We start from the raw sequence: 144,179 nt of genomic DNA, 5'->3' as shown, positions 1-144,179 counted from the left end.
GGTGAGCTCAGGCCAAAGCAAAACCCACGATCTTACCTAACCACACCGAAAATAATATCAGGACTATCAGATGCCTTCATAATTACATCTTTGGAAGCAGCTAGTAGAGTTTTACACCACATGCACCATTAAACGACACTATCGACAGGCACCACTTCGGTTTATAAACAGTAGTGAACCATATTTGAAACCTTAGCAGTGTTTTACGAGTATTTAAATCGAAATAATAACACAACTTAAAAAGTGAGTAACTGTGATTGTTGCACCAAACTTATTAATATCAAGGAACTCGGATGCCATAGAGGAATTTTAAAAGAAAGAGGACAATATAAATACTACACGCAACTTTAGCTAGATCTGTCACCAGCGTAGAGAAGACATCATCATCAGAACATATTGTGCGACGTAATTTGTATTTGCACGTCGACTTTAACAAAATATATCAGTAAACGTTGAAGAAACGCTAAGTCAGATCACGTTGAATCCTGTTTCACCGGCAGGATAGAACCTTAGTTAAGTGTTTGTTTTGGATTCGTAGGTGCTGTTATATGAGTTATATTAGCTTCAAATTCACGCTTGGTTTCAAGTGCTGAATCTCATTGTTATGTTAAATGGTATCATATGTTGAGCCTTAAAATATTCGGTATTAATTAGGTAACTAACCCGGTTTATTGAGTAAGAATGAGGACGGCGCAAAGATATACATTTGCATTTGTTTACATCTCATATGTTTAAAATTTTCAACGCAATTACCAAAATGATCAAACAATACAAATTATCAACACTTCGAATGCAAACAATTTCTAAAGTTGTGTTTATTGTATGAAATGGATAGAGAAACCCTGCAAAATGTTCCACTTCAAGGCTATCGAATGAGAAAGTCTTCGATAAGAAAGCAAATTTTACGCTTATGTGACCCATGATAAGCAGAATCATCAGCTGGATCACTAGGTCTACTCAAAGCCGGCGCCTAAGGATAATAAAACCGACATCTAAGCTATTTTACAGATTCCCAATCCATAACTTATTCACAAGTCAGCTCCAGTTCTATAGCAGTCTGTGTCAATCAACGATTGCGCCAGATACCGAGTGGCCATGATATTTGTTCTATGCGGTCTTGATAAGGGTTCATAAGGCTTCTCGATCTGAGCCAGATCGCTTGAAAATGATGGAGTGGTCAATTCTCGATCGATGGACACCTGAGGAACCTGATGAGTTTCCGGTTTAGGATAGGTGATGCCCATTAATTGAGACTTTGGATGGAAAGACTAATCTAACTGCTGCTTGGGAGTGCCACGCCGGAGTGTCCCCAAGGATCCAGTCTGTGCATCATACAGCCATCATGACCTCCTGAAATGATAGGAACTCTTCGGATTTCCTCGAAATCTCCAGAGAATGTTACGACCATAACAATTTCAAGGATTATCCGTCAGAATGCACTACACGGTACGTCTTATTAACCAAACACTAAAAACAAAATATTGTGAGGCTTTGCATAGACCCAAGTTAGCGAATAGGCACATAACTAAAATAGCTACGTGGCTATTCCGGCTTGACCGAGTATACGACTAACGCCACTGGTTCACATCTCCAATGCGGCGATGGCGAAAAAGAATTACATCCGAGCGAATTGACAACCGAAGGAGATAAAAGTATGGAGAAACGGAGTGGGATAGAAAGGTTGAAAGAAAAAAACAATGAAGCAGCGAGGTAGTCGACGCTAGGCCAGCTGATTGTCAAGGGCCGAAAAGAGGTCACCAGGCACGCGGTAAAACAGCAAAGTTTTGAGGATTTTGAGCCCGCTTGGCTAGTAGTGAAGCTGTGGAAGACCGCAACCTTTCCTGCCAGTCGGTCCTGGCCATGCCGCTGGTAGCAAGAAGCGTGTACCGCCCAGCAGGAGTGCAAAGGAGCCAAAACGATCCCTTAGCAGCAAAGGAAGCCACACGCCAACTCGTGGATTCCTTTTGGCAAGCCGCCGAAAAGCAAGTAGCGCCACAGGTAACCTCAAAGTAAGTCATCAGCCAACCAGTCATCAGCCAACACGAGGTTTTTAGCCAGGCGACGCCCGCTGTGAACAAACCGGTCCCACTATAGACTGCTCTTGCGCCGAGGATCGCTCGTCATCGTCCCTATCGACCGAAAGGTGTTGAGCAGGCTCGACACGCCGCCGGAACATCAGTCACCATCGAAACATCCATCCAGCGCGGTGGCTAGGCTAGCTCTCGCCGACTCGTAGAAGGAAAGACCCTCAAGCGGAGGCCGCCTGAAGGCCCTAGTACCAGCCCAGTGTCGCCATCCGTGGACGTAGATCGCCTTTCTTCGCTCCATGACCTTCTGAACGGAGAGGCTTCCGGTCCTCCATGACATCGATCCAAAGGGTCCAGCTCCAAGAACTCGACGATACCGAACGAACGCTTTAGCATTGTCCGTTCCTGCCACAGAACCTCGCTAAGACTCGGTAGTGACCACCTCCTTCCCCCACCCCGGAAAAGGTATGTTTGAACGACCACCTACCCTACCTGTAGCATGCCCCATGGCCCCAACTACACCGATCGGCACGCAACGTCACTAACATTTAACTCTAACCCACGATTTAACTTTAAATAAAAACAAAATGAAAAGAATGTACCTGTCTGTCTTACGGAAGCTATCCCTGTGCTATTTCTGAAGCTATTCTTCGTTGTTTCGTCTACCTGGAGGTTGCGTGTCTTCCTTAAGAGGAAGTTAGTCGACCCTGAGAGAACCATATAGTAGAGCTCGTTAGGGACGTCAGGACCTCCACTCCACAGACGTGAGGACGTCAAAGGAGTTCCAAGAATTATTTCGGATCTTATCTGGAAATTGTCCCAGTAATTCCTCAGAATACTCAGTCAGAAAATCTGATCGGAAATTTTTTCAGGAATCGCTCCACTGGGACCCCAAACAGCCGGAACTAAATAAGATGTCCTGATGGCTTGCTGCTCACGATCGTCACGCTGAGGTGTGAATCTATAAACACTGCTGAAGGTAACTTACTCAAACCCCAAACTCCAGATTCACGTTTCTTCGATAATTTCACCAAGAATCCCTGGAAACTCATCCCCAACAATTCTTCCGAAACTTTTCCAAGCTAACCTTTCAGAAACTTTCACGAATTGCGCCAATTCCCCGTGAATCTCTCTAAGCACTCGGCACACGGATGCGGATATCAGTAGGGCGCACGCACAATCAAAATATTGATTTTTCACCCTAACATTATTACTTGAAAGCATCATAACAAACGATACAAACAACGGTTTCTAAGTAAAGTGCCTCAAAATTAAATAAGGAACAACTTTTAGAACATCGCACAATGCTAAAATTAATACAGAAGTTGAATTGAACTCTATTTCAACAAACATCAAAATAAAGCTTAAACAATAAGCTTTGACTTTGCTGGAGACACTTTATTGCTCAAATATCATCTTCAAGGTGAAAATATGTTTTCTTCTAATTTCCGGTAACCCATCGTACAATGGAAGCATTTCTTGTATTTAGAACCCACCAATACGTATTATCCATGGAGACGCTCTCATAGCGATTAAACAACTTGAACATCGCTATGATCACAAAATGCCACCACTAACTACCGTTCCGCGTTCACTCACGTTCACTGGTTTTCACGAACGCACACGATCGTGATCGATCACAGAAGGAGCAGCCACCGTGTTGCAGTCGACCGAGAGCAGTTTCGGCGTACGGACGCGTTTTGTAACCCCGGAAAAGTGATATCCCAGTGGTAACCACCACCCACCGCCCGTTTGTGTGCGGTTCGCGATTCGTTCTTGGCCAGCCGCGTGCGCCAGTGTGTTTGTGTCCGCAAAGTTTAAGACGAGCGAATTTCCACTTGTTTGCTCGTGCGCGCGTGATCGGCAACGACCGACCGGGAGGAAAATCTAGTCGGCAAGAAGTGCGTAATCGCTGGCGATCGTATAAGGGAGTGATGGTGATGGCGTTTTCGCTGTGTCGGGGTGTTGGCGATTTTTCCTTTCGTTTGGCGCGGCCAATATAGAGTGCAGTTCAGGTAGGACCAAGGGCGTAGCAGTCCGACGAGCCGCGATCGCGATCGCTTAGAACTGCTTGCCCCTGCTGTTGAATTCTAATTTCCGCTGCGAAATTAGCATAACCGGTCCAGGCCTATCACAGCTCGAGGAAAAAGTTGATCCATTTTTATTGCATGCGCGATCGCGGCAGTGTAGAAGAATAATTTCATCAGTGTTATATTTTGATGTTGCATTTTTGCGTTATCTGCGCTTATACAAGAAATCCTTCATTAATTCTGCAAACAAACGCAAACCACGATAGAAAACGAGTGTATAAAGTAGAAACAAAATTCAAAAAATGTAAAATTTTCAGAAGAACATCAACCTGGATGGGAGGATTGAGAAATCTCGGTGAAGGAAAATAAAACGAAGAAAATCGAAGAAAGGGAAATTTTACGGTAAAGTGGTCCCGTGTGCATTTTTTTTTCGCGCTAATGTTCAAAAGCACGGTGTATGCGAGTGGACAAAGTGTCTGCACGGTGATGATCGAGCGCGTGATGACGATCGTGACGGGCGACGAAACCGTAGAGCCGCCGCAGTTTAGTGTCATCCCCAACCAAAATCCCAAAATGAAGAAATATGGAATCAAACGAATGTTTGGCAATTGAGGAGGTTTTCCACCTCTGACTCTGCGTGAGATCGGTTGGGTGTTTGTTTTGTCTTCACGAGACAGACACCTTTTGCGTGGCGACAAATTTATGTTGTCTCTGTTCTGGTCTGGCCTGTATTTTTTTTTGATCTTTGCTATAGGATCATGTGTTGATGGATTATGGAGTTGGGATGAGGAAATGCTCATTTTACAACGTTGTTTGCGCTGACGATTCATTTTGTTTGGTCTGCTTGAAATAAGATTTCAATGAAGGAAAAAATAAATATTTTGCTTATCTCAATTCCCAGTAATTTTGAACTTAAACATTTTTAAAAGTGATTAGCATTGCTCTGTACAATGGAAAAAAGATATTTGAGATTGTGTAACTTGAATCAACTTTTATAAAAAAGAAAAATATAATCTATTTCAATTTTAATGTTATCAACAAAAAGGGGTTTAATCCTTGTTGCTTTCCGCAGATGACAAAGGCAACAATGTGTTTGATTTTATCTGTAACAAATATGAGATGGCTATTATATATATGTATACAATAACGTCATTTTTCAAATTCAGATGAACATTTTTATGGTAGAATAAAGATAGTTCTGTTTGAATATGACAGGCGAAAACAATTATTATAGAAGTATATTTTTAAATTGAGCGGAGGGCAATTTCTGGTGACATTATAAAACGAATGATTTTCCTTCTGCAAATCTTCCAAAGGGAAGAGTACCAGATGGTACCAGCGTGAAAACTAATCTCTCTTTGCTGACAAAAGGAAGGTGTTCCGAAATTAAGGATCCGTGAAAAGCGTTACTAAGACGTGTACTGTTTTGCTAATCGCAATATCTAGTCGATAGGTTTGTGATTGCGCAGTTCTGTTTCGCTTTCTTCACTGTTCACTCATATCCGAAAATTGCCCCGCTCCCTTTAGAAATCAACTACTATAAACATTTTCCACCTCTACCGTATCCTAACGAAGTATCTAATCTATATGTTTGCAAATTATTCTACAAACTATTCTTGTTGTAAAATGACTTTCCATATCACTGTAAAATGCGTAAAATACTTGCAGAAGCTATCACTCATTGCATAAATTTAAGTTTTCGGAATAATTTCACATGGAAATTAGAAAGAATTTTCATTGAAATTCGAGAAACTTCCAATGGAAGAATCTCTTAACTAGCAAGTCTCCAGTAATGATTAAAATATTTTTTTAAATTACAAAATGCATATTACCAAACAACATGGCCTGATATAAATTTACTTTACTCATAGTCGGGTTAGCTTAGCTAAGACTGACTGTACATTCATATTCGGCTGAACCAGACGTTTTCCGATCGAATATAAATCAGTGAGTACTATTGATTTTGATTTCTATATCTAAAATTACAGTAAAACTGAAAACTTATGTAATGTTTTAGAAATTACTCACCTAGATCTGACCCCTGACTTGGAACTCAGGACATTTTGGCGCCAAAAGTCAATATAATCAACATAATCATTTCTCTTCGAACGCAATGACCATTCTCAGTACCAATCAAATGAATGAATCTGTGAAGAAGAAAATTTTATAAAAACCACAACGCAGAGCCACCAAAATATTAATCGAAGCGTCTTACCGCACGGCTAAGGAGGAGGAGGATAGACTTAGTGTTGTTTGATTTTGTAATGAGCGCGAGTGGAGCTCGTATAAGCTACTCAGTGCCTGACTTCATCAAAAATTGTAGAGGTTTATTACAAGTAGTGTGACATGAAGGAGGAGTGGGGTTTGAAATTCAACAATTTTGCGTGACGTATTTTGGATCTTCCATAGAATAAAAATGACAGAATGCGAATATTTGTGTTTATAGCCAACTATCACTCGCCTATGAAATGGTTCAATTTAAAGTTTTTTTATGATTAATTCATGTACTGCTGGTATTACTTGCGCTTTTAAATTCGAACTATGGTCGAGTCAATGTTAAGCGGGCTTTCTAATTCATTAGACACAATAGACGAGAGAGTTTCTATCGCCACGACCCAGACATGCTCCTCGATATTTTCAGTTCCACTATTTGTTATAATAGTAATCTTCACGACCAGGACGTATCATTCCGAACAACATCTAAGAAAAGTAAGAACCATTGTTGGTCTATGTCATTTAAACAATGGAAAGTCACAGAAATGAAAGTGATACATATTGTTTAAAAGCCTACGAAAGAAAGTTTATATGAAAATCGAAACAAGATTTCACTTTAGAATCAAACTGATCTTCCGCAAAGACAAAGAAACTTTGGAAACGGTAGAAAACATCAGTATTAATAAGTCCTCCCCAACGCAATGCAATAGTTAGCTGAACAAATTTGTCGAAAGTCTTAGCAATGGGGATACTGGTTTAGGCGCACCCTGAAGGAAAGCAATGGTCAATATTCAGATTTTCACAGTGAAGAAGCCCAAGTAGTAAGTGCAATTTTGATCAAATCTGATGCATCACACTTAGATCTAAAACAATGTGTTTGTCTTATCTTATATCACAGATAAGTCACATTTTCAGCAATAGAAAACTGTCGTTTCTAATTTTTCCGACTTGAAAGTCGAGCGTGAGACACTGAAGACGACCTTATTGTTGAGGTCGAAATGTATCGTCAAGGTACAATAAAGTGGTGAAATTGAATGGGATGATACAAACTCGTCTTATGACAAGTGAAGATATTCCACTAGAAAGCTCAAAATAATTTTTCAAAGTAAGTCATCTAACTTTGTTTATTGTTTATTGTTGTATAATGATCATCCGACATTGTATGTTTGTCTTAATGAATCTTAACTCTAAAAACCTAAATTCTAGATCACTTTGTCAGTCGAAGTCAAAATTGAATACGTCTCGTTGAATACGATCATCATTGATCGAATTGGTTCATTCAGGTCGTAGTCATGGTGGCGTCGAGGCAAACTGAAGAAGCATAGCATAGTTACGGTGTACGTCGTAGATTGGACACTAGTGATACTATGTTTTCTTTTGAAATCCTTATTCAGATTGGTATCAGAAATCAAGGTGGGTGTGGTCCTCGATTTCACTAGGATAAAAATCACAAAAGCATGAGGATTATACTCTGCCGTCCATCTCCACCGTAACTTGGAGAGGAAGGAAGTGTTGATGTAGCACTTACTTACAGAGGTCTCGACCAGCGACACCTCATAAGTACCACGGAGTTGGATATTGAGTAAGGTATTCGTTGGGTCAGGATTTGTCAGCTGACAATACACCGTAACACCAGCAAAGGTGTTCACCCAGCGTTACGGGGATGTCGAGGCAAACGGAAGAAGACACTAAACGGAACGTATACGCAGGCACATTGATGTCCATAGCGCGAAATATTGGTTCCATCCGCTTCACCAAAACTTTTCAACAAAAGTCACTTTCGCCTTTCTCCTACGCTGTCTCAGAGTTTCGATGCCAATCATCTGGCTGCATACGGTGGAAGGTGCGACGGGTCAGTTGCAGAAAACGTAGGAAAATCTTATGAATTTTCGTTGCACCGATTCAAATCTTTCGATCATTGTTGCTGATACGGATCCCATCAACGAAGCTGTTTCCAGGATAGGACGGACCAACGCAACGTATAATTACTTCAACGTATATGGGTCACGAAATTCTTTTAGATTTAGACACAAACCCAAGTTGACGAGAGTTCGCTTGATTACTTCTTCTTGGTGTTCTTTGAACGTCAGCTCAGCATCCAGTACAACTCCAAGATCTCGAACAGAAAAAGCACGGTTAGCGGATCATCACCGATGGAGTTGTGTATGATCGGGCTCTTCTTGCGATGGAAACTATGATGGAACACTTTGGCATGCTCATAGTCGCGTGATTGGCTGAACAGACGAGGCCGATCTAAGAGTTCCTGCATCTTGATGCAATCCGATGGTTGATCGACTACAACTATATATTTTCATGTAGTCAGCATATTAAATGCAGTAGCCTTCACCAATGTACAGGACTACATCGCGAAGAAGAGGGAGAAAAGCACGCCCAAGATTGCTTCCCTGTGGTACACCAGACTGACCAGACACCGGGTACATTTGGAGGTCGCTGTCAATAGTACCTGGTTCATGGTTCATCCATAGCCGTTCTATCCAGATTCGCTTATGCTTGTGAAGCAAAACTGATTTTCCGGACAGTCCATTGTCCTCGAACGCCGTTTCATTTGTCTCACACGGTCCAAGCCGATTCGCATCTTTAATGTGGACGAGATTGTCGAGGTCGAAAAGTAGGATTATCTTCAAACGAGCTTGCTGTTTCACTGCTTCGAGATCCGTCTGCATGCTGCTGAGGCTTCATGCCATCCCAGAGTCCTTTCAGCTGAAGAAACTTCCATTGCGTATTTACTGACGACCAGTTCCTGACTAGAAGAGCATGACAAAAGCTGAACACAATTCTAATATATTGTGATATTCATAAATTATTTTGATAAAAATTTGTTCTTAGTAGCCACATCTTTCAATCAGATTTATAAACATAAATTAGGCTGAGTTTATTTCGAAAAACGGGACAAACGCGCATGACAAAACGGGACATGTCAAAAAACCTAGCGATAAAATTCAAGAGCTGTGAAAATTTCAAAACTTATGGGATCAATTTTCATTTTCCATGTAAGAAATTAGAAATATTTTAAAGTTAGTCATTCACCATCATAACCTTAAGTTAGCAGGGAAAATACTAAACTACAATATTTCACTCTTCAAAGGGATGAGAAAACACGAAATAACAGATAATTACGTTCTTTCAATATTCAAATTGTGGAATTTTGAAATTTTACTTACTACTGTTAGACATGCATTAGGATTTTATTATTGACCAAAATCAAAACTTTTCCACTGAACCATTGAAAATCTATATAATAAAATGAGTTGAGATTTCCTTCCTGACGATTTAACTCAGGAATGGGTTGACCGATTTGCAAGATTTTCCTCCAATCGATTCGATTTGGGATCCGCAAGGTTTGTTATATACACACTAAAATAAATGCTGAATTCGGTAAAATTTTACGAAATCAACAGCAGAAGTTGGTAAATATACTGATTTTGACAGTTGAACAATGGAAAAATTACAGAAAATCTGTAAAATAATTACGAACAGTTCTGTGTTGAGATTTCGGTAAAATTTACCGAATACGGTGAATTGAGTTAAGTGTGATACAAAAAGTTGCTGAATTTAACTGAATTTAAAAGTTGCTGAATTTAATTTAACAATTTTGGGCCAGCTGTTTGGGAAAACAAAATAAATGCTCGGAAATTGATCTGGGCGGTGCTGCAAATAGTTCATCGACATTTGCAAACCGCGAAGCTGTATTTTCCGCTAGTCTATATATTTAAATGAGTTGAGACTTCCTTCCGACGATTTAACTCTGCGAACGGGATGACCGATTTGCAAGATTTTTCCCTGATCGATTAATTTAACGGAAATGTACATAAACCAATAGAATACAGTTGGATCAGCTGTTGAGGAAAAGACAACAAACGCACAGAAATTGATCTAGAGTGGTGCCACAAATAGTTCATTATTGTGACATTCGTAACACCCGGTAAAGCTGGGTTTCTTTAGCTAGTAACAAATAATAGACAAAGTACTCTGATTAGCCGGTTTTGGGATTAGGTGAAAAAAAAAGATTCAAGAGAAATTTCAAAGACAAATGCGAAAAGAGCGATGGGGTGGGATTATTGATTTTCCAAGTAAGAATTTCATGAATACAAGTGGGAAATAATCTGCAATAGCAAGTCTATCAACAAGGAAAGAATATTAATAAAATGTAATTTTAATTATTTCCACGAATATGGTTGGCATGAGAATGAATGTCAAATCTAAGGATTCACAGTCCTTTTGATCGAAATTGATTTTAATGACGCTAAAAAAGTCATACCGGGAATCTTTTCCATTGATTTTGTTCCATGTGCTCTGGCCGAATTCTGGTTCTTCATTAAGGGTCACACAATCTCTTCCACACATCGAGCGAAAGAGACGAGCTCCTGATGTAAAGAAAGTAAGTGAGGACCTACTTAATCCGACCACATTTTCCCTCGGTTTTAAACTTCCTTGAACTCGATTTCGTTTAGTTGATTTATGAATTATTTTTTCATGCGGTCGTTTTTAATGGATGATTTCGGAATATCATAATTATTCAGAAGACTTTGAATGATTCGTTTCGAAAAGAATCAAATCATTGAATAATATGTGGTAAAACCAGATTGTAAAAATATGTATTAGCTGCTTCGGAGGATTCAAAAAGAATAATTGAAAATGAACTTTCTGACATTAGAATGTCTGTCCTGCGCTTCATTTAATTGAGTTGAGGCGTGAGTGGTTTTCAGGAAATACTGTCTACCAAGTTCTAATTGTCTTAATCCACTGATGAAATTGGCCAAATTTTAATGCCTCCAGAATAAGCAGAAAATAATCACTGAAACAGAACTGTATGAAAAAATCTCCAGAAGAAGCACCTATTGCCATTGACTGTTAAAAACCTTAAGAAAAGTCGATTAATGGAAAACACAAAAAAGCACATATAGCATTCTTTAAAAAGCAACACTAATAACAAAACATGTCACATTTTTATGGGTTTCGTCCACCTTCTTTGTTAGAGAGATGAGCCAGCTGAGGGCTGTAAATTTCTCTAATAAAGATACAAGAACACTTTCTATATATATATAAATTTAGATTCCGCCTAAAATATTGAATTTGTTTGAATAATATTGAAGGTCTAAAAACGGACTGTCCTGTTAAATACGCTACGTATGGCCTAATCAAAATATTATTCATTGCCCATAAGTAGGCAAACAAAATGGATGTAGCAAACTCTCCCTACGAAACAAAATACTAAGGGCCGTCCAGAAACCACGTGGTCATATAGGGGAGGGTGTTTGGTAAATGACCACGATAAGCCAATGGGGGAGGGGGTTCTCGAACCACGTGGTTTTTTACACGAAAACTTTTGGTGGATAACAATAGCGATGTAAAAATACAAATCATTAAAATTTAATGACTAAATCATTAAACGCAGAGCGATTTGAGGGCCGATGACGAGCGTCTTTTTCAACTCAGCGTTAAAAAGACGTAGGTGTGCATCGAGAAAATCGAAAACGCAGCGTCGGTCGCATCGCCGATGAATATCTGCATATTTGACCATCTTACTAAGATCCTATATCCATACATAAATAAACGAAAAAAAACAGGTTGCGATTCAGTCTCAATTTCAATTTACACACAAAAATTTGGATCGAAAATGGAAATATTTTTTAAAAATTCCGCCGCAGATGGTTTGGCATCACGCCCGACACTTTTGAAAAATGTTCATGTTTTTACAATAATCAAAAAATCTTAAGAAGAAAAATTCAAAGAATTTCTTTTTGGATATTCAGGAAAATCGAAAAGAAATTTCCTGTAAAAACTTTGACATTACTTCATACAATCCTGATAAAGTGCTGGCATTCAGATTTTTTGAACAATTCCTCTAAAATTTGCTTGGAAATTTTGCTACAAATTATAATGAAAAAAAAAACAAAACATCTCAAGTTAATTCGAAAAATTTCTAAAACTCGAAAAAATTTCATTGAATTATGTCTGAAAATTAAAACAGTCCCGTGGAAATACAAAATTTTCGGTAAAACATTCTATCTTCGACAAGTTCTTCCGAATCTTCACCAGAAATTTTTCTTCATTTCAAAGAAGTTTTTCAAACATTTTAAGGAGTGCACTTCATAATGTTCAGTCTCCAGTTAGCCTTGCGAGCAAAGGCGTAGGATTGCTAAACCGAGATGACGAGTTCGATTCTCGTTCCTGTTCAGGATGTTTTGGTGGAAACATTCCGACACCCTAGGTATAGTGTATCCATCGTACTTTACACAAGATATATAATCATGCAATGGCTGGCATATAAAAGCTTTCAATTTATTACTGAGAAATGCTAATAGAAATACTAAGTTGGAAAGCAGAACAACTTCCAGTTGGAATATGGAGCCAATGCACATGAAAACTTTGATATTTCCGTTGATTTTTTTCAATTTTGAATTTTGAATGAAAATTTTCGGAATACTTTTACGCTCTTTTTGAGTTCTATCATTTTTTTAATTTTCAAGTTTTTATTCGAGGCATTATTTAGAATTTCCACGGAAGAGTCAGGGATTATCTTCAAAAAATTCTTGGATTTTCAAAGAATAATCAGAATTCTCAAGGGTCATGTTTTTTAAATTTGAACCAGAAATCATTTCAAAATTTCATCGGAATTCACTTCTTCGGATGTCATTTTGATGCTTTTGAAGGTTCAGCTAAAATTACTTTAAATCTTTTACCAGAAAGATGCACAGGAAATGATTTAGAAAGTAAGGAATTTCCATCAGAAAATCTTTAAATTTTGATTTAATTTTTAAGGAATTCTACTGAAATGCTTCCAAAAGTACAACCTTTACAAGTACTACAAAAGACATTTTTTCGTTATTTCCACTTAAAACATCGGAATTTCCTCTGAAATTCATTATTTGTAATTCAGATGAACTTTTCGATTTTTACTGGAAAATCTTAGGAATTTCCATCGGAAATTTTGCATATTCCGAATAATTTCTTTTGGAAATTAAAAAAACTGCTGAAAATTTCTAAGAATTTCTTTGGAAAACGAAAAAGATCCATTGAAATTTAGAAGAATTTCCTTTGAAGATTCTTGAAGTTCCAGGATTTTGAAAAATCTTTAGAGATTCTGTAAAAAGTAAGCTTGATTTTTTTCTATTTTATACTGAAATTCTTCGAATTTGAGTTTATTGAATTTTCAACGTAAATGCATTTCGGATCCTTCTACGGATTCTTCTAGTTCTTCAAGATTTCTATCGAACATTTTTCGAACTCTTCAACAGAATTTGGAAAAAATGTCGTTGAAATTCTAAAATTTTCCGGGAGACTCGAAGAATTTCTATCAATATTCCGAAGGGTTTCCTTGCTACCAGAATAATTATTCTTGAAAATTAAGAAGATCTTGGAATTTAAAATTAATCAAGCAATAAATGTAGGAAAATAATTAGGCTTAAAAAGCCTAGTTTTTATGATATTGAATAATTATCATAATTGATCGAAAAGCAACATGCAACTGGAAATCTAAAGCACATCAGCTCCTGGTACTGCCCCACGAACTCCCTTGCGGTTGGTGCTAGTCGACGGCATAAAATTTGGGAGAGCGCCTTGCGAGCGGCGTTCAGCAATGTGATTGCGTGATTAGTTGCTACAATCCAACTTATCGCCCTTTTTGTGGATGGGACTGACACACTTCCATCCACTCCTGCAGCCGAACACCTCCTCCCAAATCTTGGTAATGACCCAGTGCATGCTCTGGCCAGTGATGCACCACCGTGTTCGTAATAAAGCTCTCCTGGTAGTTGGTCAGCCCCAGGGGCTTTGTTATTCTTCATTGGCCAAATCTCCTCCTGGATTTCCTGGGGGGTCCGGGCCAGTAGAATTTGTCCTGCGCGTTCTCGGGTCCATCACCCATACCGCCATCTTCGTCTGCCACATCGCCATTCAAGTGTTCTTCGTAGTGCTGCTACCTTTGGATGCCTCTGCGCTCGTTCGTCAATGGCTCATGGTCCGTGTAAATGGCAATAAAACTTCTTCCACCATGCAAATGTAATCGAAAATTTCTTTGCAGCGAAGTAGATAGCTAAAAGTTCTTTCGCAGTTGCGGAATACTTTTCACTCTACTTTTGTCAAGTATTCATGAAAAGGTACGCAATTGGTCTTTCGTGTCCATCTACCATTTGCGTCAGTAAGTCAGTCTCAAGAGTAGTGTTATACGCATGATATCACTTTAATTTTGTGAAAGCGAGATTCATATTCAGGATTAGTGGCCGTTGATTTGTTCTTGCCACGAAGTTGGCTAGTCATTAATGATTTTACGAATTGCGCAAATCCTGGGTACAAATCTTCTGTGGTAGGAGAGATTGTTCCGAGAAACGACTTTAGTTCTTTTGATGTTTTCAGTAGAGGCCAATTTTTAATTGCTTCAACTTTCCTGGAGTTCGGTTTCACCCCGTCTGTATAGACGACGTGTCCAAGGAATTCTGCTTCCTTACGAAGAAATTTAGACTTATCGCATTGTACCTTAAGGTTAGCATCTTTAAGGGGTTTGTAAGATTTTCTGAATGTCGTTCATACTGCTCATCTAAAGAAGTTAGAAAAGATAATGATGTCGTCCATATAGACGAAGCATCTTATCTGAGATGTTTCCGTAGAACAGCATCCATTAAACGTTGGAATATGTCGCGGGCGCAGTCTTCTTCAACCCGAACGGCAAACATTCTCAAAAGCATTGCCGTCTTTTGGAATATCATTCCGGCTCCTGCCTCTACCTGGTAGAAAACCGCTGGCTAAATCGAGTAAAGAAAAGTACTGTGCTTTTCCAGGAAGCTTTCTGTGCTTTCGCTGATCTCGGAAGTATAGGATATCTATCTGCAGGCATTCAATTTATTTAGTTTCCTATAATCTGCAACTACACGATGTTTCATCTTTATACCTGAATTATCCACGTTTTCTTTGGGATACCCAGATCAGGGAAGTCCATGGAGAAGAGGATTCTGTCTTATGATTCCAGTCTCCAACATTTTTACAGAATTTGCTTCACTTGCTTTTAACCGTAAGATGGGTATACGTTTTTGAAGTTCGTTGGTGAATGGGGCTACTTTCTCAGGTTTCTATTTTGTGCTTTACTTGATGGGTGGTCCAATTTATGTCCATCATGGAAGAAAACTTTATCGAAGGGCTTAAGAGTTTGGCGCTAATAGTTTAACCTCTTCTTTGGCTCTAAATATTTCTGGGGAGGTTAAGCTGCAGGAAGTTTCATGTTGATTGAGAAGAAGCAGTTCATTCCTGTTCACGGTTTTGTCTCTGGAGTTAAACGCACAAAATGGCCAAACGAGTGGATGGTAAGCACGATTATTTCTAGCCGCATAAAGGCTGAGTCATGGTGACACCTGTCGTCAAGTGTTTCCTTCTCTAATGAGAAGTACACGTCTACAGTAATCGGTATCTCTATGAGGGATGCCAGTTACCTGATTACGTTTCTTCCTGAAAATTCAGCTGGAACTTGGGTAGTATTTATCTGAAGGATATTTTATATTTCCAATCGAAAGTTCATGGCTACCTTTTGATTTTGGCATTAATATTTTCTAAAGTTCTGTATCCGATGAATACCGTCGAAAAAATTTATATGGAATCTGAATACATGGTAATTTTGGTAACTTTTTGCCGAAGCCTTTAGGAAAGATATTGACATGCAACCCTTTATCAATAACAAGTACACCAACCTAGTCACTATTACGGGTCGGTTGGTTTCTTGGCACTTTTTCTTTTGTGCTCTGGATTAATCTTTTGATTTATTCGCTCAAGTGTCTTCTGTCAAGAAATTCAATATCCCTTTATTAGACTTGTAGCGAATAAACATTGCTCAAATTATTTACGTTGTTTGGGGAGATGGCATCTTCACTCTAAGCGAAATTATTTGACACGTTGGTTTGCATCGCTCTACCTTGCACATTATTATTATATCCCCAATGTCATCCTCGTCGTCATTTATCTACGACTCTACTTCAATTCCTACGTGGAACTCCTGATTTAAATTTTTGTTTTGCATCGGGTTCCTATAGGTATGTAGAGGGTTTTGAATTTGAATGTCGCCTTAGGGAGCTGCTCGAGGAGCCGTTGCTTTTTGTTGGGAGAAATTTGTTGAATTGAGATTTCGCGTGATTGAATCTAATTTCCGCGTTCTGGATTATACACACTGACTCGTATGCATCTTCTAAGGTTTTGAAGCTTGGATAATCAAATGATAGCTGGTAAAGGTTCTCCGATATTGTCTGAGATATCAAGTAACAGTTAAAAATATCTATGATTTCCCTTTCCTGTGATGGGATTGGAATTCAAGTTAGATTTTAGTCTTGTGTAAGGAATCTCCTAACGTTCGTTGAAGAATTTCAGGTGACTTTTATCACTTTTCTTAATGTTAAACAGTGTCGATTTGTTTGTCGCAAAGTCAAATCGATCACCGTATTGTTCTAACAAGAATCTATTTGATACCACCAATGATATCAGGATCGCCATTTGCGCATACAATCAACGAGCGTCTCCTCTAATTTTATTTTAGTCGCTCTAACCATAGGAAGCGAAGTGAATCAGAAAGCAGGCCGTTGGCCCCTTTATCTTGAACATTTCATACTGCGCTCGTCTACGCCCATAGCCAGCTTGAAGGTTCTTTCTTACTGCCGGAAAACTCCGATAGGTTCTTAGTGGGATCAGGGATAAATAAATTTACTACTATTCCCTACGTCACATCAATATATGCGCTGATCAATTTCAACCTTCAGCGCCTCAATCTCCTGACTGTCTGGTCTCTGGCATTGTTTTAGTGGATTATTTTATAAGGATGTAAAAATGGAGTTACTCACGTAAATGGTATCCACATCCGAGGGGTTTTGATGATCACGTTGTTGCAGGTTCATGATGCGACGGGATTTTTTACCACTTTTTAAAGCCTCACGGTCCCACTTCTGACACCACTTATGGGAATCGTGATATGGATTCACTGGGCACTTAGTAACTCTATAACATTTTTAGTAATAGTAATGCCTAACTTTAAAATACAGCACCACCAGTGGTTGTCCAAAGCTGCCAAAGGAAAGAAGAACGCACCACGCGTTCGTGGATTAATGGATAAACTGCTGATCTAGCAGTTTGGAATTAAATCCACGTTGTCTGACTACCCAATTGGTGCACATAGGAGTGGCACGATGTTTCCATAACGACAATTCATTTCTTTATACATACCCTAGTAACAATTTGGTTTTATGCTGGTTTTATTACACTCTTGTAGAGTAAATTATGGTCTTCAAGAGCATTGTAAAACCTAAAATGTTACTTGGTAGTGTTTATTTTAGACAACCAGAATGACTCCTTGATTTGGTCGAGGTTAGGGAATACAATAATACAGAAGAAAATATTAGAAGAAATTTAGGATGCTTAAGTAATTACGATGCTGATGTTGATATTCTTGGCGATGTTTCACATCTGTAACAGGACAAACAAACATTTTATTTGGGGGACAACAATGAGAGGAAGACATTCCTAGATTTATGAAATTTTGGCACGACAGTCAAAGGGATGAGCAGACTAAAAGATTACGGTTTTACATCAACACAGCTTTACAAGTTGGTGGACGAAGGACATGTGTTCCAGATCAAGGCCCGCCAACACTTCTCTAATAGGCCTTGGTTCTTCTTTCTACTTCTTGTTAACGGCCCAAATTCCCCACTTTGGGATGAGCCGCCTCGCATCTTAGTGTTCATTAAGCACTGCAGTTATTAACTGCGAGGTTTTCCTTCAGAGTTACCATTTTTGCATTCGTATCAGCATGAGGCTAACACGATGATACTTTTATACCCAGGGAAATCGAGACAATTTCCAATCCTGAGGAATTTTCTAGACCGGCACCGGAAATCAGAACCCTGTCACCCTCAACGCCGAATAACACTTTGTAGCAGCGCGCGTCATCACACACAGCTAAGGAGGGCCTCCATAATATAGGCCCTTGATTTGTTTTCCTCGGATCCGGAGATGTTCAGTTAATACAGATCTAGGGCCGCGATTCTCCTCGCACGCCCACACGACATAATTAATCCTCGCAGCAATCACAGAGATTGCTATCCGAGAGCTCCACTCTGAAAAGATGTGCGTTTAAAGTGTAGTGATTGGACATTAGACGAATGAAGTCTCGTCCCATATTTAAATTTTGGAACCATGGACGCTTCGACACCTGCGGGCAAATTTAGATGCTAATCTACCCAACTTCCCGTTTGTCCGTTACTGTTGCCCACGTGATCAAGCTTTCACGGCAAACTAATGAGAAAAAATTCATCGAAAGGTGATTTGTTGTAAATATCACCTTCCACAGCGCCACCTTAGCCAAGAGTCCGCTTTCTCATTTTCCGGGATCGAGCAATGAGAAGGGACTCAAAGCCATATGAGTGATTGTGAACGCTAGACTGCCAGTGAAGATAAAGTGTGGTCAGGAGGTAGGGATACCACAATATGCTCAAGTGAATAGCACAGACAAAACAGACATAAATACATTGAACATTTTACTCATCAAATTCTATCGTCGTTCAAAGCACTCAACGACATCTGTTGATTTCCAGTTAGTTTAGCAAATCTACGTCCAGATGGCGATAGTGAGCAAACGTCAAACTCGAGCAAATCCGATGTGCGCGCCACGAGTGATCGATTGGCCAACCTTAATGTATCATTTGAATTGACTCAGCAAATGGAAACCAGTGAACGATGCAGTTTGACGAGTGTTATGTCTGTTTGTCTGTGTGAATAGTGCACAGCAGCTAGCCCAGAAGCGGTATACACGTAACCAGGCCCCTTTCAGCTTAAAGTAGGCGCTATGAAAAATGTAAAAAACCTGTGGTTCAGTTGGAGTCATCCATTTTGACCCGTCTGTCAAAAAAGCTTCTTCCCTCGCTGGCGTGCCCGTATTTGCTTGGCAACAATGAAGACAGATCAAAAGTAACAGAGGAAATTTAAGAGTCTAAGAAGTTAGAACGATTGGTGACATCTGAAGATAGGCTTACACTCCAGCGTCATATACCAGTGATACTCATGTATCGAGATTGAGGGTTTTGTTCGAGCAGTTTCTCGAAGTTGTAAATGACCAATGGATTGAGAACCTCACAACGGATGAGAGAAACCGGAGCGATAATTCCGCAAAACGATCTGTCAGGAGGCAGTAATTTCAATGTATGGAGTCGAATTCATACAACCCTAACGCGATACGGAGACAGCGGTACCGGGCATCCGTTGAAGCTTCAATATGCTCATGTGTGTTTATTAGCCGCTGGACTGAAAAAATGAACTACCGCATTCGAGGACCGACAGAATGGTTGTTCGGTACAACGTGATAAGATCTTCGAAGTGCGGCCCCACCATGTTCCTGCGTGATTGTTCGCATGAAATTGATTCGTTTCTGGCATTTTTGTGTCAGATGCTGCAATGTGCTTCTCGAAGGTGCATATCGAGTCGAGACCAGACCCGAAGTATTTAGAAGACGTGCTATGAGTGATTGTCTCACCCATCAATTGGAGCGGAAAAATTTGACGGCTTATTTGCGTTTTTGAAAAAGGATAACCATCTCTGCTTTTCTCCCGGAGAGAGAACTCGATACCCAGCTTCGTATTCCAAGTGGGACAAATTGTCCAGAGAATCTTGCAATGGACCTTGCTGCAGATCAACTGTAGTTGGCCCCTGAAAATGGAATAATACAAATTCAGTCATCCGCAAGTTGTCTTAACGAGCAATTCGCGCCAGGTTATCATTAATCACGCTAAAAATGTAAAGAAGAGCGCCTAAACATGAACCCTGAGGGGAGAGACCCAAAGTGCAAGACCAATTCGTGGAAGTTGCCAAGTCACCATGAGAAAAACTCACTTACGCTTCTCTGACAACAAATTGTACTAATAATTGTTGACAAGAAATTGGAGATAACTACACGCGTGGAGCTTGTCGGATAAGACATCGACGCAAACTGAATCAAAAGCCCCCTTATTGTCCAAAAATATTGAGCCCATTTGCTCTTAACTAAATTTCTGAAGAAAGCAACGCAAGACAGACGTTCGTCCCCTTTCCCTGCGGAAACCAAATTGTGTATCTGACAACAAACCATTCGATTCAATCCAGTCGTCTAGCCGGAATGGCTATCATCCTCACTTGCCTCCAATCATCCTGAATAATGTTGCACTTCAGTAACTGGTTAAACAAGCTCCAATAGGCGCTCTCTTCGCGAACGTCTGCTGGGAGGTTTTTTTAAGCAAATTGTCTCCTTATTCTATCCATCACTGGAATTCGTTATACCATGAAAGGAGAGCAAGCGAGAATTCAATCATCGAAAAGGGTCGATCCATATCATCCCTGTGTCAGCAAAAGTATCACGTGACTCTTGCTTCAACGGCACCGAATCTGGACAAACTTTCTTTGCAGGAAGTCGGGATTATCCACTGCGCGACGAGCTTTCACGATCTTCGTTTACGGACGACGCGTTGCGCAGTTCTTCTCCCGACGACGGTCCACAGAGTTTTCTGTTGAGGTCTCGCGCGATAAACCTTCAGCAAAAGTGCGCCAATATCCGCGTTTCTTCACTTTTGACCAGCTTCTTGAAGATCTGGATCTCGAGCGCAATGTACCGTTTGTGAAGTACGATCGAACCATGTTTGCGAAAGTGTGTTTAAACGCGGCGGATTTCTCGAGATAAAGTTGTGTGTTGTTCGACATCCACCACCACGGACCGTGGCTCGGGTATTACATAACCGAGCAGATGTGCCAAGATTCTCTACGAGATATCGCGGTGTTTGGAGGAAGAAGAATATCAGAGGCGATACTGAGGTCTTTTTTCCTCGAATAGTCACCTGACATACCGACAGCTTCCGTGCCTGACATCGGCTAGCAAAATCGACCTTTATAGAAGGAGTGCTGTTTTTGATCCCTAAAAGCACCCCTCTGATATGGATTTTCCTGATTGCGACGAATGATGTTAGAAGATCAGGAAAATGAAGGTTTACATGTCATGTTTCACATAAAGCAAAAATATCGTTTTTTATTTCTTTGTTAACTTAAAATTTAAAAAATATCTATCTTGGAAGAATGCTTCGACAGTTCCAATTAGAATCACTGAAATCATATGAGCCGGTACTTATCGACGAAATTAGTCATCGTGAAGGATACGAATGACTCTGGGTTGAGGGGCATTTGAAGCCATCTGCTTCAGGAGAGAAGTCAGAATTGGAAGAACGGCTTTGACCATGTTCTTCACGGGATTGGAAGCATACAAAAATTTGAGGATGAGCTCCACGACGCCAGAAAGTGTGTACATTACTGGAGCGCCTGGAGGTTGATCCGTTTGCTATCTATGCTCTCTTTCTGGTTGAGAAATCGAGCATCTGGGATTTACTAGATGTTCTCGGAAGCGGTGGAAACTTCGTTCATCCTGATGTGAAATCACAAAAAGTTGAAACGTTTCTGAGTTCCACCTGCGTTTGATTTCGCCATGTTGAATGGGGCTCCACTTTTGAGGCTGTTTTCTAGGGCTTTTCTTTTCGAGAGACGCTGGCTTTTTTTACTCGTTTCCTCGTTGAGCCTTTGAATACAAAAGGCCCCATTTCCAACTTCGGGGTCGAAGCCACCTTGATCGTCCAAAGGGAAGAGACTACATTAGATAGTGTCAGGAAACAACAACTGGTGGAAGCGGACTTGTACACGCATAATCCACATGCTTCTCTTCGCACGATGCATAAAGCAAGGTTTATTGCAGTAGTGCTGAGCGGTGTGGCCCAGCTGCTTCACCAATGAACATAAAGTTCATGTCACCTTCGGTACATACAGCCTGAACAGGTAGACGAAGTCGGCTTATCAATCACTGCACGTAGTCAGGCAGTGTGGATGACGGCAGATGACACAGAAAAAGAGTCAGATTGGGAATAAATCCGTTGCTTCCTCCTCTCTCTCCTCTCTCCTCTCCTCTCACCCATTTTGTTTGCAATCCAGTATCGCCAACAGGGAAACAGAGAAACGTTCTTAAAACTAGGATCTTTGTTTCAAATCGTCACATGTCATACTTCCCTCCGTCACCACCCTCGCGATCTCACACACTGCTGATGGTAATCGACTTTATATTCAAGAGTGAAAAGCTCACAGGTGGCAATCTCTCGTTGGGCCTGTTTGCGATCACTGAACGTGACGCGAAGTTTACTGGACCCAACCAGGTCAATGGTCGTTGACCAGACGAGAATCGCCTTTCCAGAACCTTGCTGATCTGACTTATATTCAACCGTTTGCATTTAGGTAGGAAGAGTAACAACATACGGCCCACTAGAGTCTTGAGGGTAGGCCTTTGAGGAGCGGGGAAGTAGTTGCTAGTTTGCCATTTTATTTTGGCACAGAGCATTCAGAAGGCAACAAATTTGACAAGGGATATGATGCACTCCCCACCATCATCGCCTTCGCGCATTGCAGACTTTAAATGTCTTCGCCGGCAGCGAGCACACACAATAAAACAGGATCACAGGAAAGATGACACAAAAACTAATTAACAAAACACACAGGGAAAACGGATTATCAAAAACAGACGGCGTAGTTCAAAATTATCAAAAGAGGAGAAGAAAGGGGTTACGACCAGAGAGAGAGAGAGAGAGAGAGAGAGATCAAAAAATATACTGTAGCCTTATACTTGGTCTTCACACTACTATTTCACCGGCTGGCATTTGTGGCAGCAGTCACACACCAAACGGTGGACGGCCCAATGTCCGTGCCGCTATCGAGGGGCTACAGCGGCGGAGTGTCAGGTTTCAACAACGCGCCTGCTGTATTGGAGGCGCACGATCAGTGATGATGGTGTTGGGACTGTCGGCTTTTGGCGATGATGACTTCGCCGGCGCGTGAGCGATGGACGCCGATGAGTTTCAAAAAAAAGTACTTTTAAGCCAAAACAACGAAAACTTTTCAATATTTGCTACAAAAAGCACCAACTCTCACGCCTAGCACTTTGAAGTCTGACAGTCACGGTAAAAAAACCTGACTTGAAGAAAAAAACCGGAATAAGAATCAAGACCGTTACGCTGGAATATAGTTAGCTGTCTCGCTTTTGGATGCTCGACGTGGAATCAAACCGACGGCACTTTCTCTGTTTGGTGAATTGACCTTTTTGTGGACTTTCCTTTCTTCTGGTGCAGGCCTCCGGTAGCCACTCAGGTCTACACACATAAGGATCACCATAATCATTTGTCACTCAGCGCCTTCAATGGACAGAAAAGCTTTGGAAGAAAATGCGGCTCTTCTAGGATGAGTTTCATAAATTGACCAATTTTACGGACGTTCCAGATCTTCTGGAGGGACCTTTGAGATAGCCAACCAGGTCCATCAAAATGAATCTTCACCACAACCATTTGTTACCTCAGCGTTTCGATGTAATAAGAAGCTTTAAAAAATCGCGTTTTTCAAGGATGAGTTCCATGAATTGACCACTTCTACGTATATGTTCGGATCCTATCGGAGGGGACCTCCGGTAGCCACCCAGGTCCACCAAATGGGCTCACCACAAATCATTTGTAACTTAAAGAACGATAATGAAAAGCTTTGGAAAAAATGCGCTCTTCTATGATGAGTTTCATAAATTGACCACTTTTACGGACGTTCCGGATCTTCCGGTGGCCACCCAGGCAAGGATGCTATCGATCATTTGGTAATTTGCGTTTGATCATTTAGTAGATTGTCAATAACTCTTTCCATAAGCTGAATTTCAAAATATGTTGTATGGTGGACTTTTAGTGTGAAGGTTTTCTACAACTTTTGCCTCTAATGGTCCGTTATGGTTATTAGAATTCAACTAATAACGGAGTTATAAGGTTAGGGTTTCAGTAACTTTAACTAAATGATTGGAATTTTGTTATCATTTAGACTAAGTTACTGGAACTATAGTTACGACTTCGCTACTAGTGGAGTTTAAACAACGAACCATTAGGCAATTGTAGAAAAACCTTCCCACTAGAAGTCCACCATACAACACATTTTGAAATTCAGCTTCTGGAATGAGTTATTGACAAACTACCAAATGATCGAACGCAAATTACTAAATTATCGATAACATCTTTGCACCCAGGTCCATAAAAATGGGTCACCACAATCATTTTGTTACTTTCAGAATCTGGATAATGAAAAGCTTTGGAAAAACCTCGCTTTTCGCAAGAATTGGCCTAAAATTGGTCAAGAATCTGTATTCCTTCAAAATCGATTCCTGGGAACCAGAATGGCTACATTGCAAAAATCATACCTTCAATTTGGTTGCAAAAGATTGAGAATCGGTCCGAAAAATGAACTTTTTAGGGCAGCGAATTCAAGCTTGGGGCTGATGAACCTGTTATGTAAGTCACTTTTTTTTAATGCACTAGGAAGGTTAATCGGATAGATCGCATGTTCTGATCTCCAGGACGTTTTGGAGAACCAAAAAGGTCTGTAAAGCTTTCAATTGAAAAAGTAATAAGTGAAGCCTTGCTTGTAATAGTAATAAGTGAAAAAATTAGCGTTTTGAACAGGATTGAGTTCATACTTAACGATAAGGACATTACAAAAGTCATGATTGATCTGATAGATAACGCATGAACTGAACTCGACAACGTTTTGGAGTATCATCTCGTATTCAAGAAAAGTGGGTTTACATGATGCGCATATCCCTTTTGCACCGGATAGCCGACAATGAGAACATTGCAAAAGCCAACCAATCTGGTAGATAACTTGGGTTGAACTCGAGAACGCTTTGGAGTAACTTGAACATCTCGTATTCCTGAAAATTGATCACTGTCTAAACGATCAGGATGACTTAACATGATTGAGTGTTTATAATTATCAAACAATGGGGTATATGACCCCAAAATTTCGGATTTATCTACATGCCCTCAGAAGCGAAATATTTCCAAGGTTTTGGATATCTGGGTCTTTAGGGTATAGTCAAATTTGACCTTCGAAATTTGTCCTGTGAAGCCAATCTTTGTAGCTGGCAGATTTATTAGGTTATGAGCCCATAACGCTGATAACTTGTCCTGTTTGAAATGGGCGAATAAAAGTTGTGGTTGTCCAATGGAGAAAATTTTGGTAATTTGAGGTTCCAAGGTTTATTGAAAATAGAAAATGCTGGAACTGCATGGGAAAAGGTCACCCATTGCGGGGAAGTATGCCAGCTAAACTTCCGGGAAGACACAGCGACGGTCAAAGAGCAGAAGAAAAAAGAACCTTGAAGAGCGCATGGCAAGGGATGAGAGAGATTTATCCAAAATCTAACCGCAGAAGATCAACTTGACTTATGTGGAAAGCGACAAGTGAACAGACAAACGAAGCATGGATTGTAAAAAAATGCTTTCAGAAGCGGGCTGGAATAGCTGCGAAGTTGTTCCTCAAAAGGAGTTCCAAGAACTGCGTCTCTACAGAGAGGAGGCGGTAAAATATGAAAGGGTACCTGCTCAAGTTTGAAAAAACTGTTATGAGACCTCTGTTGCGTGAGGTAGGGGAACTGCTCCTGGATTTCCATCTGATGGTTCTGATGTTCACCTAATCAAAACTAAGCAATTAAAAGGAACTTGATCTTATTCTTATTCTTGTATTTTTTCCAGTAGTATGAGCAGTGAGCACGTATTTCTTTTTGTTTCTTGATGAAATGAATATATGTTCAGTGAGATGGAGATCACGCCAACATTTCCTCTCATGTGTTTAAAGTAGGAGGAGAATGAATTTAATATTTCTTACATACATCTTACTTACATACATCAAGAAATCGATGAAAAACAAAACCACTGCAAGCCACTGCACCAGATAAAATGTCAATATTCAGAAAATAACAGCGTTTTACTGTACTTTCTCCCCGACAAACTCATTCAGACCAAGTCAGTCTAAGGTAGTGAAGTTGCCCGTTTTGCATTAGAAATTCGTGGAATATTTTTAAATTCAGTCAAATGATAGTTAGTTTGGGCTCTGGAATGCAGTTAATATTCGCACGTTGGGCGTAGCAAATAGCTCATCGACTTTTTTTATTTGGGCTAACTTTATTCTGTCAACTCAGCGAATTCGTAGCTTTCAATTGTGATAATATGTCAATGGTTTTTGTAGTAGGCAATCTCATCTCATATTTTATTTCGCTTTTCGTTTTAACCCAAGTATTCATAGTCTAATTGAAAGTATCCTAATGGGAGTAAAATGTGACTGGGTATTCTTTTAAAAAATTGAGAAAGACTTTTTCGAGTGTCATTGACACACATAAATACATCATAGTTGGACTTATCCTCTTGTTGTTTTGAATCTTTTTGCATATTTGGAATCTCAATTACTTAGATAGAACTGAGAACCTTCGAATGACACACCCTTTGTCGGTGAGCTCAGGCCAAAGCAAAACCCACGATCTTACCTAACCACACCGAAAATAATATCAGGACTATCAGATGCCTTCATAATTACATCTTTGGAAGCAGCTAGTAGAGTTTTACACCACATGCACCATTAAACGACACTATTCGACAGGCACCACTTCCGTTGGTATAAACAGTAGTGAACCATATTTGAAACCTTACAGTAGCTGTTTTACGAGTATTTAAATCGAAATAATAACACAACTTAAAAAGTGAGTAACTGTGATTGTGCGCACCCAAACTTATTAATATCAAGGAACTCGGATGCCATAGAGGAATTTTAAAAGAAAGAGGACAATATAGCCATCACTACACGCAACTTTAGCTAGATCTGTCACAAGCGTAGAGAAGACATCATCATCAGAACATATTGTGCGACGTAATTTGTATTTTGCACGTCGACTTTTAACAAAAATATATCAGTAAACGTTGAAGAAACGCTAAGTCAGATCACGTTGAATCCTGTTTCACCGGCAGGGATAGAACCTTAAGTTAAGTGTTTGTTTTGTGATTCGTAGGTGCTGTTATATGAGTTATATTAGCTTCAAATTCACGCTTGGTTTCCTAAGTGCTGAATCTCATTGTTATGTTAAATGGTATCATATGTTGAGCCTTAAAATATTCGGTATTAATTAGGTAACTAACCCGGTTTATTGGAATAAGAATGAGGGCACGGCCGCAAAGATATACATTTGCATTTGTTTACATCTCATATGTTTAAAATTTTCAACGCAATTACCAAAATGATCAAACAATACAAATTATCAACACTTCGAATGCAAACAATTTCTAAAGTTGTGTTTATTGTCTGAAATGGATAGAGAAACCCCTGCATAAAATGTTCTCCACTTCAAGGCTATCGAATGAGAAAGTCTTCGATAAGAAAGCAAATTTTACGCTTATGTGACCCATGATATAAGCAGAATCAGCTGGATCACTAGGTCTACTCAAGGCCGGCGCCATAAGGGATAATAAAACCGACATCTAAGCTATTTTACAGATTCCCAATCCATAACTTAATTTCACAAGTCAGCTCCAGTTCGTATAGCAGTCTGCTGTCAATCAACGATTGTCCGCCACGATACCGAGTGGCCCTGATATTTGTTCTATGCGGTCTTGGTAAGGGGTTCACAAGGTTAAGCCTCGATCTGAGCCAGCTTTGATCGCTTGAAAATGAGGGACGAAGGTCAATCATCGATCGATGGACACTCCGAGGAACTTGATGAGTTTCCGGTTTAGGATAGGCTGATGCCCATTAATCTTGAGACTTTGGATGGAAAGACTAACTATCTAACTGCTGCTTGGGAGTGCCACGCCGGAGTGTCCCCAAGGATCCAGTCTGTGGCATCATACAGCCATCATGACCTCCTGGAAATGATAGGAACACCTTCGGGATTTCCTCCGGAAACTTCCCAGAGAATGTTACCGACCATAACAATTTTCAAGGATTATCCGTCAGAATGCACTACACGGTACGTCTTATTAACCAAACACTAAAAACAAAATATTGTGAGGCTTTGCATGAAGCACCTAAGTTAGCGAATAGGCACATAACTAAAATAGCTACGTGGCTATTCCGGCTTGACCGAGTATACGACTAACGCCACTGGTTCACATCTCCAATGCGGCGACGGCGAAAAAGAATTACATCCGGAGCGAATTGACAACCGAAGGAGATAAAAACGTATGGAGCAACGGGATGGGGTAGAAAGGTTGAAAAGAAAAAAACAATGAAGCAGCGAGGTAGTCGACGCTAGGCCAGCCGATTGTCAAGGGCCGAAACAGAGGTCACCAGGCACGCGGTGTAAAACAGCAAAGTTTTGAGGATTTTGAGCCCGCTTGGCTAGTAGTGAAGCTGTGGAAGACCGCAACCTTTCCCGCCAGTCGGTCCTGCGCCAACAAGTCGCTGGTAGCAAGAAGCGTGTACCGCCCCAGCAGGAGTGCAAAAGAGCCAAAAACGATCCCCTTAGCAGCAAAGGAAGCCACACGCCAACTCGTGGATTCCTTTTGGTCAACAAGCCGCCGAAAAGCAAAGTAGCGCCACAGGTAACCTCAAAGTGAAGTCATCAGCCAACCAGTCATCAGCCAACACGAGGTTTTTAGCCAGGCGACGCCAGCTGTGAACAAACCGGTCCCACTATAGACTGCTCTGTGCGCCGAGAATCGCTCGTCATCGTCCCGATCGACCGAAGGGTGTTGGAGCAGGCTCGACACGCCCAAGCCGGAATATCAGTCACCATCGAAACATCCATCCAGCGCGGTGGCTAGGCTAGTTCTCGCCGACTCGTAGAAGGAAAGACCCTCAAGCGAGGGCCACCCGAAGGCCCTAGTACCAGCCCAGTGTCGCCATCCGGGTGACGTAGATCGCCTTTCTTCGCTCCATGACCTTCTGAATGGAGAGGCTTCTCCGGTCCTCCATGAGCATCGATCCAAAGGGTCCAGCTCCAAGAACTCCGACGATACCGAACGAACGCTTTAGCATTGTCCCGTTTCTGCCACAGAACCCTCGCTAAGACTCCGGTAGTGACCACCCCCTTCCTCCCACCCCGGAAAAGGTATGTTTGAACGACATGCCACCCATGGGCCCCACCTACACCGATCGGCCGCAAAGTCACTAACATTTAACTCTAACCCACGATTTAACTTTAAATAAAAACAAAATGAAATAGAATGTACCTGTCTGTCTTTTCAATTACGGAAGCTATCCCTGTGCTATTTCTGAAGCTATTCGTCGTTGTTTCGTCTACCTGGGAGGTTGCGTATCTTCCTTAAGCAGGAAGTTAGTCGAGCCTGAGAGAACTATAAGGTGAGCTAGTTAAGGACGTCAGGACCTCCACTCCACAGACGTGAGGACGTCAAAGGAGTTTATTACAAGAATTATTTCAGGATCTTATCAGGAAATTGTCCCAGTAATTCCTCAGAATACTCAGTCAGAAAATCCTTGATCGGAAAATTTTTCAGGAATCGCTCCACGTGGGACCCCAAACAGCCGGAACTAAATAAGATGTCCTGCATGGCTTGCTGCTCACCGATCGTCACGCTGAGGTGTGAATCTATAAACACTCGCTGAAGGTAACTTACTCAAACCCCAAACTCCAGATTCTCATTTAAGCCTTTCTTCAATAATTTCACCAAGAATCCCCTGGGAAACTCATCCCCCTAACAATTCTTCCGGAACTTTTCCAGGCAAACCTTTTCAGAAACTTTCTCACGAATTGCGCCAGCAATTCCCCCGTGAATCTCTCGAAGCACTCGGCACACGGATGCGGACATATCGGCAGTAGCGGCGCACGCACAATCAAAATATTGATTTTTTTGGGTCACCCTAACATTATTACTTGAAAGCATCATAACAAACGATACAAACAACGGTTTCTTAAGTAAAGTGCCTCAAAATTAAATAAGGAACAACTTTCTAGAACATCGCACAATGCTAAAATTAACAATACAGAAGTTGAATTGAACTCTATTTCAACAAACATCAAAATAAAGCTTAAACAATAAGCTTTGACTTTGCTGGAGACACTTTATTGCTCAAATATCATCTTCAATGTGAAAATATGTTTTTCTTTCTAATTTCCTGGCGTAACCCATCGTGCAATGGAAGCAATCTCTTGTATTTAGAACCCACCAATACGTATTATCCATGGAGACGCCTGGTCTTCTAATGGCGATTAAACAACTTGAACATCGCTATGATCACAAAATGCCACCACTAACTACCGGCTCACAAAGTTCACTCACGTTCACTCGGTTTTCACGAAACCGCACACGATCGTGATCGATCACAGAAGGAGCAGCCACCGTGTTGCAGTCGATCGAGAGCAGTTTCGGCGTACGGACGCGTTTTGTAACCCCGGAAAAGTGATATCCCAGTGGCAACCACCACCCACCGCCCGTTTGTGTGCGGTTCGCGTTTCGTTCTTAGCCAGCCGCGTGCGCCAGTGTGTTTGTGTCCGCAAAGTTTAAGACGAGCGAATTTCCACTTGTTTGCTCGTGCGCTGTCGTGATCGGCAACGACCGACCGGGAGGAAAATCTAGTCGGCAAGAAGTGCGTAATCGCTGGCGATCGTATAAGGGAGTGATGGTGATGGCGTTTTCGCTGTGTCGGGGTGTTGGCGATTTTTCCTTTCGTTTGGCGCGGCCAATATGAGAGTGCAGTTCAGTGTAGGACCAAGGGTGCGTAGCAGTTTCCGACGAGCCGCGATCGCGATCGCTTAGAACTGCTTGCCCCGTTGCTGTTTGAATTCTAATTTTCCGCTGCGAAATTAGCATAACCGGTCCAGGCCTATCACAGCTCGAATGGAAAGAGTTGATCCATTTTTTATTGCATGCGCGATCGTCGGCAGTGTAGAAGAATAATTTCATCAGTGTTATATTTTCGATGCTTGTGCATTTTTGCGTTATCTGCGCTTATACAAGAAATCCTTCATTAATTCAGCAAACAAACGCGACAACCACGATAGAAAACGAGTGTATAAAGTAGAAACAAAATTCAAAAAAATGTAAAAATTTTCAGAAGAAAACATCAACCTGGATGGGAGGATTGCAGAAATCCTCGGTGAAGCGAAAATAAAACGAAGAAAAAATCGAAGAAAGTGGAAATTTTACGGTAAAGTGGTCCCGTGTGCATTTTTTTTTCGCGCTAGTCAGTTCAAAAGCACGGTGTATGCGAGTGGACAAAGTGTCTGGCACGGTGGATGATCGAGCGCGTGATGACGATCGTTGACGGGCGACGAAACCGTAGACGGCCGCCGCAGTTTAGTGTCATCCCCAACCAAAATCCCAAAATGAAGAAATATGGAATCAAACGAATGTTTGGCAATTGAGGAGGTTTTCCACCTCTGACTCTGCGTGAGCGATCGGCTTGGGTGTGTTTGTTTTTGTCTTCACGAGACAGACACCTTTTGCGTGGCGACAAATTTATACGTTGTCTCTGTTCTGGTCTGGTCTGTATTTTTTTGATCTTTGCTATAGGATCATGTGTTGATGGATTATGGAGTTGGTGGATGAGGAAAATGCTCATTTTTACAACGTTGTTTTGCGCTGACGATTCATTTTTGTTTGGTCTGCTTGAAATAAGATTTAGCGGAATACGAAAGGCTTTTTCAATGAAGGAAAAAATAAATATTTTGCTTATCTCAATTCCTAGTAATTTTGAACTTAAACCTTTTGTGCAGTGTTTAGCATTGCTGTATACAATGAAAAAAAGATATTTGAGATTGTGTAACTTGAATCAACTTCTATTAAAAAGAAAAAATATAATCTATTTCAATTTTAATGTTATCAACAAAAAGGGGTTTAATCCTTGTTGCTTTCCGCAGATGACAAAGGCAACAATGTGTTTGATTTTATATGTTACAAATATTATGAGATGGCTATTATATATGTGTATACAATAACGCCATTCTTCAAATTCAGATGAACATTTTTATGGTAGAATAAAGATAGTTCTGTTTGAATATGACAGGCGAAAACAATTATTATAGAAATATTTTTAAATTGAGCGGAGAGCAATTTCTGGTGACAATATAAAAAGAATGATTTTCCTTCTGCCAATCTATGGAAGAGTACCAGATGGTACCAGCGTGAAAACTAATCTCTCTTTGCTGACAAAAGGAAGGTGTTCCGAAATTAAGGATCCGTGCGAAAAGCGTTACTACCGACGTGTACTGTTTTAAGCTAATCGCAATATCTAGTCGATAGGTTTGTGATTGCGCAGTTCTGTTTCGCTTTCTTCACTGTTTCACTCATATCCGAAAATTGCCCTCCGCTCCCTTTAGAAATCAACTACTATAAACATTTTCCACCTCTACCGTATCCTAACGAAGTATCTAATCTATACGTTTGCAAATTATTCTACAAACTATTCTTATGTTGTAAAATGACTTTCCATATCACTGTAAAATGCGTAAAATACTTCATGCAGAAGCTATACACTCATTGCATAAATTTAAGTTTTCGGAATAATTTCACATGGAAATTAGAAAGAATTTTCATTGGAAATTCGGAGAAACTTCCAATGGAAGAATCTCTTAACTAGCAAGTCTCCAGTAATGATTAAAATATTTTTTTTTTAAATTACAAAAATGCATATTACCAAACAACATGGCCTGATATAAATTTGTTACTTCACTATAGTCGGGTTAGCTTAGCTAAGACTGACTGTACATTCATATTCGGCTGAACCCAGACGTTTTCCGATCGAATATAAATCAGTGAGTACTATTGATTTTGATTTCGTATACTAAAAATTACAGTAAAACTGAAAACTTATGTAATGTTTTAGACAATTACTCATCTAGATCTGACCCCGACTTGGAACTCAGGGACATTTTTAGCGCCAAAAGTCAATATAATCAAGACCAATCATTTTCTCTTCGAACGCAATGACCATTCTCAGTACCAATCAAATGAATGAATCTGTGAAGAAGTAAACTTTATAAAAACCACAACGTAGAGCCGCCAAAATATTAATCGAAGCGCGTCTTACCGCACGGCTAAGGAGGAGGAGGATGCAGACTTAGTGTTGTTTGATTTTGTAATGAGCGCGAGTAGAGCTCGTATAAGCTACTCAGTGCCTGACCACTTCATACAAAAATTGTAGAGGTTTATTACAAGTAGTGTGACTATGAAGGAGGAGTGGGGGTTTGAAATTCAACAATTTTTGCGTGACGTACTTTATGGATCTTCCATAGAATAAAATAATGACAGAATGCGAATATTTGTGTTTATAGCCAACTATCAGCTATACGCCTATGAAATGGTTCAATTTTAAAGTTTTTTTTATGATTAATTCATGTTACCGTTGGCATTATTACTTGCGCTTTTAAATTCGGAACTATGGTCGAGTCAATGTATAGCTGGGCTTTCTAATTCATTAGACACAATAGACTGAGAGAGTTTCTACTCTATTACCGACCCAGACATGCTCCTCGATATTTTCAGTTCCATCATTTGTTATAATAGTAATCTTCACGACCAGGACGTACCATTCCGAACAACATCTAAGAAAAGTAAGAACCATTGTTGGTCACATATGTCATTTAAACAATGGAAAGTCACACGAAATGAAAGTGATCACATATTGTTTAAAAGCCTACGAAAGAAAGTTTTTTTAGTACGAAAATCGAAACAAGATTTCCCCACTTTTAGAATCAAAACTGATCTTCCCGCAAAGACATTTAAGACACTTTGGAAACGGCTAGAGAACATCAGTATTAATAAGTCCTCCCCAACGCAATGCAATAGTTGAAGCTGACACAAATTTGTCGAAAGTCTTAGCAATGGGGATACTGGTTTTAGGCCGCACCCTGAAGGAAAGCAATGGTCAATATTCAGATTTGTCACAGTTGAAGAAGCCCAAGTAGTAAGTGCAATTTTGATATCAAATCTGATGCATCGGGTACCACTTAGATCTAAAACAATGTGTTTGTCTTATCTTATATCACAGATAAGTCACATTTTCAGCAATAGAAAACTGTCGTTTCCCTAATTTTTCCGACTTGAAAGTCGAGTCAAGTACGAGACACTGAAGACGACCTTATTGTTGAGGTCGAAATACGTATCTGTCAAGGTACAATAAAGTGGTGGAATTGAATGGTATAATACAAACTCGTCTTATGACAAGTGAAGATATTCCACTAGAAAGCTCAAAATAATTTTCTTAACAGTAAGTCATTTACAACTTTGTTTATTGTTTATTGTTGTTATAATGATCATCCGACATTGTATGTTTGTCTTAATGAATCTTAACTCTAAAAACCTAAATTCTACGATCACTTTGTCAGTCGAAGTCAAAATTCGAATACGTCTCGTTGAATACGATCATCATTGATCGAATTGGTTCATTCAGGTCGTAGTCATGGTGTCGTCGAGGCAAACTGAAGAAGCATAGCATAGTTACGGTGTACGTCGTAGATTGGACACTAGTGATACTCATGTTTTTCTTTTGAAATCCTTATTCAGATTGCTATCAGAAATCAAGGTGGGTGTGGTCCTCGATTTCAATCTAGGATAAAAATCACAAAAGCATGAGGATTACTACTCCTGGCCACGTCCATCTTCACCGTAACTTGGGAGAGGAAGGAAGTGTTGATGTAGTACTTACTTAACGAGAGGTCCCCGACTCAGCGACACCCTCATAAGTACCACGGAGTTGGATATTGGGTAAGGTATTCGTTGGGTCAGGATTTGCCTGTAGCTGACAATACACCGTAACACACCACGCAAAGGTGTCTACCCAGCGTTACGGGGATGTCGTCGAGGCAAACGGAAGAAGACACTAAAACGGAACGTATACGCAGGCACATTGATGTCCATTAGCGCCAAAATATTGGTGGCATCCGCTTCTCCAACCAAAACTTTGGCAACAAAAGTCGCTTTCGCGTTTCTCCTACGGTGTATCAGAGTTTCGATACCAATCAGTTGACATCTAGCTGCATACGATGGAAGGTGCGATGGGTCATCCCAGGGCAGAAAGCGTTGGGTGAATCTTATGCATTTTCGTTGCACCGATTCAAATCTTTCTATCAATGTTGCTTGATACGGATCCCATACCAACGAAGCTGTTTCCAGGATAGGACGGACCAACGCAACGTATAATGACTTCAACGTATATGGGTCACGAAATTCTTTTTAGATTTTAGACACAAACCCAAGTTGACGACGAGTTCGCTTGATTACTTCTTCTTGGTGTTCTTTGAACGTCAGCTCAGCATCCAGAACAACTCCAAGATCTCGAACAGAAAAAGCACGGTTTAGCGGATCATCACCGATTACGGAGTTGTGTATGATCGGGCTCTTCTTGCGATGGAAACTTATGATGGAACACTTTGGCACGCTCATAGTCATGTGATTGGCTCGACACCAGACGAGAAGCCGATCTAAGAGTTCCTGCATCTTGATGCAATCCGATGGTTGATCGACTACAACATATATTTTCATGTCGTCAGCATATAAAATGCAGTAGCCTTCACCAATGTACAGGACTACATCGCTGAAGAAGAGGGAGAAAAGCAACGGCCCAAGATTGCTTCCCTGTGGTACACCAGACTGACCAGACACCGGGTACATTTGGAGGTCGCTGTCAATAGTACCTGGTTCATGGTTCATCCATAGCCGTTCTATCCCAGATTCGCTTGTGCTTGTGAAGCAAACTGATTTTCCGCGACAGTCCTTTGTCTTCGAACGCCGTTTCCCATTTGTCCCACACGGTCCAAGCCGATTCCGCACCTTTAATGTGGACGGAGTTTGTCGGGTCGAAAAGTAGGATTATCTTCAAACGAGATTGCTGTTTCACTGCTTCGAATGATCCGTCTGCATGCTGCTGAGGCTTCATGCCATCCCAGAGTCCTTTCAGCTGAAGAAAACTTCCATTGCGTATTTACATGACGACTAGTTCCTGACTAGAAGAGCATGACAAAAGCTGAACACAATTCTAATATATTTGATATTTATAAATTATTTTGATAAAATTTGTTCCTAGTAGCAGTTATCTTTCAAATATTGTATCAAGATTTTATCAACATTAGGCTGGCTAGTTTATTTCGGTGAAAAAACGGGACAAACGCGCATGCAAAACGGGACATGTCAAAGAAAAAAACCTTGCGATAAAATTCAAGAGCTGTGGAAATTTCAAAACTTATGGGCTTAATTTTCATTTTCCCTGTAGGAAATTATAAATATTTTAAAGTTAGTCATTCACCATCATAACCTTAAGTTAGTTAGCAGTGGGAAAATACTAAACTACAAATATTTCACTCTTCAAAGGGATGCGGGCAAAAACACGAAGTAACAGATAATTACGCATCTTTCAATATTCAATTTAATTTGTGGAATTTTGAAATTTTACTTACTACTGTTAGACATGCATTAAGGTTTTTTTTATTGACCAAAATCAAAAACTTTTCCAATTCTGAACCATTGAAAATCTATATAATAAAAATGAGTTGAGATTTCCTTCCTGACGATTTAACTCGCGAATGGGTTGACCGATTTGCAAGATTTTCCCTCCAATCGATTCGATTTGGGATCCGCAAGGTTTGTATATACACACTTAAAATAAATCGCCGAATTCGGTAAAATTTTACCGAAATCTCAACAGCAGAACTGTTCGGTAAATAATTTTACTGATTTTGACAGTTGAACAATGGAAAAAATTACAGAAAATCTGTAAAATAATTACCGAACAGTTCTGCTGTTGAGATTTCGGTAAAATTTACCGAATACGTTGAATTGAGTTGAGTGTGATACAAAAAGTTGCTGAATTTAAATGAATTTAAAAGTTCCTGAATTTAATTTAACAATTTTGGGCCAGCTGTTTGGGGAAAACAAAATAAATGCTCGGAAATTGATCTAGAGTGCGGTGCTGCAAATAGTTCACTGTGACATTTGCAACACCCGGGCAAAGCTGGGTATTTTCCGCTAGTCTATATAATATAAATGAGTTGAGACTTCCTTCCTGACGATTTAACTCGCGAACGGGATGACCGATTTGCAAGATTTTTTCCCTGATCGATTAATTTAACCGGGAAATGTACATAAACCAATAGAATACAGTTTTGGATCAGCTGTTGAGGAAAACACAACAAACGCACGGAAATTGATCTAGAGTGCGGTGCTGCAAATAGTTCATTATTGTGACATTCGTAACACCCGGGTAAAGCTGGGTTTCTTTAGCTAGTAACAAATAATAGACAAAGTACTCTGATTAAGGCCGGTTTTGGGCATTAGAAGGCTATGAAAAAAAGATTCAAGAGAAATTTCAAAAGACAAATGCGAAAAGAGCGATGGGGTGGGATTATTGATTTTCCATGCAAGGAATTTCATGAATACAAGTGGGAAATAATCTGCAATAACAAGACTATCAACAAGGAAAGAACATTAATAAAATGTAATTTTAATTATTTCCAATATGGTTGGCGCATGAGAATAATGTCAAATCTAAGCGATTCACAGTCCTTTTTGATCGAAATTGATTTTAATGACGCTAAAAAAGCATCATACCTCGGGAATCTTTTCCATTGATTTTGTTCCCATGTGCTCTGGCCGAATTCTGGTTCTTCATTAAGGGGTCACACAAATCTCTTCCACACACATCGGAGCGAAATTTGCAGACGAGCTCCTGATGTGTAAAGTAAAGTACGTGAGGACCTAGCCCTTAATCCGACCACATTTTCCCTCGGTTTTAAACTTCCTTGAACTCGATTTCGTTTAGTTGATTTATGAATTATTTTTTCATGCGGTCGTTTTTTTTACAATGGATGATTTCGGAATATGCATAATTATTCAGAAAGACTTTGAATGATTCTTAATGTTTCGAAAAGAATCAAATCATTGAATAATATGTGGTAAACCAGATTTGTAAAAATATGTATCAGCTGCTTCGGAAGATTCAAAAAGAATAATCGAAAATGAACTTAATCTGAAAATTAGAATGTTTGTCCCTGCGCTTCATTTTATTGACGTTGAGGCGTGACCTGATTTTCAGGAAATACTTGCCTACCAAGTTACTAATTTCGTTCAATCCACTGATGAAATTGGCCAAATTTGAATGCCTCCAGAATAAGCAGAAAAATGTCAAACTGTATGAAAAAATATCTCGGAAAAGCACCTGTTGTCATTGACTGTTAAAAACCTTAAGAAAAGTCGATTAATGGAAAACACAAAAAAGCACATATAGCATTCTTTAAAAAGCAACACTAATAACAAAACATGTCACATTTTTTATGGGTTTCGTCCACCTTCTTTGTTGAGAGATGAGCCAGCTGAGGGCTGTAAATTTCTCTAATAAAGATACAAGAAAAACACTTTCTATATATATATATAAATTTAGATTCCTGCCTAAAATATTGAATTTGTTTGAATAATATAGAAGGTCTAAAAAACGGGACTGTCCCGTTAAATACGCTACGTATGGTCAGCCTAATCAAAATATTATTCATTGCCCATAAGTAGGCAAACAAAAATGGATGTAGCAAACTCTCCCTACGAAACAAAATACTAAGGGGCCGTCCAGAAACCACGTGGTTATATAGGGGGGAGGGGGTGTTTAGAAAATGACCACGATAAACCACATGGGGGGAGGGGGGGTGTTGCTCTCGAACCACGTGGTTTTTTTTACACGAAAAACTTTTGGTGGATAACAATAGCGATGTAAAAAATACAAATCATTAAAATTTAATGACTAAATCATTAAACGCAGAGCGCATTTGAGGGCCGATGCCCACGTAGCGTCTTTTCAACTCAGCGTTAAAAAGACGTAGGTGTGCATCGAGAAAAATCGAAAACGCAGCGTCGGTCGCATCGCCGATGAATATCTGCATTATTTGACCATCTTAGCCTAAGATCCTATATCCATACATAAATAAACGAAAAAAAAACAGGTTGCGATTCAGTCTCAATTTCCAATTTACACACAAAAAATTTGGATCGGAAAAATGGAAAAATATTTTTTAAAAATTCCGCCGCAGATGGTTTTTGGCGTCACGCCACAATTTTGAAAAATGTTCATGTTTTTACAATAATCCAAGAAAAAAATTTAGGAAGAAAAATTCAAAAGAATTTCTTGTGGATATTGAGGAAAAATCAAGTAAAGAAATTTCCTGTAAAAACTTTGACATTACTTCATACAATCCTGATAAAGTGCTGGCATTCATTTTTCAACAAATCTCTCTGAAAAAAATTGCTTGGAAATTTTGCTTCAAATTGATAATGAAAAAAAAACAAAACGCTCCAGTGTAAATTCCGAAAAATTTCCTTAAAACTCCGAAAAGAATTTCATGTGAATGTTGTCTGAAAAGTAAAAACAGTCCCGTGGGAAATACATATAATTTTCGGTGGAAAAACATTCTATCTTCGACAAGTTCTTCCGAATCTTCACCAGAATTTCTTCTTCATTTACAAAAAGAAGTTTTCAAACATTTTAAGGAGTGCACTTCATAATGTTCAGTCTCCAGTTAGCCTTGCGAGCAAAGGCGTAGGATTGCCAAACCGGAGATGACGAGTTCGATTCTCGTTCCTGTCTAGGATGTTTTCGGGTGGGAAACATTCTCGACACCCTAGGTATAGTGTATCCATCGTACTTGCTACACAAGATATATAATCATGCAATGGCTGGCATATAAAAGCTTTCAATTTATTACTGAGGAAATGCTAATAGAATATACTAAGTTGGAAAGCAGAACAACTTCCAGTTGGAATATGGAGCCAATGCCACATGAAACACTTTGATATTTCCGTTGATTTTTTTTTTCAATTTTGGAATTTTGAAATGAAAAATTTTCGGAATACTTTTTCACGCTCTTTCTGAGTTCTATCATATTTTTTTTTCCAAGTATTTTTTATTCGAGGCATTATTTAGAATTTCCACGGAAGAGTCTATGGATTATCTTCAAAAAATTCTTTGGATTTTCAAAGAATAAATCTGTAGAATTCTCAAGGGTCATGTTTTTTTAATTTGAACCAGAAATCATTTCAAAATTTCATCGGGAATTCATTCTTCTTCGGGATGTCATTTTGATGTCTTTGAAGGTTCAGCTAAACATTACTTTAAATCTTTTACCATGCAAAGATGCACAGGAAATGATTTAGAAAGTTAAAGGAATTTTCACATCAGAAAATCTTTAAAATTTTGATTTAATTTTTTAAGGAATTCCTACTGGAAATGCTTCAAAAGTACAACCTTTACAAGTACTACAAAAGTACATTTTTTTCGTTATTTCCACTTGTAAAAACATCGGAATTTCCTCGGGAAATTCATTATTTGTAATTCAGATGAACTTTTTTCGATTTTTTACTGGAAAATCTTAGGAATTTCCATCGGAAATATTTTGGCATATTCCGAATAATTTCTTTTGGAAATTAAAAAAAACTGCTGAAAATTTCTAAGAATTTCTTTTGGAAAACGAAAAAAAAATCCATTGGAAATTTAGAAGAATTTCCTTTGAAGATTCATTAAAGTTGCCCAGGATTTTGAAAAAAATCTTTAGAGATTCTGTAAAAAAGTAAGCTGGATTTTTTTTCTATTTTATACTGGAAATTCTTCGGAATTTGATGTTTATTGGAATTTTCATCGTAAATATGCATTTCGGATCCTTCTACGGATTCTTCTAGTTCTTCAAGATTTCCATCGAACATTTTTCGGAACTCTTCAACAGAATTTCGGAAAAAATGTCGATGAAATTCTAAAGATTTTCCGGGGAGACTCCGAAGAATTTCTTATCAATATTCCGAAGGGTTTCCCTTGCTACTCCAGAATAATTATTCTTGAAAATTAAGAAGATCTTGGAATTTAAAATTAATCCAAGCAATAAATGTAGGCAATAAATTAGGCTTAAAAAGCCTAAGTTTTTATGATATTGAATAATTATCATAATTGATCGAAAAAATTTATCATTACATTTAGAATGATAGCACAAAATTCTAGTAGTGCGCATGGTGCGCATGCGGAAGGTTATGACATAGAGAAGCTTGCATTTAAAAAATCAACATGAAATTCTAAATTAAAGGCTTTTAAATTCATAAAAAGGTCTTAGAACTAAAGAGATTCCTGCGATATGAAAAAAAAGTGGCAGTGTTCCAGAAAAAACTCTCCAATTCCTAAAACAAATTGAAAATTGAATTCCAAAACAAATCTCAACCCTTCCAGGAATTATGGGTCATATATGCCCAGCATTTTAGAATGTCTATAAAATCACAAAAGAGAGCTAGGCCACCATTTTCTTCAGTAAAATTGTTCATCTCGATATTGGCTTTACAGAAAAAATATGGGAGTTCAAATTTGACTGACCATAAAAACTCAGATATCCGAAACCTTGGGTAGATTTCGATTCTAAGAGCGTGTAAATAAAGTTTAAATGTTTGAATCATCCTAAACAGATGGTGGTCAGATAAGATGGGTCATCCTGAACGTTAAGCCAGTGATTAATATTCAGGAATACGAGATGCCCAAGGTACTTCAAAATGCTCTCAAGTTCAACCCACGAATCTACCAGATCAATCAAGACATTTGCAATGTTCTCATCATCGGTATATACCCAATCCGATGAAATAAGCATATGACCTAATTTCCATTAACATGAGATCCAAGAGACAAGGTACCCAAAATTATCTTGAGTCAACATCAAGTTGCACAATGACTATGAGGTTTGTTCGCAAAATGTTTTTGTAGGGCCTTAGAAGCACTGGCAATGATCAAATAGTTCAAACATTACAACTTCCAGGACGTTTTGTATAACCTAAAAGGTCTGTAGTAGCTTGTATAAAAAGAATGAGCTTGTATAAATAATAATTGAAGTCATATCAACCCAATGGACCTACAGGGGTATTATATCATACATCATTCATATGTTGGTTAATTGGATAAATCGAATAATCCGAACTCCAAATTAATAATTGGTCTATAATACATCCATTCCTCTATGAGTCGCTTATGAAAGAACCATTGACTGAACATATTCGAGATGTGGAATAGAAGTTCCTTGGAAAATTATTCCAAAGAACCATCAGAGTGACCGAGAAAATATTTTTAGTATGGCATCATTGGCTTCCACGAGTTGATATCAAAATAAAATTTCAATGAAGAATTAGAAATTTTGAGAGATGAGCCAGCTCTGGATTGAAAATCTCTTTAGTAGAGAAAAATATAGAAATTTTCAATAATAAAATAGGAAATTGCCAATAAAGAATAATAATATTGTCTATCCGGAATAAATTTATACCGCTTTTTATACCGAAGTTGGATTTTTCTCCAGATACAGGCAACTTTTCCAACTTCGGAAGTAGCGTCGCCTAAAGATGCGCTGAAGAACGCATCAATTAGTTGGACAAATAAAACTTCGGAAGAAAGTTCGGTTCGGAAGTCCCTACTTCCGAATTCTAACTTGGTGCTACACCGACAATAATACACACAACAATAATAAATTAGCACTTGTAAAAGCAAAAATTGCAATTATGAAATAAGAATTTTCCATAAAGAAATCAAAATGTTCAACGGAAAAATACAAAATTTTCATGAATAAATCAATATTATTAGCAATGAACAATTAAAAAAAAAAATATTTATTTCTAATATTGATGATCCTGAAAACAATACAGAAATTTCTACAGGAATGCTACTCAAAAGAAACAACAGTAGGAGGTTTTATTTGCATCTCTAAGATTACATATTAACTTTGTAATTCTCTGTAGGAGTTCAGTTCAGATGCTTCGCTGAGGTTAATATCTTAAGAATTTCCAGTAGCTCCAGATCTATGGAAGGTCCCAAATACTCTAAGGAATCTATAGCGATATTTTCAGTGATGAACTTTATAGTTATTTAAAAAAAAACACTAACAAAAAATTTAAAAAAAAATTGAAATATAGGGATATTTTATTATAAATTATATAATTTTATTATAACAATTAAAATTTCTCTCGTAATTTTTATAAGATATTCGCGTATTTTTTGTATCCTCCTGATGCATTGAAGGTGTGCGAGTTCTAAATATCCTAATACCTGATACACATTACAACATGATAACATAATCAAAATTTTCGACTTCATGAAAATTTATAATTTCCATGCTGGGTTTAGTTTAATTTTGAATCAATTGAGATTGTCCATCTTCAAAATTTATCGGATTAACCATATGTTTTAGTTACATAAGGTTTTTTTTTATTTTTGTACTTGAAAAAAAAAACCACGTGGTCATATGGGGGGGGAGGGGGGGGTCTGCCAAATGACCACGATGAGCCACATGGGGGGAGGGGGGGGGGGTTAAAAATCTTCAAAAAAATGACCACGTGGTTTCTGGATGGCCCCTAATAAAATTTTTGATTTTAGTTTCATGTTCTTGAAAAATAACCTTGTTCAGATAAAAACAATAATTTCTAATAGTTAGTCAGAATCTGGCGACTTATCACGATCTGAAACAAATTTCAACTGCAATACAACAGTAAGGGCATCCTTAGTAGTGTTATAAATTGTATGGAAATAACAAAAGGAAATTGAAACTGTAAATATGCCATCTTCAACAGACGTTGTAGTTTTAACAATTCGCACAGTTTCGTTAGAAAATTTATAATTAGTTGTACTTTTGCACAAATTTACAACAGAGATTACTCGAGTTTTGTTTTGTTCAAAGCAAATAAGTAGATCACTTCATCAGCTTCCAAAAATTCAGTTTCATCGACATCAAAGCAGTTTGACATTTAAATTAGCACCGGAAGATCACGTTTTCGTTTTTCAGTATAAAACATGTGCAACTGCTACTGAAGGTGCATTTCCCATTTTATATCTTTGACAGTTGTAAAGTCTGTAAATCGAGGAAAAAGTATAACCATTGGCGTAAATAAGGGGGGGCTAGGGGGGCTTAGCCCTCCCTAGAAAAAAATTAGCCCCCTAGGATTTGAAAATTTAGTTAGCAGTGATATCAGTTTTCAACATATAGCATAATGAATTACCGAAAAAGTTTGAAGACTAAAGAGTTATCTCTCATATTCACTCTATCATACTTGAAATGAGTGGAAGAAAAATTAGCTTGTTTCTGAATTCTGAGAAAGATTCCCATCAGCATCCGAGATGGATTCTCATCAGAATCCGAGAAGAATTGTCACCTCAATCTTTAAAGAATTCTTTTCGGATTCAATGAAGTATTCCAAACGTAATCCAGAAGAATTCCCACTGGATTCTTTCCAGTATTGTTAAGCAATACCAGATTCTTTTTAAGATTGGTTAAGGAATTGCTTGACAAATCAGAATTCTTCGGCGATTTGCTTCGTAATCCTTTGAAGATTTAATTCGGAGTCTCTCGACGTTTTACAATTGATCTGCGTTGGGATCTCTAGACGATGAGGAATCCGGCTGACGATTAGCTTCGGAATCCCGCGAAGAATTGCTTCAGAATCATTCGACATTTCGTTTCGGAATACATCGACGGTTTGCTTCAGAATTTCTCATAGATTTTGTTAAGAGTTCCTTAACGTTTTTTTTGGAACCATTCGACGATTTGCTTCGAAATATTTTGACAAGGAATGTAATTGTCGCTGAAAAATGCAAAAAACAAGCGACAAAAGAGAATAGCGATAACTCTTTGTCCTCATCTGCAGAGGATAAAGACATTGTTGCGTTCCATTTTATTTGCAACAAACATGGAGAGGTAATTATTGTCAACTTTTCAAACTGCGATAACTTGTTTATTTTAGAAGTAAAACGCAAATCCTGTCAACAGATGGTTAAGTTTATGTCTAATCTGTGATAACTGATACTAATTTAACCAAAACATCATCGGAAACCGACTACTTCACAAAACGCGTGGCAGGCGATAATTGGCCCATCCTGTCGCAGTTTGGGACAAACGCTTATTCCGAGTTGCGTTTGTCCCACCATTTACAAGAGAGGATAATGTCGTTGTCATTGGCAATGTTGCTATTTTACATTCCTTGTATTTTGATGATTAGTTAGTGTTCGTGTGTTTTAATTGTTTTCTATTTGTTTAGTTTTATCCTGGATCCATTGTATTATCCAAAATTTCTGCAAACTTATCCTTGACCTGATACAAAGTGTCACACTAACAGGTTACCGTGTCCAATAAAAATAAACAAATTACAAATTACAAATTTGCATCGGAATCCCTCTACGATTTGCTTCAACATCCTCGGAGGATTCCCTTCGGGATCGCTGAAGGATTGTTTTCGAAATAATTGAAGGATTAATTCGGAGTCGCTCAACGATTTGCTTCGAAGTCCTTCGACGGATTGCTTCGGAATCCTTCGACGATATGCGTCTTCATCCCTGGAACATTGCTCATGAAATACCTGGAACCATCATATTGGAATTTCTGGAGGGTTTTCGACGAAATCCCTGGAATATTCCCCTTCAAATTCCGGAAATATTCCCGTCGAAATTCCTGAAGGGTGAAGGATCCCTGGTACATTCTCGTCGGAATCCTTGAAATTTTTCTGTTGGAATTCCTGAAACATTCCCTCCGAAATCTCTGGTGGATTCCCTTCATTATCCCTGTAGGCTCCCATCGGTATTCTTGAAGGATTCATGTCGAAATAAATATCTAGAGATTCTTGTCGGAGTCCCTGGAACATTCCAGTCAGGATCACTAAAGGATTCTCATCAGAATTCTTGGAAGATTCTCGGCGGAATCCATGGAAAGTTGCACTACTTTTTTTCATTTGAGATAGATAGAATATTTATGAAGTATGCAAATATATCCACTGCCTGACGCTAGTCGAGCGCAATTAAACATAGACTGTGAGTTGTGAATGAGTGTGATGGATCCGCAATTGCCTTAGGTGGTTGGACTGCATTTGTCACATTACCGCTGATAACTTGATGAGATGTTAAAATGTTCGAGAATTTTCAAATAAGAGGGTCAACTTCGAGAAGAAATGTAAAGGGGCTATAGCCCCCCCTAGGCATCGGAGGTAGTTACGCCAATGAGTATAACCAAAACTGTAATATTACTAAAGATGCCCTAAACAGTTTTTTTTTTAACTAGTTTTATTTGTTAATTCTTTTCAGAACTCCTTTAAAAAAATTACGCCTGGAATTCATTTTGAAGTTTTTTCGGAAAATTCTTGAAAGATCTTTGTAAATTTATCCGGAAATTCCTTGGAAACTTCCTCCAAGAAATCCTGCGGCAATCATCTTAGTAAAACCATACGAAATTTCTTCCAAAATTCCCGCAGGAATTATTCCAGAAATTTAGTTGGAAGATTTTTTCCGAAAATTTATTGAAGAATGAAATAGGAAATACTAAAAGAATTTTCCGAAGAGTTTCTATTCTAAATGATTCCTAAAAGAATTTCTGAAGTGATTTCCGAGAAAAAATTTGAAGGAATATCCGAAGGTCTCAAGGAATATCTAATTGAATTTACGGAGGAATATCCGAAGGGATTCCTGGATGATGATTTGAAGGAATTCTGAAGGATTTCCAAGAATTCTTCCTTCTTCCTTGAGGGATCTCTAAAGGAATTACTGGAAGAATTTCTTTAAGAAAATCCTGAAAAAAATTGCTAAAACAATTTCTTAAAAAAGTTCAAAGGAACTCCTAAACCAATTTTCGCGGGAATTTCTAAAGCAATTTCCAAAAAAGTCCGAAGGAATTCTCTTATGGGAATTTTGGGAGGTTTTCCTGATACAATTTCCGAAGGTATTTCCGTAGAATTTCCGTAGGAATTCCGACCGAATTTCCAAAGGAGCTTCCGAAGAAATTCTTTTAAGAAAATCGTTAAGAAAATTTCAAAGCAATCTCTTGAGGAATTTCCGAAGGAATTTTCAAGATGTAAGTGTTCTTTAAAATTTAGTTAAGAAAAGATTTTCCTAGGGGAATTTGCGAAAGAATATTTAGATGTATGATGTATCTTTCTCCGAAGTAATTTCGCGAGAATTTGCCGAGAGAATACCTGGAAAAAAATCCGAAGGAATTCATGGAGGAATCTACAGTTCTTTCGGAATTCCTTTGGGAATATGTTTGGTAATTTCTGAAAGTAATTCTGGCGGATTGATAAAGGAATTCCTCAAGGAAATTCCGGAGGTTTTTCCAAAAGGATTCTTAGTAAAATTTTGGAGGAAAATTTTCAAAAGAATTCCTAAAGACATTTTTCTAGACTTATTTGCCGAGGATTTTTGTAGAAATTCCTCAAATAAAATTAGTATTAGAAATTTAGTAACGAATCACTGGAGGAATTACCGATGGATTACTTAGAGGAATTATTTTAAAGTATATGCATCAAAGATCAAATTTCATCTGATCATGAAAGATCAGATCAAAGAAAGAATTCCTCCGGAAAATTAGTGAAGAATGAAATATAAAATTCGTAGGAGTTTCTAATGGATATTCGAAAGGATTCTCTAAGTAATTCTCAAAATAATTTGCATATTTCCCAATGAGTCCTAAAAGAATTTCTGAAGGATTTTATAAGAGATTCCCGAAAGAATGGTCAAAGGAAATTCCGAATGAATTTCAAAATGAATCTCTGAAGATCTAAAGGAATCTCTAGAAGATTTGCTAAAAAAATATCCTAAATTAAAAACACATTAATAAAGATTAAAAAAATTGGGTCCTAAAATGAAGAATTGATTTTCGATTTTCTTTCAGGGAACGATAAAGTTAATCATCCTGAACGCGTCAGTCTCAAAAGTCGAAAGGAACATTGTTCAATTTGAAATTTAAAAATGGATGAAAAATGCTTCCTCGACATTTTTGGTGTCTTGTTTCACGTACGGAATAATATGATTCAAATGCACTAGCAAAACACCGCTGGGCACTTGACTCAACCTTTGACAGTTCATGTATGGGCCTGACGTTTTGGCCTGATGGTTAATTCTATGTTGCCTTTCTAGCAACAGACGTTGCTCAGCCCAAAACATGTCTTAAACAGTTTAAAACACAAATATATAATTTTTACTAGAGAGTAGGTGCTAGTAATGGACCCCGCGCGTATAATGGACCACTGAACAAAAAGCCAAGAGTTTACGCTGTAATCTAAAATTTCCTGCAAACTTCCATAGGATAAAGTTGCTTCACTTATCAGGGTAGTAGTTCCATACAATTGTTTTGCACTGGGAGACTGAAATTTAGTTATATTAACTAATTTATGAATGTAAACGCGCTAAAGGGTCCATTACTAGCACAGAAGGGGGGTCCATAATAGGCAACAGGAACATGTGGAAATGGAATATGTAAATCAAATGAGAGGACCATAATACGTATGTAAACAAACTCGATGTTGCGTATTATGGACCCGGGGGTGGCCATAATAGGCAACCTGGCTACCTTGCCCTCCTTAGCCGTGCGGTAAGACGCGCGGCTATAAAGGAAGACCATGCTGAGGGTGGCTGGGTTCGATTCCCGGAGCCGGTCTAGGCAATTTTCGGATTGGAAATTGTCTCGATTTCCCTGGGCATAAAAGTATTATCGTGTTAGCCTCGGCATAAAAGTATTATCGTGTGATATACGAATCCAAAAATGGTAACTTGGCTTAGAAACCTCGCAGTTAATAACTGTGGAAGTGCTTAATGAACACTAAACTGCGAGGCGGCTCTGTCCCAGTGTGGGGATGTAATGCCAATAAGAAGAAGAAGAAGAAGAAGGCTACATAATTTTAAAATACATATTTTAGTAGTAAAATGAATGTTTTACCATGTGTTATGTACGAAACGCGATGCTGATACCTGTTGCTTGTCATCTAGTGCTACAGAATGGCAATTTGTCATGAGTCTTACTATAGCGAAGCGATTAAAGTTAATTCTATTATCTAGACTATTATCAGAATTTATATAACATCGGTTCATGTATTCTTGATCTATGCACAGAGCCGTAGCTTGGACTCCCGGCGCCCTTGGCGAAATCTTTTTTGGGCGCCCCTATTTTTCTAAGGAAAAATTTGCAATATTTTACAATCCAATAACATTTTGAATCCCACCTTAAAGTTTTATAAATTTTTATTAACGAGATTTTCTTCTCTATGTTGGATCATCTTGTAGAACAATAAGATTAAAAAGTTTAGTGGATTGAAGATGCTTCATATAACAAGCAGTATATTAGGCGGTATGTCCCTGGAAAGATTTTAAATGTTGTGATCTTTTGCACTAATTTGCAAAATATGGTAAGATATGTTAGGAACTTGGAAGAATCGTGGCCATTTCTGGATTCTCGTACGGAATCTGTTGGAACATTATTAAAATTGCTGAAAGTTATTTACTTACAGCTCATAGTGTCCTAACGGCTGTTTCTTGCTCTTAGTGGAAGAACTAACGAACTTGCCAGTACATAGCAGAGAAAAGAGATTTGAAAATCGTGACGAATCATATACTAATGTCAAATGGTTGGAACAAGAAAATCCAACTCTGAAGTGGATCGGTCGATGATCGAAATCGGATTTCGGATCAAAGAAGGATACAACATAAGAATGGGTCTGTCAGTGGTTTGGAGGTACTTTGTTGGGTCAATAACATCCAACTTTGAAGTGGTCGGAATCGACATCGGAAGCAGGAGGGCCATGTGGTGAAATGAGGCCATGAATACTTTGATAGCACATCCCTTGGCACATGTTGTATGTATTGCGGATAAATTTTGCTAATCTACGAGAGCTTTGATAAATGATAACCAAAGTAGTCATTTGAGCAAGCCACATTATAACTGCTTATCGTAATCCCGCCAGGTCATGGCCGCATGATGATAATTGTTCGGACTAAAAGAAGTTTTTCTTAATGAAATGAGCAAATTTGTCTTAAATCTACACCATCCTTACCCTTACCCCTACCCGATATAAGTCATTAGCGCAAAAGGTCCTTCACAATTTTAGTCAACATCTGTGGCAGTAATTGTGCTCGAAAATGGTAACAATCCGATCTACAATATTCAAATAACTTTTTAAATATAAGTTTTCTAGACTTGTCCTTAGCCCCTTGTAACCGGTTCCGAAAGTCCCAGAGAAACCGAAATGGCAGTCAAAGTTAAGACCAAATCATTCGACTTGTTTATTTGAGATAGAAGAAAGATTAGATTTCTTGAAATATCTCCGCCATACACCTTTGGACTTTGTCGGTTTGTTATTATTTGGCCATGTAACGAATAAAATTGTTCTGTTTCTCATACCGTAATTCTTGATTCCGGCGCCCCCTGATGGCTGGCGCCCTTGGCGAGGGCCAACCCGGCCAACCCCACGCTACGGCAATGTCTATGCACTATCGTTTGCAACCATAAACGACGTAAGGCTTTAGGACCCAATTGCCTCAAGATTTCCTGCAGAAATTTATTTAGGAACTCCTTCAATTTTTATTCAGAAACTAGCAGACCCGACGAACTTCGTTTCGCCTAAAATTGATTTATTCTCTGCTTGGTTCTCGAGATATGCAGAAATTTTTGTTTCATTTGTATGGAAGCCCCCCTTTCCAAAGGAGGGAGGGGTCTCGAACCATCTTAAGAAGCTTCCCCGGCCCCAAGAACCTCTGCATACAAATTTTCACCCCGATCGGTACAGTAGTTTCGGAGTCTATAAGGTTCAGACAGACAGAAATTCATTTTTATGTATATAGATAGAAGATGTAAGATGTAGGGTAAGACGGTATAATATGCCCCCCCTAAGGCAACTCCTTGATAACTTTTTACTTTTCAACGCAATTTTTGCAAACTTTGTGTTATTTGGTAGTCCAGGAAGTCGAAAATGCATTGCCCGTGAGTAGTCATATAAAAATATTTCAGTTAACACGTAATAAAGCTTTTTTGAAAAGTCGAAAAAATGAATTTTAAAAAGTGCCTGGGCAATACGCCCCACCTCAACCAAAGACGTTTAATTGCCCTTCATTAGTATTTTATCAATCCCATAATAAAAAGGCTACAAATCCTTATGCGCTTGACATTAAAAAACCAACATAGGTCCATCCAAGCAGGTGTGAATTACATTTCAATATTTTCCATACAATTTGGAAGCAACTGCTGCAGGCTCGCTACGCTTGTGTCCAGTTGGTAAGGGCATATCGTCCTGCCTACACTGGGGCGTTTTGGCCAGTGAAACATGTTTTCGAAAATCGTTACATTTTTGAAGATGGAAGCAATTTTATATCATATTAACCACTGAGGAAAGTAATTTTGTTGCCCAACTGAGTGTTCCAGTGCAAGTTTTGCGGACAGTATGCCAGAGTCGCTCCAGAATGTTGAGCAAACAAACATGAAAAGTTACATCAAAACTGGTACTTTTTGTATTTTGCTAGTATTTTCATTGTGTAATACAAAAATACTTCCACATTCACATAGTATGATGGGTTTACAAATACTTATAGGTACCAACTGTTTTTGACCCTTAATTAGGTATAGTTTTCTAGAAATCAAAGGGGGGCGTTTTGGCCAGGTGGGGCGCATTATACCGTCTTACCCTATGTATATAGATTAAATCAACAATTATTGAAGGCTACTCTCAAACAAATGCTTCCAGTAATTCCTCAGTTCCTCAGTTCCACAGAACAAATGCTGACGAAACTCTAGTAAGAAATTCTTGGAATTTCTTAGAAATTTCAGAAATTTCTTTAGAAATTCTTTTAGGAAACCTTCGGAAATTATTTAAAAGAACTCCTTCGAAAATTTCATCTGGAAATTCCTTTGATATTTGTTAGAAACCCATTCGAAAACTCCTTTAGGACTTCCTATTTTATTCTCAACCCAAATCCCAACCAAATATCCGGGATACTTCTAGCAGGAATTTCATACTGAGGAAAATGGACGTATGATTTTCAATCAAACGCCTTATGTAAATTTGCCACAAGGAATCGGTATGAATTTCAAATATGTTGCCTTATGAATGATGATTTTCATTTAAAAAAAAGTGAAGTGCGGCAGACTGGATTCGAACCATGGACGTCGGGGTTGGGAGGCCGATATGTAGACCACACACCCATCGACGTTTGATTAGTCGGGAAGGTAACTGCGTATAAGAAGCACTGTTGGTGAAATAATCGGTCGGAGATTCATAAGGGTCTGTTCACACATTACGTAACGCAAAAATCCGAGGGGGTCCTCCCCTTTGTAACAAAAAGTAACACTTTTGATACCCCCTCCCTCCTCCATGTAACGCGTAACTGTGACAATTTTAAAGGCAGATTTGTTTTCCTTTACTGAAACATGTGGGTTTTGCTATTTTTTAACAGGTTTTAAGTGGTTGAACTAAAATGCAACTGCTCAGAATGAAAACTCTCTGGGTTTCCTCTGTTAACTTTGGCTTAGTTTGGAAGATCTAATCATGAAACACAATACCAATTAAAGCGACGTTCCCGAGGTAGTGAATCGTGGTAGTCTTCGTGAAACGAAAAATTCTCGAAACGTAGCAACATTTTTTCGAACAAAAGTTGATGTCTTTAAGAATAGCCAGCTCTGAGATAAGAAGTAAAAAACTACAAAGACTAACATGGGACAATTATAATTAGTATGGTTTTGAAGAGGATAGGTTGATGCGTATTTATCGACTTGATCATGACATGTCAGCAATTACTTTAATTAGTGTTAAAAAACATTTAAAATATTTTTTTATTCGCGTTATGCGTAACATTCGGTAGTACCCACCCCCTCCCCCACCTTTTAGTGTAACAAAATATAACACAAGTTAGACCTCCCTCCTCCCCCCAAAAGCGTTACGTAATTTGTGAACAGACCCTAAGGCGCCAGTTATGAATTTCGATAGTCCAGTTCGCTGAGTGAAGGACAACGGAAAACATTTCATATCAGTTCAAGCGTACATTTGCTGTGGGATATCCTCAGTTTTGGGGTTGAGGGATATCCGATATGGTTTGCGATCAATTAAATCTGCTAAACGAAAGCTTGTGTGGAAAATTGATAATTTTTCGTTGGCGTTTGGTAAGATTTGGCTGAACCCCGACCAGATATGATTAAATTTCAGTGAAATATTCGATTTTGTGGGTCACGGCCCCAGCTTAACTTCGCCAGTGCTAGTAAAACTTCAATACTCAATATATAACCCCCAACACTGATATACACATTTTTCGCGTTTGTTCATAAGTTATACGATTTTCCGAGGTATATTTCAATTTTTTATCGAATGACCGTCAATATTTCTGAAAATACGTTGAATATATGTTATGGCAAATAACCATTCCATAACCATTTTTCTTATACATATCATTAAGCGCCTGCTTTGGCAAAAAAGTATTAGAAATATTATTAATAAATAACATTAATTTTTTTACGTGTAAAGAAGCCAGAAACGAATAGCACGGAATGCGAGAAAACCAATTGGGACAGTTATGCAAAAGTCAAATACACATCTTCCTAATAAGCTGAGATTACTTCGATCCGGCGGCATCACAGCCTACTGCCGTATGTGTCGGACCGATTTCGCGTGATGGAATGTCGGTTTTCCATCAGTTTGAAATTTTCATTTGGCGACGGCAACTATGACGATCGCGACGACATTGGTTAGATCATAAAGTTAATTAAATATCCCTTGCACTGATCGAGCGACATATTTGACGTGCTTTAAATGCCAGCAGGCTGCAGATTCGTATCCCTTTCGGTGTCCGCATTCGGGGAGTCGTTTCATTACATTTGTTTCCGACTCGACACCCGCCTTGGAACCCAGAGTGGGGAAAAATAGTGTCTCATTTATCTTAATCCGGCGAAAATCACATATTTTTGTTGTTGGTGATTTTTTATCCGCCGACCCGGGAAAAGAGAGGAAAAGAATACAAGCATGGGGCACAGTGGTATCATTTTGACATGGAAAATTTTGCAGATGTTCTCAAGCATCTGAACCGCCGCTGCTCTACAGCCCGATACCCGACGGCGGATGGTCGACCCAGCCAGGGAGGCAACTCTGCGGCATCAGCTTCGGTGGAATGTATTGTCAGTCTGAGTCATTTCCTATTGCCGCATTGCCAGAAGGCGGTCGAACGTCCTTGAAATAATGCAATAAATTTGTTTATGTGCGACTTAGTCGGTTTCTTTTTTGGGGTTTGGTTTTATTTTCATTCAATCTGAGAGAGAATGAGGCAATACTGTATGTTTGGTTAGAGATGGACCATGCGACTCCATTGGATTTTTTTGCCGATAGATGAATACGGATCACTTTAATTACTTTGAATATTTGTAGGGGAAAGGGTGCTATAATGTCCAAATGTTGCTATGATGTAACGACTCTCATGGGTATCTCGTTGGAACGGGACATGAAAAAAAATCAGGTGCATCCTATAGCTTTTTATGTAAAGGTATTGAAATTCCATATGAAATATTTTGAATAATTTTTGTTTTACGAAGACTTTTTTACTTTGACAATTTTTCCAAATCAGCCGGGCAGCGTCAAGGAGATGATTATAATGAGGATGGGTGGGTCTTTGGAAAAGAGGGTGGGGATGTGAGGGGAAGGGGTATTGTTTAGTAATCGATCAACTCAATGTAACTAACCCCTTGACCGATTTCAACCCAATGTGGAAAACCGCCATCGGGGGTGACAATGGGTCTGGGGGTGATAATGGGTCATCGCTCTCACCGGCAGCCTGGAGGTCGTAGAGCAAAATCGTTCAAAAAGGTCTCTTATACTTTAGTCTTCTTGCCCTCAGACACATTCAATCCATTCTACAAGCATTCTAAGTAGTTGAAACAGTGACCCATTCTCACCCCCATTTGACCCATTGTCACCCCCGACGACGGTACCTATTCTCTGTCCGAAGGAGACGAATGTAGTGATGATGGAATTTGGAACTGGAACTTAGTTTAACTTTTGAACACCTGGGCCGAGGTAGACGAAATTAGACTGAGTGGGAGGGGCCTTTTTTAGCCGTGAGGTAAGATGCGCGGCTACACGCAAAAAAAGATCTGGAACGATCTGGAAAACGTGATTGGTGTTTCCGGAATCCATGAATTAAATCGCGGTGTATTTTTGCTGGTTCACGAATTCGGGAACGTTTTTTTTGCGTGTACAAAGGAAAACCATGCAAAGGGTGGCTGTTTTGACTCAAAATACATAATTAATTTTTATTCCTTGACTGGAAATCATAGAAAATGCTAGAATTAGAGCATTTGAACGTCACTTACCGCAGTATATATCTTGTTCGGGGCTTGAATCAAGGCAGTGTTTGGGCAATATCATTGACATTTGGGTCGTTTCTTTTAATTATCTGTCATGAAAATTTATGCGACCTTAACAGAATGTTAAGCAAAATATTATTACACAAAAATTTTGGAAACCTTGGTTGAATTTGTTTTTGAGCATGAGCATGATTGATCGCCCACGGTTGCTCCTCCGTTATTGCCAGGTCAGCTGTAATTACACAGAGAACCAATAGATGATGTTTGGGACTAACATCATCTTCAATGTGTAAGAACTGGTGACCAAAAATTAAGCAATACCAGCGCCGACGTGTCCGAATGCAGGTCAAATAAGGAATGGGTAGGAAGATGTTGACGTGATACTCGCTTTGATGGAAGCCGACGAGTCATCTGCACTTCCACGAGAAATCACTGGGATGTTGGATATATGGGGTAGGTAGTGTAGCAGGGTTCGTTTTGGTAAACGGAATGCGAGGTGTAGCGTGTAGTTTGATCTACGGTAAACAAAAATACAATCGAACGCGCACTAATTGATTGACCTACCGTCCGCACAAAGCAGAACCAAAGAATTCGATGATCGCGCGATCGTTCTGCGTGGTCAACACAACACGGTAGGACGAGTCCTGATTTTTATTTGATAAATAATAAACTCAGCCGCACAAGGCAGAACAAAGTATTCCGATGATCGCGCGATCGTTCTGCGTGGTCAACTAAACACCAAAGATATAAGAAAAGAAAACAAAACACGATAGGACGCGCAATCACTTTAATCAGTTTTCCGATTGTCTTCTAGAAAAAAAAAACTGCAGAATTAGACACAGATCACCAACTTTTTAATTTCCTGACTTTTCCTTCCCGGATAACGGTGGCGTAGTCTAAGCCAAAACTATAATGAAAAATAAACATAAATCGGTCTATGCTGGAATTTGACGCGAGAAAACAAAACATATCATTATTGAAACGCGGTACATTTTGATAATCCATTTAGATGGTGTATTCATTTATAAAACACAGAAAAGAATAGACAAAAATGGATAAGATGACTTTTTGTCTCAAACATAATCAGAGTAGCAATTGTTCGAGTGCAGAAACAAATTTTCATTTTCAACGCGATTCTTTCTGGACGATGGAATGAACTACATTTAAACGTATCACTTCCAACAATAGAGTAATAATGCGGTACCGTAGTCCCCTATCCAGTCTATCAGTCAGGTTGAACGAGAAATCACCCGATTACTACTAACGATGTTTCATAGAACCAGCATGAAGCGAACTCACCAATTCTCCTATCCCGATCCAACAGGGAGGACTTTTCATATCTATTTCACCAGTTCTTGGTCAACATTAGAAACACGGCACTTATTTTATTCTTATTATTCTACTACACAGAAACAACAGAAAAATTATGACAGCAAAATAATGTTGCAGCCATTCACGCGCGTGGTCTACTTTGATCGAGAAATTATACGCAACCACCTTGGCTGAATTTGTTTTTCTGTTGAGAAACAAACATCGCATTTATCAGAGTTTCCTCATTTAACCACATTTTTTCCCAACTACCGTGTTCGAAAGAATATCGAAAAAAGTACTGCATTTCTTCAACATAGGACATTGGTAACAGATCTATTATGGTACTGATAGCTTAATTTTACTTTGAAGAAAATATTAGATGCGTAAAATTGTTTGTAGAGAATAAATTCGCCATGCAATTTCGACTATCTTAAAAACTGCACCAACCTTGTCTTTAATTATCATGAAATGAACTGAATAGATTTTAAGGCTGTACTAAACAACATCTACAGCCATACCATCGATATTTTGGTACTGCAAACTTAAAGTTTCAACGATACGAAAAGGTGATTAGTGAAGGCAAAAATACATGTACTCCAGGGAACTGCTCTTTCTTCAGACTACAGACTACAGACTCTTCAGGCGAGTTGACTACATTGGATAGTCCAATAGTCCAACAATTGGTCCATTTTGGCCGTTGTTTAACCAAACCGCAGTCATCGCCCGACTGCTTAGATTGCTGGAGACTGCTGCAATACATTCAAATGAATGCAAATAAATGCGAATCGATGAAAACAACTGAATATATATGCCTAAAGTGCAATTTTGACCTCTCTTATGTGCTTTGGATTATTCTGGGTATTTATTATAAAGGCTTGCAGCGTTAGGCTGGCTCATCTCTCCTGCCGAAATTCTTAAATAATCAATATCTTTTACACTATAGGGGAAACTGGGGAGACTTGAACCCCTTTTCTCATTTCCGATGTATCACAGCCAAAAATGTATGAACGTTCGCGGTTTTCTCACAGACTCCCCAAGAAATATATAACTTAGCTTTACTGATGTGTGAGAGTTTGCAAATTATTGTTGTTATTGATAAACAATCGGTTTTTTGAAATCGTATTTAAAAATATTTGGGGGAATTGATCTCTCTCCAAGAACTTGCTTTGATAAATGTAGAAAAATAATCTCTGATTAAAAAAAACCTCAAAAATACGCAGATATTCCTACTTACTGTGCAGTATTGATGAACAATTTTTGACATATAATTCGACAGTGCATGCAATCTTAAAATTTGGGGAAACTGTATCCCCTTTCTATGATATCTACTCAATATATTCGTTGTTAGGAGAAGTTGTTCAAATTTTGCCTGGCCTCTAAAAAAATCTTTAGGAGGGTCAAAACAGGTTGGCATCAATACGGTTGTCAATCCAAAATATAACTCATATAACGATCATTTGGTTAGAGGATATCTATCTATATATATATAAGCCCAAGTCCTGGTGTTAGGTGGGACGCTAAACAGCCCTGACACGACGGCCCTCCGACGAGACAGGAGGTTTGCGCAGGCCCAATAAGCCGCCTTTAAAAACAACCATTACGAACAACATAGAAGATAATACGACTCGATACAATCGGCAACGACCTAGGCGACGAATAAAGGATCACGATTGGAAGCTTGGAAACTGGAACTGCAAGTCGCTAGGCTTCGCAGGTTGCGACAGGATAATCTACGATGAATTACATCCCCGCAACTTCGATGTCGTAGCGCTGCAGGAAATCTGCTGGACAGGACAGAAAGTGTGGAAAAGCGGGCATCGAGCGGCTACCTTCTATCAAAGCTGTGGCACCACCAACGAGCTGGGAACCGGCTGCATAGTGCTGGGAAAGATGCGCCAACGCGTGATTGGTTGGCAGCCAATCAACGCAAGGATGTGCAAGCTGAGGATTAAAGGCCGTTTCTTCAACTATAGCATCATCAACGTGCACTGCCCACACGAAGGGAGATCCGACGACGAGAAAGAAGCGTTCTATGCGCAGCTGGAGCAGACATACGATGGATGCCCACTGCGGGACGTCAAAATCGTTATCGGTGACATGAACGCTCAGGTAGGAAGGGAGGAAATGTATAGACCGGTCATCGGACCGGATAGTCTGCATACCGTATCGAACGACAACGGCCAACGATGCATAAACTTTGCAGCCTCCCGCGGAATGGTAGTCCGAAGCACTTTCTTCCCCGCAAGAATATCCACAAGGCCACATGGAAATCACCTAATCAAGTAACGGAAAACCAAATCGACCACGTTCTAATCGACGGTAAATTCTTTTCCGACATCACGAACGTACGCACTTACCGCAGTGCGAATATTGAATCCGACCACTACCTCGTCGCAGTATGTCTGCGCTCAAAACTCTCGACGGTGATCAACACGCGTCGGAGTCGTCCGCCGCGGCTTAACATTGGGCGGCTACAAGACGGTAGACTAGCCCAAGACTACGCGCAGCAGCTGGAAGTGGCACTCCCAACGGAAGAGCAGCTAGGCGCAGCATCTCTTGAAGATGGCTGGAGAGATATTCGATCCGCCATTGGAAGCACCGCAACCGCTGCACTAGGCACGGTGGCTCCGGATCAGAGAAACGACTGGTATGACGGCGAATGTGAGCAGTTAGTTGAGGAGAAGAATGCAGCATGGCCGAGATTGCTGCAACACCGCACGAGGGCGAACGAGGCACGATACAAACGGGCGCGGAACAGACAAAACTCGATTTTCCGGAGGAAAAAGCGCCAGCAGGAAGATCGAGACCGTGAAGAGACGGAGGAACTGTACCGCGCTAATAACGCACGAAAGTTCTATGAGAAGTTGAACCGTTCACGTAAGGGCCACGTGCCACAGCCCGATATGAACCTTTTTACGAACGAACGTGAGGTTATCCAAAGGGTGCGGCAGCACTACGAAGAGCAGCTGAATGGTGATGTGGCAGACAACGGTGGCGGTATGGAAATGAACCTAGGGGCACGCGCGCAAGACATGCGACTTCCGGCTCAGAATCTCCAGGAAATCCAGGAGGAGATCGGCCGGCTGAAAACAACAAAGCCCCTGGAGTTGACCAGCTACCAGGAGAGCCGTTTAAACACGGTGGAGAGGCACTGGCTAAAGCGCTGCACTGGGGTAATTACCAAGGTTTGGGAGGATGAGGTTCTGCCGTAGGAGTGGATGGTAGGTGTCGTGTGTCCCATCTACAAAAAGGGCGATAAGCTGGATTTTAGCAACTACTGGGCAATCACATTGCTGAACGCCGCCTACAAGGTTCTTCTTCTTCTTCTTCTTCTTCTTCTTCTTATTGGCATTACATCCCCACACTGGGACAGAGCCGCTTCGCAGCTTAGTGTTCATTAAGCACTTCCACAGTTATTAACTGCGAGGTTTCTAAGCCAGGTTACCATTTTGCATTCGTATATCATGAGACTAACACGATGATACTTTTATGCCCAGGGAAGTCGAGACAATTTCCAATCCGAAAATTATCTAGACCGGCACCGGGAATCGAACCCAGCCACCCTCAGCATGGTCTTGCTTTGTAGCCGCGCGTCTTACCTCACGGCTAAGGAGGGCGCCTAGAAGGTACTCTCCCAAATTTTATGCCGTCGACTAACACCAATTGCAAGAGAGTTCGTGGGGCAGTACCAGGCGGGATTTATGGGTGAACGCTCTACCACAGACCAGGTGTTCGCCATACGTCAGGTATTGCAGAAATGCCGCGAATACAACGTGCCCACACATCATCTATTTATCGACTTCAAAGCCGCATATGATACAATCGATCGGGACCAGCTATGGCAGCTAATGCACGAAAACGGATTTCCGGATAAACTGATACGGTTGATCTAGGCGACGATGGATCGGGTGATGTGCGTAGTTCGAGTTTCAGGGGCATTCTCGAGTCCCTTCGAAACCCGTAGAGGGTTACGGCAAGGTGATGGTCTTTCGTGTCTGCTATTCAACATCGCTTTGGAGGGAGTAATACGAAGGGCAGGGATTGACATGAGTGGTACGATTTTCACGAAGTCCGTCCAGTTATTTGGCTTCGCCGACGACATTGATATCATGGCACGTAACTTTGAGAGGATGGAGGAAGCCTACATCAGACTGAAAAGCGAAGCTAAACGGATTGGACTAGTCATCAACACGTCGAAGACGAAGTACATGATAGGAAGAGGCTCAAGAGAGGTCAATGTGAGCCACCCACCACGAGTTTCTATCGGTGGTGACGAAATCGAGGTGGTTGAAGAATTCGTGTACTTGGGCTCACTGGTGACCGCCGATAACGATACCAGCAGAGAAATTCGGAGACGCATAGTGGCTGGAAATCGTACGTACTTTGGACTCCGCAAGACGCTCCGATCGAATAGAGTTCGCCGCCGTACCAAACTGACTATCTACAAAACGCTTATAAGACCGGTAGTTCTCTACGGACACGAGACCTGGACGATGCTCGTGGAGGACCAACGCGCACTGGGAGTTTTCGAAAGGAAAGTGTTGCGTACCATCTATGGTGGGGTGCAGATGGCGGACGGTACGTGGAGGAGGCGAATGAACCACGAGTTGCATCAGCTGTTGGGAGAACCATCCATCGTTCACACCGCGCAAATCGGAAGACTGCGGTGGGCCGGGCACGTAGCCAGAATGTCGGACAGTAATCCGGTGAAAATGGTTCTCGACAACGATCCGACGGGAACAAGAAGGCGAGGTGCACAGCGGGCAAGGTGGATCGATCAGGTGGAGGACGACTTGCGGACCCTCCGCAGACTGCGTGGTTGGCGAAGTGCAGCCATGAACCGAGCTGAATGGAGAAGTCTTTTATGTGCAGCACAGGCCACTCCGGCCTTAGTCTGATGATAAATAAATATATATATATATATATATATATATATATATATAAACCAATCTATGTATGTATGTATGTTCGCTAACTACTTCTGAACCACTTGGCCGATTTCAACCAAATTTGGTACACACTTTCTCTATCCTTAGGGAAAGCTAACAAAGGGGGTGGGATGGTCATTTGGAAAAGGGGGAGGGGTGGTGGGAGGGGTTTTGTTTAGAAAACGAACAATTATGTGTAACTTTCAACCCCAGGACCGATTTCAACCAAACTTTGAACACATATTCACTATGAGTAGACGATCATATGGAAAGATAATTTGGGAAAGATGGGTGGGTCTGGAGGGAGGAGTATTGTTCAGAAAACGGGCGTTTCCGAGTAATGAACCCCTGGACCTATTTGAACCAAATTTGGTACACACATTTTCTATCCTAAGGAAAATATATCAAAGGGGGTGGGATGGCCATTGGGAAAAAGGGGAGGGTATAGGGGGATTGTCTTTGGAAAACGAGCAATTCAGTGTAACTACCAACCCCAAGGACTGATTTCAAACAAATTGTGTATACATATTCACTATGAGGAGCCGATTTTATGGGGAGGAATTTGGGAAAGGGGGGGAGGAGTCGGTAGGGAGGGGTATTGTTCAGAAAACGGGCAATTCGGTGTAACTTTTTACCCCTGTACCGATTTCAACCAAATTTGGTACACACATTCTCTATCCTAAGGAGAAGATAACAAAGGAGGTGGAATGGTCATTGAAAAAAGAGGGAGGGTAAGAAAGGTGGGGTTGTCTTTATAAAACGAGCAATTCAGTGTAACTCCCAACTTCCAGGACCGATTCCAGCCAGATTTGGTAACCATATTCTCTATTTTTGAAAGATGTTTATTGAAAAGGTCTATAAAAAAATCTATATATCAGAGCGTTAATGATTAAAGCTTTCAACGAATGATTAAATTTTTTATGAATAAATCATCCAACTCTATGATTAAAGATTATGATTAATGCTTTATTCATTTTTGACAATGATGACTGATAATAATTAACGAGTAAATTATTTTTTAACAATGATTAACGATTATGATTAATGAAAAAAACCGTTGGAGTATGATTAACGATTACCGATCGTGATTAAATGTTGACACACTATGTGTATGATTGATGATTAACGATCGATATGATTAATAATTAGATCAAATTGAATGATTTGCATAGTGATCAATAATCGAGTAATATTTATTCCAAATTTGGTTATTAAAAGGTATTAAAATTATATGATTATGATTAGAGATTATTGAATAAAAGCGAGGTATGCAATTATTAAAATTGATGTGGTATTGTTTAGTTATCGATCAACTCAACCCTTCATTGAAATCATGGTTTGCACAGTGAAAAGCAATGATTTATGTGTTTCCTTCTGGATGGTGAATGTGATCCCTTCTTTAAAAACAGACGTTTGCCCTGGAATAAGGCGATTTTGGGTTTGATCCCTTTTCAAAATCAGTCGATGTTTTCAAATGAAATCTGCCTTCTTTTAACCAAATGATGAACTATCAATAAGAAAACACAATTATCCTGTTGACCGATGGGTTTATTCATTTTCCGGTTGTGAAAAAACTGCGAATCAAACTGGCAACTCCGAACAAGGCCGGGTACATACAGCTAGTATACTGTAAAGTACGCTAGAACAAAACTACTTTGGTTCTCGGTAAAACAGGGATCAAGTCTCCTCACCTCAGAATCATTTCAACAGATACCATAAGCAATAATCTGTCTGAAAACAAAATCTTTCAGAGAGAAGCTTCAAAAGAATTGAATTAGAATTTCATTTCGGAAAAATCTAGATACATACTTGAAAAAACATTATTTGTGAATAAGTCTTTACAGAAAAACCCTTTCGAAAGAAACAATTTGAAATTATTCTTCTAGGTATACCTATTTTCCAAGAAATTTATTTCAGGCTTCACATAAGAAAAAATGCTTTGGGAAGAGAAACAATTTTTTTTCTTTACTTCTGTGAATTTTGAAATGCTTTCAGTTCTTCACTTGTCTTGATATTGCCAGTGCTAAGGGAGCAACTGGCAAGGGTGGGTGCTGAAAGCAGCGACCCTCAGGCCCAACCTAGGGACTTTCCGCAAGCAGAAAAACTATACAAAGAAAAATAAATACTCTCCACGAAGAAATACGAGTTTCATTTAAATAAAACTTAAATGAAAGTCGTCTTTCTTCGAGGAGAGTATATCAAAGTTCGGAAATTATTGTGGAAATCATTTTTTCTTTACTCTAAACTCTATTTTGATATCTTCCTTCGTGAGAATATCTTGGAACAAAACTTTCGTATTAGTCACGGTTACGACAAGCTTAATCTGGAGCATTTCTTTTCAACAATTCTTGCCGTATGAAAACTTCCGAGGTTTCAGTGAAACATTACCGGTCTAATAAGTCATTTGTTGACGGTCAATTTTGTACTTACTTATTTTCCGCCAATTTTGTACGACGGCGAAATATTTTCGTCTTGAGGAATTAAATCACCAAGAGAGAGCCCAAGCACACAAACTCATTGACCACTCAATAAGAGTTTGTAAACGCTGAGGGATATGTTTGATACCGTTATAAAGGTTTATCTCGGAGTCCTCGAAGAAGAGTTCCAGATTATGTTACCAGAAGCTTAAATTTTAGTTTTATTATTTTATGGTTTTCACCATTTTATTATTTTATGACACTTTCTGCAATTCATATTTTAAGCTCTTCGTTATATTCTTACCTACAACAACAATTTTCATCAATCGAATGGCGTGAGGGTATACTATAGTTGAATGTCTTCGACTAACTCAATGTCATAAATTTATTTCCGGCTTTTTTGTGGTTTGGTTTCCATTTCAACCTTGCCTTCGGTTCGGTGACGGACCATGCGACTCCACCACAAATTGTGGTTTCGATGGATGAAGATGTTTCGCTAAATCCACGTTGACGGGGGTTGCAAACATAAAGTGGATCATCGAAGCAAGCTGTGGATCACACAGAAGCGCTTCACCCATTGACGGGTTTACTTTGATTGATTTTGCTGTATTTTACAGTTAATTAAATTTGCTGTGCGGAAATGCTGCCATGCGACAAATGTAAACAAAATTCCTGAAAATGCACTTTTCAATCATACTCGATCACATGTATAAAATATCGATCTTAGTCGGTAGCTTTAATGAACACAAAGCGCGTGCACGGGTCGTACTATGCATATCGTTATATAAATTGAGGAGGCGAAGGCAGCAAAAAACTCATGACACATGCAAATTTTTGCTTGATATCAGCACGTTGCTGGTGGCGGTCGATCGTCTGCTCGCTTGGTCATCGTCATCGTAGCGCTCGTATTCAACACAAAACCAGTCACCATGTGCTCTAACGATCGCTTCGCTATTTACTACTGTTGTTATTAGATCAAGAATCCAGAGAGTGCAACAGACCGCCGAAGAATGCGTGTTTACAGCGCATGTTTATCTGGAATTACTGCGATATCAGCCAATCAGTGATGTAGTGCAAACAGATAGGTCACATAGAACAGCTGGAATATGTGAAACATGATCTTTGTTCAATATACAAAATTTATTCGGAATTGTTAAATCTAGTGCCTACCAAGCTGTTTGAATTGTGACACAAATTGAATCAATCGCGTTGATATATGTGATCCATTATCATGGAGAAAGAAAAGGAAAAGTTGAAAGCCCATCGAAAACGATCGTCGGATTGCAAACGGGAGAATCTCCCGACCCCTCCACCCGATCCGACATTGGGGTTGTGTTCGGGTGCTTCCATGCCGACGCCTACCGGTGCCGATAGTTCGATGGATTTATCCGCCGATAACAGCTTGGAAACGGATCCATTCAAAAGACTTTTCACGTACAACGAGCGCGAAAGTCTGTTTTTGAAGCTTTTATGTGATAGTGATACCAGTTCTAGCATAAACAGGATACTGCATTCTCCGGTGGGAAGTGTTGGGGAAGGGGAATCCAGTGCGGGAACTCCGGCACCGCTGCCAACACTTAAGATCGAAGGTTCCGAAGCAGCGTTCGATTCGCCCAACGAATTCCTCATGCTGCTCAACCGGACGGGACCTTCGGTTGCGGCGGCTCTGTCTACTAAGGGTGCCCTCGATCAACTAGACCGGTTACATGATCTCATCAAGCAGTTACTGACGCTTCAGGAGCAGAACATGCGGATGCACTGGCAATTGAAGAACGTGGAGATGATTCGCAAACTGAAGCTGATGCAAAATTCGGTAGGAGTTGCGTGATGTTGGGACTATATTTTATTTTAACTATCTATGGTTTCAGATTAATAAAGATCCGGAGGCATATTTGGTTAGCACCCAAGACGATAATTCCGACAATGATTTGCTGGACAGTGAAATCGAACATAACTTGGCATTATTGGAAACCATACTCGCAGCTGGGAATAGTGCCAGTAGCAAACGAAGCGGTTCAAAAAGGTGAGTTGAAAACAGTACATGGTAAATTAAGCACTTAAAAACAATGTTGAAAAACAACATCTGTTTTGCGACCTGCCAAAATCTGCATAAACATTCTAAATTGCTAGATTCCCATACAAATATTGAGACTTTTCAATTTTTCAAGTTTTTTTTTTACATAAACTGTTAGGACCTTTACATTTTTTGTACAATATAATTGATAATTTTAGAATTATAAATTTCCTCGGCTTCCTTTGGCTCCTTCTTGGTTCCATGAATTATGAATGCTAAAGTGGTTACTTGACATAGAAACATTGCACTTAATAACCATAACTATGATGGTGTATAATGTCCACCAAGCTTCAAGGCGGCAATGTCGCTTCTCCTTTTTGTTACTAAATTGCTCAATTTACATAAAAAAGCAGTACGTTCCTGATATCTACCATAGTGGAACTATGTTGTTTTCGTACTCAATAGCTTAGTTTAAAACATCTCTCATCTAGTAACTAATCAATGTTTATCTTTTATCTCCAGGGAACGCAGCAAATCCGTCATCAACGATGAGATCTCCGGGTTCTACCAGAGCATGAGCATGAACAGCAGCAAGGAGAGTGGTCGCAACTACCCTCTCCGACGCCAGAGTGCCATATCCGACTTCAAGCCAAAGGTGTCCAAGTGGACCAAAGTGAAGGCTGCCTTCAAGTGGGAGAAGACCAGTGCACTGCCCGCGGCCAGCGAGATCAAAGCTTCCGAAGCGATGATGATTCCTGTGAACAACGAAGTTGCGCGGTAAGATGATGATACCTACCATAAATGAGCACAGATTCCACACCAAGGAGTGGAAAAAAAATTCAAATAATACGAACTTTCTAAAATAATTTTCAATTTATAACTTATTTTACTTTATTCAATTACAGTTACCTCCGAGTGCCGTCGGTGCCTTGCGTGGGTAGTTCCGGCGATTCGGTATTCAGCTCCTCTTCGGGTATTGTCGTTAGCGGAGGGTCTGGACCGGGAACACCGGGGGATGACAACAGTTTGGCCAGTTCCACCGAAGATCTCACCGATATGGTCGACGATAGTCGGGGTGCACAAAGTGAGTAGTCCTTTTTATTTTAAAGAAAATCGTCTACAAAGGATTCGAATGATTCAATGTTGGGCTCGGGAAAATTGTTTGCAATCTGGAATGTTTCGTTGTCCGTTCGGATGAATTGAAATGGTCGTAAATCATATTCCCAGTAATTCCACACCGCGCGAAAAGCCGTAAAAGTGTTTGTTATTTCAGCATCGCTGCAGTGCGCTTTCCTTCCAATAAACAGCGGTTGTTTGTTCATAGGCAAATGGTCACAATTATGATTGGCTTAAGGATAACTTTCGCTGACTTCCAGCCAGGACAAGGTGAACTAACTAAGCCTAAAGGCACTGACTGATAATCAATGGATGGTGGCCAAGGGCTCCAGTTCCTGAATTCTAGTTCAAGCTGTTATAGAATCTATGTTTTGGATGATTTTATGTAAATCTGCAGATCGGGGCAAAATGGCTCAACATATACAATCTGTGATCGTTTTTACTTCATTTTTAGCGAATATTTATTTTAAAATCAAAAATATTATTGCAGCAACATTTCTTGAATTCAGTATAAATGGCCACAAGAAGGGCCCAATCGACCAATCATACTGAAATTCAAGAAATTTGTTAGCTTTTTCGTTACAGCTTCAATAATATTTATAAACTTTTAGTGAAATATTTACTAAACATGTAGTTAAAACGATAATTATGACAGATTGTTGTGTTGATATTATGATATTATGGTTCATAACGTTAAGAAAAGCAACAAATTGCTGGCGTGGCTTCGGGCCCCCACAAATCTTATGTACCAAAACGAACCTTTTTTGTACATTTTGAAGCCCCCACACACTGTCGGCCCCTGTCCCCTTCCGGCTAAATCCGGCCCTGTGTACCGCTCATACAAAAATCTACTCCTCTGGCTCCACTTATTTTTAATCGCAACGAAAAATAAGCGCCAGATAGTATAAGAAAAACTTACCTCCGGTAAAAAATCTACTTTGATATTTTTGAAAACTTTGCCGCCTCGTTCAGGAAGTTGGCGGTGAATGCTTTGAATGCACGTACTATTCGTACTGCGGATAAATTTTAAACATCTATGAGAGTCTTGGAAAATGATCACGGAAGTTGTCATTTTGTTGTAAGGCACAATACTGAGATTTTCATTTTAATTGGGAGTAGTCACGCGATATTTACATTTAACTCTCTCCCGTTCTCATGGAAAACATAAACAATGAAATTTTTTTTGCAAATTTTCACGGATTTTTGCTTTATGAAAGCGCTTTACAGTATTTTAAAAAGGTGTCTCTGCTCCTTCTTCTTCTTATTGGCATTACATCCTCACACTGGGACAGAGCCGCCTCGCAGCTTAGTGTTCATTAAGCACATCCACAGTTATTAACTGCGAGGTTTCTAAGCCAAGTTACCATTTTTGCATTCGTATATCATGAGGCTAACATGATAATACTTTTATGCCCAGGGAAATCGAGACAATTTCCAATCCGAAAATCTCTGCTCCTATTTTTAATTTATTCAGACTAAGGCCGAAGTGGCCTGTGCGGTATAGAAGAGTCTTCTCCATTCGACTCAGTCCATGGCTAGTAGCCATTGGCTACACGTCGCCAACCACGCAGTCTACGGAGGGTCCGCAAGTCATCCCCCACCTGATAGATCTACCTTCCCCGCTGCGCACCCCGCCCTCCTGTGCCCGTCGGATCGTTGTCGAGAACCATTTTCACCGGGTTACTGTCCGACATTCTGGCTACGTGCCCGGCCCACCGCAGCCGTCCGATTTTTGGGGTGTGAACGAAGGATGGTTCTCCCAACAGCTAATGCAACTCGTGGTTCATTCGCCTCCTCCACGTACCGTCCGCCATTTGCACCCCATGCCACGCAGCACCTTCTTTTCGAAAACTCCAAGTGCGCATTGGTCCTCTACGAGTATCGTACAGGTCTCGTGTCCGCAGAGGACTACCGGTCTAATGAGTGTTTTGTAGATTGTCAGTTTGGTACGGTGGCGAACTCAACTCGATCGGAGCGTCTTGCGGAGTCCAAAGTATGTACGAATTTTTCTGCTGGTGTCATTTTCGGCCGTCACAGGTGAGCCCAAGTACACAAATTCTTCTACCACCTCGATTTCGTCACCACCGATGTAAACTCGCGGTGGGTGTCTCACATTGTCTTCTCTTGAACCTCTTCCTATCATGTACTTCGTCTTCGATGTGTTGATGACTAGTCCGATCCTCTTAGCTTCCCTCTTCAGTCTGATGTAGGCTTCCTCCATCTTCTCAAAGTTACGTGCCATAATATCTATGTCGTCAGCGAAGCCAAATAGCTGGACGGACTTATTGAAAATTGTACCACTCGTGTTAATCCCTGCTCTTCGTATTACCCCTTCCAAAGCGATGTTGAATAGCAGACACGAAAGACCATCACCTTGCCGTAACCCTCTGCGGGTTTCGAAGGGACTCGAGAATGCCCCTGAAACTCGACCTACGCACATCATTCGATCCAACGTCGTTTTGATCAACCGTGTCAGTTTATCCGGAAAACCGTCTCTGCTCCTATAATGTTATTATTATCACTTCTAACGCGGAAATCAGGAACAATATAATCACTTTGAAAAATGGTGTTTGGATAATGAAACTACCACATTTGATGATGCAATTACCACATTATTACCGTGTGAAATCATTCAAGCGATACTCTAGAACCATCCCAGTGATTATCTTGCTTGGGGCAGTGGACAGATATAACCATAATCGGACACTTACAAGTCTAAAATCTTAAATATAGATATTCAGAAAGTTGGCACTCTCGTAGTTTTTTTGACCAAGCATTCCAATTAAGGATCTTCAGACTGTCCTCGGAAAACATTTGATGGGACAGTCTACGCAAGATTCATGCTAGATAGAAGCCTTTTAGTGGATAACGATACATTCGGATACGATCACTTATCACTTCGGATACGATATTATCAGCTCATACTACTGTGTGCCATTAACAGAGCATTTATCTTTTTGAACTTGCCATGCAAAATTTTGTTGCTTCGCTCGAGGGGTAACTTCATCAGCGAGCACATGCAGGGTCTCGTTAAACTAAATTACTAGTCTAGTCTAGTCTAGTCTACACATACACAGCCAGTTCGTGAAAGAATCCTGGAAAGTGATAGACTCGACTATATCTATCACTTTTCTTGTCATTATTTATGTTTGAAGCACATCATAAATGTAGTTCAAACATAAAAGTGGCCAAGCCTACTGTGCAGTGTTGTTTAATATAAATGTGAAAATCAATTATCGTTAGGATTGACTCAGCTAAGATGATTATTAGGCACTTCTTGGGTGTCCAAGGTCTTGGGATGGGACACAGTTTTAGTCTAGTGCCCTGGCTTATACACTGATGGGCAAAAGTATTCGTATGTATTCATATAGATTACTATAAAAACATGAAAAAGCACAAAGACAGGAACATCCGAAGAACAGTGCATAATGCACACCTGGGGCAAAATGGCCTCACTCATAAAATCTCTCATATAATCTGTTGTAGGTCATGCATGAACAAATATTCCTTTTACAAGTTATATTTAGTTATACATTATTAAGCTCTATTGGAAAATTGAGCAAAATCCCTTCATATTCACTAACATTTAAGGATTTGCGATTCTTCCTTCTCACCCGTAAGATTGAAGCTCAATCCATTAAGAAAAACAAACAACCATGCGTTCACAATTATTCCATAATCCATAATCGGTAAGTACTAAAATGTGTAGTGGAGCCACGTTGAAGAGAACCTCGAGAGCAGCCGTAGGAGTTGAAGAGAACGCACTAGTCATTGCCATTAGGCACATCCTTTAAAGATGGCCTAATTTAGACTGAATTGTCCTCACTTCACCCTTTTGCCACCACACAAGACATCCATAAGCCAAAATTGGAAAGGCCATATTGGCGACACCAACTTTCAACTGCCTGAGAAGTGTTTTGCTTTAGGTCGAATAAAGTAGTAATACGCCATTATTGAGTAATCTCAATATATCTGCAACGAGGTTCCACAAAAGTGGAGATATACTCCTCCTTGTAGGGATCCGCAGACACTTTATTTCCTAATCGCTGCTTGGCATAATGTCGAGTAGAGATGTCGGTTTTTAAGTATCTGGTTAATCCATTTATTAGGTTCAAACGAAACATGCCCTCCTTTTGACATCCCGCCAGGATATGGGAATATACCCAGTAGCAAAACTGAATACTAAAAGTTTTTCAAAACATGTTTGTTATACTCAAAACCCATCTGAAGAAGAACGGGATAGATTCCGTCTTCCCCTGGAGATTTGTAAGGAGCTAAACTGTTAAGTGCCCATTGAATCGATTCAGTAGTTATGATTCTGCGAGCTTGAGCCCAAGACCCATAACTACATGAAAAGACATCAGGAACATCCGAAGCTGCTATATCGACACATCCAGGGAAGTGTGTCTCATCAGAAGAAGTGTAGCCGCCATTTGGCTTGCATATTTCGCCAATTTGAAAATCCTTGGATCTCGCAAGAATTTTATTTAACCTACATGCTTCACTCAAATTGGAAACATTTGCACAAATATTATTCCAACCAACTGAACAATGCAGATCGAAGAGCCTTCTTGTAGACTTTCCGACCCGATTTGAAAGAACCCGTCCCTGCTGAATGGGGTCTGTTCCAACTCCTTCTGCACTGCTTCCTGAGTTTAGCCAATTCGGAATTGCACCATAGGGTTCCTCCTCCTCCTCCCATAGCCTCCTTTTAAGAGACCTCCTTTCTTGGAGGCTTGGACGCCTCTTTCAAGTGGCACGGAACCAACTTTTTGGGATGCCTCCTTTCAAATGGCTTGGAACCCTTCTTTCAAGAGAGTCATAAGCCTCCTTTCAAGTGGTTCGAAAGCCTCCTTCCAAGTGGCTCAGAAACTTCCTTTTATAAAATGGCCTAAAGCCTCCTTTCAAGAGGCCCGGAAGCCTCCTTTCAAGAGGCCCGGAAGCCTCCTTTCAAGAGGACCGGAGGCCTCCTTCCATGAGCCCTGGAGACTCCTTTCAAGAGGCCCGGAAGACTCCTTTCAAGAGGCCCGGAAGCCTCCTTTCAAGAGGCCCGGAAGCCTCCTTTCAAGAGGCCCGGAAGCCTCCTTTCAAGAGGCCCGGAAGCCTCCTTTCAACAGTCATAAAATTCCTGTAGGAAGCTGTTAGCCTATTTCTACGCTTCTCAGAAGCCTCTTTCCAAGCAGCTCGAAAGCCTCCTTTCAAGTGGTTCGGAACCTTCCTTGTAGGAAGCTTGATGTATAAACTAAATTTGTATTGGGAAGTTTCACGGAATAATGAAAATTTGAGCCAACTTCATGGAGAGCCATATATCTCGTTAGTTTTAAGGTCTATTTTTCACATCTGTTATAAGTTACGCTTATTTTCATGCTTGAGCTTGAGCTTGAGCTTATTTTCATTCACAGAAAAAATATGGGGTACCTCAATTAATGCAAAAGCTCCAAGGGGTACCTCTCAAAAAAAAAAAGGTTGAGAACCGCTGTTCTAAGGGAATCGGACACTAACTAATATCACAAGAAATTTTTCCGAATTTCCACGGAAATGCTTTTGAATTGAGACGGGAAATTGTGTCATGTATTTTTTCTAAATTTCCGTGTGTGTGTGTGTGTGTCATCCTCTATCCCTCACCCAGCTGGGTGTTGGTCAAGTAGTACTACGAATAATTTGAACAGATCTCATGCTCCGTAATGGTACCCTTTTTGTTACAAAGACTAGTACTACAAAAAGGATTCACTTCTGAAGTCAGAAAGGTTTCTTCAGAAAGTGTAGGGAATGGGATGTACTAGTTGTTCGTAACAGATACAGCAAAACTTCACAAGGACGCCCTTATTCGTACTAACTACTCAGGGAGTAGAAGGTCGAGAAGAGCCATCATTGCTAACTAAAGCGTGAATAAAATACCTGGGACTCCCACAATATCCGCGGCAATAGCAGCAAACGATGCCGTGTACGTATTTAGTGGTATATTTGAGAATTTAAGTTTATTCAAATTAAGTCAAAAGTAATTAATTGGAACGTGCTCACCGGTTTAGCACCTCCACTATATCCAAGAAGATTTATGCGTTTCACACTTCTTATTTTACTTTGTTTCCACCGGAATTGGGGCCGCAATGTTCAACTGTAGCCGAATCAGCGACTGCGAAGATGCTTGTAAGTTCCGTAGGTGTGGAAGATCCGATGGCTGTTAATTTGAAAGGCCAGACAGTGGTTGCGAAAATCCCAATGTGACCACATCGAGTCTATCAATTATTTCGCTCTTTGGTAAAAAATCACCACCTTGAATAACGCTCTCTACAAGTGAATAAAAATTGAGTTTATCAGTGATTTTGAATAATTTACAAACGATCATGTTACACTTTTTTGGCAGTAAAAGCAAAATTGAAAATAGAGCTTGGTACCAGTCACGATTATGGAGTTCAACATGGAATGTTTATGCGACTTCATTGCTATTAGAGTTTAATTATACGATGCATTCAACGAAATCAGATTAAAGCATATTAGATTTATAGGAAAATCAATTTATCGAAGAAATCACGTCGTTTTCTCAAACCTGTATTATTGATGCACAAATAAAATACAAACGACAAAATGGTACGATATCTGGCCATTTGTTCTAAAAACGGGTAACTGTTGATAACTGTTGCAGAAAATCTTATCGATACTTCTTCTGAATATACAACAGACAAAAAAGGGGGGATGTATACCGCAAATATAACTGTTGCATATTGGAATGGATTTCATATCAATGTGGGAGAGGTAGCCTGGCGGATGCAGAATGAGTGATAACAGAACTTTACTAATAATTCAAATTCCTTAAAGTTAGAGAGTATGTTGGTAGTTTGAAATAACGATTGGAAACATCTCACGAAATTCTGGATCTGGCGTTGTAGACACTGTTGCTTTAACACATCGTTTGGTTGTTTCGTTTCGGAACACAAGCTGCGGGGCCCCAACTTTGTGTCGCTTGTCAGCAATAGCAGTCCGAGATATGATGTCCAGTCCATGCTCAGTGTCTTCTGATTGAAATTTCATATAACCTTTTTGGCACTTCATTAAGAACATTTTCTGTTAGTCATCTAAAGTGTTGTATTCTAAAAGGCGGGTTATTGCTGAAAAAATCACTCATGTAATTTTTTTTTTTTTTTTTTCTAAATTTCCGCATATATTTTAATGAATTTCCATATAAAAATTCTTCTGAATTTCCGCGGAATAATCTTCTAAAAATTCACGAGAATTCTCCTGAATTTTCACTGAAAACTTTTCCGAATTGTGACATGAAAATCTTCCAAAAATCAATGATAAATTCTTCCAAAATTCAAAGGATAATAGTTTTCGAATTTATTTGCGGGAAATTCTTTGCAGATTCAAAATATTTTAAAAAACTTGATTATATCTAAACAATTCAATCACGAAAATTATTGCAATTTCATTGAGATCATTTCCTGTGAATGATTTTCACCAACGCCGAAACAACTGTGCAGTCTTCATTTTCCTGCCGACGATCCGGTGATATTTTCGTTGGAAAAATGAATTACGGATGCCCGGTTGGAATTCCCGAGCACGTATCAAAAGAAATGTTCCAACTTTCCAAACAATGAGATTCCAGTGGAGGCACTTAAAATAGCAATCTCGATCTTCGAGGCAAATCGCTCCCGCTTTCTGGCAGATATCTAATAATATAGGGCGTGCTGTTTTTGAGCAATTGCAAGCAGAGGTCCCGGGGCAGGTTGATAAATAAACAAACGATTCCGAGTTTTTCGCTTTTCGGCGGCTTGTGTCGATTGTTGAAGTACGTTCCGGGCATGTTTATGTATGTAGGTAATGCTGAGTTCATGAGAAGTTTAAGAGTTATTGTTTTGCAGCCCAGCAATTTCATATTTTTGGGATTTTGTTGAAAATATTTATCAATCAGGGCTTTGGAATCCCGATTCTCCCAAAAGAACTGCGAATATTAGGGACATGATGTAATGATATTGAATTGCATTTAAACTATTATTTTAAGTCTATCTGAACTTGTAATTTAAAATGACGTTTTTAGTGTCAAGCACATGCGTACACAGCGAAAAGTTTTGAAAAATTCAACGACATTTAAAATTATTGCCAATCCCAATAAACGAATTAACATTCGATATTCAAATTTGACTGAATTTTACAAGCAAGCACTGATTAGATTTATTTATGTTTAGAACAACAGTGACATCGATTAAATGTTGCGTTTATTTGCATGCTCCAAATACGTGCATGAAAATATAATGAAAAATCGGCCTTAATCTCAGAAGAATTTGTTGCTCAAATTTCCCACCGCTAACCTTTATACAGGACATCATCGTGACGCCAGTGAAAAGGTCTCCATCAACGTCATCAGCTCACGTAGCAACGGTCGGCATCGTAAAAAATGCGGAACGGATTTCAACAAGTAGGCGATTCTTGTTCACCGGATGACACGCGCTGGTTTTGTCTACCTTAACAAATTTTACCACGAAAAATACTAGCCTACTTAGAAAACACTCGTCCACAGTTTATCCGATAGGACGATTCTTATTTATGCACAATTGCACACTGCTGACGTACGCATATCATATGCAGTTAGGCATAGTTTCGATGCTGCTTCTCTGAATCTTTTCTCTTCCCTATTTTCTTTGCGCATTTTATGTTCAATCCTCGGTTTTTGACACGGCTCTACCCATCAGCTTGGCGGAGGGGTATGTGACCGAATCAGATGCGCTGCGTCTTGCACTTTGCACTCAGACGGGGTGCTATTTTTAATCATGCCTAGACTCTGATAGAGAGAGAGATTTACCACGATGCACAATAGGGCGGCAGCATAAAAAGCAGTGGCCAAAATTGTCGAGTGTAGATTTTGGATTAGGTAGATAAAAATGCCGACCACATAGCTTTTGAACTTAATGATCAGAATCAAACACTTTTTTTTTAATATTTTATAAATTGTATTTTTTTTGTTTCAATTTTGCATAAATTGAAAACATCTTTTTTTAAATATTTTATAAATTGTTTTCTTTTTTACAATTTTGCGCAATTGAACTTCAGGTCTTTGCGGTAGAGCTCCGTATCTTTAAGACCATCAAACCAAATATAATATATTACTTTAAAATCTTTGATCAAACTGTTATAACTGTATCTGACACTATTTTTAAACTTTCGTTTTGTGAAGCTGAATATTAAATTCGTAGCCGTGCGATAAGCAAGTTTCGTTATCTAGGCCCAGTTAGCCAGTACATCCTCAGGTTGAAATGTGGAACGACTCATTATCTGCTCAAAGAAATGGCCATTTATCTTCCATTCTTGTCCTATTGTGCGAGGTTAGGAGATATGGAACCGGAGCAAGTCAGTCACCGATGTGCTGTCGTTGGCCAACCCATGTATGCAACCGCACCAAAAGTGGAAGAGTTCGCACATTTTTCACACTCGCATATTTTATACAGTATCGCACCCCAGATGTTATGCATTTCTGATACCTTCAATCGAAATGCAATGTGAAACCATTTATGTATGAAAAACAAAGAAATTGATTACAGTGCGATAGAATTTAATTTCCTCGGCTACAGTTGAAATCCTCGCAAAAGGACCTAAGTCGCAATTGTAAATATTTTTTGAACATTTTTTCATTATTAGGATTTCCAAATGCAAACAGTTATTTGGTTCTGATAAACCTTGGGTCTCCAGTAGCCTTGCGAGCAAAGGCGTAGGATTGCCAATCCGGAGATGGTGAGTTCGATTCTCGGTCCGGTCTAGGATGTTTTCGGGTTGGAAATTTCCTCGACACCCTGAGCATTAGGGTGGTTCAAAAATCGATTTTGCTCCACAATGCTCATCTGATTCTGTATCATAAATAATAGATAAAAATATTTTTTTTATTTTTATAAAAACATTTATTTTTTTTATACTGATTATGGCGCATCCTCATTGAGTGTAGGTTAAAAGAAAACCTACATAGCTAAAAGGAATACTCAAGAGCTTTCACTTAACGAAAACCGCATCTTAATTAATTGCTCCAATAATTAGTTTAGTAATCAGTTTTTATGATACAGGATCAGATGAGCGTTGTGGAGCAAAATCGATTTTTTGAACCACCCTACTGGGCATAGTGTATCCATGTTCTTGCCACACAAGATACATACTCATGCAATGGCGGGCAGAGAAAAGCTTTCAATTAATGACTGAGGAAATGCTAATAGAATAAAAAGTTGAAAAGCAGGCCAAATTCCAGTTGGAATGTAGAGCCATAGAAGACGAAGAAGAAACCTTGTGACAAAATAGTTTTCGTTTTCAGAACTCTGCTAAGAAATCCAAATGAAACACTTGCGAGGCTTTGTAATAATCAAAAGAGAAATTTCTGTTCGCGTCCTGTTGCCGTTTTTGGACATACGACGTCGTCAAAAATCATGCTCAATCTATCAAGCATTGCAATTTAGAAGCTGTCACTACCATCCTTCAACATCCGAAAGCAATATAACTATTCGTAAGGTAGTGACATATCTATAGATGGACGTTTCCGGCTGCACTAATTGGCGCAAATGTGATTGAAGGTGGTCGGATGATCGGCCGGTAGGCGCCAGGTAGATTGTTTGTGCTCTCGTCTCGCTATTTTGCATTTCACCGTGCAGGATCCAGCATCAGTGTGGTTTGGCGGCACCGTCCGGCAGCCGAGCAGATGAGGCGACTCAGGCGATGAATGTCTGGAAAATTTTACCCAACCTCATAATGACGGGGGATTACAAAGGTGAAATTCACAAAGAATATCTGATGGGGGCTTCATGTGTTTACAAAACAATATCGCGTCTTATAAACTACGCAGGTTCGACCTCGCACGTTTATGAAAATCGATGGGTGGGTTAAATTGGATACATCGAAAAATTTCTTTCCATTTTATTTTGTAAAATTCAACAACAATTCCCTCTCATATTTTTTTTCTGTTGAAATTTTAACTCATCTCTAATACTTATTAAGGATATCAAGCTTCGCAGCTGGTGCTAGCGAAACCATGTCAGGAATTTTGCATAGCCTACTGTGTGATGACAAATGGCGCACGAATTCGTTCCAATTTAACGGTACTTGAGAGGCAAACTCCTCACGCCTACCCTCGCTTCAATGTACACTACAAGTGCTCTTCTCATAAGAGTTTCCCTTTCCCCATTTGTTTCGGTGAGAGTGGTATAAATTGACAATCCGTCAGTTGTCAAAAAAACGTAAATTAAATCAATTGAAAAAGTTCATAGTATTTACTATTTAAAATAATGATTTAATTAGGGGAAATTACGGCTTCGGCAGGTTTTGTAGATCTGGTTGACTGCTTCGATGCTTTTACTTTGACATCCTTGCACTGAAGGAATATGTTATTTTTGTTTCTATTCAATAATCAGATGGCTATTCACTACATTATTGTCAGGGGGTTTTCTATAACCAATTATGCTTAAATTTGGCCTAAACATTCTTTGCATATCAAAGAATAATGTGGCCAAATTTCATAAAATTTGGTCAACAAAAACCCCCTGACAATAATAGAACAAAACCTGCCAAAGCCGTAAATTCCCCTACTCAGAAACTTTTTGATTGTTGATAGGCTTCTATAACCAATTCAGATTTCATTTTGCGAAGCAGGATGCTCAACAAATACTGGAAATTGTTTATCTTTTAAGAAATATAATATGTAGTAAACTAATTTTTGTTTTTTTTAGTTAGTTTCAAAGAGCAATCTTTGACGAAAAAATCAAACGATGCATATTGTACCACCTTCTTCTATCTCAAATTTTCCCGCGCGAGTATCTTGTGCCGGACTCGTTCCCCATTTCCTACCGAGCATCTTCAGTTGGCTACAGGAATACACACCTCCTCCTCAACTGTGTGTGAAAATATGTTATGACATAATCGCTTTATTTTTAAACCAACTTCGTTTTCGTTGCGCTCACTTTCGCACACTTCACCCCCGGGGCCATGCCACTAGTTGTGGAAGACGGCAGAACAGACTACGGGTTTTCCGAGGTTTTCCTTTGATTGTAGTTAGGTTTGAAGCCATTTGGTGTGTCACATTGATCATACTGTAATGATCATAGCATTTGTGTTTGGAAATAAATAGCAGTTGATTGTGCGTCTAACTGTCTCATATAAATGCAGGTTCAACCTTCCCAAAATACAAAACATAGAATTAATGAATCAACTCTCGCTTAACTTTTCAAAAGGACCTAAGCAACATTTTTTTCATGAATTAATTTGAGTATTGCAATCAAAAGCTTTCATGTTGTTCCGTTGATTGCGCTATTCAAATTATTTCATGAAAAAAGTAATTAGGACCCTTTGAAAAGTTGAGCGAGAACTCGAAAGTTTTTTGAGAATTTTAAGCAGAAATCATAAGGGCCATAAAATTTGGTTAAATTTTGATTGCATCTTGAATCGCGGTTCAGTGAAGAATGAGAATTTTCAAAACTGATCAATTCGTACTGGACTAAACATCAAGTTTAGTTTTGGATAGCAAAGCCGCGTTCCATTTTTTTCAAAAAAAAATCACTATCGATCATAAGGAACCACAAACGTCGATTAATTTTTGATTGTAGGTTGAAGTGCTATCCGATAAAAAAAAGAATTTTCGAAGCCGGCAAATGCCTTCTGGACTAAACATCTCCAGGACGCTGTACAAACATTGGTTTTGGTTTGCAAGGCTTTGTTCCAACGCGTCTTTATAATACAAACCCAAAGTTCATATGAAGTCCTGGGAATGGTCAGCTTGGAAGTTTCTAATTAATTACTTTACTAGATTGTGCTTCTAGATGCAACAAAAAATTAACCAAAGTTTGGGGTCACTAATGATCGAAGTCGAAGCATGTACGAGACACTGAAGACTGCCTTTCTTTTTTGTTCGGGTTTATTTGCGCGTTTTTTTGCCGGATTCAGAGATTTACATCGATTTTAGTGTACTTTACTTGCAATATTTTAGAATTGCCAACAATCCTACAGCACTCGGTTATATTCTCGATAAATGTTGTCGAATGTGTTGCCGATTTTGTTAATATTAAATAATTTTTGATATTGTCATCGTTACCAAAATTTTCCCGGTGAAAATTTAAACATCGTCGGCTATTCAATTTATTCTTGTGAATCCAATGGATTTTTAAATCTTATTCAAAACTGTTTTTCAGAAATGTCGATTAATGTCAATATTTTCGACTTAATTAAGAATTAGAATTTCCCATTAAAAAATAAGATACTGTCAATGGTAAAATTATTGTAGAAGCAATTGATAAATATAACAATTCCATAAACATTAGATTTTTTATTTACAAAAATCAAAAAGCAATTTCAAACATAAAAATTGTTCTTATTTAGCAAAAAAGAACCACATTAAATTTTTTGTTCATTAGAATTTGAATACAAAAAAATAAAAAAATATTTTATTGTTTTTGCCTTTCTCGTACAACAAAGTTGTACCGAAAGGCTATGGGATTACTCCAAAAAACAACTTTTGATAGAAGGCCCGGAGACCCATAGTGTTGTATACCGATCGACTCAGTTCGGCGAATTGAAGTGATGTCTGTATGTCTGGATGTGTGTGTGTGTATGAGTGTACAAATGTGAGGAAATGGTTTGTAAATTTTTGCTAGTAATACGATTGAGCACCTGATTTCAAAATTTTGTTTAAATTGGAACTACGATCTGGTTTCTAAATTTTGATTAATCAAATTATATCAATGAACCTTGTTTCACTCATTGCGACTCGTGAGTTTAATCCTGCTAGTCTCTAGTCTACTCTAGTCTAATTCAAACTGATATTATTCGCATTATAATGTGATTTTATTAAATTTAAGCTTGCCTAGCCTCGTTCAATGTTATTATTTGACTACATTGGTTTTGGCCGAACTATTAACAGGAAGGATTGTTCAACTACGAATTGATTAACTGCCCAAATTAGAATACTTACCAAATTAATGATCTGACTGAAATAGTTGACTGGCCTAAAAACTCAAAGGTTTAGCTATACGAAATGGATGGTATTTGAGATCATAGTTTGTGTCTCTTTATTTACATTGAGCAAACTCCACGGATATGAACCGAATCAAGAAACCGAACAGCAGCTCCCAGTTGGTTGTACTTTGAGTCTCCAACCATGGAAAAGGGATTAACACGACTCATCAGCCGCATCGCCGCTAAAGCCACTCGCCTGGAGGACATCAGAATCCCAGAAAACACCACACCAAAAATGTCCGAAATAAAGAAAAAATAAGCAGAAATTAGCATTAGCATTAGCATTAAGCAATTCGCACAATTTCGTAGGTGGTACAATCCACGACTATTGTATGAGAGTAGCATCACTTTCATCGGTTAACCACAGATATTGATTTAGGACGAATCACTATCTCTTAGATGGAAGCAATGCACTCTCCAATAGTCGAGATCTGTCCTGGCCACGTCTTTCGATTGCTGAGGAAGGGGAAGGATGATTAGTTGGATACCTACTTAAGAAAGATGTAGAGAACTCTACGACCTCTCATATAGGTGCCACGGGAGGTTTTGGGATTTGTTAGTATGGAAGGTTATAACAGTAGAAATCGTTTTGCTATATAACGTGAAACACAGAAAGAACTAGGATAGAAATACAAAGTAGGAAAGGGAGGAGCCTGGAATTGAACCCACGACCTCCTGCCTATACGGCAGAAGCGGTAGCCGCTAGTTCACCGAGCTCGTCTAATAAAGAATAAATAAGAAGAAATATAACCAAATATATTTATTCGCATACGTCAACGTGTATGATTTTCTATCCAGTTTTCCGCGGGCGGTAATGGCCGCCAGCTTGCCTGTGGGCTAGTCTTTGATTTGACGTTTGTGGAGGTCAACTGCACCCACCGTTCCGAGCATTTTGATCAATTTGGTAAATCAAAAGGCGTGAATCCCCCTCATCAGCACCTTCTTATTTATCACATTGGTCAGAATGCTCGGAGCCGTGGATACAGTTGACCTCCATCATCCAAAACAAAAAGTTGTGACATTTTTTGCAATAAGCGTGTTGTATCAAATCTCGCATGGAAATCGCTCAGAGAATGTTATATTTGTTACGCCAGCTCAGGCATTGAAAAAAATCAGATCATGAGTAAAAATCGACTAAATTCATGCCAACTTGATGTTCTCCTGCGGTCTAATCGCTGATGCTTTCTAGATCGTTGAAATTTGGCGTTCGTTGATTCAATGTTTGAAGATCTTCATCGCTCACCAATGGAAGACAACTGAGCGAGGCAAATCACTTGGTAACCTAACAATGAGTGTTGTTACCACACGCTGTTAGAAAAATCTTTTCAAACATTAGGAAAATTAAGTTCGCTATGAGAATGGAACTCGGATACACTGCATGGGGGGCTTCGATACTTTATCTCCTCCATCCCAGCAACTTGATAGAAGAGTGAATGAAGCAGAACACCTGATGTGTTTTGGTTTTATTCTAGTAGAGCAAGCGTAATAGAAATGCTCCAGTCGTAGCTTCCCTGGATACCATACCAAGTTTGGTTTGGCGAACCCTGTTGCTCGTTGTTTACGCAGCATTGCTGCAGCAACAATCGCTCATCATCGTTGTTTGGTATCCATCTGAGCAAGGCTGTTCGCTCACTGGCATTGGATGCTATGATTGAATTAGATCAATGCTCGTCCGCTTCACTCACGCTTTCAATGCCTGCGCCAGCTCATTGCATGGAATCGGTTTATTTGGTTTCGATCAATACATCTAAAGTCTCTCGATAACTCCTTCAGCAACAAATATAAGTACCATGTACAACAGTATACCTTGACTCACACAATCTTCCCGACTCCGTTCAACTTGATGGCGGACAAGGACGCAGATAAGCATAGTGCCAATTCTACCAACATCATCCTTTGCTATCTCTATTACCCTTCTACTTGTGATTGTAGGGAAGCAGGGACTATGTCCAAGAGCTCGACGATCCCTCCCCAGGCCATCTGCGAGTTGTGGTGCCTGTCTAGGATGTGGTGGGGTTTGACAGTGGGCTCTGTTAAACTTCTATAAAAAGCTACATGTATCCGCAAGTAGGCTCCGCCAAAGCGACCGTGTGCCGCTCAAAGCGCACAAGCCCAAGTCCTGGTGTTAGGTGGGACGCTAAACAGCCCTGACACGACGGCCCTCCGACGAGACAGGAGGTTTGCGCTGGCCCAAAACACCGCCTTTGAAAACAACCATTACGAACGGCATAGAAGATAATACGAGTTGATATAATCGGCAACGACCTAGGCGACGAATAAAGAATCACGATTGGAAGCTTGGAACATGGAACTGCAAGTCGCTAGGCTTCGCAGGTTGCGACAGGATAATCTACGATGAATTACATCTCCGCAACTTCGACGTCGTAGCGCTGCAGGAAATCTGCTAGACAGGACAGAAAGTGTGGAAAAGTGGGCATCGAGCAGCTACCTTCTACCAAAGCTGTGGGACCACCAACGAGCTTGGAACCGGCTTCAAAGTGCTGGGAAAGATGCGCCAACACGTGATTGGGTGGCAGCCAATCAACGACAGGATGTGCAAGCTTAGGATTAAAGGCCGATTCCTCAACTGTAGCTTCATCAATGTGCTCAGCCCACACGAAGGGAGACCCGACGACGAGAAAGAAGCGTTCTATGCACAACTGGAGCAGACATACGATGGATGCCCGCTGCGGGACGTCAAAATCGTCATCGGTGACATGAACGCTCAGATAGGAAGGGAGGAAATGTATAGACCGGTCATCGGACCGGATAGTCTGCATACCGTATCGAATGACAACGGCTAACGATGCATAAACTTTGCAGCCTCCCGTGGAATGGTAGTCCGAAGCACTTTTTTCCCCCGCAAGATTATCCACAAGGCCACATGGAAATCACCTAATCAAGTTACGGAAAACCAAATCGACTACTTTCTAATCGACGGTAAATTCTTCTCCGGCATCACGAACGTACGCACTTACCGCAGTGCGAATATTGAATCCAATCACTACCTCGTTGTAGTATGTCTGCGGTCAAAACTCTCGACGGTGTACAACACGCGTCGGAGTCTTCCGCCGCGGCGAAACATTGGGCGGCTAAAAGACGGTAGACTAGTGGCACTTCCAACGGAAGAGCAGCTAGGCGCAGCGTCTCTTGAAGATGGCTAGAGAGATATTCGATCCGCCATTGGATGTACCGCAACCGCTGCACTAGGCACGGTGGCCCCGGATCAGAGAAACGACTGGTATGACGACGAATGTGAGGAGTTGGTTGAGGAGAAGAATGCTGCCGCAGGAGTGGGTGGAAGGTGTCGTGTGTCTCATCTACAAAAAGGTGATACAAAAAAGGTGATCTATAAAAAAGGTGATCACATTGCTGAACGCCGCCTACAAGGTACTGTCCCAAATTTTATGCCGCCGACTAACACCAATTGCAAGACAGTTCATGGGGCAGTACCAGGCGGGATTTATGGGTGGACGCACTACCACATACCAGGTGTTCGCCGTACGCCAGGTATTGCAGAAATGCCGCGAAAACAACGTGCCCACACATCATCTATTTATCGACTTCAAAGCCGCATATGATACAATCGATCGGGACCAGCTATGGCACATAATGCACGAAAATGGATTTCCAGAAAAACTGATACGGTTGATCAAGGCGACGATGGATCGTGTCTACTATTCACCATCGCTTTGGAGTGAATAATACGAAGGGCAGTGATTGACACGAGAGGTACGATTTTCACGAGTCCGTCCAATTATTTGGTTTCGCCGACTACATTGATATCATGGCACGTAACTTTGAGAGAATGTAGGAAGCCTGCATCAGACCAAAAAGCAAAGCCAAACGGATTTGATTAGTCATCAACACGTCAAAGACGAAGTACATGATAGGAAGAGGCTCAAGAGAGGTCAATGTAAGCCACCCACCATGATTTTCTATCGGTGGTGACGAAATCGAGATGGTTGAGGAATTCGTGTACTTGGGCTCACTGGTGACCGCCGATAACGAGCAGCAGAGAAATTCGAGGACGCATCATGGCAGGAAATCGTACGTACTTTGGACTCCGCAAAACGCTTCGATCGAATAGAGTTCGCCGCCGTACCAAACTGACTATCTACAAAACGCTTATTAGACCGGTAGCTCTCTACGGACACGAGACCTGGACGATGCTCGTGGAGGACCAACGCGTACTGGAAGTTTTCGAAAGGAAAGTGCTGCGTACGGTACGTGGAAGAGGCGAATGAACCACGAGTTGCTTCAGGGAGAACCATCCATCGTTCACACCGAGAAAATCGGAAGACTGCAGTGGGCCGGGCACGTAGCCAGAATGTTGGGCAGTAATCCGGTGAAAATGGTTCTCAACAACGATCCGACGGGAACAAGAAGGCTAGGTGCACAGCGGGCAAGGTGGATCGATCAGGTTGAGAACGATTTGCGGACCCTCCGCAAACTGCGTGGTTGGCGAAGTGCAGCCATGGACCGTGCTGAATGGAGAACTTTTATGTGCAGCACAGGCCACTCCGGCCTTAGTCTGATAATAAATAAATAAACAAAGCAGAACAAAATTCCGGTGATCTGCCGATCGTTCTGCTTACCCCACACTAAGCAGAACCATTAAACTAGTAAATTTAAAAATGAATTGTTATTCCTGCTGCAAAACATTATGATTCAGGAGCTGTCTCAGTGACCGGAAAATCGGCAAAAAATCAGACCATTCCATTTGATATGTTGAAGATATAATTTTACTTTAGGCTTTGTAGTCGGTTTGTTATTAAATGCCCCTAACTAATGAAACTGATTAATTTTTCATTGCTGAAATTCTTATTTTGTCGCCCTCTTGGCGGTGGCCAACCTAGCCAACCGTACGACATGGCGCTGCTTGTTCCTCATACCGATCTCACGTTATTTTGGCCACAAAAAACAAATCAGCAAATTCATAAGCTTTATCCCGAATAAGCAGATTTGCAATTCAGTTCAACAAGTCGAGTATTGACTATTGAGTAAAAATGATTCCCAGTTAGTCTACTGTCAGATTTTCTTTTTCTAGTATCTCCAATAGTTAACGGCAGAAGATAAACATAGTTCCGCAATTGATATGAATGGGAACGATGAATAACACATACAGAAAATGAAAAGAAATGAATTAGAAAGAAGTAGAAGTCATACACATCGCTGCAAAGTTAATCATCACGCGCGTCACCTGCTATCCCATCCACTATGAACACGTGCCGCCCAATCTCGGAAAATCCCCTCGAGACAGACGGGTGGGCATCATCATTTCGCCACATTTGCAGATTTCGATACAGTTTGGTCGTACATATTTTCGGTTAGGTGGCCATACTGCCATACTGACTCTGTGGAAGCATAGCGGACCACACTTGAGGCGCGCCATAATAAATCTGATTTATCTAAAATTAATTCTCACTCACTCGTCTCCTCTGTCCGCGATCACGCTCGAATAATGCCACCACAGTCGGAACTATGTAGATCAGTTCTGACGTAGGAAATCACCTCGCCGGATTTTGCCAAAACGTTTGCGGTGCGGTGTGATGCGGCCATTAGGTCATGCACCGCGACCGACCACCCAACGACCCGGTTCGATCCACCGCCCTTTATTGTTGCTTTTGCTGTACTAATTTAGTTTGCCGATAGGGTGCGAAGCATTATTTGACATTTTATCTGACATATTAAAGTATAAAAGCATGCTCATAATGTGAAAGGTACAAGCTATTCTTTATTTTGAAAATCAGTAGAACATTTTCGTACACATATTTGCAAAACCACAATTGGGGTACCAAAACAACTCGAATCAAATAATGAGCCGCACTCTAATCACTCCTCAATCTTGTGAGCGATCTGCGCTAAACTCGCACACCACTGGCCGACCGCTAAACGTGTGAAATATGTGTAAATAAACATTGGCTCGATTCGAATGTTTCAATAACAATAAAACTAATTGTTTTCAGCGTCTCCTGTGCGCTTTCACGCTAAGTGCACGTCACGCACCGCAAGCCGGGGAAAAGGGATTAGGTTGCGCAAATTTTCACTGCAGTACGAACAGTTCCGCATACGCCCATGCCAATCAAGTAGGCCCTGGCGCTGTCACAGCTAAAAAGTGCACCCTGGGTGTGTTCGAATCTGGGAGTTCTATGGTGGCTATACCTGTGTACATAACATTATTTTTGTAATTTTAGATTCAAAAATAGTTCAACGAGATATTTTTATCGGAACCAACGCAGAACAATTTCAAATTAAAATTGTAAATATAAAAAAGCGAGAAAAAAAGTGCGAACCACTTGATGATGGCTTGGTGATGACGCACGTTGCATAGCCGAAAAATTCCACTTTTGCTTTCTTTTTCTTGAACGTTCGCAATCACCGTACAGTGACCGAAAGTTGCGCAATATATCATTCTTGCCTTTGATCTACCGTGTCCAAGTATAGATCTAGCTCTGCTTGCAAACATGTATGCAGCTCCGACAGAATTTATGGTCTATTCCGGTCGAACAATAGTTGTCTTTAAGCGTTAATAAGTTAATAAGTCTTATTAACTTTTCGAATTATCTTTGATCTATTGTTTTCATCTAGGACAGCGGTTCTCAACCTGTACATGTACTTTCGCTTCGCTGGTCCTAGGGGGTACCTCGGATAAAAATGCGTAATGGCGGACGTAGTACAATTAGAATCGAAACTTATTAATAAAGTTTTGACAATTGTGTATTTTTCATTTCAAAACTTTGTCTTGTACATAATATGCATTATTTATTTTTATTTTTCAGACTAACGCCGTAGTGGTCTGTGCAGTGCATAAAAGTTTTCTCCATTCAGTTCAGTCCATGGCTGCATGTCGCTAACCACCTTGTCTTCTTGTTCCCGTAGGATCGTTGTCAAGAACCATTTTCACCAGATTACTACCCGTCATTCTGGCGACGTGCTCGGTCTACCGCAGTCTTCCGATATTTGCGTGATGAACGATGGATGGTTATCCCAACAGCTGATGCAACTCGTGGTTAATTCGCCTTCTCCACCATCTGCACCCCACCTAATGAGCGTTTTGTAGATAGTCAGTTTGGTAGGGCGGTGAAGTCTATTCGATCGGAGCGCATTGCTTCTTGGAAAGATTCACCTAGACAGCTCGTAGGCCTCCTTTCAAGATGTTCAGAAGCCTTCTCTCGAGAGGCTTGGAAGCATCCTTTCAAGATGCTTGAAAATTTCCTTTCAAGAGGCTTGGAAACCTCCTCTCAAGAGGCCTGCAAGGCTTCTTTCAAGAGGCTCGGAAGCCTCGCTTTGAAATACCCGGAATCCTATTTTCAATAGGCTCCTAGGCCCTTTTTAAGAAGGTCGGAAGCCTTCTTTCAAATAGCTCGGAAGACTCCTTTTCGTAAGGCTTGGATAACTACCTTCAATATGCCGGAAGCCTTGTTTTAAGATGCCCGGAAGTCTACTTTCAAGAGGCTCGGAAGTCGCCTTTTAAAAGAGTCGGAAGACTTCTTTCAAAAAGCTGGGATGGCTCCTTTCAAGAGGCTCGGAAGCCTCCTTTCGAGAGGCCTGGAAGCCTCGCTTTGAGAGACCCGCTTCAAAAAGCTCAGAAGCTCGCTTTGAAATACCCGGAATCCTATTTTCAATAGGCTCCTAGGCCCTTTTTAAGAAGTTCGGAAGCCTTCTTTCAAATAGCTCGGAAGACTCCTTTTCGTAAGGCTTGGATAACTACCTTCAAGATGCCGGAAGCCTTGTTTCAAGACGCCCGGAAGTCTACTTTCAAGAGGCTCGGAAGCCGCCTTTTAAAATGGTCGGAAGCCTTCTTTCAAAAAGTTCGGATGGCTCCTTTCAAGAAGCTTGCTTGTAAGCCTCCTCTTAATAGGCTCGGAAGCCTATTTTCAATATTATTGCAAGCCTATTTTCAAGAGGCTCGGAAGCTTATTTTCAATAGGCTCGAAAGCCTACTTTCAAGTGGCTCGAAATCCTCCTTACAAGAGGCTCGTCTTCCAAGAAGCCCGGAAGCCTGCTTTCAAGAGGCTGGGAAGCTTCTTTTCAACAGGCTGGGAAGCCTCTTTTCAAGAGGCCGGAAGCCTTGTTTTAAGGCGCCCGGAAGTCTACTTTCAAGAGGCTTGGAAGCCTCCTTTTAACAGGCTCGGAAGCCTGTTTTCAAGAGGCTCGCAAGCCTATTTCAAAGAGGCTCGGAAGCTTATTTTCAAGAGGATCGAAAGCCTACTTTCAAGTGGCTCGGAAGCCTATTTTCAAGAGGCTCGGAAGCCTCATTTCAAGAGGCTCAGAAGCCTCTCTCCAATAGGATTGGAAGCATACTTTCAAGAGGCTCAGAAGCGTCCTTTCGAGATGCAAAGGAAGCCTCCTTTTAAGTGGCTCGAAAGCCGCCTCTTATCAAGGCGCGGAAGCCTACTTTTAAGAGATTCAAGGGCTTGAAATTGTCCTCTCAAGAGACCTGGAAGCCTACTTTCAGGAGGGGGTACCTCAATTAATGCAATAGTTTGAAGGGGTACCTCTGAAGAAAAAGGTTGAGAACCGCTGCTCTAGGATGTTTTTCTGCCCTCCAATGCCGATTTTAGCAAACCGGACACAAGCATCGACAACACCAGGTCACAAGCATACGAATAGTAGGCGTTCCCGAGGATGTGTTCTAGCGGTATGTAGGTAAATAGTCAAATAGTCGCCTGCACACGATGGCGAAATTGCTTCGGCAAAAGCAGCCTAAGCGGGTGCGTAGGGAAGAAGTCCGGACAACCTGACAAGCTCACAGACGTGCCACAAATATCAGCTCCAGTCTGTACCGCAGTCTACTGTCAATCATCACTAGGCCGATACGATACCGAGTGGAAGTCCTATAGGGTCTTAACAAAGGTTTTAACAAATTTATTCTTCGATCTGCAGTTGACTTTGACCACTTGCAACTAAGGAACGAAGGACAGTCTTCGGTCGATGGGAACTTCGCGGATAGGCAGCCAATTATTTTTCATACTAGGGCCGAAGATCAGGTGCTACCCGTTACACACATGCCCACGGACACTTTTCTCGGCCGGCATGGTGAAGCCGACCGAAAAGGCTTATCGATGAACGGTACTAATCGATGCTTGGGTTCAGATATGCGTTCGTGCCGGAGTGTCTCCGAAGAGACCTCGGAGACCTCACGGTTAACCAACCTCGACGACTTTGAGGTCAACGAGATAGTTCGGTAATCAGCGGTATCGCTGAACAACCTAGAGTGTCCGGCGGGACTTTTTGATTCCATAGAGGTTGGAAGCTTCTGCACCATATTATGTCGAAAATATGGGAAGACAAGGCTGGCTGGTTGGAGGCTGCTAGCTGGCTGGACGGCCTCATTTGCCCTCTCTTTAAGAAAGGGCACAGGCTGGAGTGCGCCAATTACCGAGGAATAACCACATAACATATGTGTAACTCGGGTAGCAAAAGTTGTACCCTTATAACAGATTGAATGTGTTATACGGAACATCGAAACGTCAAGAGAAATCGTATAACAGTATAGAATTAGTAAGGGGTCGCGTAATTTTTACTGTTTATCTGATTATTATTCACACCAGAATTAGCCAAATATTTTTACAACGTGGTGGAATAAAATTGAATAGTACTGAAATCGTCTCATGACAGGTAAAGACAATCCACAAAAAAAAGGCTTAATAATTTTCTTATTGTTTTACAGTTTTATAACCCAACACTTCCATATAGATGATTTAAAGTGCTGATGTTGATGTAAATAATATCTCTGAATAATAAAAATCAAATCGTATATCCGCATAACTCGAAAATGGCTGAATGGATTTCCTTCATTCCTTTAGCAGATTTGTTGTCGTTTCCGACGGGCTTATATGACATATCCTCATGCGAAAATAATGAGATTCGAGTAGCACAGGTTCATCTTAGTTAACGAGTTGTTAAAGTGGCAGGAGAAAGCAATTGATGGAATTTAAATTTGATGTACGGAACTATCTTTTCGTTTATTTATAGTTCTAGCAATTACTGGTAGAATATCAAGATGGAGGTATAGAATAGAAAAAAACGACATGGCTTATGAGGCAAAAGTGGTAACAATATGACTATCAAACCCACTAGACACAGAAGAATATGAAGAAGACGCACATAGTAAAGAAACTCTCTGTTATTGAGCTAAAACCTTTCTTTCTGCATAACCATGCAAAAAATGTTAATTAAATGAATCGAACATCGTTGCCTCAAATAGTTAACATAGACCATTGGTTCACTGAATATAAAAATGATTACAGTCAAACCTCCATGAGTCGATGTTCTATGACTCGGATCATGGAAACAAATTATGCCATATGAAAACAATATTTTCTGGGTTACTGTGATGGTCCCTCCAAAGAGCTTTCCAAAGATTTTCTATTCTACATCTCGATATTTTCATGAATCGTCTGTTCCTTTCAATATCGACTCATGAAGAACAGTTACAATCATTATAAAATTATATGATTATTATAAAATTGATTTAACATAATTATACAATTAATCTTTTGAAACTCTGTAATTACCTATGAAATATTTTGAACATAAAACTTCGATTTATCATACTACAGTAACACCAAACCTTTGAATGAAGTATTACACTATTGGTTCACAATATCAGTGTTTTGCTGTTTGAACAATAAATGTAATCAATGTTTCCCCTTATCCGTACAAATTTGGAAATGTTATTACCAGAATATTATCAAGCAATTTGTCGAGTTATTCAAACTAACCTAATGCTCAATTAAAGCGTATTAAATAAATTAGTGTTGAAACAGCTTTTCAATTCTCAAAATGATCAGAAACATCGTTAATATAGTTCATTGTTATTCCAAACTAAAAACGTCTCGCGACGCCGTACCGCGAGTTTGCTTTCGTATACTTGGTTTATGATTTAGGTTAGAGGACTTACATATATTCAACATTGCAGTCTATGCGGTATAAAAGTATTAACAAGAATGACATCTAGTCAATAATAAAAGTTTAGTTTTAAAAACTGTTTGGTTTTTTTTTCTCATTTAATTTCGCAACTCATTTTGCAACTTGTTAACCAACATTGGTGTATCCCTCGCCATCCTTTTGTAAAAGCCGAAAACTGCATATTTAAAGATTAGTTTCTAATGTAGAACAGTTTTAAACGACATCTTAATTAACACTTTTAGATAAAACTTCAATTTTCTTCAATTCATACACAAACTTACCGGTTTTAAGATCATTTCATTTTCGATACTAGTAATCGGTAGAAAAAAGATATTGTTATAAAATCGCCTGAAAATAGTTGTTTTAGATAAAGAAAATATAGATATTGATTTTATATCTTGTCCATTGCTGTGAGAAGCGCAGAAGAGATTTGTTTTCGGATATTTCCTCCCATTTCTCGATAATGTTTAAAATATATGTATGCTAAAATTGAATTTCTCCACACATTGGTTGGCTATATCCTGATCTTTGTACTCTTTAAAACAAAGTGTTCTAATTTTCTGATCATATGGTATTTGTTTACATTTGACAGAACGATGTTCCCGACGCTGGTTATAACAGTTTTGGCCCACCGAAAGGGAGTCAACTTTTTGATAGGGATTTTGTTCGAAGATCCACTTATGTTATGTGGAATAACCCTCCTTAATTCGGCGTACAAAATTATGTCCCGTATTCTGTTCAACAGATTGAGACCGCTTGAAGAGTCCTTCGTCGGCGAATACCAAGCTGGTTTTCGTGAGGGCCGATCAACGACGGATCAAATGTTTACCCTGAGACAGATCCTTGATAAATTCCGGGAGTACAACTTGCAGACACATCATCTGTTTATTGATTTCAAGGCGGCGTACGATTCAGTGAAACGGAATGAATTATGGCAAATTATGCTTGAACATGGTTTTCCGGCGAAACTGATACGGCTGATTCGTATAACGTTGGACGGATTGAAATCAAGTGTAAGGGTTGCGGATGAAATATCGACGTCATTTGTTACCTTAGATGGATTAAAGCAGGGTGATGCACTCTCGAATCTACTGTTCAATATAGCGCTCGAGGGAGCGATTAGGAGAGCTGGTGTGCAAAGAAGCGGTACCATTATCACAAAATCGCATATGCTCCTGGGATTTGCGGACGATACCCGACTAGAAGGTAATATCAAAATTATATCAACCTATGTTATTATGTTATACTAAATTTTTATAACAAAATTTGTTAGAAACGTGGTGCAGGATGTTGTTAAAATATCTAAATTACTATCAAAAATCACACTACTGGAAACAAAAAACTATCAAATTTTGTTTCAATTTTATCATAAAAATAACATATTTTGTTAGAAATTTATAACAGAATCAGATACAAAATATATTGTTTCTGTGCAGTCGCAAATTTTTACAGTTCATGATAGGTCTCCAGATTGTGATCAACAATACGAAACTTTTGTTTTTGTCTGAACAAGAATATTTTTCTAGAGCATGAAATTAACAACATTACAAATAAGGCAACCTTTGCAAATTATATGAGCGTTGTGATATCTATATGGCTGGAAGACTTTGCTACATCTATTTTAATTGCCTACTGTTGGGCAATTCGGTGTTAACCATTTTTTAAATCATATTATGATAAAATCCTGTTACAACATTTGAAAGATAATAGCTACTAAAAACAAAATTGTATCAAAATAAGTTATAAATATCACAATATGTTAATATTGTGTTCAGTTTCTGTTATGCTCTTCTAGTCGGGTATCGATATTATCGGAATTGATCGCCGTACCAGGTGTATAAAGGGCTGGATATTATTAAGCTTATTCAACACGGCAGACTACGGTGGGCTGGTCACGTTGCTCGTATGCCGGAAGAACGTCAAGCGAAGATAATATTTAGTAGAGAACCCGGAAGAGGCCGCAGGCTTCGTGGAAGGCCGCGTACATGAGGGCGCTCAATGTTCAGGGCGACTGGAAGCGATTGGCCCAGGATCGAGTCCAGTGGAGAAGGATACTCTATTCGGCGTAGCCCATCAATAATCAAGTAATGATGACGCTGTATCAGTTGCGTTTCACTGGTCAAAAGGGGAGGGGAGGGCGTTGGAAGTCGCAATGGTTATCTTTGGAGGTGCTGTTGTAGACGGGAGTGTCTTGGGTGGTCGAGCCTGGGTGATCTCTAGACCCGTAGACAGGGCCGACAAAGGACGCTGGATTGGATTTGGAGAAATGCTGGCGGTGGTGGGACTTACCACTTGGGTTTTTTTTGTGGGATATGAACCACTGCGTCCAATAATTGGGCTTTTGTAGTATACCCGTGCCCTTTGTTTAGCGAATGTTTTTCTACTTCATTGCCACTTAGAAGAAATAAAACAGTAGTTTTTTAAGGTTTGCTGAAAGGATTGTCATTCTTGTTGACTATGCGCCGGGTTTTTGGGGTATTTATGGGGTCTTTTGTGTCGGGTAAGGCATTCGTGAGGCAGCAAGACTCCATTTCGGAGTGTTGAAAACTCTAAAGCCAACTACGACGTTAGAGGTGGAGGTTTGACAGTGGTTAAGTCTCTGGATGCCTTCGGTTGCGGAGAAAAGAAAACGTTTTTTACCTGTGGAGATCTTGGACGTATTGGCGTTTTCATTATGCAAGATCTGAGAAGCGGAGGCTTCAGAAAATGCATTCAGTAGTTATTTTTTCCTGTGAAATTTAGGATGGATTCATTATTATAAAATTCGGTAAAACATCGCGGTTGGACTCAGAGATGGCCTCCTCCTGGATTACTTCTCACCAAATTATGATTTTTTAGACAAGTTTTTCCTACTTATTAAATTTTCTTCTTTTTCTCGACTAGTCAGCTTTTTGGAATGAGTGAAATACATTCAATTTCTCCAATTTCTCTGGTTAGTTCTTTCTGAACAGCTGGATGTTTGTAATCTGAACAACTTTAGTAAGTCCTAATTTTGTTTGGGATATCTGTTTTCCAAACTTGTTTCTATAGCTATAGCTTGTCAAATTGTCTGCATATTATAAATTGACATTATTTGACTATTTTACCTAATCCAATTGTACGATTTTTACAATTCATATCATACCTGAAACTAGGAGCGACGATATTTGCTTTTAATTTCTAAACATTATCGTGACGTATTCTACCTAGATTTCTTTCCAAATCCGCCACTGTATCCTACAGCTAAACAGAATCCACAGGGCGACATGCTTGATATGTGTGGTGCAGTGAAAATGGAAGGCCGTTGTGACCTGCTGCGACATTTGCTCTGTTCTAGCACATTAATGTGGAAAAATTTGAAGCATGGCCAAGAAAACAAAAACAAATCCGCGGTGCAAGGTTTCCAATAATCGGTGGGCCGAAGAGAAATTTAAATTCCGATCGAAGTAGCTGACATGCTCTTGACCGAATGTAGGGGAAATGTTCCGATCTGCATCTCACTGAACATATATCTCATCGCGAAACAAAGAATTATAATTAATAATTTGCAAACATGCGTGCTCACTGCTGAAAAAAATCACAAAAATAAGAAACAAATCAAGTTCCTTTCCATTGCCTTCTTTTTGATGAGATGAACATCGGAGCCATGAGATGAAATCCAGCAGCAGTTCCCCTATATAGTAATAGAAAAGAAATTGCTAAGATTTTAAAATTTCTTTCTTGAGGTGAGCAATGCGCATTGAACATCTAAACACCAGCATCACCAAAAAATGTAGATAAAACATAATTGATTTTTGGTTATAACTTAAACTTACTTGATTAGTTGACTAACCTATCACTATTTTGCATATATTTTTTAATGCATGTAATTTCAAGAGAAAATCCGATTCTTACTATACTGATCTAAATAGCAGACAAATAATTCCGCATCCACTTATATTTGTTGGAAGCTACAGATGTTTCACTTAAAGAAATGGCACTCCAGCGGTCTAACTTGAACAAAGAACAAAAGATCTCCAATATATTCTATTCTTGACGCCGGCTGCGATCACGTCACTCCACCTCAGGCCCATCTCGTCTGCGGAACCAAACCAGATCGCGCAGCTCCGATGCAGCATTATTGCCCTGTAAAATAGAGCACGGTGTGCCTCTTATTGGTTAAAAATAACTTTATTTACTATTACTTTTATGTGGCAATAATCCTCCCGACTGCAGAAAGGATGGACCATTTCTCTAATCAACGCTTAACGAACACGCGCACAGACAACCAAGACAAACCCCAACTTTTTTGTTTGAACCAACCCGTTGGGCGAAGTGTGAATTGAGACTTTCCAGAGGCGATTTTTGCGATCACTTATTTAGCGTTTGTTTATGAAATCTCAAATTGGCTTTCCTGTACCGAAACAGACGCGAACTTTCAACTATAAACAAAACGTGCGTATGCGTCAGCTACGGAGAAAAGAGCAAAGAACCTCCTCGCTTTCGTAACCGTTCATTCGCGTACGCGCGGGTCCCATCGATCGTCGCGCATTCGTCATCTCGTTGCTTTCCTGCGATGGGGTTGGTTGACCCATTTCTTCGGCGATCGAACGACATGCTGCCCATGTCAATCGAAAGTGAAGTCACCTGTTCATTATTCATATGGGATGCGTTGAACGTCATTTCTGTGCCTGTCCCTGCTTAAAAATATCCGAAGAAACGTCATGCTGCGTCGTGTGACTTTTGACAACAGAAATATCACAAATGCTACAGACTGCTGCGGTTTAACATACTTTCCACCTGAAGGGAAATGGAATGGTTTGTAGAAAACTTCATGCAGACAGCTGTTGGATAAGCATTGATTTTTGTTGAGAAATTCGAATACCCTTTCTCCGGAGTTCAACTACATTTCTATATCGACAAAGAATCAACTAACTGTAGCTATTGTCACATCCACCCGAATACTATCGAAAGGATCTGAACTTTCAATTCGCTATTATAAAAGATGTAGAGGAAATCTGTATGAAGTATGCTAACGTGTTTTCTTAGTTTATGTAGAGAACAGGTATTCAATTAAACACAGAACTATGGCACAGCCATTAACGCTTTTTTGGTCTTCTCTGCCTTTTACTATTCCTATTACATTTATTATATACATTGCATATCAATACTCTACAATTCTCTTTCTTTCCTTTTATGGCATTACTTTTTGTTCAACCAAATAAGGTTAACAAACAACCATGCGTTCACAGTTCGTTTCTCAAGCAAGTGTGTCATTTTGCGCAGTTGAAGTTTTGTCCCAGGCCCATTTTCAACCCTCTAACACCTAAGACAGCCTTTGTATGGGGTCCTTTGATTTTTTTTTTAAATTTTAAATTTTTCAGGTTTTCGAAAAGTTTTTGATGTCGATCAATAATATAAATCTCACTGCACATTTGAATGTGAATTGAAAGTTAATTTTCAATATTCTACAAATTTGAAAATTGAGAAATATTTGTTCCTCTATATTTGCTCGTACCCATACCTTTGAAGAGTGCAATAGTTTAATATTTTTCCACAACTAACCTTATTCAATAGAAGGCTATTATAGTGGTGAATAATTGATTGACTCTTAAATATTTACCAATAATTTTAGAAGAAGAAAAAAATGAATCTAATAATTTAAAAATTTGCAATAAGTCAGCATTGAATAAGAAATTTAAAACTCTGAATATTTAAAATAGAATTAATATATTGGATAAAAACTCGAAAAACAAAATTTAAAAAAATCAAAATGTGAAATAGATGAAAACGCGAATTAAAATTTTTAATTGCCCAAAATCTGAACATCGATTTTAGAAAGATTTTAGAAAATATCTAGTGGTCTAGAGCAAAAACAAAAAAAAAATATTGTAGAGGGTTAAACACGTTTTGAATGCTTTAAGAAATAAATAAATAAAAACAGATTAATCTACCTAGCAGCGATGATGCCTTTCTCGTGCATCATAGAATTATTGAAAAAAAAAAATTCATTGGAAAGGTCAAAAAAGCACTTTAGGGGAATTTACTTATGAATCCTGTACATCTCCGGTGGTGTAAAAGGCCGACTTGAAAGATCTCCATTCTGAGCGTTGCCCAGCTATCGCTTTAACCAGGTTGCCAGGTTAGATTTCGGTCGACTTCTTTTATTTCTTTATTGAGGCTTCGCTGCCAATAGCCTCTGGGTCTGCCTCTGCTGCGATGTCCCGCTGGGTTCCAGTCTAAAGGTAGCCTCACACCTCGGGAAATTGGTCCGCGGATTTTTTCCCCATGTTATTTTGCATATGCGATGTTTTCGGGATTTGGCCACGGAAAATCAAAATCCCGGCCCCATTTAAAATGCACGGGGATCAAAATCCGGCGGAAAATTTTCCCGAGGTGTAAGGTGGCCTTAATGCTTGTTTACAGATTTCGTTTCCACCCCTACGTAGAGTGTGGCCGACCCAGCCCCACTTTCTATCCCGAATTTCTGTTGCTATCGGCCTCTGGTGACAACGACGATAAAGCTCGTTGTTTGAGATCCAGTTGTGAGGCCAGAAGGCCCAAAATTATATACCGCAGGCATCTGTTGATGAACACCTGCAGCCGTTGAGTGTTCTCCACTGATACACACCATGTTTCGCTAGCGTATAACAGCACAGATTTTACGTTAGAGTTGAAAATTCGTATTTTGGTGCGTTCACTTATCTGCCTGTTTTTCCAGATATTTCCGCAAAGGCAGCTCTTGCTTTCTCGATCCGTGCGCCAGATATTCCCACAAAGGCAGCCCTTGCTTTCTCGATCCGTGCGCCTATGTCGATCTTGGTACCGCCGTCTGACGCCATTTGGCTACCAAGATATTGGAAGCTTTCAACATTCTCCATTGGTTGCCCGGCTTCTGTAAAACAGGAAGGAGTCACCGTGTTTACATCCAACGATTTGGTTTTGTTGACGTTGATGACTAAACCTGCCGAGGAAGAGCGCACGGCAAGGTCGTTGAGCTTACTCTGCATATAAGAGCGCCGTTGCGCGAGGAGTGCAACGTCATCAGCCAATTCGAAGTCGTTTAGGTGCTCCATGGTTATAGGCTGCCATAACCGCCCGCGGTTTGGTTCACGGTCAATCGCATCTACCAGAATCTCATCGATTACGATGAGGAACAGTAACGGTCATAGAATACATCCTTGCCTCACACCAGCTACGACCGGATAGGGTCGGACAAGATCCTATTGTGCAGCACTCTACACGAGAAGGCCTCGTACTGTCCCTCGATGAGGCCAATGATTTTCTCAGGAACCCCCTTGCATCTCAGGCCGCCCCACATATTCTCGTGATTGAGACGGTCGAAAGATTTTTCGTAGTCAAGTAAAGGGTCTCTTGGAATTCGTTGACCTGCTCCAGATTGATACGGAGCGTGACAATATGGTCCACACAGGATCTTCCGGTCTGCTGCCGCCGGAGAGTCGCTCAATCTTCTCCTGAATCCGGACTTGGATAATTTTGCACAGAACTTTGAGAACGGTACACAGCAACATAATGCCTCGCCAGTTATCGCATACAGTCAGGTCACCCTTTTTGGCACCTCCACTAAGATAACTTGCATACAGTCGACCGGGAAAGTTGCGGTGTCCCAGATATTTCGAAATAAACGATGCAGTAGTTGAGCGGATGTCATGAGCTTTAAGCATCTCGGCTGATATGCGGTCGACCCCTGGGGCTTTATTCGATTTCATGCTTTGGATGGCTGTTTGAATCTCTAGCAGTGATGGAGCTTCGGTATTGACGCGTGTTATACGTCGGATCCTAGGCAGATCATGCCGAGGTGGTGATGGCCTGGCTGGCACTTGAAAAAGTTGTTCGAAGTGCTCGAACCAGCGTTTCAGCTGGTCATTTGGGTCGGTCAATAACCGGCCATTCGTGTCTTTCATCGTTGCTTTCATCTTCGCCCGCTTAAGCATCGTGACTTATCGTAGAGGAGGCGAATGTCCCCGGTTGCGGCGGCTCTCTCTCCTTCGTCGGCCAGAGAGTCTGCCCACGCTCGCTAGTCCCGTCGACATGAGCGTTTTACTTCCTTCTCAAGAGCCGAGTATCGTTGACGGGCTAATACTTTGGCTCCTCTGGTTCCTCCTTCAACGAAGGAACGTTTCACCGTGGCATCTTCCAGTCGGCGTGAGTTGAATCGTCGTCCAACTCTTTCCTCCCGCCGACGAATCCGCGCAATGCGCAGGCGTATTTCGCCGATGATGATGTGATGATCAGACGCGATATCGGCACTACGTTTATTCCGTACCTAAAGAAGGCTTCGTTTCCATTTTTGGATGATGCAGATGTGGTCGATTTGATTTTCTGTAAAGCCGTTACGGGAGACTCACATGGCCTTTTGAACCGGTCGATGAGAGAAGAGCGATCCCCCGATCACCATGTCGTTATTACCACAAAATTCTGCGAACAGCTCTCCGTTTTCCCTCATTTCTCCGAGACCATGGCGTCCCATAATGCGCTCATGGTTCGAGTTGTCGGATCCGATCTTCGCATTGAAGTCGCTCAAACAGACCTTGATCACCCTTCGGAAATCTATCTACGACGGCATTGAGTTGGCTGTAGAAGTTCTATTTGTCTTGTAGATCGGCACCATCGGTTGGCGCATAACATTGGATTATAATAAGGTTTCAGGACCGTGTTCTAAATCTGGCAACGATTATCTTTCCACTTATAGGTTCCCACTTCATAAGCGCAGAGTGTGCCTGAGCGCTTAGTAGGAAGCCAACTCCGCGATGCCGGGGAGCGTGTTCACCTCGTAAACCAGAGTATAGCAGAACTTATCCCGACGGCGTTCTATGTTCTCCAAAATTTGGCCAACGGACTTCACTCAAGGGGATAAATTTGGTTTTTTGATAATTTAATCGTGTAGCAACTGGTAGTTGAAACTTCTTTAGATGTCCCTTTTAGTTTTTCGGATGATTTCGAATTCTCCTGATGAGTACCCGCATAAATCAAAACGATAGCCAAGCCATACCTACCTGTATACCTGGTTGGCTACAGCGTCGATACACCTATGCCTGGCGTATTGTAGAGCTCCATAATCGTCGGTTTTGGATGATGTTCCTCTAGTTTTACCGAACGTTCAGGGTCGCCAGGTCCGATTCCACCGCATGCAGCCAGCGTGTTCGTGGCCTTCCACGAAGTCGCCGCCGCTATCTGGTTCTCTGTTGAATATTGTTTTCGCTATTTTTCTTCCTACATTCGCACTAGGTGACCAGCCCTCTGAAGTCTGTAGTATTTTATACGATTCACAATATTTTCTTCTTCTTACACTTGATACAGCTCCTGATTCATGCATCTGCGCTACACATCATTTTCTAGTTTCCCTCCGAGTATTGTACGCAACATTTTTCGCACGAAAACCCCGAAAACTCTCCGGTCCGCCTCTTTTAATGTCCATGCTTCATGTCCATAAAGGGCCACTGGTAGAATCAGAGTTTTGTATAGAGCAAATTTCGCATCCGTCTGCATGTTGCGGGACCTATGCTGGTTACGTAATCTGTAAAAGGCCCTATTCGCAGCAGCAATACGTCTTTTCATTTCACGGGAAACGTCATTGTCACATGTCACAAGCGTTCTAAGGTAAACAAATTCTTCAACAACTTCAAACACATCCCTATCAAGCACTACCTCTGCACCAACACCACTAGGTCTTCCCCTATCTCTACCTGCCACCATGTATTTTGTCTTGGTAGAGTTAATGGTTAAGCCTATCCTCGCCGTCTCCATCTTCAGTGGGCCTCCACTACTGCTATGCGGTCGATTCCAATAAGGTCGATGTCGTCCGCAAAGCCCAGGAGCATATGCGACCGTGTGATGATAGTGCCGTTCCTCTGCATGCCAGATTTCCTAATAGCACTCTCTTGAGTGCAATGTTGAACAATAAATTCGAAAGTGCATCACCCTGTTTCAATCCGTCTAAGGTTACAAACGAGGTTGACACTTCGTCTGCAATCCGAATACTTGATTTTCTTCACTGAATCGTACGCTGCTTTGAAATCAATGAACAGATGGTGAGTCTGCAAGTTTTACTCCTGAAATTTAGCAAAAATCATCCGCAGGCTAAACATCTGATCCGTCGTTGATTGGCCCTCACGGAGACCTGCCTGGTATTCGCCGACGAAGGACTCCTCAAGCGGTCTCAGTCTGTTAAAAAGTATACGCGACAGGATTTTGTACGCCGAGTTCAGAAGAGTGATCCATCTGTAATTGGCACACTCTAGTCTGTGCCCTTTCTTATATATTGGTCGGCAGGCAGTTATTCCTCCTCCCATATTTTCTGGATAATGTGGTGGATTGATTGATGCAGCTGCTCACTTCCGTGCTTGAGAAGCTCGACCGGGATCACGTCCTTCCCAGCAGCTTTACTATTTTTCAGCTCGTTTAGAGTCTTCTTAACCTCGTCCAGCGTTGGTGTTTCCACAGCTTGACCGTCGCCGACTAAGTCCATCCTGCTCTTTAATATACCTTCATTTTCACCGTTCAACAAATCTTCGAAGTGCTCCTTCCACCTAGCTGCCACCATAGACTTGTGTGTCAGCAAATTCCCCGCTCGGTCATTGCACATGGCGGGCACTTTCGCACTGGCGCAGTCTTTTGCCGCGCGCCATGTACATTTGCGTAAAACCTCCACCTATCGTTTCTTTCCATGTTCTCCTGCGCTTCAGCTATCACACTCTCTTCGTGTTGCCTTCTGCGGTGGATTCGTTTCTCTTTTGCCCTTTCTGCACTGTACTGCTCTTTGTTGGAACGGGTACGAGCCACTAGCATTCGACTCCTAGCAACATTTTTCTCTTCCGTCACTCGTTGGCACTCCTCATCAAACCAACCATTTCGTTGGCGTCGCTGTGCAGTGCCTGACACTTCCTGTGCTGTTGTAGTCACAGTTTCGTGGATATTTTCCCACAATCTGTTGACGTCGCAAGATCCGGTGGCATCTCCTATCCGCTCGTCGAGCTTCTGGTGGTACTGTTTAGCAACTCCTTCAACTGACAAGCGTTGGATATTGAAACGCATCGTTCTGTTGTTTCGTGAATTCGTGACGCTGGAAAGTCGCGCCCGAATTTTTGCAATTACAAGATAGTGATCCGAGTCGATGTTCGGACCTCTGAAGGACCTTATATTTATAACATCCAAGAAATGTCGTTCGTCGACCAGCACGCGGTCTATCCGTGAGCAAGTGTCTCCACTCGGATGTGGGTGTGTGTGATGCCAGGTGTGTTTGCGAATATTCTTACGTGCGAAGTAGGTACTGCTTATTGCCATCCCTCTTGCTGCAGCAAAGGTTACAAGTTGCAGACCGTTATCTTTGGTAGCGGAATGAAGACTTTCCGAGCCAATGACAGGGCGAAAGAAACTTTCTCTTCCGATCTGCGCATTTGCATCCCCGATGACAGTCTTTACATCGTGTGTTGGGCATTCTCCGTAGGCCTTATCAAGGCTCTCATAGAACTCATCCTTCACGCCATCAGGCTTATCGTTCATTGGGGCATAGATGCCGATCAGGCTATAGTTGAAGAATTTGCCCTTCATTCTCAACACGCAAATACGGTCATTTATCGGCTTCCACAGGATAACACCGGAATTCACGTTCACGAATCTCACGTTCTGCCACACTCACGCTGAAGCTAACGAGCCAGGAGCCCAACACGTGGGTTCATTCAAAGCTCTCATGTTCCAAGATCCGGCTTTCCAATCGTTGTCCTTTATTCGTTGCCGGGTCTGTTGCCGTTGAGTCAATCCGTTTGCTCTACTTTTGCCTTTCTTGGTAACTGTTGAATCTTCGGTAGGCTACCTTACCAGGGTTGCACTACCTACATCGCGTTGAAGGGGCTGCCTTCTCGATGCTGGCTGACACGATGCAACATGGTGTGTTTAGTTTAGAGTCCCTCGCTGGCACTCGGACGATGATCAGCCGCCAGAAGAACAGATGCTCGATCAGATGAACAGATGCTCGATCAGATTTGCACCTCTGACTATTTTATTCCTTCGAGTACGCGAAGTACCAATGCCGTGCCAAAAATTGCGAAAAATATCATCTTTAAATAAATACACAAGAGTGTATAGTACATTGGAAATTTGTCCAACAGAATCCTTGAACAGCACTTGTATAACAAGAAAAAAGTCCAATAAATAACAAATTATGGAGAATTGGGAAACATTTGATTCAGTTTTAGCCGGTAGCGGAGTCAATGAATCGCTTGCTTTGAGCGTGCTTACAGCGGTACACTAGGAGTTAACTTTTGATAATCAGTATGGCGAAAGGCATCTAATTTGTAATATCTCGAAAATAAGCAAAAAATATTTGGTAGGCGTAGCATAATTGGTACCAAATATGTAGTTTTTCGTGAAAAGTTCCTACTGTTGAGAAAACCCGCATCAGATGTCTTTTGCCATACAAACTTCAGGTGGTCAGGTGCTGGCTATTTTACATATAGGATAGCGCCTGGATGTTGGAGCGGCGGGTAGGAAACCAACCACTGTATGTGATTCATTAACGATCTCTACAAACAGCGAATATATTTGCGATTCGAATGAATTATTGGCAGTGGCTGATTTTCTACTCGCCGCCGTCACATCCAGGCGCTATAGTATATGCGCAAAACAGCCAGCAAGAGTTAACCGGCAGAAATTTGTATGGCGAAAGTCATCTAACGCGGGTTTTCTCAAAATAAGAAACTTTTCATGAAAAACTATTTGGTACCGATTATGCAGGAAGGTGTCCGCTACCATGCCTACCAAATATTTTTTTGATGAAAGTGCTTATTTTTGAGAAATCGAGCCTTAGATGCTATTCGCCATACTGATTTCAGAAAGTTAACTCCTAGTGTGCCGCTGTAAGCACGCTCAAAGCAGGCGATTCATTAAGGAAAAAATGTTACCCTGGCAGCATTTATGTGTGGTGTCAGTTTGTCTCAAAGAAACGCTTTTTCTTTCCAGCCTACTTAGAAGCAATCTGACACCTCATTCGCCCACAACTATCCGACTGCCACATTGCGTTGGAAGCTGATCAAAGTAAGCGTTTCTCATCACGTTCTGCATACCCTTAGGAATTCTTTCGTCATTGAACATGTAGGATTGAGTCACATTGAGTCGTAACTTTGCACAATTACCCCACAACAGTGTAGAAAGTGGGCGCATGATGATTTGTGGAATGGCTAAATTGCTTCCACAACAAAGCGACTATGGGCGCGATGGTCCAATGACCTGCAGTACCTAATGGAATAAAGGGTTCATCTCCGAGTGCGGTTGATCAAACTCGTGAAAACAATTCATGCCCGAGTGGAGAAAAAAAGACCGCAACGTGCGAAGACAACCATCATCGCTAAGTGTGGATTGGTAAACAAATCATAAAAATCGTTAAAAATATCAGAAAAGCACTGCGCTCGTGCTGGTGTTTTAATTCCCACTCTCAGGGTGGACCAGATGGGATAACTCTTCCGCAAAGGCGCTCCGTTTGATGGTGGAAAATGATTGCTCCGCTGGATTGAGAGCTGTTAGTTGAACGTTTCAACAAAGCGTAGCGCTGCAGCTCAGTGGAAAAGCTGAGAATAAAACCTATTTTTTTATATTACATAATTTTTTCAACATCGATCATTGAAAGAGTAAAAGAACTTTCGAAATTTCATCTAAAAACCCAGATTAAACCACCTAGCGGTGATGATGCCTTTCTCGCTCGTTCAAAATGGTTGATAAACATATATGAAAAGTCTAAAATAACAATTGGTGAATAAGACTTATTTTTCACATTTTCACATTCTCGTAAATAAAGATAGATAAATAAAGATAGATTGAATTGAAAATTCACATTTGTTTATACACATTGTAATAATTGCTGCCGGATGCAATTTGTTGCAAGCAAATCGGATGAGGTTAAGTGCCCTGAAAATGTGATGAGGTTGAGCAATTGCACAAATCGAGTTTCAGACATAGTATAAAAATTTGTATTTTGGCCATAACTTTTGAGCATTCCCCAGTTCGACCTGTTTTTTAATGTGAAACAATGGGACAGGATTCCCCGTTTAAATAATCGGTTCAGGATAAGATTTCGACAAATGAGTTAGATTTTTTTGCACACACACGCACACACATGCACATACAAACACTTCTTCTGAAAATTCCGTTTTGAAGCCAGAATCCAGCTGAAATTGTTGTTTTGAATAATATGATTCTTCATATAGATAAAAATTCAGTTGACCATCCCCGTCAAAAATTGTATTTCGTTTCATTGTTTCAGTCGATTCTTTGGCTTATTTAAGGTCAACTTTCCCAAAGAAAATATGGGTTCTTTGAAGCCTCTAACTATTAAATCGAAAACAAAAACCAGCCACTGCAAACTTATAGGCCTGGAGACACTTGCGCTTCGTCGGACTAATCTGCAAAGGCTGTTTGTTTTTGATATTTTAAAAAATGTCGTGCAGTGTCCATATTTATTGCAAAACGTTACGTTTTACGCTCCTTCTCGGCATCTGCGTGAACACGATCTTATCATGATTCAGCTTCACAGGACGTCATATGGTTTTAACAACCCTCTGGAAAACTGTTTTCGGTCGTTTAATAGTGCAAGTGCTGTTTTTGATTTTAATGTGTCTAAACTAGTTTTTAAGAATAGAATAAGAAATATTAGATAAGAAGCAGTCTGAGGAGTTTTTTATAATTCAAGACGAAGAAATAAATAAATGAAAGCGAAATAAAAAAAAACGAAAACGTGTGCACGTGTTAACCGACCTGAAAAAAATCACTCGATGTTCGTTCAAAATCGGGCCAATATTAAAAAACAGCACTTTTTCGATTTTTGTTTTAAATTAAAAAAAAACTTAAGCGAATAAAAATTTTTGACGGGAAAGGTCAATTTTTGCAAATGAGTAGTTCCGTTTTTGTCATTATCATTCAAACACTTTTCAACAAGATTTATGAATTTGATCTGATTTAAAAAAAATCTGATCAGAATTCTACTGGGGTTGCTTTTCTTTAGATGGAAAGCATTTCGCAGTAATTATGAATGTATGGTTAAAATTGATTATTTTGATTTCTAAACTGATCCAAAACTATTTATCAGATCACTCTACAGGTAAACTATCCAAGTACAAAATCTGATAGATTACGCGTGACATAGCTAGTGTTACCAAAATCAGCATTTTTGAGCTCATATTGTGCAATAATTTACATCGTAATGATTACATACCTGATATACTATCAGAAAATCGAAAATCGTTGCTTGCCTTCGGGTAATTTGTTATGGATTGTGGCAAGGATGTTTTCGATCATTAGTATTGTGCCTTGCAACAAAATGACAACTTTCGTGATCATTTTCCAAGGCTCTCAAAGATGTGAAAAATTTCTCCGCAGTACAAATAGCACGTGCTATCCAAGCATTCACCGCCGGAAAGTACCACGTGGCGGCCAAATTAAAAAAAATATCGAATTGGCTTTTTTTCTGGAGGTATGTTGTTCTTAGGCGACTATCTGGCGCGTATTTTTCGTTGCGACCAAAAATGAGCGGAGGAGTAGATTTTTTTATGAGCGGTACAGTAATATAGGTTCGATAATTTAGTAGTTTGTCAATAACTCATTCCAGAGGTTAAATTTCAAACGTGATACCGTGGGGCATCGAAATCCGTACACTTAAGCACCTTAGTTTATGAAAAATTAATTAGAAAATAGGAATTGAATGCAAATAAAACTTTTGTCATTGACACTAGAGCATGAAGGCTTCTACTTTTGAAGTGTTCCACATTTACTCATTAAAAACTACGAAAAACATGATAAAATAATGAATAAAATCAACTACTCCTGACTCGAAATCCGTCCACCGTGGACGGATTTCGAATCAAAGGATCAAAATCCGTACAGCTACATTTTAACTAAATATTTAAATTGAAGCAGTCTGATTGACTAAACTACCAATGTAAATAGTTCGATACGCTCCTTGAGAAGCGATCCCTTCGATTTGTATTCCGCTTATCTTATGCAATGATTCGAAATTAGCAATTAAAACACAGTTACGATTGGTGCAATTATGCTCTACCCGAAAACAAAATGGCGGCAAAAACTTCGCGTTTGGTGGGTGGCGATTTGTTTTGTTGTTTTAATTTCAAAGTCTTCTTTCCATTTCTATGCCCTAAGAACTTACTAACAGGTATCTGAACAGGATAAGAGAAATTATTTCTAGATAGATTTATTATATCTCATGAGGTGGACGGATTTCGGTGCTGTACGGATTTCGGTCCCACACGGTATGTGGAGGACTTCTAGAGCGAAGGTTTTTACAACTCTGCCTAATTGTTGTTTCTATTGCACTAATAACAGAGTTATAGCGCTAGTTGCAGTAACTTATTATACAGACTGATCGAAATTTTGTTATCATTTAGTATTAGTAACTAGTGCTTTATAACTGTATTATTAGTTGAATCAAAACAACAAACTATTAGGCAGAGCTGTAGAAAAATATTCGCACTAGAACTCCGCTGTAACACGTTTTGACATTTAACCTCTGGATTGAGTTATTGTAGTTTGTCAATGATCGAACTAAGACTATTAAATGATCTAATACATACTTGGATTATAGAAAAGTTTGGATACTTTTTCTACTGACTTCCTAAAATAGAAAATTTTCTCCGAATCCTTCCAAAACTCAGTTTCTCCTACATAATCCGAGTGCTTTACAAACGAAATTAATATCCTATGTAAAGAACCACGCGAATAAGGTTGATATAGCCATTTAAATGCTAGTGTTCGGAATATGAGCAGGGATTGAACTTATCATTTCATTATCATTTAGTATTCAGCCAATAACTCATTTCAGAGGCGAAATTCCGAAAAGTGTTGTATGGCGGACTTCTAGCGCTGATTCCCCTCTACAACTTTGTCTAAGGGTACATTGCTCTATGTCTAATATTCACCGCGGGAAACGCTAGTATCATTTTATATACTAAATGATAATAACACTTATTATCATTTAGTATATTGAGTGTTCCTAGCGTTTCACGCTGTTAATATTAGACATAGAGCAATGTACTCTTAGACAAAGTTGTAGAGGGGAATCAGCGCTAGAAGTCCGCCATACAACACTTTTCGGAATTTCGCCTCTGGAATGAGTTATTGGCTGAATACTAAATGATAATGAAATGATAAGTTCAATCCCTGAATATGAGTCATTTTCGGGACTTGAGTCAAAACGGTTTATATTTTTCAACGTCCGATTAAATGCCACCGAACCAAAGCACAGCACCCGGTGCGTTACCGCACGTATGCACAAGCAGCCGATGTCTTGATGCAGTGAAATAGTTATTTATTGCAAATCGCGTAGCCTCTTGTTCTTCGAACACTGCCCTCTCAAGAAACAAAAATAGTTCAGGGGTAACGTGATGGGCTCTCAATCAGAGGATTTATGTTCGGTCCTCTTGTTGGCCATCTTATTTTTTTCAAAACTCATATTTTCTAGGAGTGTGGTATAATATTACGCATTGCAAGAAAAATTTTGAATACTAAAAAATTCAAACAAAATTTTTGTATTTAATATTTTCCATGCTAATAATCAATGGAACCTAAGGCTGTGTATTGTTTATATTTATATTCATGACATTTCTATAATTGAATCCATCTGATTATTTGGGATATTTAAAAGAATTCAGGTCTGAACTTTAGATGATGAAGGAGGTATAGGAAATGAAACATAAATGCATAAATTGAGAATCGACATGTACTCAACAGTCTTCTTCAATGATTGTTAGCAGAAACAAAATAGCTTTTGATTTACCTTGGTAGTAATCAAACTTGCCCACCGAGTTTCAATAGAGAGTAAACATAAGTGGAAAATTATATTCGATTGCTTCAATGCACAAGACGCCTTACTGAATAGAAAAGACATAACTTTCAATAAAATTAGAAGCTTGCGAGTTTATGGGGCAGCAGACGCTATATCCAAGGAATTAAGACTGATTTCCCTCTGCGCGTTATTTCCGCGCAGACATCTAAATTATTCTTTTTTTTCCGTGATACTCATGAACCAGTTTCCCCAAATCTCATTTGCTCAGATCAACATTCAACCCAGCTGAGCTAAAAATAGAACATTGCCGCACGCAATGCGATGTGTGTTGGTGATGCTTCATACGGCAATATTCATCCGACGGCAAGAGACTGAAGCGAATGCGCATGCGTCCCGCGTCTTCCCGCACACCAGCTGCGCTCCCATATGCTGATTGAACGCCACAAAGAATGATGCATATGCGTAAAAATAGAACAGAAGCACGGCTTGCCGCTGATGCTATAGGGTATTTGTGCTTTTCTTAGCGCTTGATAGCAAAAAGGCATGAGAAAACTTATGTCTAACGTTTAGCAGAGAAGATGATTTTAAATTTATGAACGGATATCCTATCCTAAAAAGTTTTGCATTGATTTCCTCGCATCATAGTGAATCTACTTTTATCTCCAATAAATGAACAGCGTATCCAAGCGGTTTTAATAGTTTATATATTAGAGCATCATTACTAGGTGCGAGTGTTTTGATCACCCTCGCTGCTCTGTCATTTTAGTTTAGTCACTCTTTTTCGCACCGGTCGCTATTTTCGGTTATCATTTTGGTGGCTGCATTCCGTACCGGTGACGTTTAATAGTTCATCAAATAGCAGAGCTGTTTATCGCGCTACCAAATTTGATCACCTGTCAGCTGCGCTACTGTTTTAGCAACGCGTTTAGTAGCGACCGGTAAAGTGTCAAGTAATGATACTGCGCTGCCAAACGGCTCACCACGGCATCTTGGTCTAAGTTAATGGATTGAAACTGTATATTTTACTAACAAACGAGAAAAATTAATATTTTCTTTTCTCAATCCATTAATACTTCCAGTATAGGAAACGATACCCTAGCAGGATGAATTCTGTTGCTTATAGAGGCAATGAATATATGCCCAATTCGATGATTTATATTTGTACGTATCTTCTCACATGTTATGTGTATCGATGGTATAGTGGTGTAGTAACCGCTTCCCGTTTCAGAGGTCACGAGTTCGAATCCAGAGTAGAGCGTTTTGCTTTTTTTTTGCACGTTAAAACAGTTTTTTGGCCATAACTCCGAAACGCAAAGTTCGATCGATCTAATTTTAAATAGGAACCAATGGGACTGTATTCCGCGTCGAGTGCAACTTGTTGCGAGCAAATCGGATGATGCTAAATGCCCAAAAACGTGTCTCACATTTTTGTACACATACACACACACACACACACACACACACATACATACACACATACAGACATCACCTCAATTCGTCGAGCTGAGTCGATTGGTATATAACACTATGGGTCTCCGAGCCTTCTATAAAAAGTTCGGTTTTGGAGCAGTTCTATAGCCTTTCCGTATACTTAGTATACGAGAAAGGCAAAAATGATGTCACAGGTTTCAGGGGGAGGGGATTAGGATTTTGTGACAGTACATATACAAGGTATACAAAAAAGCGTGACAAAGGGTGTGAGTGGGGATTTGGTTGGCTCTAAAAATGTAATAAGTAGTGGACGTTATATTTGAATCGCCCCTACCGTAAAACACAGTGCAATAAAATATGTATATTCTTTGGGGCCCTCCTTAGCCGTGCGGTAAGATGCGCGGCTTCAAAGCAAGACCATGCTGAGGGTGGCTGGGTTCGATTCCTGGTGCCGGTCTAGGCAATTTTCGGATTAGAAATTGTCTTAACTTCCCTGGGCATAAAAGTATCATCGTGTTAGCTTCATGATATACGAATGCAGAAATGGTAACCTGGCTTAGAAACCTCGCAGTTAATAACTGTGGAAGTGGTAAACGAACACTAAGCTGCGAGGCGGCAATGTCCCAGTGGGGGATGTGATGCCAATGAAGAAGAAGAATAAAATATGTTAAATATCACATCTTATCTGATTTGAGCTTTCCTCCAACAGACGTTGAGTATGACCCTTCTTTGTGAATTTGCGACAATATCAAACTCACTTCAATTTTTTTACAATATAAACTGACATAAAACAGCCTTTTCGTAAAAATGTAGCAACTCATTAAATTTCTTTTTAATACTTTTTCAGCTGCAAAACGGGATTCAGTGAAGAGTACGGATCATCCTCGGGTCTACGATGAGGAAGCTCGACGTAGTAAATCCTTGGATGGGGATGCCATTCTGGATCCCATTCGACAAATGGATAAGGTAACTATCCATATTTTGTCTCAGCAATTACCTTGCTAATGAAGATGATTCTTTTCAGAATAAGAACAAATCGGCTTGGAGTAAGGTGAAGGGCATCGTGAAAAATCACCGAGGATCGCTCAAGTCGAACGGATCGCAACGGCGGAAGTCCAAGTCTTCTAACAGTGTTGGCTGCAGCCGTGAAGCCAGTCCTTGTGAGTCGATGGAGGCATGTGAGCTTCAACGCGAACGCTCAGATTCGTTTTCCTCGAATCAAACCTCCCCTAGTCATAGAAATAATACTCCCACCCTGCTGGCGCTACCCTCCGGAGACAACAACAGTTGTCCGAACTCACCATGTGGTTCTCTGCCGGCTACATTCTCCAGTGATGATAACGAATGGAAACCGTCGGAGAACAAGTTGGGTCGAAGCGGAAGTGGCGACAAGGGAGCTCAAGGTTCCAAAGATTCTGGCGGAAGTCGTGGCTCTCGTAAGAGCAAACACATACCTGAGATTGAGTCTGTACCTGAGGGAGTTCCTATTGATACAAAGTTAACCGCCCGTATTAAGAAATCTCCTCCGAAGCCACTGACCCTTAGGCAGGAAGCATTAGATGTGGAATCATTTGGAGAGCATTCGCTGTCTTCTCCGGGATCTCAAAAGGAATATTCCAAATCGTCGCCTAAGCGGAAAAGCTACGGAGGTGATGAAACTTCAGCACCTGAAAGCCCCAGCAAACCCTACGAATTCTTCGGAGGCGACATGGAAGACTTCTCAAGTGAGGAAATCTCCGACCAAAACACTCCTCATCGGCGCTCCTCACCAAAGACTAAAAATCTCCTTCGTCAGAGAGAAGATATCGAACGCCGCTACATGGAACTACAGAAGAAACTTCAACGTGAATTCGATGCCAAACAGCAAGAGTGGGAACGATTACGACCCGCCGCCCTGCTACTCACCAACAGTCCAAGTAAGTTCCTGGATAAGCACGAACGTAAAATTTATTATATTTTTAAGTTTTCCTCCTAGTTAATCAATTCCTGAAGGACGACTCCCCGGCAAGTCCGAAACGCGATCAACCATGTCAAATCGTGGTGGAGGAGAATCTTTCGCCAGACTTTAAGAAGAAGTTAGATGAGTGGCGAATCAAGGTAAGATAATTAGCCACGAATGAATAAGTAAAGTGCAATGATATTCGATGTTGTCAGCAGCATCAGCCACATGTGAAGAAAGATCAACCGCAACCGGGATCTTCGAAGGATTCTCCTACAGACCCTAAGAAGAAGCCGGTAACCGATTGGCAACTGTGGAAAACGGGTCAGGTCAAACTGGAGGGTCAGGGTCTCACTCAATTACCGAATGCGAAGGACTTGCCAGAAGATTTCCAAAAGAAATTGTGTATGTGATTGGATAGATATTTTGAAATTGATAAACCTGATAACTGATTTTGTCCACAGCTGAATGGAAACAGATGAAGGCAGCCAATAAGGTTCCGCCCTACAGCACCCAGTGTTCGACGGCGAGTGAATCGTCTATGAAGCGGCAGCAAAGCAAGAAACCGACTGTCCCACCAGCTGAAGCGCATAAGGGCGAAGGGCTTTCCAAGTTGAAGGCGTTGGTCAGTACGGATCCACCGAAGAAGGAGTTGGTTGTCCAAACAACAAAGGGGTTCATCAAGTTCGAAGGTATTTCGCGAAAATTCACGCGGCGGTTGTTCGAGTGGGAGAAGGCAAAGGGAATCGGTCCGGAGGCGTCAACGATTGCGCTGCTACATCCCGGGTACGCTCCAGTGGTAGTCGAGAATGCTGGCGATGCGTTCGAGAAGAAACGTAAGCCGTTGTTACGCGTGTAGTGTATTGTCGAAATTACTAAACATATAACTTTATATCTTCTCAGGCGAAAAATCACCCGCTCTCGGTCGATCACTGTCGATGGACAGCATTTCTCCGAACCCCTCAGCACCGTCGATCTCGCATCAACCATCCAGTCTATCACTGAACGATGCCGATGAGCTGAAGGAAAGCAACGAAAAGGACTCCGTTTCTAACAGGCGAGTCTCCTCCAACCCGGAATTGGAACTGTCTGTTGAACGGGATGAACCACGTGCTGTTCTGGTAGAAGTCGAAGATGATATTCACGAGGTGGCTAACCCCCTGGCAGTTGGTCCGAAGACTGATCTTTCCGGTGGTCAGAGTAAAACAGAGTACGTATTTATATTTATCTCACTCTAAGCTTTGATTAGCATTGATCTACTTCTAGACCTGATCACGTTTCACGGCCTTCGAGTAACAGCAGCACCCTCTTGAAAGACTCTACCAAATTACTGATTCGGTTAAGCGAGCAGGATTCTGTTGATCGAGACGAGGTTCGTCGGCTGAAGATCGTTCTACGGGCATTGATTGCGACACTTCCAGAGTTTGTGGAAACCGGTTCTCGTGATAGTATTGCATTTTTCGCCTACATGAAGGATCTCGCACAAGACACTCTACGGCACCTGTTTCGGTTCGAAGACGGTTCACTGAAGGGTGCACTGGAGGTTTTGGAAAACGTCCAGTCGATCAACTCCCAAGTAGCTGATCTTAAAAAATCGCTGCATTCCTATATGAAATACGCTACGGCAGCGGCGCGGAACGAGGAAGATATCCCTAAGATAAGTATTACGCCGGCTATGGGAGCGCAAGCTACCAGTTCGATTCAAAAGTCGAGCGATAGTCTAAGAAGCATGGCCACAATCAACGTTACTCCGACTTTTCTATGTAACGCGGTTAAGGTCAACAACTTGGATCTAAGTATTCCGCAAAATAGGTACTTCCCGATGAGCTCGGAATCGGACCCAGTTCCTCCAACTTCATCACATTCTCCGGATTCTTCTGCGCACATTTCCGGAAATATTGGTGATGACAAAGAAAGCAAAAAAGTTGCACGTAATCTGAGTAACGGTTCGAGGAAGAAAACACGCATCAAACGAATGGGTTCCAGACAAAATAGTAAAACTGAGAGTGATAGCGACGACAGTCCACCAAACTACGTTCTGGAAGTGCCCCGTAAAACGAAGCGTAAGACTAGTCGGGCCAAAAAACCTGCCGAATCATCAGAGAAACCAACCTTGGTCCACCCACAACCCGATGACGTAGTTTACGTTCTGAAAATCAAACCTGGCCAGAAGGTTGACCAACCAGAGGCACCCGTCGTCCCATCCTCATCTGTTAGTGTTACAGAAGAGGTTCTCATTTCGCCAACAGAGACTTGCGTTGAACTACTGGAGAACCAAGGAAGCTCCAACTCAATCAATAACTGCACTGCAAGCATACTGGTTAAGACCAAACGGAGGATCTTCACCACCGTGGAAGGAGAACCTGCGGCGAACAATACTTCATTAGTGGTTAGTCACGATGTCGAATCTTCCAGTACCTCCGATCGAAACGAGCAATCGGAACAACCCAAAACAGATCAGAAGATCATAACAAACCTTCCTCCGCTTCCACAATCTCCCAGTACTCAAAGACGAATTGAAAAGAATGCACCAACTAAGGAACTTTCACCCAACATTCGGTTGATGATTGCCAAGTACAATCAGCGGTTGTCGTCGGAACGAAGTGGCAACTCGCCACACAGTTCTGGCTCATGTTCGCCGGTGTGGAGATCTCCTGTTTTGGATCGGCGGGTTAGGAAGCAAACTGAGAAGTATCAGGAAACCATCCAGTTGTCAAAATCGGCTAGTGCAGGGAGCTTACGGAAGTCTCTCCACCAGTTGGAGCAAGCTCAGAAAGCGCAAAGCCACAAAGGTGAGGAGGAGGGAGAAAGTGTAGTGGACGGATCTGTGAAGGTTGTGAAATCGTCCAGCACTGGGATGATCAAAAGCAGCAGACGAAACGGCAATGACAAAGCGGAAGACGAAGATGATCAAAGCGATTCACCAAAGATGTCGTTTTTGGCATATGACAGCTTGAGGCGCAGGGATACGTTGTCACGCATCGAAAGAAAAGAGATGGACGACAGTGGTTCAGGCTCAGGTAAAACCGATACTTTGAGAAAACAGCGGTTGTACAAAAAACGAACGGAATCCCCACAGAGTGCAAGTAAAGGAGCAGTTAGGAAGACTGCCAAAGAGAAATACACTAGATGTCGTTCTGTTCCCGGCGAGGAGATGGTTAGCGAACGCAATCAGGAGGAGAAGAACATAACGAGAGTTGATGGTAAACCACCAAGCCCTCGACTGTTGATGCGTAGAAAATTAGTGCAGCATGACTCTCCTCGATCGGCACCAACAACGCCCATAGAGGAGCACAAGGGCATGATGCCATTGAGTCAGCGGGCACTAAAGCTGAAAAAAGCTAAGGAGGACTTCCTGCAGTATTCAGCAGCAGATCAAATAGACCAGCGGCAACAGGTGTGGAACAATAGGATCAGCCAAATAAGTACGACTAGTGCAACTAGTGCAGATGACAATGCCATGATAATGAAAAGTTCCAGTGCTGGCATAATTGATAGCAGATCGGCTGATGCTGACGATAGTCAGCAGGAAAGTCTGTACGATTCACTGCCACCAAGCATAACGAGCACAGCCAGGGTTGTGGGTGAGGATGAGGCATCTTCGAGAACTGCCAGTGTTCATAGCAGCAGGTTTGGGCTGTCGAATTTGGCCTCAAAACTGAGGAAGGTTAAGTTGAGAAGAAGCAGCAAGGATCTCAGCCGGATGCACACCATATCGACACTGTGCCGGCAGAGTTTGATGGTCGATATTAGTGGAGAAGCAATCAAAATGGGCAGCGCGCATAATCTTGGACACGGTCCTATCGACGGTAGTGGAGGGGAGTCCCTTAAGAAATCAGGAAGTGTCCAGGCGATCTGCAATCGTTTTCGAAAGAGCAACGAACGAAGTGATGAGCTCAAGAAAAGCAAGAGTTTAGGATTCTTGGAACCGGACCGCAAAGGATCCCAGTGACTATGTGCTTAAAAGCGTGAGCCATGTCTACAAGCATAGTATTACTACAGCGGATGAGCTATCTCAACCCTAGATAAGTATCTGTCGATGTAAATGTACCAAGTACAATCGGATGACGAGGCAAATTGTGCAGTGAGAGTGTAATTTTCATAAACCATTGTGTCGCACATTAATTAAACAATGAAATTCGGTGCCAAAGATTCGCAAGATGCTGTACACATCTGCTATCGTAGTTTCGTAGGATCTGAATAAAGTCAGAGAGAATTCGACACGGTTGCTATTCATTCCGAAGAAAAGCCTTATCGCATTATTACTCAGCGTCATGCGACATTTGTAGTTTCGTAAATCAATCGAACCTTATCAACTCCTCAAACAAGCGCAGCTCGGAATCAACCTGCAATAGAGTCCACCTAACCGCTCGTGATTACCTGTTTGCTTTTACCGTTTCGCTCGGTAGGTATTTCAATTGACACTGTATGAGTGCGTAATCTTCTATTCCATCGAAGATCGTTAGCCGGGGAGACATTGACGGCTAATATTAATTTTAGTATGAGGGGCAAATCATCCGGCTGTAAAGTTTTTGTATTACGTGGCGCATAAAAAGGACATTTCGTTTTATTTTGTATCAGGTTTATTAAAATTTTCATGTCATATATATTAGACCTCTTCATGTTTTCAAAAAGCATCAAAAATTCAACCGGTCAGTCCAGAATTACAATTTTTGCTAAAATAAGCTTTCAGTCAAGTTTTCAGCAAATTTGGATGAAATTTCAAGGTGACTCAAGTCGATTTTGAGTTTGTGGGCTTTTTCAATTAAAAAAAAATGACAAGCGGTATGAAAGCCGAAAATCATCGCAACAGCCTCTAAACGTAAGTTTTTAATATGCTCTACAAGTCTTGTGAACATTGCGATTCGTTCCGTTTAGGGTCAAGGCCGTCTTATGAAAAGGGTTCTAACCATGGACTTCGAGATCGAGAGACACACAGAAAGACCACACAGCGAAGCTTGGGCATACGTTTAGGCAACGTTATATATAAAGCGCAGGATTGGATTTCGCGATTTTCGCGGTTTTTGCTATTCTCGCGGATTTGATGCGGATTTACATAACGGTTGAGGCTTCGCGCAGATTTAGTTTTAGGTGGAAATTTATTAAATAAGGAGCGTAGGTTTTTGTTTTCGATAGCAAAATGTCGTTGAGAAGGGTCTTCACATTTGAAGTCTATATGTTTACCCATTTTTTTGGATATTTCCAAGCCATTATTGAATGCATTATACTCTTGAGGACTCGTTTAACAAGCATTATAAGGGTAAGAACTTCATTTGTTTGTCGTTTCTGATTATCCATTTTTTTGTCACGTCAATTTTGTCATAATTCCGAGATATTTCTCAGTTTCTGATTGATTAACCCCTCTACGACGAACCACACAGCATGATATTGTCGGCGTAGCACCACATTAGAATTCGGACATCGGGACTTCCTAACCGAACTTTCTTCCGAAGTTTTATCTGTCAAACTAATTGATGCGTTGTTTAGCGCATCTTTAGGCGAATCCAGCGCACTACTTCCTAAGTTGGGTAAGTTGCCTGTATTTAGAGAGAAATCCACCTTCGTTATAAAAAGCTTCCTAACTTTGTTTCTCTTAGAGGAACTTTCACTGTAATTTCTGTAGCCATGACCGCATAAATCTTTATGTAAAATTCCGTAAAAATTCCGCCTTGAATTTGGGAAATAATTTTCGGAAAGTTTTTCTTAGGAATTCCCCAAACAATATCTACAGGAATTCTCGGAAAGATTTCTACCGGAATTTTTTTCAGGGATTCGCGGAGAAGTTTTTATAGTAATTTACGTGCAGTTTCCACGGAAATTCCTGAAAGACAACAGGAATGTCTACAAAATATTCTGCCTTGAATTTATGGTATGAAAGAATTTCCGTAAGTTTTTGTACTGACATTCGCCATCGTATTTCTGTTGGAATTTCCGTTTGAACTCCTGGAGAAAGATTTCACAAGGATTGAAGTATTTCCTGCAAAGTTTCTGAAAAAAATACTAGACATTTTCACAAGGTTTTCCACAAAAAATCAATTTCTGCTGAAATTTCTGAAAAAAATCCAGAGTTTTCCAAAGCAATTTCTGCATCAAATTTAAGATTTTGGATCACATTTTACGAAACTTGAAACTTATACTAATGACACACTGGTGGTATTAGTACCATGGTACAAGAATCTTGAAATGAGTACCATACCAATTATTGTCTTTATCAAAGACTAGCTTTATGTACCCGGCCTTGCTCGGAATTGCCAGTTTTTTTCACAATCAGAAAAAGATAAAACCAATTGGTCAACAGGGTAATTGTGTTAACTTATTGATACTTCAAGATTTGATGAAAGATTGATGAAAATAAGGCTTTAGGAAACATTGACTGATCTTGAAGAAGGGATCGTTGTTTTGAATAGCCTTATTCCGGGAAAACGTCAATTGCCAAAGAAGGAAAAACATCCACCGATGCTTTATTCATTCATTATTTATAAATTTTTAAAGAAGGGATCACACCCACCATTGCCTTATTCCGGGCAAATGCCTACTTTTAAAGAAGCAATCACATCCACCATCCAGAAGGAAAAACATCAATCATTGCTTTTCAATGGGCAAACCATGATTGCGATGAAGGGTAACAATTATCATAGCTTTATACCCAGCAAATGCATGCTTTCTATGAAAGATTTTTCTGATGCTGTTCATAATTCATGTCGAATGACCTTAGGCCTTAAATAGTGTTATGTTAATGGACTGCTTCATTCAGGGATATGTCATTTTCAGGGAAATGTCATATTCTGGGATATGTGTATCGGTAAGAATCACTTTTGGAAGACATCATTTTCGTCATTTTTGGGGAATTGTTATTACTGGGAAAATGTTATTGTCAAGGATTTGCTATTTTTGAGAAATTCGGGAAATTTGTTTTCGGAGTATTGTACAATGTCAAAAAACCTCGAATGAACTAAATAAGAGGGATAGTTAGTGAAGTATCTAGTAAAAAGGGGAGTAGACTTTGTCTTCTAGATATAGTAAGCGTAAACACGTCTTGTTCAGTGGGTAGTTAGTTAACTTCTGATCGTAGTATATTTCTCCTATTCGATACATGTCTAAAACTACTTAATTCCCTTTTCTCTCTTCCTGCTTTCGCATAGGGTTACCACAACTCCTCCATCCTTAAGTTAAAGACTATAGTTCAAATAAAATTCAAAGTATTTACAACACTAAATCCATTTAGTAATAATTTCACTACTCGAATGCACTATATTCATGCTTAACTACTATAAAAACTAAATTTACATTTGTACAATTTAAAATTCACTATTCTCTCGATTCTACTAATAGTAGACAAATTGACTTTTCCTTCTTTTCTTATTTCTTCTTTTAGAACGTCTTATCGGAACCACCGGGAGTGGATCTGATTCTTCTTCATGTAAATCTTCCTGTGGTTCTACACTAGAGAAAATAAAAGAATCGGCTGGGTAGCCATAAAATTCGAAACCTTGAGTAGATTGGTCGTCGGATTCGGATTCTTCTTCATTCCGTCTTTTTTTACTTCTTGTTCCTGATTCGTTACTACGTCTCACCGAAATCGGTGATAAAACATTCGATGACGACGACAAAAGTGGTGCTTCTACAGATGACGAAACTGGTGTTGCTTCTGGATTTCTTACTGGCGACAAAATGAGTGCTGGATCATGCATTGGGGTCGCTGAACTCTCATGTGGGAACATTAAAGTTCCTTTACGGCGAGAGTTAGAAGATAGCTTAAGCTGACGCTTATGCGCCAACACTATCCTTCCCCCAAGAGAAATCTGGAAAGTAGCATCAGAAACCTGTTTTAAAAATGTGGCTGGCAACCATCTTCTGATGTCGGTTGGGTTAATGTTTTTGTAAAAAATCTGATCTCCATTCTTGATCTTAGTGAATGCGTCTGGCTTTTTATTAACTTGCGCATTAGCCAAATAAGAATCATCATGCGAGTTAGTCAAGTGGTTTTTAAAATTATTCTTAGGATTAATTAGGTCCATCAAGGTTTTTGGCTTATAGGAGAGTAATCTTTCTGAAGGAAATTGGCCTTTGTTGTCTAAGCAAATGTTGCGATAGTTTGATAAAAAATAAGCAATTTGTTCTTCAACATCTAAACTTCTGATCTCCGAATCCAGCATAAACTTTTTAAAAACGTCTTTACCAATCGAACTGTTCGCTCTGCTTGTCCATTGCTCTCCGGATGGTATGGTGGACTTTTCATGACCAAAATCCCTTGATTTTTCAAAAGGTTACAAAATTGTCTGAGTTGAATGGTGGTCCTCCATCCGTAACTACAACATCCGGCAATCCGTATCGAGCAAAATCCCTAAAAGTACCTTCAAAACCTTTTTTTTGCAGTCTGTTCCATGTCGCATGTACTCTAATTCGATCTATTTGGTAAAGCTGTCAACCACAACAAAAAACCTTTCTATCAAAATGAAAAATCAGCATGAATTCTGCTGAAGGGTTTAGTCGTCGGAATCCACTTGGAATAGGGAGCCTTTGGTTGATCGCTGTCATTTGTTGGCATATCGCACAGGTCTTTACGTAGTCTTCAACATCCTTGTTCAACCCGAACCAATAAACTGTCCTCCGAGCTAGCTGTTTGATTTTGCTGATTCCTGAGTGGTTCATATGAAGCATTTTGAGTACCTTTCGCTTCATACTTTCAGGAATAACCACGCAATCCTGGAACAAAACGCATCCATCGACCTCTTCAAGCTCCTGGTAATGTGAGTACACGTCAACAAAACGCCGTTCCAATCTCTGAGGCCAACCCTGCTTCAAATATTTCAAAATTGTCTGTAGGAACTCATCGCTTAGAGTCTTTATTGCCACCTCTTTGTAATCAATTGGAAATTCGTTGGAAAAATTTAAATTTTTGACATATTCCCGTGCCCAATCTTTGGGAATCACCTCTGATAAAGGAAAACGACTGCAAAAATCGGCATTACCCATTCGGGATGAAGGCCGATACACAATATCGTAGTCATAAATGGAAAGCTCCATAACGTACCTCTGCAAACGTGTCACCGAAATGGAATTCTTACCCTCCTTTCCAAAAATACCGATTAGAGGCTTGTGCATACCGTAAAGGAATTTATGAAATTTCTTTACGGTGCTCACAACTGCTAACGCCTCAAGATGCAAAATAGGGTAGTTTTTCTGGGCACTGTTTAAAGAAAAGGAGGTAAAGCATATTGGTTTCTCCTCGTCCTCAACCAAATGCGCGATTACACCTCCCAATCCATAGCTACAGGCATCTGTTACTACAACTGGCTTATATGGATCAAAATATTCCAAAAGGTTTGGGTTTAAAAGAAATTCTTTACAATCATTGAATGTTTTTTCACAGTTGTCAGTCCAGCAATACGTCACGTTTTCCTTCAAAGGTTGTAAAGGCAGTTGATGCGGGAAGACAAATTAGGAATGAACTTTGAATAAAAAGTAAGAAGTCCCAAAAACGCCTTTAGTTCAGAAATGTTCCGTGGAGCTTTCGCTTCACGGATAGTTTTTACTTTATCAGGGCAGGGAAGCAATCCCTTGTCCGTTAAAACATGCCCCGAATAAGGCAACTGCGTAACAAAAAAAATGCATTTCTTTGGATTTACCCTCATGTTGGCTTTAGTTAACCAAAAAAAGTGTCTTCTTGCACTCGTTGAAGTCTTTTCCCGCTATCAGCACGTCGTCCAAATAAACCGTAACGTTCTCCAAACCACAAAGTACTTGGTCCATGACCTTTTGAAAAATTGCAGCGCTAGACGAAGCTCCCTGTGGGAGTCTGTTGTATGTATAGAGGCCCTTGATGGTATTTATTACCATGAACCTCTTCGAACGATCGGTCAAAAGTAGCTGAGTATAAGCACCCTCCAAGTCCAAAGAGCAGAAAATTTTTGAACACGAAAGTGTAGCAAAAAGATCCTGAGCAACAGGCAAAGGGTACGTATTTTGAAGCAAAACTTTATTGATAGATACTTTGCAGTCTATCACCAAACGAATATTTTTATCCTTTTTGACAATGGCAATAACCGGCGAAGCCCATTCGCTGGCTTCAACTGGTGTGATAACTTTTTGCTTTTCCAAATCTTCCAAATAATCAACAACTTGCTGTCTCAAACGCAACGGAACCTCATAGGCTTTTTTTAAAAATGGGTGTATCTTCCTTCAAGATTAACTCTCCCTTATAACCAACTATCGGACTAGAAAAATCTTTGGTGAAAATCGTCGGAAACTTACTCATTACTTCATCGACAACTGTTTGCTCGTCAGTCACGTCAATGTTCCCAACCATCAACGGAGGATTGTTAAATGTGTTTCGCCATCCTAAATAAAATTCGTCCAACCATGTACGGCCAACCAGAGGGATGAAATTGTTCTTGCACCGTAAAACAACCATGGTTAGCTGTTTCCGGTTCCCAGCGAGCTGTACATCAACACAAATTCTTCCAACTACATTCAATTTGTTTCCGTCAATAACAACAAGTTTTTGTTGCATCGCTGCAGCTCACAGCTTTTGAAATTTCTCAAATACAGCTCTTCTGGAATAACGCTCTCCGCTGATCCACAATCAATCTCCATGGTTAGACGCTTTCGATTGATTAAAACCTCCACATAGCAGGGATCACTGATCTTGTTGACTGACGAGATCATGAGACAAGGCATGCCATCAGAATAATCTGAATCTGAGTCTAAATCTTTCTTTAAACGCTTAAACAGTCCTGAATCTTTTGTACTGGAAGATGGTTTTGGAGAATCAAGAAATTTAACACTGGCTTGGTTCTTACGCGGGCTTTTTCCATGCAAACGGTAGCAAAATTTCCTTGTATGTCCAGTTCGCTTGCAAAAGGAACAAAGGTAAACTGGTTTACCTGAGCTTGCGCCTCTTTGCCTTGGTATCTACCATTGCTTCTACTCCTGGACAAAACGATCGATTTCTATCAAAACTACGGCTCCGGCTTCGAATCTACTCCTCGACCGCGAAGCATCAGATCGGTTACCCAATCTGGCCACTAAACTAACGCGTCTGTCATCGTCGTGTTTCAATTGCTTCGTCCTACAAGCCGATATCTCCGAATTGAGAATCAACCGTTCTGCTTTAGCAGCAGACAAATCCTCTTCATCACATAACCGTTTCTGTAACTGAACATCGTTCACTCCAATTACAAGCATATCACGAATCGCCCTTTCTTTGAATTCTCCAAAATCGCATCTTTCAGCCAAATTCTTGACTGTAATTACAAAATCCTCTAGTGACTCGTTTCTACCTTGCCTTTTACTGCAAAATTTTTAACAATTCACAACAGCTGAATTGTTCTTGTCATAACGTTTCTTAAGTTCATAAGTCATTTGTTTATACGTTAAGTCATTGAAATTCTTTCCTTGGAATAGCCTTTTAAGCTCTGTGAAAATCTCTTTTCCATAGACTACAAGGAATGACGTTATGTAACGTTCTTCCGGAAATTCATTATGTTTAGAGATCCATTCCAGCTGTTCTTGGTATTGGCTGCATAGCATAGAATAAGGGACGAAAGGATCCGCAATCGATGTCAAGGTCATCCTTCCCAAAGAAACGCACAAAATGTTAACAAAAAATCAAAATTAAAATTAGACCCAACCAAAACACTAAATCAATAAAATAAATCTCGCTAAAGAATAAAAAAATAAAAACAAAACCACTTACCGGTTGAATCAATGCACTCGTTGATCCAAAATAAAATGCACTTCACCAAATCCAAATCGTCACCAAAACAGCACAGAGCAGCAAAATCCGCTCGAAAGTTTCTCCATCGAAGCACTTCTCAAAAACAAATCCTTACAGTAGCGTTCACCATAAACGAAAGCTTTCCTTCGTTGCACTCGATCAAAAAATATCCACGTAACAGCAGCAGCCGATGTGCTTTACTACAGGTGTGGCCCAAACCCTAAAGTAGTATTTGTTCAACGAACTTTCGCTCTTTTAAGAGAGAAACTCTCAGCTGGGTTGCCGAAGATGGCCGATGGCAACCGAAGGTGACGTCACGTCTGGCATACTCAGTACATTTTCATAACAGACGTGACGTTTCACTTCGCCCGCCCACTGTGGGTGGCAATGTTTTAGTTATTTTCTCGACTAATACGGACATAGAGGACTTTGGCCCACACCTTTACTGAAGCACATCGAGCAGCAGCTCCAGGACTCAAACGCACCAACTCGATATCACTCACCACCGGCACACAATACAACCAGCTGACCGACGGCTTCACACTCGGTAGTTCGTTGACCTCCGCAGATGCACTTTTCGATGCACTTTCCAAAATTTGCTGATTTCGACGCCGACACAAAACAATCACCGACTGTTTGGCTCCAATGCTCGGGTTGTCGGTAGTGGTGAAAACGATGTTAAGTTCTGATCTGGGTGGTGCGAATAGAATCGATTTGGTTGTCAAACTGAAGCCAAACTTTTCTATTGTGCCGGAGCCAAACATTGAAGATTGTGGTTATGTTCGTTTCTGATCTTTTATTGAGAAGTATTGTTATTATTTGGGAAAAAAGTTAAAATAAACTTTGTTTGAGTTTTGTATTCTATGTAACAAATATTTTCACATTATATTTCTAGTGGAAAATTAGTAGGAATGCAAATAAAAGCACTCGTTACGAAATTTCACGAGATTCAGCAGCTGATTGGAGCAGGAATGTATGTAAACAATCGTAAAGTCATGTAGAGTCTAGAGCATTTGTGCGCCCTCATGCAGCATGGAAAGAGAAATTCGAAGAGCGGGAAATGTTTGACAGCCAAGAATTTGCAATATAATTTTGTTTATGGTAGTGATTTCAAAATATCCCTCTACTCGCTTGAGCGCAGAAAAACGGCTCTATCCGCAGCACCCAGGTTCTGATGCCCTTTTTTTGTATCCGCGTTCTTGGTCACTGATCCTCCTTCGGCGAACGGTTCACACCGAGAAAAAGTGTTTTTAGTATTCGTGGAATTCGCATAAATGCTGTAAAATGTGGAAAACCAAAAATGTGTGTGTAAAAGAAAATGATCGTCGACAAAATTCCAACCACGTTTTAATTTTTTTTTACAAAATGGCTTCTATTTAACACAATGGTTTATAAAAGGTTTTCTCTATATGTTTTACACAAACCGTAAAAATGGCGTTTGAAACACTTCTCATCACCACAAAAGGAAATAAAGCGATTATTCTGGCGCAAATAGTTTCACATAAAGGAAAAACTCAGATCAATGGCTGTCCAAACGTGAAAAATGGGTGGAAAGCAAAATTCTTTGTCACTTCACAAAGGAATACTTACGCCGAGTGTTCTTGAAACAAATGGTATATTTGGTAATCCTACCAAAACACTATAAAACTTTCACAAAAAGCACGCAGTCACTCGCAAAAAATTAAAACCAACTGTAAAAACTTTACTTATAAAAATCTATCCTCGCACGCCACTGAAGTATTTAGTAAAAAAGGGGGGTAAACTTTGTCTTCTAGATATAGTAAGCGTAAACACGTCTTGTTCAGTGGGCAGTTAGTTAACTTCAGATCGTAGTATATTTCTCCTATTCGATACATGTCTAAAACTACTTAATTCCCTTTTCTCTCTTCCTGCTTTCTCGCTTCTCTGAGCGAGTTCTCAAGCGTTCGCATAGGGTTACCACAGTTAGTTAGTTAGTTAGTTAAAATTTGACAGTTCGATGGTTATTTCGCCGTGGTTAAAAATAACCCTGCTCCAGAGCATGGTTAGATTTGACGATTCTATAGTTAAACTTTGTTCGCGAGAAAATTGGCGCCAAACTCATTTCGTTCCGAATAACTATCAATCTGTCAAAACTCAAATGGGTCGGCTTCGGAGTAAAATTTTAACCACGATGGGAAAATAACCATCGAAATGTCAAATTTTAACTAAAAGTTAAACGAATCGGTGGAATGGTTCACAGCCTAAACTGTTCGTTTAATAAATATCCTCTCTCTAATTCAGCTATGACACTCCTACCCAGTCTGATATAGTCTTCCTTAAACAGAGAATACGGGTTCCAAATTTGGTGGACATCGGTAAATGGGTTCAAAAGTTATGCTGAATTGATCGATAACTAAACAATACCCCCCTCTCACACCCACCCCCTTTTCAAATGACCTACCCACATTCACTAAAATTGTTTCCTTAGGACAGACAATATTTGATACGGTTCAAATCAATCATTGGGTTCAAGACTTACATTGAGTTGATCGATTGCTGAATAATACTGCTCCCCCCATACCCTCCCTTTTTCAAAGAGCATCCCTAACCTAACTATCGTCGTCTCCTTAATATCAAGAATGTGTGTTCCAAAATTGATTGAAAACGGCCAAGGGGTTCAAAAGCTACACTGAATTGATCAATAACTATGCAATACCCCTACCCCACCACCCTCCCCCTTGTCCAAAGAGTATGCTTAACTACTCTATAGTCGTCTCCTAAAGATAAAGAATGTGTGTTCCAAATTTGGTTGAAATCGGCCAAGGAGTTCAGGAGGTATACTGAGTTGATCGATAACTAAGCAATATCCCTCCCCCACACTCTCCCCCTTTTTCCAAAAAGCATCCCTAACTCCCTATCATCGTCTCCTTAAGATAAAGAATGTGTGTTCCAAATTTGGTTGAAATCGGCCAAGGGGTTCAAAAGATACACTGAGTTGATCGATAACTAAGCAATACCCCTCCCCCCACACCCTCCCCCTTTTTCCAAAATACATCTCTAATCCCCCTATCATCGTCTCCTTAAGATAAATAACGTGTGTTCCAAATTTGGTTGAAATCGGCCAAGGGGTTTAAAAGGTACACTGTGTTGATCAATAACTAAGCAATACCCCTCCCCCCATACCCTCCCCCTTTTCAAAAGAGCATCCTCAACCCCCCTATCGTCGTCTCCTTAAGGTAAAGAATGTGTGTTCGAAAATTGGTTGAAATCGGTCAATGTGTTCAGAAGTTATGCTGGAACATACATACAAACATACATACAAACATACATACAAACATACAAACATTGAGTTTTATATATATGGATGGATAGTCTTGGAATTATTTTCTTGTCCTCTTGAACCAAGGTACAAGTATCACAGGTTTATCTTTAGTATTAGGTAGCTTAGGTTCGGTGAAATTCATGTTATATATGAGTTAATGTTTTTAATGAAACCGAGATCAGGGTCTCGAAAAAACAAATGGCAAATGGACTCTATATGTATTTAAATTTGTTTCAATTAAAAATGTTATTTTTAATTATTAAAAATGTTATTTTTAATTATTAAAAATCGTATTTTGGATTCTTTAAGTTTTTTTTTAAACAATTTTTCCATATAAAGATTCTTAAGCTTTGTGATTCCAAATAATTCTCTGTCTAGTAATTGATTAGATCATTTTATTTCTTTTTTGCCGAAAAACCGTGTTAATTTTTCAACGTGCCAAAGCGAATGTTCACACGTTTAACTACATAAAAATTAGCGAAAGCCCAATCCAAAATATCGTTCTAGCACTTTTTCATACTGTCTTGCAGCTGAATCATCTATATATGGTGAAACTTTTGGGAATATATTTTGACGAGACAATATTTTTTGATCGATAGTAAAAGACAGCGCAAAATTTGTTATACTTCATTTTGCCTTTTTCATACACAAACTGCAGTTTCACGAAAAACTTCGAACTCATGTTAAACTTTATTACCACAATGCTGTAGAACTTGCTTCTAAATCGTTGTTGAAATTATAAGCATGGTTTAGTGTAACAACTTGTAACTCGTTACCTGCTCCCGTGTGTTACGAAATAAGGTTTACCATGGTCATATTCCTAGCTTCTGAATGTCCCAACGAATACCTTCCTCAATATCCAACTCTGTGGTATTTATGATGGTGTCGCCAAGTCGGTTGTCCTGCTAAGCTGCTAAGATCCATCCTCTCCCTAGTTACGATGAAGATGCACACGGCCAGCAGTAGTAATCCTCATGATTTTGTAATTTTTGTCTTCTTTTGATTTCTGATAGCATTCTTGTAGCAACCATTGAAATGTACAGTCAGTCTAAGCTAAGATAAGCTAAGCTCTTTTGATTTCTGATAGCATTCTAATAAGGATTTGAAAAAAACATGATACCCCTAGTTTCCGATCTACTACGAGTTACACATTAACAATACGAATGCAACTCAGCTCACTACCTGGTTAGTACTTCATACAAAAGTCACTATTTGGTCACTTTTTCTGCTTCTGAAGGTCACTATTTAGTCACTTTTTTCGTCATCGTTGGTCACTAAGTCACTATTTTGAACGGCATCTATCGCTACCAGCCCTGTGATTTTCAGGTTGACCTTTTTTTTGGCTGACTTGAAAAATATTTGTCTTTATGACAAACAGTATAGCTTAACCCGTAAAAGGCCGGGACGACACTCACCCCGTTCAAAGTGCTCGTTCTCAGTAATGCGCTGACCGATTTTCATGACCTCTGGCTTTTCAAAAAGATGATTAGAAGGGATTTTTTTTCGCCCGCTATACACCTGGTACAATGCGATTTTGTGATAATGGTTTTGTGATAATGGTTAATGGAATAATGGCTTCTGTGCTCACCAGCTCTCCTAGTCGCTCCCTCGCGCGCAATATTGAACAGTAGATTCGAGAGTGGATCACCCTGCTTTAATCCATCTAAGGTAACAAATGACGTCGATATTTTATCCGCAACCCTTACACTTGATTTCGATCCGTCCAACGTTATACGAATCTGCCGTATCAGTTTCGTCGGAAAACCATGTTCAAGCATAATTTGTAATACGCTCATCAAAAAACGCTCAGTACAACCTGCGTAGTTCACAGATATCAAATGATTCATGAGAAAATTCTTTGCGTACCCTATTTAGAACTAGCGAAATATTTTGAAGTTTAGCTCGTACGGCCTCCAAAATTTCTTCTGCTTCAATCAGGAATCTTCTCAATAGACTCTTAGTCACCTGTCAAGATATGTTAGATCTGTTATCCTACAATTCAGCGCATGCAAGACCACCCAAAACGTTCTTGAGTTCAGGTCGTCAGATCTACAATCATGTAGAAGCGTGATACGTGTTTGGAAAAAAATGGCTTTATCCCAAAGTGATACTCTAGAATTCGCAAATCGTTCTAAAGTGTAGGTCGTAAGGTGTATGCGGTAACAACCTTCAACAAGTGAATGGCATCTATCAAAACTTTTCCCAATGAATCCTTAGATGTATGTAAAGATATTTTATATCAATCTTGTTGTATTCCAACACACCGAAGGCCATCCAAAACGTTCTTGAGATCAGGTCGTCAGATCTACAACCATATAGAAGCGTATGTCGTGTTTCAAACCAAGCTCAAGTCATTATGTTGAATTCAAAGATATCAGAAGAAATTGCGAAAATATTCTGCATGTCGCATAGCGGCATTCTAGAAGTCGCAAACCGTTCTGAAGTTTAGATTGTAAGGCCTATGCAGTAACATCATCCAAAATGTCTTCGGCTTCAATCCAAATTCTTCTCGACAGATCCTTAGACGCCTGTCAAGATATGTAAGATCTGTTATCCTACATTTCAATTCATGCAAGGCCATCCGAAACGTTCTTGAGTTCAGCTCGTCAGATCTACAATCGTATAGAAGCATGATGCGTTTTTCAAACCAAGCTCCGGTCATGCTGCTCAGTTTAAAGGCAACAGATGATTTATGTGGAAAAGTTTGGCATGACCCAATGCCCCGAAACAATTAATTCTAGAATTCGAAAAACGCTCTGAAGTTTAGGTTGTAACACAGTAACGGCCTTCAAAAAGTTCATAATATAGGGGAACGGTTCGGCACTTCATCGTATACCTCCTATTTCCATCCCATCGAAAACAAAGCAATGAAAAGAAACTTTGTGTGTTTCTTATTTTTGTGATTTTTTTCACCAGTGAGCACGCGTGTTAGCAAAAAGAATCGACGAGATTAGTGATTTTTGTTGTTTTGTTTTGTTTTGTTTTGTATAAAGGCTCCCCCAGACCTAAGCGATTCCATCGCCGCGACGGCGACAACTAGTCACCGCAATTGTCGCGTCGCGTGTGTTTGGGGGAACCTTAAATGTTCAATAATTTGTATGGTGGTGTAAAATGACTCAGTTGCATGTAAAATAATGGTGAACGCATGGTTGTTTGTTTTTTCCTAATGGATTGAACTACAATCTCACGAGACGAGGTGGAAGAATCGCAAATCGTTAAATTTAGGTGAATATGAAGCGATTTTACTCATTTTTTCAAATGGAGCTGAATAATGGATAACAATTATACATTGTAATGCTAATACAGACATACCCCGATAGGCCGTATACATGCGTTATTTTAGTGTACGTACTATCAAAGCGTACGTACTATCAAAGCAAACAATTCGAACAGAATCCGCATCCGAATCCGAACAAAAATTTCTGCCTTTTGACGTAAACTACGTCTAAGGGGAAGACTCGGATACAGGGTGTAAAATGAAAATTTCAAAACTGGGGACCGTCACGAAATCATGTAAGATTTGCAGCATCAATAGGTCCTTTATCTTTCAATGGATTTTAAAGATTTATATATCAATCGATTCGCAAACTCTCCACCAATTTGCCAGTACTATTGAAACTTTTGAGTATTGTTGCGTTGTTGCGTTGTAACGGAGTATTTCGTAGATTGCATACTGATAGCTGTCATGTATATTTTTTATCTTTCTTACCCCAACTGCTTATGGATTACTATTTGGGAATTAATAGCAACCCAATTGGAGGTCCAAAATGATAAAGCATGAAAGCTACCATTGCTGGCCACGCCCATCTTCTCCGTTACTAGGGAAGGGAAGGAAATGATGATATGACATCTACTTAAAGAGAGGCCAGCGACTCACCGAGGCCCTCATGGATGTCAAGGAGTTGGATGGCTGGTAGGGAATATATTTTGGGAGTATCATCATAAGCAAATGAAATGATAAGATTGAATACACGTTGGGAATGACCATGCTAAGAAATTTATGTCACTCCATTGATGATTTTGCTGGGATGGGGCGAAGCTATTAAACTTGCCCTGGCTAATAAGCCTAGGTTTAAGCGCCATTGATCGCTCTCTGAAACGAGAACGAAAGTTAAATATTTAAATCCCTTCCCCCTTTTTGTTTCTAATTGAAATTGTTAGGGAAATATTGATATCTGTATATGTTTTTGTAATGAGCGAGATTCAAATATGTAACTAGACACGTAGTGCATCATGAACGCGAACATGCGTACTAATGTACAAACTGAGTGAAAGAAAGTAATATTCAAGACTGACATTTACCGGATTGAGCGCATAATAGATTGGGCTTAGCGAGATAATTGTACAACTTTATTTTAAACAACATGTAAAGACTCCAACTTCCTGAAAACAAAAATGCCCTAAATGTAACACAATCTTTTATCGTATAGTCTTTTGCAAAAAATAAACCACACTTGTTCCCGCAATTCCGTATTAAAATTTTGAAAAGCCATTCAGAGCTTATGGAGTTTCAGCGCTAACGATGTTATATATTGCACAAAAACGCGGAGGACTGGTGCTGACAATACAGTTCAATAGAACATGCTTTCAAGCATGATCAGATCTTCTCCGTTGATTCAGCGTTCCTTGGTCGCCATAACAGAGCACTTATATTATTACCGACATCGATGCAACACTTGACTTATTTATCCCCCACCACAAACATGTGCCTTTCCATATATCCCATTAAAAAAAGTGTAAAAAAAAATAGGGTTATGAATAAATAAATAAAAGTAAAATAGGGGTATACACTTAACAGCGTAGGTTGCTGTGTATCTGATTATAGAAATGTTTCACACTCAATCACAAGGGACATATTTCAAATCGCCTGTGAAACATTTCCATAAACAGATACACAGCAACCTACGCCGTTAAGTGAATCCCCCTAATGATACTTAAGTGATCCGCATCTCCGGTTTTGATTTGCTGCATTATTTGTGTTGTTCGAACTAGTTGAAGCAGCATTCTCGTTCCCAAACGAAAAAATGAGCAATGATTTGAACTTTTTCCTGATCCGTTCCCGTTGCTGTTAGCGCCATTACCGAGTCCCCGGTTGGAGGTGACGAAAATTCCACCTGCTTGGAAGTCTGGAAGCAAGTCGAACTGGCTTCGTGAGGGGAGCCGACGTCCTCAGTCCAAACATTTATTTAACTTCACATGATCAGGTAAGAAAAAGAGGAAATGACGCAGCCACTGAAAATCTCCTTGATGATGGTGGAAAAAGCGAATTGCAACGGGTATTTGAAGGGTAAACTTGAAAAATCGAATCCAATATTTGTCCGAAAAATGACACAACGGAATTTTTCACGTCCTTTTTGTAACGCAACCTACTTCGATCTCTCCGACATAAAGTCTATTGAAACTTTTGAGTATCAACACTAAACTATAGATAGTGGAATCTATAGATGAGCGAAAGCATGGCTGAGTCGATTTTTTGCCCGTGCACACGCGTATATGACGTCACAGCCCTTAACGTTTGCATTGAAATCGTGACGTCATGCTCGTTTGGAGACACGTTTGACAGTTCGTTTGGAGACAGAGGATTTATCTTCGCTCATCTATATATTCCACTATCTATACACCAAACTATTGAAAATTTCAGTTCTTTCATGCATCATGCATTTCCTATGCAGCGCGTTCCAATCCTTGGTAATTGCCTACTTGGGTATTATCAATTGTTGAACTGGGGTGCCCCAGCTGCTAGACAGTGGGATCCCGACTCCCTCCGAGTGTACTATATTTGGTTTTACGTAGTTTACGTCGAGCGGTCGTGTCTTGTATACAACCTTTTTTATTTAGGAGTATAGCAGAATGGTTATAAAACCAATCGAAAGCCTAAATTTCGATTTTGTATTTGATGTAGTACACAACGGACCAACATGACCTAGATTTTTCAAGAAATGGTGCCGACATGTATCATTGAGCAAAATCATAATCTTTGTAAATGTGAGGTTATCCTTCACCAAATATTGTGTTTTAATGCTTTGGAACATCCATAAGTTACGTGAGATTTGTAGGAGTAATGTCTTAAAGATATGTTACACATCGTACACAATTATGCATGTTACTACAAAACGCGACGATTAGGGGTGCTTGATAGATCACTACATTTTATGTGACGTATTTTATGGATTTCCCCTATAGATTTTATGGGAATGAAAAGCTTCAAGATTGCCCTGAACTGTCACTGTCGTTGCAACTCTATTGGCTCCATTGACGCATACTTCCCAAAGCGACAATCTGTCATTTATAGCAACGGTCGCATCGCGTTGGTTTTGAAGGCACCTGGACATAACACTATGATGAGTATAAAGATAACAAGACAACTGATTTCGAAAATGTTAAAGAGGGATAACTTTCTAATTTTCTCGGTTCAAGCATCGTTTTTGCCTTTCTCGTACACCAAGGTGTTACGAAAAGGCTATATGTTTTCTCCAAAAACGAATTTTTGACAGAAGGCTCGACGAATTGAGGTTATTTCTGTCGATAAAGTCTTCAAATCTAAATCATAGGATGGTGATCTACTCATAACTGCAACTAGCGAGGCGCTAATCTCTAATCTAATCTAATCTAAATGCAACTAGCGAGGCGCTAATCTCTGAACAAAAAGTGCAACGCGGGTAAATTTTTTTAAGAATTCTTTATTAACGTGTTTTTTAAGTTTTAAATAAAGTACATCACTTTTTTTTGGCAATATGGCTACTATATCCCTTTTTATTCAACATATTCTCGGTCAAACAAAAAAAATACTTTTTCAGAAAATGTTTCTCACAAAATTTTCAGGAAATCCATTAGAAAATCCACTAGAATTTATCTAAAAAATCCTCCTGAAACTTTAACCAGGAGCTCCATCGCGATTTTCTTCAGGAATTACTTTACGAAATTTTCCAAGAAATCAAGAAATCCTTTGGGAGCTCCTTCGGATACTGCTACAAAAATTCCTTCGGGAATTCTTCCTGAAAAAGGAACTTCCCGGAGTAGTTCTTGGAGGAATTTTCTGCATAATAGCTTGAGAAATTTCAGTGGGAATTTCGAAACGAATTACCGAGGAATTTTTGAAGAAATTCTCGGGGAACATATAAAGTGATTTCTGGAGGAGTTCTTGAGTAATTTATGGGGAAATTCTTGACGGAATTTTAGGAAGAATTCATGTAGGAATTTCTGGATGGAAAAGTTGGAGAGTTTCTGGAAGAATTTCCGGGTAAATTGTCTTAAGATATTGCTGCGAATATCTGGAAAAAAAATCCCGGGAAATCCTAAAACGCTTATGGGTGATTTTTTGTAGAAATTATAAGGTAGTTTTGAGAATTCCGGCAGGATCTTCCGGGAGCAATTTTTGGATGTAATTCCAAAAAGTTTTGATGAAATTTTCGGAAGAATATCTGGACTAATTGGCAGATGAATTCTTCCGAAAATTCCTGCACGAACTCTCCCAGAAAATTGCACAGGATTTTTTCTACAAGTTTTCTACAGGTTTCTACAAGTTTTCTTCCAAGTTACTAAGTTCTCAAGAATTTTCCTTAGTTGTAACTTGTGAATACCCGAAGAAAAAAAAAACCTGTACAATTTTCTGGGAGAGTTCTTGCAGGAATTTTCGGAAGAATTCCCGCGGTGTGAGTAGGAGGTGGCTATCGAGGGCTTCCACGTGAACTCCTGAATAAATTCAAAGAGTATTTCTGAAAAAACCTCGAAGTAATTAATGTAGAGAATCCTGGTTGAATTTCTGTAGTAACTCAGGAGAAGTTCACATGGTAATTTCAGAATGATTTCCTGCTGGAAGCTCTGGGAAAGGAGACGTCGATATTTCAAAGCGAATTTTTGAATGAACTTTTGGAGGAATTTTTTCCAGAAGAATTTTTTAAGGAACTTCCGGAGGAATTTCTGGAGGAACTTGCTGAGGAAATTCTAGAGCAGCGGTTCTCAACCTGGGGTTCATGTAACCCCGGGGGTACCTTCGCTGACCTCAGGGGGTACCTCGGACAAAAATTCGTAATGGCGTAATGGCGTATTACAATTCCAATAAAAAAAATATTGGCAAAGTCTTAATAATTTTATTAATTTTATTTATATTGCAAGAATTTGTATTGTACATAATATGCATAGCAATCAGTAAATCAAAACATATCGAATCATGTACATCACAGCCAACACAGTGTATGAAGAGCTTTTGGACAAAAGATCAAAAAAATCTTCAAAAGCAATCTACTTGATCGAAACAAAATTATGAAATATGTTAAGAATATACTTCTTAACTAAAATATTGAATTTGAAGGTTCAGAAGCCTTGAGGCATAAAAGCTTTTTTCCAAAGCGGTTTGAAAGCCCCCTTTTGAATCATCTTTTAATAGGCTTGAAAACCTCCTTTCGATGGGGCTCGGAATTCTTCTTTCAACCAGCCCTCTTTCAAGTGGTTCGGAAGCCTCTTTCCAAAAGAGTCGGAAGCCTTCTTTCAGGAGAGTTAGAAGCCCCTTTTCAAGTAGCTCGGAAACTTTATTTCGAGGGCTCGGAATTCTTCTTTCGAGAAGTTTGGAAGCCTACTTTCAGAAGGCTCAGCAACGTCATTTCAAGAGGCTCGAAAGACCCCTTTTAAAAGGCTCGGAAACCTCCTTTCGAGGGCTCGGAATTCTTTCAGCCAACCCACAAGTGGCTCGGAAGCCTATTTTCAAAAGGGTCAGAAGCCCAGTTTCAGAAGGCTAGGAAGCTCCCTTTTTGAGCAAGTTGGAAGCTCCCTTTCAAGAGACTCGGAAGACCCTTAAATAGCCAGGAAACTTTTTTTCAAGTGGCTCGGAATTCTTTCAAGAACCTTAAAAGCCTGCTTTCAAACGGCTCAGCAATGTCATTTCTAGATGATCAATTCCTCCCTTCAAGAGGCTAGAAATACCTCTTTCATGCGATTCAGAAGCACCCTTTTAAGGGGTTTGGAAACCTCCTTTCGAGGAGCTCGGAATTTTTCTTCCAGCCAGCCCCATTTGAAGTGGTTCGGAAGCCTCTTTTAAAAGGAGTCGGAAGCATTCTTTTCAAGGGGCTTAGAAGACCCCTTCAGGAGATTCGGAAGTCACCTTTCAAAAAGAAGGAAGGAAGACTTCAAATGTGGAAAGAGGGTCACAAGCCCCTTTTTCAAGAGGGTTGGAAGCCCTCTTTCAAAAGACCCAGGAGCCCTCTTTCAAGAGGCTCGGAAGCTCACTTTCAAGTGGCTCGGAAACCCTATCGAGGGGCTCGGAATTCTTCTTTCAAGAAGCTTGGAAGCCTACTTTCAAAAGGCTCAGCAACGTTATTTTAAGATAGTCAAAGCCTCCTTTCAAGAGGCTTGAAAGACCCCTTTCATTAGGCTCGGAAACCTCCTTTCAAGGGGCTCGGAAATCTTTTTTCAGTCAGCCCCCTTTTAAGAGGCTCGGAAACTTCCTTTGGAGGTGCTCGGAATTCTTCCTTCGAGAAGCTAAGAAGCCTACTTTAAAAAGGCTCAGAAACGTCATTTCAAGATGCCCGAAGCCTCATTTCAAGAGGCTCGAAAGACCCCTTTCATAAGTTTCGGAAGCCTACTTTTAAGAGGCTCCTCCATTCGAGGAGCTCTGAATTCTTTTAGTCAACCCCACGAGTGGCTCGGAAGCTTCTTTTCAAAAGGGTCGGAAGCCCAGTTTCAAAAGGCTCGGAAGCCCCCTTTCCAAGAAGTTTGGAAGCCTCCTTTCTAGAGTCTCAGAAACCCACTTTCAAGAGGCTCGAATACTTCCTTTCGAGTAGCTCGGAATTCTTCTTTCAATAAGCTTGGAAGCCTACTTTCATAAGGTTCAGAAACGTTATTTCAAGATGCTGAAAAGTCTCTTTCCAATAGGTTTGAAAGCACTCTTATGAACTACGGTTATCAAAATAACGGGTACCTCAATTCAGCTTTTTACGCTATCCATGCCATAAATTTTGATTCACCCCCTTTGACGTTCCACGCGTCCACTATAAATTTTATAATTTTAACAAAGTATGTTAAGTATTTAATGTATTTTATATTTATAACAATGGTACCCTAGTAACATAGAAACCAACGTCGGAAAAAATGTGTTTATAAATAACCGTTTGTGACTCTCAATTTAGTTGTACATATTTTCTACTTTTTTAGGAATATCAAGAGCTGCTGATGGTTGACCATTGATGAGAATCCTTACTTACTTAATATCACACTTATTGGCAGCCAGAGGGGCTTGACAGCTACAAAATAAGACGCAATAAATCGTTCAAAAAAGTCTTTACGGTTGCGTTTTGATCTTTCAGATCAGCAATCTTTCTATGACCTTAGCGAGCCCAAAATCAATTTGATGGACAACAACTTTTCCGACAGGATTGGTGAAGGCGCCAATGCCGTTTCAGTTCAATTGGGAACGGTTTCTGATTTTGTTAGAGAGGTCTTCAGTGCCATTTCGGATTTCAGATAGGTAGACTACAGACTAGACTACAGACTAGAGAAGAAATGTTTGTGGGGTGCGATGACATACCAGTAAAGAGAAATAGGTACGCGTCACATTCCTCGTACAGACAAACAATGGACTTTATTAAATCAATTTTATTAATGCCAAAGTCCCTGTGTGTCGATTGCAATAACTATTCCTGGACGCTCCAACTCTCCCTACGTACAAATTTGATACACCCTGTTTTATGTGGAATATTATATTGGATACTGGAAACTTATTTATGCATGAGGACCAAAAGCTAAGCCGCTATCAGGACAACCCAAAATGCCAACCCTGTCTGCAAACTCTAAAACCGTTTCTAGTGATTCCATCCAATGTATTTGACTCGTCAAAGTATACGCAAATCTACGTCAACCAGATTTGACTAGAAGATGTTTCTGTGAGTATTTCGTAGGGGTAAATTATTTGTACGAGAAAGAAAAAATAGAAATACAGTATTGACCCGATGTTACCCCCGGCTACCCCCTATTTTATTACGTTTTCGACCCGAAAATAAAAAGAAAGACTAAAATTTTTGGGGTGACAAAATTGGGGTGACAAAATCGGGTCGAAAACGTGACAAAATCGGGACGTGATAAAATCGGGTCGAAAACGTGATAAAATCGGGGGTAGACAAAATCGGGGAGTGACAAAATCGGGTTAACACTGTATCTCCAATCTATGCAATCCGATACAATTGGTCCGCCACTAATAGCGCTATTACCCAGCTACTGGTATTGTTGGTATCGTGTGAAACGGTATTCAATACCGAATAAAGGTGTATATTATTCGTTCATGAAAAAAGCTTCAGCTTTCAAGAAAGAAGCTCAAGCTTTCTGAAATGAACCGGTGCCAGCGAAAGTGGTATATAAACCATTTTTGTCGATTTTGTGTTTTTTACAGGCATTGCAATTTATCCCATCATTCGATCTTCTGAGCAAAGATACTGATGATATGCTGGGATATCGATCCTAGTTATCTATCTGCTCAGTAAACAAAGTGCAATGTTCGCCATGGAGAAAAGTTTTTTCACTGCTTTTGTTGTAGCAACGCCCTCGCAACGTGAACAAACCGCGAACCGCGTTGGCTATCAGGATCATCATCAAATGCTCAAATGATAATATCTTTCCAGAGTGCTCTTTGATTATGGATAATATCTTTGCACAAGCAAAGATGATATCCTGTGCTCAGATGATATTGCAATGCCTGGTTTTTTACACCAACTGCTTCTGGGAGCATAGGTTTAGTAAGGGAATAACGAAAAAGTGATTTTTGACAACTAAATTTGGAGATTGCATTGTTTAATTTCTGGTATATATCACAATGGTAATTTCGTTGCCAGGAAAAGTGGTACATGTGCAGTTATACCCACTAAAAACAGCTTATTGAAAAGAAAATTGTACAACATAGTTGTTTCCGCAACAGAATTTAACCCTATTTTGAATTTCAAGATGGTTTACTGCCGTTTAAAATAATTTTAAAAATGTACATGTACCACTTTTGCTGGCAACGATTTTAGGTTTCTGTTGCATTTTGCTCCCATTAATAGTGGTACATGTGCATTTTGTTCCAACAAACTTGAAATTTGTCAAGAAACTTCGCATATTTCTCATTACTACCTTTAGGGACATCAGTCATAACACGTTGGTACAGTTGAGATGCAGAAAATTGCTAATTTGAATTTTATTTTCGAAGTTTTCGGAAAAATGCGTCTCCTGTAAAATTTACTCAATGTAACATGTACCACTTTCGCTGGCACCGGTTCAAATATAGATTTAAAATTATAACGAGGCTTGAATCAACTCAACTCACCGTGAACCAAAAATTGTAAACATTTGCAAAATATTGACATTTCGCTAAACAAGCCTCGATTCAAGGCTACTACGATGCTACTGTAGGAATCTGTACAAAGCATATGTCATGTATGAATCACCCCTTATATGTTTTATGGCTAGCGTAAAAAGCTGGATTAATACAAAAAACACGAAGGGGTACTTCTCAAGAAAAAGGTTGAGAACCGCTGTTCTAGAGGAACTTGTACAGGGATTTCTGGAGGAACTTGTAGAAGAATTCCTGGAAGAACTTGCATAGGAATTCCTGGAGGAACTTCCGGAAGAATTTCTGAAGGAACTTCCAGAGGAATTTCTGGAGGATCTTCCGAAGGAATTTCTGGAGGAACTTCTAGAGGAATTCCTGGAGGAATTTCTAGAGGAATTCCTAGAGGAACTTATGGAGAAATTTTCGGAGGAATACCTCGAGAAACTTGGTAAACCTTTCGGAGGAATTTGGGGCGAATTTATGGAGGAACTTCCGGAGGAATTCCTGGAAGAACTTCCGAAAAATTACAGAGGAATTCCTGGAGGAACTTCCGGAGGATTTCCTTAAGGAGCTAGCGGAGAAATTCCTGGAGAAACTTGCAGAGGAATTTGGGGGGAATTTCTGGAGGAACTTCCGGATTAATTCCTGGAAGAACTTCCGAATAATTACAGAGGAATTCCTGGAGGAAATTGCGGGGGACTTTTTAGAAAAACTTACCGGAGAACTCCAAAAATAAGCTGCATCCGTCCACGCGCAATGACTGCTCTCGGCCACTATCTATACTACTATCGTACTTTTTGATAGAAATCGTTTCGATCGTTTCCACTCAAACGATCAGACGATAAAGATTGCAATTTTCATGTGAAAACTTTCCACGTGAAAACAGTAGGCGAGTGGTCGCCGGCGACAACTTCTCAAATTTTGCACTCAAACAAAAATAAACACAGAATTTTCATTCAAACATTAATCTTTACTTATATCAGCTAAATGTCAACAGCCCCGTTATATCTTCTATTTGGCGTTATGGTTTCATGGTAGTAGGAAAAGGAGTTCAAAATGTAAAGGTAAATGCTTCAAATCAAGATATGATTTTCAAATGATTCTTAATCACTGGCTAGTTTTTATCACTTGATAATTTAAAAGTAAGATCGCGTTTTGATCATCCTCGATTTTTTGAAAATTTGATTTTCCCATCCCTTGGCCTAACCTATGCAGGTACTACCTAAAGCAACCGTTGAGGGGGGAAGGAACTGCTTCGACCAGAAATTGACTTCCACGTGGCGTCTGTTAACCCAGCTCGAGACTCTCGGTATGAGACGATGAGTTTTTTACTTAGCATCTAGTTATAGCGCAGCCTTGGAGGTCTTACGAGAGTCCTTATCTCCATCTCGTGATACGGTACAGCATGCACGGATCACTCGGTGGTACATTAGTTTGTTGCGTTACCATCCATCTCCAGGAAGTTAAGGGTCAAACACAATGGGAAAATTGTCAAAACGCACGCAAACGTAACCATTGTGTTTGGCCCATTACAGTTCACTATAAGCGTGCGAGCTCAGAATGGGCCGCTTGCCAGCAACCTGCTTAACTGTAGCACATCCGCGAGCTATTGGCCATCGATAATGAAAGCGTCGCAATCGCTTTTGGAGCGCACTTGCAGGCGTATTACATGTGTCTGCTAAAGCTGAATTTGCTGTCTATCATCGCGATATCATGGAGACGATATGATATTACCGACGTCGCTCCAAACCTTCTGTACTAACGATTGTTGACAACTATAACATCTGTCTCCAATTTCCTATTGTCGTAAGACGAAGGAGCACTAACACATCTAATTGCACCATTTGCTTGTCACTTTATAGATATGTATTTCGATCTCAACAGTAAGGCCGTCTTCAGTGTCTCGTACTTACAAATCAAGTGTGACGCGCTTAGTTCAACCTTTTTGATGGACTCGCCAGTGCCATGTCATCCACTAACTCAACTATCTTGGTGGTTGGCGGGAACATCCGCCGCAGAAGGCCCTCGTGCATGATACTCCACAGCTCCGCTATTGAAGGCGTTTTTTTAACATCCAGCGTTACCACTGTGCAATAGCGAGTACTGCCCAGTGAGCAATTCGGGTTGAACAGAGGCCACGGTTTCATGTGGTTTCACGGACAAGCCTCACGGAATCCCAAACTAAATGCACTCTCGTTTTCAAAACGGGAGCCACGCACAACTGTCATTTTTATTATTCCAGTTTTGCTGCGTGGGATGATGAAAATGACGGCTTCCGTTTCGAATGGGGTGCCCTTGAAAACGCGAGTGCATTTAGTTTTGGATTTCGTGAGGCTTATCCTTGACTATCGATGCTGATGGTCCGGGAATGGTACCCTTATGATCTCCTTCAGCCTTACTGGGCGTTGTTCAAGGGAGGCTGGTGCTCCTCTGGTCTTGACCACCATTACTCTGTAGGCGGCACATAAAGGTCTTCAATAAACAGAAAGCTTATGCGCCACGCACCTCATTAGAGGACTTCCCTTTCAAGAGAGACTCGCTTAAGTTCATGGTGTCTCTAAGGCAAAATATTATTTCATAAAAAAAGTAATTCTGAAATACCAACAACGTGAAAGTATAATATATTAGTCGCACTCTAGATCGACCTCAGTTCTAACTTGATGGTTTTCTCCAGAACTCCTGAAAACGTAGTATTTTATCATTGCTCCAACTTTCCCAGCGAAATGTTCTATCATTCCGTATATATAAACACAGCTAACCTCAAGGCGAATCGATTAGTGAGGAAATCTATTGCCTAAAAAGAAATGTAAACTCATCTTTATAGAGATGTTCTAAACCCCCCCTTTCTCCATTGATATGATCCAGTCACCCACCAATGGTAGGTAATTGCTTCGCCAGTAATCAATATGTGAACCAACCGAAAGATGCCAGAACAAACAGTGTCGAAATGATACCGAATTTTTATTTTTATTATTTCGCTGTGCGTAGCCATCATCAACGTTATGCCGTCTGGTGAAAACCAAGCCGCTGTTGACTAGATGGTTTCCTTATCTCGGTATCGCTGCGGTGTCAATATTGATACAGAAAAAAAAGGTTCGTCACCTCTTCAGCTGACGAAATGGAAACACCAAAGAAACAGTGCGGAGGTTTTGCGAAATCGGGTCATATTGTTGAACTGTTCCAGGATCAGTGTCGGGTTTTCAATACATCGGGGAAGATTAAGTTTTCACAATTTGACAGTTAGAAATACCGCTGAGTTTGTCTTATGTGTTGGTCAATCCATGAGAACTGATGTAAGTATGGTTTACCACAGTAGGCTGCTGGGTTCAAACATCGATCAAAAATTGAAAACAACATGCCTGCTTGATTGTGTTTTTGTTGTTGCTATTGTTGTCGTTATAGTTGGTGGGAAGATAAGATAGTACAGCTCTACTTCTTCTTCCGTTACCTTCGGGAGCTCTGATGAACGTGTGCACCTCGTTGGCGTACTCACATGGATGGTTGGATACAGTGAACTCTTGCTTACTTGAAGTTCTGGAACATGACTTTTAATTTTGTAGAACATGATTTTCCGAGATTCTTTTATCAGGGATTTAGAACTAATACCGTTGGAGCATTATGAAACACGAACATGAAACCTTCTCCTTTCGTACCCTAAATATCGTTCAAGTTGAATTTTCTGTAAATGTGTGAGGAAATATCAGCTTGGAATCAATAAATGCGGCATGCGCGAGATCATCGCATCGGTGGGTTGTGGACGCGAAAGGTGTAAGGGCGAACGGTAACGTGCGAATTACACCGATTGCTTTGTTTTTCCACCGTAGTCGCTTCTGTAGTCGTCCCCCAAAAATAACCGGCTTAGACTGGGGCGTGCAGCCTTGTTTCACTTA

The 144,179-nt window shown here is 40.1% G+C and overlaps 2 protein-coding genes across 11 annotated transcripts in view; both read left to right on the top strand.

Moving 5' to 3' along the window:
- Positions 1 to 136, top strand: part of LOC134220851 (WD repeat-containing protein 37) — a 35,051-nt gene extending 34,915 nt beyond the window's left edge. Inside the window, exon 4 of the mRNA XM_062700018.1 lies at positions 1 to 136. This exon is cut by the window's left edge and continues 28 nt beyond it. The gene's annotated coding sequence lies outside the window, so the exon portion shown is untranslated.
- A 30,349-nt stretch (positions 137 to 30,485) lies between these two features.
- LOC134220820 (uncharacterized) lies at positions 30,486 to 117,216 on the top strand. Of its 10 annotated transcripts, none has more exons than XM_062699959.1 (13): positions 30,486 to 30,706; positions 31,175 to 31,267; positions 64,818 to 65,656; positions 65,712 to 65,866; positions 66,380 to 66,634; positions 66,763 to 66,941; positions 111,904 to 112,022; positions 112,081 to 112,972; positions 113,020 to 113,153; positions 113,211 to 113,400; positions 113,460 to 113,831; positions 113,899 to 114,205; positions 114,262 to 117,216. In XM_062699959.1, the coding sequence occupies exons 3-13, from the start codon at positions 65,075 to 65,077 to the stop codon at positions 116,945 to 116,947; spliced, it is 5,871 nt and encodes a 1,956-aa protein (XP_062555943.1). In that variant the 5' UTR covers positions 30,486 to 30,706; positions 31,175 to 31,267; positions 64,818 to 65,074; the 3' UTR covers positions 116,948 to 117,216. The 10 variants fall into 10 exon arrangements, with proteins under 10 accessions (XP_062555943.1, XP_062555916.1, XP_062555937.1 ...); XM_062699932.1 differs by having other exon boundaries at positions 30,486 to 30,822; positions 31,005 to 31,267; XM_062699953.1 differs by having other exon boundaries at positions 30,486 to 30,834.
- Positions 117,217 to 144,179: the final 26,963 nt, after the last annotated feature.

This window comes from Armigeres subalbatus, chromosome 1, assembly GCF_024139115.2.
Source record: "Armigeres subalbatus isolate Guangzhou_Male chromosome 1, GZ_Asu_2, whole genome shotgun sequence".
In the NCBI taxonomy this organism is placed as follows: Eukaryota; Metazoa; Arthropoda; class Insecta; order Diptera; family Culicidae; genus Armigeres; species Armigeres subalbatus.
The sequence above is the reverse complement of the archived record's forward strand: the minus strand, read 5'-3'. Positions and strand labels throughout refer to the sequence as shown.

What these genes read in the sequence shown, in the direction of transcription:
- LOC134220820 (XM_062699959.1), top strand. Translation starts at nt 65,075, where the DNA reads ATGGAGAAAGAAAAGGAAAAGTTGAAAGCCCATCGAAAACGATCGTCG. An exon ending in AAACGAAGCGGTTCAAAAAG is followed by an intron (nt 65,867 to 66,379) that starts GTGAGTTGAAAA and finishes TTTTATCTCCAG; the next exon opens with GGAACGCAGCAAATCCGTCA. An exon ending in GTGAACAACGAAGTTGCGCG is followed by an intron (nt 66,635 to 66,762) that starts GTAAGATGATGA and finishes ATTCAATTACAG; the next exon opens with TTACCTCCGAGTGCCGTCGG.